This window comes from Xiphophorus hellerii, chromosome 9 (assembly GCF_003331165.1).
Source record: "Xiphophorus hellerii strain 12219 chromosome 9, Xiphophorus_hellerii-4.1, whole genome shotgun sequence".
Taxonomy (NCBI): domain Eukaryota; kingdom Metazoa; phylum Chordata; class Actinopteri; order Cyprinodontiformes; family Poeciliidae; genus Xiphophorus; species Xiphophorus hellerii.
Genome location: NC_045680.1, coordinates 11,579,479 through 11,723,657, shown reverse-complemented (window position 1 = coordinate 11,723,657; position 144,179 = coordinate 11,579,479). Strand labels below are relative to the sequence as shown.

The window sequence follows — 144,179 nt, the reverse complement described above, 5'->3', positions numbered from 1 at the left end:
TTTATTTCTTGTACTCTTTCTTTACTGTGTTTTATGTTTGGTTTAAATGCTTTGGACATGTACATTTGTGGGAATGAATTTGTATATCAGTTACACACTTATGACGTCTCCGAGGTTCTGTGGAAGTACAGATTATGTAACTGTGGTATTTAGCAGAACATGGCCTCAGGTCTCTTTGGTAAACCTACAGCGCAGACCCACTGAGACCAACCAGCTCAGTGTGCGACTCTTTGTGTTCTCTCAGTGGACGGCTGTGACAGTTGGCATTAGACAGAGTCATGCTCATGCGGCTGGACTTCCTCTGTCCTGAATATAACCTGCAACCGGCAGAGGCGGAAGCAGCTGTAAGTTTTTAGAGATGAATTATTATCACAGGAACTGCTGTTAGAAGTATCCCACTGCTACAACGTGTGCAAAGTTTACCCAATAAATGATTCTTATTATATAATAATATTGTATCTTTCTGTAAGGATGTTCAGCCGTCGTTTTCTTTTCTTACCTTTGCCCAGACAACAGATGTCAGGAAGTTTGAAGCAGCTGGTTACATGCTTATTTTAATGTAAAATGGAGAGTAATTATTCAAAACAGATGAAGTGAATGGAAGAATAACCCCTGAATAGTTGCCTCTGGAGATTCAAGAAAATCTCACAAGTGCATGAAAAAAATCAATGCTACTCCAGGGGAATAACCTTGTAGCATAACGTAAAGCTCGGAAAAGTCAATTTTACTTAATACTGCCCCTTCAATTTTAAACAATTTATTCCTGAAAGATTTTTTTTACAATTATGTAGCTGTGATATCATGGTTATCAGCAGCTGATAACATTCAATTTTAGGGTCTATTCTCTACATGTCCCACTAATAACTGAGTTAAGCCAACAATCTAGTCCACAGCAGCTCTCATAGTTATTCATGTTTCCATTTAGGAAAATTAATTTGCAGTATACTGTGATTCATCACTTTAACTAATCTACCTGAAGATAAAAACAAGTATTTAAAAATATTCTCTGCAAAATTGCACCTTTGTGACAGAAACTGAAGAAAAGGGATAAAAAACAATTAACTTTTGATCAAATAGGGATTTTTAAAAATTTTTTATTTTTTGCTAAATATACAACCTCAAGATTTGCATTTTCTCTTCCAGAAATCATACTTACTGGACACCAATTCTCTCTGAGGCCTGTCAGGATATCACAGAGAGCCTTGGTTATTTTTTTTCTGTGTGTTTCCATGGTTTTTCTTTGGCTCTGGCAGGATGCAGATGTGTGTTTGGAGGTCAACTCAGACCAGTGAAGTGGCTACATTTATCACAAAAGGACACAAAGACAGCAGGGAGGACTGGAATATAGCTTAGGTGTCAGCAGGAGTTAAAATATCAGATGCTAAGCTCATTGCATGTGGCCCTTATGAGAACAGAATGCCATTAAACATTCAATAATTTGGGTTATTAAGCCTATTTTACAAAAAAATAGGCTTACTTTTCAATGCATTATATGAACAAAAAAGAACATTTGTTCATTTTGAGTCCTTTTAAAAGTCCTAAAAGTCTTTTTAAAATCATATTTTCACCATGTTATTCATTCAGTTATAAATGTCACAGTTCTAAAGTAAATATTTAGCCAGCCAACTAAATATTTAAGTAAATTCACTTGCTGATAAGAGGAAGCGGATTACCAAAATAAAAGCAAGAAATAAAGTGATTCAGAGACTGAATCAGTTTATTTCTTGCTCATTTACCTCTTTATCAGCGATTATTTTTCTCTCAACATATCTGACCTTTCAGCTTAAAACATAGGATGGCTTGATTTAATAGCAATACAGACATTGACCTACTAATAGATCAACAGAATCAGCATTGAAGTGATTTAATTTTATTTTTGGTAATCCACTTCTGCTATTGGCAAGTGAATTTGCCTATTCACCAGCATCCTTGCATATTCCAGTTTGAATAATATGGTGATAATATCATTTTGAAAAATGAACTCCCATTTTTCCTTGTATGACAAACTAAATAACTCAAAGTATTTCTGCTAAGTTAGCTTTTGACTGTGTAACTTTAAAAACATCAACCTTTAGATGACTGTCCTGAAGGTTGAAATATCTAACTTGCCTCCTCTAAGTGTTCTCCGACTGCAGAGTCCCAGAAAACGTTGGAGGCTTTAACAATAATCCCTGCAGGAAACTTAAAGAGATCCCCCAATCAGCATTAAGATGGAGTCAAACCTCTTACTCAGTGAGTTTAGAGAAACCAGTTAGCCGAACTTGCTTGTTTTAGAAAGTAGACTCGTGTATATGAAGATTAAGCAAATTATTGTTACTCAAACCACAGACCCTCCTACTGTGAAGAAATAAGAGGAACATCCACCCCACTGGGCTTTTAATCATTTAGGCTCTCATAGCTGCTTTACTGCAGCCTGAGTATTACTGAAGTGGCTGTGTGTATCAGGAAGTTATGAGAATTACTTATAAATATCTTACTTGCTTTTATTCAGCAGAGCCATTTTGGTTTTGCAATGCATCATCTTTTGTATATGTTGCTCCTAGATGGATTAGCTGTGTCTTTTTTGGAGTTCTGCATTCAGAGTCTCCCAGCAGAACAGAACTATCCAAATAATTGTGTTTAGCTGGGAAAAAAATAAACATGTAAGAGAAATTCTTCTTTAAAAATGTGAATACTCCTTCCTTTCTTCTTATATCTCGACCTGCTGAGGGGTGAGGGTGGTTGATTTCAGTAGATTACATCAGACCGAGACAGAGTGAGTGCGTGTACATTTGTGTGTGCAGCATCCTATAAGGAACACAGGTAAATCCCCAGTGGGGATTTTAGGTCCAGTGGAGAAGCTACAGTTTGATTACTATGGAAGAGTCTGCTGAACTGTAAAACTAACTTTAGAAACATGTATTTTCTCAACCTCTCGCAAAAAAAATCCTTGACCTTTTTCACATTTTGTCCTTACATTCTTTATAATTAAAAATATGAAAAGTGTGGCTTTCAGTTGCATTTAGCTGTCTTATACTCCTAAATGATTTATTTATTAAAATTCAGTGCAACCAGCTGTAACGCAGCCTTTTTGAAAGAATGACAAATAGAAAGCTATTGTTGAAAGAGAGATAAGAAGTCCTTTTTCCATTACATTTTTGAGAGCTACAATGTAATGGTTAAGATCAAAGAATAATTGTGTTTGATTATTCAAAGTCAAGAGCTGGTATCGATTAAGAATCTGTAACAATAAAGGTAAACTATTCAGTGAGTTTGTGAAAAGCAGATGGAGATATACCCATTAAGACTGGCAGCTCTTCTCACATCAAAAGTTTGCTCAATAAGTAAGTGAGCCAAACAAGCTGAGCAAAAACGCATGGCACAGGTTTTAGATCTTTTTAAATCACTGATTAGTCCAGAATTTATGCTAACAAGACATTCATGAATGGGTCTATTTTTACTGAATGAATATTCAGTACAATGGTACGAATGTGTTATAGTAGTTTTCTGCAGTTTGAACAAAAATAAAACATCTAGCCCTTCCTTTCCTGCTTTCTTATTACCTGCCAAGATCACCCTCACACTTCCAGCCACAGCTTTGTATTTTTGATGAGATTGGAGCATCTGTTTTATACTCGAATTTATTTCTGCCGGAGGAATTTTCAGCCTTGCAAAGCTGGTCTCATCATACATACAGTACATATGCGTTATCATCATAAATGGTGAACTTCCCAATAGTTTTTATAACTGCAAAAATAATCTAAAATGCATGATGGCAGCCATAGAAACAAAAAAGATACTCTTATGAATGGTGTGTGAAGAAGTTAAATCTTTGAATCAGCCTAAATATTTTCCACTTGATGTTGAATTAACTTTTATTTATGCAAAAGGCATTGCACATAAATGAATTTGATTTTAAAAGTTGAGTCTCATCTTCAGGTTTTTTTAAACAAATGTTCAATATGAACTCTCAAAATGACTGTTATGGTGGCCTCTTGATGAAGCCTTCCTCTATGACTGACCTTGCTATTTTGAGGTTTGGGTGTGATTTCTAGAAAACAAGATGTATTATTTAATCTCAAATCAAATACTAACTTTGAACCAGACAGTGATGGCAGCAGCTGAAAATGAAGTTGAGAAAATATTTCCTAAGAGTTTTTTTTTCTTCGATTAATCATTTGCACAAAATAATAAAAATAAAATAAAATACTTGGACTGCGACCCTCATCTCTCTGTCTCTGTTTGTTTTCTTGATTAAGGCTGGATAAGATGTGGAGATTTCAGACTGCAAAACAGAGTGTTCCTGTCCACATCCTTCTTGGTAGCCAATCCAAATTGTCTTTTTTTTTCTCTTCAGTGAGCCTGGCTTTGCAACTTGCTCAGACTCTAGCTCTAACTTCCTCTTTTGTCTGCACGGCCATAAAATTCTTTGCAATTTTTGTCTGGCATGATGTTCCCACACATCCATGCTGACAGCTGCAAACATGAAGCAAAAACACTGAACAAAAGTTTACAGAAGCTGGGCTGAGTGAAAACATGGGTCACTTCCTGTTTGTGTCTTAGCTGTCCAGTTGCCGCTCTGGTATTGTCCACTGATCATGAAGAAACAGGAAACGGATGCAGCCTTCAGGACTTTTTTTTTTTGAATTGTGACTATTGGGGTGATCACAGTCTGCAGGTAAGAAGGTGAGAGGAGAAACTATCCATAAGAAAACCTTAGAAGTGGCTTTGTAAACCTTTCCAGACTGACAGATGTTGACCTAATCTGTTTGTGAATTTATTTAGTTCAGGGCTTATGTTGCTCTTTAGCCTCCTCTATTTTGTAAGATGTTCTAATTCAGTAAAATCTTCATTGTGTAAGTTTAGTATAATAGTATCTGTGTGAGACTACTGTCACTGAACCGAATCTATAAAAATGTTTTTCATTACCTAACAAAGACCAGGTGGGTTTGCAAAATGTTTTCTCTTGTTGAATGACATCATTGCTTCAAAACAGCTATTTCTATTAATGCAGGTTATCTTCAGTTCAATTCAATATCCAGTGATTGAAATAGTATTTAACCGAGCCCTGTTTCTTTTATCAAAACATCTTGAAAATAATCACTTATCTTTTGTTCATGTTCAAGACAAGATTATTGTTTTTATGCTTTACCATAAAGTGGTCCAGCAGCTCTTCCTACTCGGCTTCTTATCTATCTCTGATACAACAAACATCTCTGTCAGCCAGTGCAGTGAGCTCAAAGTAAACATAAACAATTTGGTTCTACCGATTTGAGCATTATTTCTATCTTTTGGAATGAATTTCACGATAGTTTAAAAATCTTTCATAGAAGCCTTTGCCTAAATAGTGAGCAATTTTTTTGCAACATTAAAAAAAATAAATCTCTCTACTGTTTCATTTTTGCCTAGAATGTAGCAAAAGTTAATAATTTGAACACTTGGAGCTATTTACACTTCTATTTTAAAAAAATTACATTCTTTACACCTACACTCATCTTTAAATGTTTAGATAAAATAATGCCTAAAAATGTATCATGCAGTTTAATGAAGGAGTACACTGTTACAAATGTCTGACAGAATTACTTTGTGATGACAAACCCTTATTAAGACAGAATAGAATTTAAAATAAATGAAGATATTGCTGCTGCAAAATATCCCCATTTTCAGAAATCAACATATGCACTGAGACATCAGAGGAAATGCAGGCCTTAACATAAATGGAGTTGCCTATTATTATTATGAATCAGCTCTATGATTATTGTTTGTAAAGTAAATGAACTGGAAGCAGGAGGAAATTCATCAGTAAAGATGTTGAAACATCCCACTGGGTCACGCAGGGGTTACTGTAATGTTAAAAAAAGGCCACTCCAGTCACTGCCCGGCAAAGATTACATATCACTTTCAGCAGAAAATTGGCGACTCTGACAGAAAGCAAGGTGGAATCTGAGAAAAATAATCCTTATATTCAAGGCAAAAAGTGGATTCAGAACTGTCCAATAGCTAAATATATGAGCTGATTGTTGTAAAGTTATTTTCTGGAGTCTTAGCCGCTTCACTGTGAGAAACGAAAGCGTTGCCTGTCACTGTGCGTTCGCCAGTAGGTGTTACTGCTCAGCAGACTTGCAGTAGCCTGTGAGTCAGCTGGCGCCGAATCAAGGCGGTAACAGTGATTACAGAAGTTTTCTTATAGTCAGCAGATTGTGCAAGCAGCCAGGGGCAGTTAAACACTAAAAACTCTCACACAGGTTGATGAGGGTCTCTGCAGAGAAATCTGTTCATCTGGATACAGTTGAAGGAAAAACCACAGTTTTTTGGAGTTATTCTCTAGAAGTAGCGAAAAATCTAAGAAGGGTCAGGTGTAAGGTTTGTGTTTCTTTGACATTTGAATCTTTTTCAAAATGATTCTATTTTTTTTTCTTTCAGAAGGAAAAGTGCCTATAAACAATATTCGTCCCCTTGGATGTTTTACCATTTAATTGCTTTTACAAATCAATCATGATCAACAATTTGCTTTTATGACAAAAGCAAAATTACAAAAAACCTTTAATGTCACAAAACCTATTTTACAAAATGTGATGAAATTCAAGGGTGTGAATACTTCTTTGAGCACTATGATCTACTACACAATGTAACTAAACTGCAGCTGGTTGAAAGAAAATGAGGAAAATGTTTCTTTTTGTTTTGTCTTTTTATCGGTTTTCCCTTGTTGAATCACCCTCCTTCCCAGAAATAGCTGCAAAAAAAAAACAACTTGAGCGAGAACTGGACAATAGAGCAATGTAAGAAGGAAGCCCGAAGTGGAAGTTTGGTTTTACAGCTGCTCAACTCCAAAATCAAATCAAGTACAGGTCAGGTGAACCACAATATATCCATTTTAATTGACATTGTCACTTGCAATCACCTTTTCTCCACTTCCCACTTGTCCCTTCAGTATATCCTGTGCAGTATGTTACTCTCCATTTTTACAGAATGAGATCTTGAACCTTATTATGTATCTCTGTAAATGATATAAATGATAGCAACTGTTGTCTGTGAGTAAAAGATTTTTAGACTGAAAATGAAATTAATAAACTAATCTGACTCTTTACTTAATCTGTCAATGACATTCAATTACAAACATAAATAAATTCAGAAGGTTTTTTTTGTTTTCAATTTTCAATGTTTATTAAATCCTTCAACAAGTAAACATACAGTGAAACCGATGTTGACAATATCGGTACTGTAAAGTATACAACATTAAGTAGTTATAAAATAAGGTATTTTTAAAGCAAGTCTGATCTATACATTTAAGGGTTTTACACGCCCAATCAATTCATCTGGGACTTTTTATTGATCAGCCGGTCTTTATTTATAGAACATTTTTCATACAGTGAAAACAACACAAAGTGAGCTGAAACAGGAAACCAAAAGATCAGTGACAAATAAAAGAAACAATGAGATAAACAAGGAGAAAAAATTCAAAAATGTACAGGAACAAGTAGCTAAAATTCACTTAGCTACTCATTATAATAATGATTAATTAATTTTACAATAATAATGATAAATATAGTGAAGAGACACAAAACATAGGCAAAGATTTTATAATCCTATTAAAATAATTTATTATTTATTGTTAAAGTATTTAGAAAGTGTGACAGTCAAACAATAATAAATTCATTTATGGCAGAAATCATTGATTCTGGTCCTGGAGGGCTGCTGCCCTGTCATTTTTTTAGATGTGTCCCTCCTACAATTCTATCAACTGAATAACCCTCTCAACATGGCTGCAAGTTCTTGCAGGAACTTTGCTAATAAACCATTCAATAAACTTGGATGTGTTCAAGCAGGAAAGAATCTATGTCTTGCAAAAAGACAATCATTAAGAACTGGGATTTCCCATCTCTGATTTATGGGATATACAAAAAATAATAATAGTATGAAGTTGTTACAGATATTGATAATAATAATTAACATTCCACAGCAATTGCATCATCTTTATCATACGTAAGCAATAGATTCTTCAAGCCATGAGCAATGTTCCTAAGAAGTAGAAGGGAGGTAATGCTGACTTTTTACCAAGATTCTCCAAGGATCTCTCACCACCACCTGCTCTGCTGCTCACTGACACTGATAAACATCTACTATGTTAGTTTGTTAAAATGCCTGCAGCAGAGTGGAAATAATCAGTTGCTCACAGGATGCAGTCAATTTTCCAAATAGAAAACATGAGAAAACTGTAAAACAGATCAACTTTTTCTAAATATTTCTTCATTGGATTAAGATTTATAGCATGAGAAGTCAGGCCTCTTGTGCTTATCCTTGACTCTTGGTCTTCTTCTTAACCCGAGCTGCTGCTAAGAATCCTATATTTAGACTATGCAAGCTTTACCTAGGAGACACACTCAGAACTGTGACACACACACACATGCACACCCCCATTTCCTTGGATTAATAGGATCTTCTTGTGAAATGGTCGGTTACCAAAAGCAAAACCACAAAGAGCAGAAATGGAAAAATATTTAGATGTCACAGACAGGATGTAGTATCCTGTATAAAGATGATGACAGAGCCTAGTTCTTCAAAGTAAGTATGGGTTTTTATTTTAAAACACAAATTACTCAGGAAGACACCTGCTGAAGCAAACTATTTGAAACTGGAAAACTGAGGCAGTTCCACAACAGTTGGGGAGGTTTGAGGCCATTTTTATACATATTAAACATTTGGAGGGGAGGGGTTATTTATTCAACATTAAACAAAATATTTTTCTGAAAATATTTTCATTTAATTATATTATTTCCATTTAAAAACTGACTACTTTTAAAAATATTTGATTGGATTTTTTTTATTATTATTTATAAAAGATGAGCAGAAATAAGTAATGACCAGATAGATTTTACAACAATAAAATCACTTTGAAATGTTCAGTTTTGGTTTTGAGGGCTCTTTTAATAAGACTGCGAAATTATATTTAATTCATTTTGGAGTTGGTTAGTCAGCAGTACAAGTTGTACTTGAATTTTTGAATAAAAGCGTCTCACCTGTCTGTCCAAATGCAATGTGCCGTGCAGCATTTTAGACTGGATTAAATGCTACATGAATGTGCATTGAACTTTTTATTATTTACTGAAATGTAAGAGGTCCATGATGTTTGAGGGTGCATAGAAAACTGGTTTAAACTTAAAAAAAAAAATCTATACAGAGTTCAATAACTTCATAACACTGCATTAAAGGATTTATATCTGACTCTCAGAATGATTCGACTTACTTTAAAGTTAATACTATTGTGTACTGTTGTATAACTAAATATTAAAAGAAGGAAATGAATGTAATTTTACAATCAGTTTAGGTGCAAGAGGTTAGCAATATTTCCTCAACATCAAAACTGCAGTTCAACAAATAAAAAGCTCTGAATCAGCTAAACTGCAAAAGACATCACCTTGCAAAAACATCCTGCAACATGAATGGACCTTTGTGTAAAATTTGATCAAAAAGAGCAATCCATTACTGTCCCCTTTCAAACAAGTTTCTGGAGTTCACCACCAGGTTGTTGACTTCAACTTTAAACACCAGCGAGGTCTTTTCCGGAGTCAGTAAGGACATGAGTCAAAAGCTGTGGCAGAATAAGAGTTAGAATCTACTGCGCTCTCTCTTCTGCCTCCCTGGGCTGCAGCCCCACGCTGCGCAGGCGGGAGGCTGGAAATAGCCCAGACACACAGGCCAAGTTGGTGCTCAGCGCCTGTGCGGCCATCTCCTGCAAGACTTCCTCAGCTGTGCTGCTAATCAGCAGAGACAAAGGAGGATGCAGAAGCCAGACACAGATCAAGCTCCGCAGGGCGGGGCAGGCGACAGGCGTGTGTGGGGGTGTCTGCGTGTGTGTGCAAGTATGTAGCGTTAGTTATCTCCATGTCTCTGCTCGTTTTCTCCATGTTTGTACTCATGAAAAACAGAAAAGGGAGTGGCGCTGTTCAGCTTTCATCTTGTCATGCTCAAGACGCCTTAATAAACACATGGAAAATAATTCACTCTGACTAACCTGCATAACTATTCATTTTCTCTTGATATTGTCACAAATTATCTATTCCATTTTACTCTAGAACACACCTTCAGTCATATCGTCAGAGTAAAAGTGATCCGCACATGCAGGGTACAATTACAGTTTTGCTGAAAAGTTATTGGCTCCAAGCCCATTTTTCTACAAATTGTGTCACCAGCAGGTCCTGAAAGAGTGTTGGTACGATGTATGAAGCTTCCAGCTGGGATTAATGTACCAAATTTGCTTTGATGTTGAGGTGCATACGGATTACTGCAGTTTATGGCAGTAAATAAAGGTACCCAAAATGTGGGACACTGCGTAGGACACAGGAATGTGTAGATACTGTACAGAAAAGTCCTCCGTTTGTGCAGGGCAACACAGGAGTGGTGGTACTATGGTTAAAACCAGCACAAGAAACAACTAAAAAGTAAATTTCTCCTGCCTACCTTAAACAAACAAAGTTAAACAATGTGTGAACTTGGGAAAGCTCTTTTTTTGTGACTTCCCCTCACTTCTAGTGGTATCTAGGTCACTAGTTCAAATAGAAAGATGGTTCTCAGTTATAAGTTTACCTGCTGAGACCAGAAACATCTGGTGAGTCCGTCCTTCTGGGTCAGATGCAGGTCACAAGGCTTTTTCTTTCCATTCCCCCAAAGGTCATTACGCCTTCCTCGAAACAGACAAAAACCTACCAGCATGAGCCAGCATTTTGTGTTGTGTTTGCACATAAACAGGTAGCTTTGCAAAAATCACAAAATTGCTTTTTTTGTTACATGCCACTTGTCCCATAACACATGCCTTAGAACTTACCAACTTTCTCAAGTTGGTCTGGCCTGTAAAACCTGGGAAGTTCTACAGAAATAAAGAACTGGACGAAAAATGGGAGATATGCTCTCTGAGCATTCTTGTTATGTGAGCAAAATGTTTTAATTTGTTTCAAACTGGTTTTGTTCAGAGGTCAGAGGAGAGGAACAGTGGCGAAACTCTACAAACCTTTAAATGTTAGAGAATTCAGTCATGCTTCGTAAGGTGATTTTTAGTATAATTAGTGAAATCTGGAAAACCAGAAAAACTGGTCCTTAATATGGGACACAATGGTGTTGAATTGATGATGCCAGAATTTGAATAGCAATATTTGAACAAGAAGGTGTGAAAAGATGTCTTGATATCATTGGCATACTATATTCTTATATTCTCTGTTTCAATTTATTTGTCAATTTATATGCGCAACAAATATCTAGCCATATCTAATTTTCCCCACGAAATGCAGGGAAATAAAATGCGACTTACAAGTTAAGTGAACCTTTAACTTGTAAAAGGTTCACTTAACTGGCATGCTAGATGTGATTTTTGATTGGCTCATAACTTCTTTTTGAAATTTCCTGACATAGATTGCTTATGGACAACTCGGCTGACAGCTGTCTGCTGCTGAGTCTGCCGCCAGTCAGAGTTTCACTGGGCTGTCACACCGAATGTGGAAGTGAAATATTAGCTGCTCATAAAAACCAAGCTACAACATGAAAACTTAACACTTAAGTCACTGACAGTTTCCTGTTGCGAAATATAAATCAGGTGTTATGTTTTATAGTGTTAAATGTTACATTTATTCAATAATTATTTGAGACAGTAACAAAAATCTTCCGAGAAAACTGTTTACTGGGAATATTTTTTGCATTTCTGAGTATTTACATGTAAATATTTAGTCATCTATTAACAGTTTGTATACACTGTGCACTCCTTGTTTATCGGAATACATGATGCCTGCGTTTCTGTTTTCTTGTTTTTCATCTTCAATACCTGGTAATAAGGTTCTGTTTGTAGCTGTGTTGTTTTTGTCTAGGTAACGATATGTGGTTGGGTCTTTTATCTTCTTTTGTTTTCCATTTTTCTTCTGAACTCGAAAGGAGATGTTCAAGCTCAGCTTAAAGCCTCGCAGGCATGAATGACACTTTCACACAGCTGTGAATGATCTGCTGGGAACAGCTGAGGTTGTGTGTGTTCACTCTACTTGTTTTTAAAGCATCTGTTCAGTTTGAATTTAGTAAAACATAATATCTATTTGTTTGTATTAATATATTTTGATTTCAATATTCAAGTATTATATGGATTATCTGGCTTACTTTCTTTTGTTTGTTCGCTCTTTCTTTTTTACTTCCTTTCCTTCTTTCCTTCAGGTTTTTATGGGGACACTGCAAGGTATTTGGACCTGAATAACACTTATTTTACTGATTTTGTCATAAGAAAAGTGTTTCCAGATGCCATTTTCTTTCCTCACAGTAGCCATAAAAGACATAAATATGACTTTCTTTCCCAGATATTTCATGTGAATAACATAAACCAAATTAGTCAGACCCTGGCCATACTGTATGTGTTCCTAAATCTGATTGATTCATCACACAGTTTTAGCCCAAGTGTTAACACTTGAATCTCAGGGCAATCATATTAAAATCATACAAAGGTTAGTTTTAGGAAGTGTTGTAAAATATATTTGATTGAATTGTTATGCGTTTTTCCATTACATCCACCGTATTCTTGATCTTTGTATTTTTTATGTTTTTCCTCAGTTGCCCGATCTCTAAAATAATTCTTTTTATCTGTGTATGTTGTCTTATATTTTTAACCTCTATACAGCACATGGTACATTTGTGTGAAAATAGATTTATTGATCGATGCTGCGTCTCCTTGTTCATTTGAAAAGGCGGCAGAGTTTGAAAAACAACTAGAATGAGGACAAAGACTGAGCAATGTGGACACAAACCCATTAACACTTGAACACAGATGCTAAAAGACGCGCGCTTTCGCTCACAAGGACAGGAAGTGTGATGAATAAAGAGGCGTCGTGGCGGATGGCAGTGGGGCCACAGCAGACTGCTGCACGGAGATGTTTCCCTTTATTTGGTGACCTGTGTTCTTCAAACTGTGGCGTGATGACTGACCTTCCACTAAATATAGAGAGAGGACATTTTTCTTTCTTCTGTTTTCAAAACTCGTCTGGAAAAGGGCAAGAAGGAAACACTGACCCTCTGCCTAATTTCCTGAGCTACTGCTGTAAAGTCAACATTCTTCATAAAACTGAACCATGTGGAACAACGTACAGATTTCCCTGTAAGAACAACGGAACTTGGTGCTAATTATAAAAACAATAAAATATCCAAAGACAGCAAGAACATGCACGCCAATGTTTCAAGAAATGGATAAATGTGAAGCATGTTGTTCACGTTTGCTAGCAGAGCAGAACCAGAAAAAGGAAGAACCAACATGAATGACTAACTTGAGTGTTACGACTCTGAACTGCTCTATTGTTAAGGTTGAAGTCCTCCCTTTGAACATCTTGCAGACAGAAATAGCGAACAGGACACCGTAAACAGGAAACAGGACAGAAGTTTTCAGTATGTGTTTCAAGTGAATCTGTTTGTGTGTTACTTCAGCTTCCTGCCATCTTTCATTCACCTCTCCTCTCACATTACTATTTTCACTTTTTTTAAACTGCATTTTCTAACCTTCATGTAGCTGTGATGCAGTCAAAGGAAGTCAGGAGATCTCTTATTTACCACGGCGAAACGTTGTTTGCCTGCAGACGGACATTTTCTGTTTCTGCTTTGTTGACAGAGGACATTTTTAATATAATCTAACAAAGATGGCCCGACATAATACAACAAGCAGTCTGCAATTTATAATTTGAATTTCAAAACAAAAAAATAAAAAAAATAAAACTCTGAAGTAAAAACTGATCTGAAAAAGGAAACAAGACCTGAAAAATTGACCATTGAATTACATTCCAATTTAAATAAATTTAATAAAATAAAAACAGATGAGAAAAAATGCAATTGAAAAAAACAAATAACAGCATAAAAATGGAGCTGAAGCAGAGCTAAAACCAAAACCAATGTTGAGCAAAGAGACACATCTCAAAACCTTTTGCAAAATACGCTTTAGATTGGCAATTCAAAACTAAAACGTTTTGGAAGGTGTGCCCCCATTTTGTACTGTAAAATTAACAGAGCATTTTGGTAGAAGCAGCCGTCATACCTGGAGATGAGGTAAATTTTCTAGTTTTTGGCCTTAAGCTGAGGTGTACCTGTACTGTAGACGTTTTGGAGCAGCCTAGATAAAGTCGAGATTTAAGTCAGATTGAAAAAACACACCACTGTGTTTGAATAAAACAATTTAACAAAGAAGTTGGGGCCAAAAATCCTCCAAAGTGATGCCAAAGGCTCATAATCAGTTACTGATTGATGTTAGTTGTTGCCGCCAAGGGGAGGCACAACCAGTTAATAGTTTTTAGAAAATGTTAAACTTTTAACATTTTGATTTGAAAGCCTCTTTTTGTATTTATTTATATAATCTTTAAGGTCTCAAACATTTAAGTGTGTCTAAAAACATTAAATAATAAAAAAAAGCACAAAGTACCCAGTCAGACTCCGGGAAGATGATTAACGTGTATCTCAGAACATTACAAGTAATATTGTAGGAAATATTTGCCCAAATGCTGAAAAGTTAATCATCTTGGAGAACAACTGGGAGGGAAGTGCAAAGGAGCTCTTCAAACTTTTTATCTCTGTTTTCTTGGACTACCATTTAGTTCACAGTGTTATTTATCAGAGTGCAGCGGTGGAATAAACACCTCTGTGATTAAGCATCTGAGAAGCAAACAAACAAATCAATAAATGATGAAATGCATCCTGCAAAGCTTAAAGTAATCCAGGTTACACGCAGGGACTGCGCTGCTCGATGCCACTGTCCCAGGTTTGATTCCTAGGCCTGGGCCATTCACTGCATATCTTTCCCTTCTCTCTCTGCCCTTCTTCCTCTACAGATAATAATTACTAAGGACACTAATGTCCCACTAGCTGCCAGTACAGTGTAATATGATGTCAAATTTACATGCGACAGAGGAGCAAAAACTGTAAAAATCTTCAAGGGACCAAATACTTTTTCCCAACCCACTATTTATGTTTTACTTTTCATTCATTGCTCTTTTTTTCACCCCCTAAAATTATCTCATTTGGTTTTAAATGTGCTGTCAAAGCCTGCATTACATCACTTTGGATAAGCTCATCTCAGCAATTCAATTTATGTACAGAAGCACACAAAATTACACAAACGACACACTCTGCTGAGGTCAAATCATCTCTTTATCATCTAAGTCTTCATACCCTATTGAACTTATTAAGGGAGTGACGCATAACAGCAGACTGGTGACAGCAGCTAAAGTATTAATTTAAAGGGTGGGACTTCCTCATGAGCTGAGCAGCAGACTCCTGTCTTCTGGTTATTGTTGTCATCTGCACTTTGAATTTGCTTCTGCATGTTCAACACATGGAAAAAAGGTTTCTGATCTACTTTCACCCTGTTTGTAATCTTGTTCATCTGTGGCTACCTTTTATTTTTTTTATATAAAAAGGAAGAAGGAAGCAGGGGAGGAAAGTGGGTGGTTTGCTAAATGTGCTAAACCATGAATAAAACTTAAAAGGCCTCATCAAAGCCTAACTGGGACTTGCCCTGACAATTGGTGAACAAATGTGTCAAGCTACTTCTTCAGATTTATGTAAAAAAAAAAAAAAATACAGTTATTTCCTGGCTCTAAATTTTAGCCTGCATAAGATATTTGCACCAAATAAAATGTCATGCCTGATACTGTCTGATATGCCCTTTTTAATTGAAGTGTCATGCATATTTTGTAGAGATCTTGTTGATTCAGGCTTTGTGAAAGTGGACCGATATCTGACCAGTGTTGATTTAATAGCTGCTATTGCATTTTGCCAGAAACAACTACTTGATTTTTTGAGATGGCTAATTGCTTCTAGTTGAAGTCTCTCTGAGGTAAAAGAAGATATCATTGCTACTCACTCTTTACAAGCAGTAGGTGGTTCCATCGGTCTTTACCAAAGCAGCAGACCAGTGAGGAGCAGGAGATGTTTACAACCCCAGTCCAAATAGAAAATCAATTGTTCATGTGCAAAGATGCCGCCCAGCTGACTGGGCTGCATATGTGCTGTTTTTCTTCGTATAAAATAAACAACTGCATGAAAGTAGAACATTGGGTTTTATCTTTTAAAACCTGCCTGGGCTTTTTAGTTGCAAATGTGTCAGTATTTCTTTCTGTTATGTGATTGTGTGTCATGTTTTTATGTAGTGTTTTTTTTTTGTCTTTTTGGTGAAAAATCCTGGGTAAGAATGCAGGTGTACAAATAAGCTCGCTTTGCTTTGCTACATATTTCTGTTTTTACTGCGTTCTTGACTCTCTCATGACATCGTCTCTTTTACATCAACCATCGCACTTCCATCATGGCTATTTATACAAATTATATCATTATGCAAGTGGTAGGACAGCCACTAGCTACTTTTTCTGCTGAGCCACGTACAACAGTGAGTGATACTCCTAAGAGGTTAATTATCTGAACACAAGTGGCCTAAATTTAAAAGTTCAAAGTTCAAATTGAACCACTAACCCTATTGTTAAAGCTGCTGTATCAGCTAAACTTCAGCTGCTGATTTTTTTAAGTCTTACAACTTTAAAACATTCACTTATGTAACCACATTCTGCTGATTTTGGACAAATGCTGATATTAAAAACAGGTAGATTGTTGGTTCTCAATCAACATCTATTTTTTAGATTTTTTATAAAATGAAAATATAAATATTTGGGTTATGCAAGATATCCCAGTTCCGTTACTAAATTATTGAAAAACATTTTAATGAATGTCCTACAGAGTCAATATTGTTTCTTCAATTTTACATTGCACGGTTTAACATCCCCTGAAATTATTAAGAAAATAAAGCCAGAACCAATTAGTTTTAAATCTACGTTCTGAACCATTTCCAGTTCTTGCATTTAGTAGAGTCACCAGTTCAGGAGAAATTCCTTCTCCACTCTATAAGCTCTTCTTTTTCTGGTCTGATCCTATTTTCCTTTTTTTTCCTCCTCTCTTCTTTTCAAGTTATAGAGGAATGTAAAAGTCCTCTGAAAAGCTACAGGCAGCTTTGCATTCCAGCCTGTATGTCTGTGTCAACAGGTTAGACCGGCTGGTGGAGGCTCGTGACGTCTCCAGTGACAGATGGGAACTGGACCCAGAGCAATGACCCTTTGTCTCCACAACCTCTAAACCTCTGGTCAGCTCAGTCCAACACTATGAGAAACGCTTGCAAAGAAAAATGTATTTCATTTTTCAGTCTTGGCTTGAAAGAAAACTTGTAATAGAAATAGTTTGGAGTACTAACTTGATTCTGATAGAGAAATCTATGGAGAAAGTTAAAGATTGGGGTGATGCTAAGAAAACCTTCCAATTTCAAAGATTTGTGTTTGTCACCAAAGATAAATAATAAGGTTTGATTGCACAAGTCAATAAAGGGTAAATGCTATTTTTCCTTGGTGATTTATGTGGTATTTTTAAACTAGTTTTATTGTCTTTTGAGAGATGTTTTTCTCATTTCCTTTCAGAAACAAACTCGCTGGTTGATGGAAATTATTATTATTATTATATATAATTATTAATCAACCAGGGATGTGAATGATTGAAGATTTGATATTTTTTGACAGTCCTAGTTATTAGTAAGAGAAGACGCTGCTTTTGAGGTATCCTGTTTTGATGACGGCGTCAGCTTGTCGGGTTGGCTGGCAACATCGGAGTAGAGAAGTACAGGAGAACCCTCCATCACTCTTAAACTGTTTATGAGGCAGTATTTTTGTTGCTTATTCGTTAGAAAACTACAGACAGTATGAGCAATCTGTATGAATGTCTTCATTGGCGTCATGAAAAATCCTGAATGCAAGCCCACGGATATAGTTACAATAACTTCTAAAGCAATATTAGGCTAACAGCTGATATTTTCTGGTTATTTTAACATTTATTGTTTTTTGTAAAATAGAAAAATCAGACTGAAAAAAAATGTTGAGGGAGTTTTAAAAAGGTCTGGTGGTATGTAGAATGACATTGAATCAGCAGTTAAGATGCATGTGTTTTCCCCTGACATTACATCTCCCACTGTTAACCAGCTTGCTTTTTCACATTTACTACACTTCAAAGCACCTTAGACTTTTTAAAGACTCTGAAACCCACTAAATTTAAAGCTCAGAAATATATAAAATATAAAAGATATTTATTGTGCTTGACAATAAAGTAGACCACGACTTCCTGTTTAAATTTGATGCCAGCTGTGCAAGACATTCACAAAATGTGGGAATCTGAAGAGCAGTTATGAACAAAAGAAAACAAACAGGAGTTGCTTTGACCTGTACATTAATCAAGCTGAGATTAAGTTCTTTTAATCTATTGAAGGGTGTGTGTTTCTTCAAAACACATTTCAAACATGTTCAAGCGCATGAGGCAACTTCAGTATGTCGACACATTCTGCAAATCCAGTCAACAAGAGCTGAACTCTCGATTAAGCAGGAGAGAAGTAGTTCAGTGATTTCCAGATTCACTCTGAAACAAGATCGCACAGACTGACACACAGAGCAACAGTCTCCTTCAATAACAGGAATCCTGACTGGGAGCATTCCTCTCACCCAGTGTTAGCACCATTTGCTTATTAGAGCAAACAATGGTTTCTGTCAATTTCATTTTCGTAAGCTGAATGATTATAGAGCTTATCCTCTGCATCCAGTCCAACATGTTGCTTTCCCACATCTAGCAGGCAGGAGTGATGCATGAGACTTTATCAAAGGAGCTGCCTGATTCTTTTAAACTCTGCTGCAGATGCTTTATGGACTTTTAACACAAACTGTTTACTGCTGCAGTGACAAATGAATTAATGTAATGCAAACACAGAGGAGTTTGCGTGTTATTTTTCAAAGGCAGAGACTATGTGAAAAAAATCTCCCTGCTTAACCTTAAGCACCACTGGTGCTTCTGTTTACACGACGAACCACCCTTGCAGGTTTTGTTGCTGCATTACAGCTGATGAACCTCAGTTCAGACCTGCTCTGATTACTCGCTGCACCAGAAAATCTTCCCTGCTGTGTCATTTTTACATGATTGCTGACTCTTTGTTATGAACTCAGTAACTCTAGCTAAAACAAAAACAATTCACAAAATAAGGGCTGAACAAGTCAATATTTTTTCACTTTAATTATTTCAAATGGAGTCACTGATATGAGATTCACAACAGATGCAACATCCCAACAAATCTACACATACAAAAATTTAAATAAAAGCAAATTAGTGTGTGAAGAGGAAAATAAAATTTGAAATGTGGAAGTGAAATTTAGAAAGTGTTCCTGCTACTGCGTTCAAATAAATATATTGTTTAATATTATCTGATAGCCCATAAAAAAGTTTCTCATTACCAAAGCATGTTATTGAGTGGACCTTCATAAAAACTCCCGCTGTTGCAAAACTTTGTTATGGCAACGGTGGTAGCTGAAATGTTCAGGTAAGTGCCACTGGAGTCATAATAATTCGGAACTGAAGAGAATATAATTTCACTGTAAACCAGCTGCAGACAGGTGCTCCTCTCAAGAGTTTTGATGGAGAATTTAAAAAAATAATCAAAAGTTATTTTTCCCAGAGCCAAGAAACTTCAGCAAGACCTTGAAAGTCAGATAAAGTTTCTGCCATGAAGACACTGGGCCACAATTCAACCACAATGGCCTTGTTCTCAAGAAGATTTTGTTGAAACTATTCGAAATCCATCCCAGGAATGTAATATACACCAATATCACAACATAGCCAAAAACATAACCCTAAAAGTACGTTTTTGTCTTGCTCCCAAAGATTCTTAAAAAAAACAAACTTAAACTTAAATCTGAAAAATAAATCATTAAATTGGAACAAAAGTATCTTTCTTAACATTTGAGTCAAGACTGGTGCAGCATCGCTGAAATACTGTTGTTTTCTTTTCTGTTCTTTCCTTTTCTTTTGAGGGTAAAAGGTATTCTGCAGCTGCAACTACATTGTGTTAGCTTGTTTTTGTCTTTGTCTGTGTTCAGAAGTATTTTCCTATGTGAGACGGGGACTCTGCGAGGTTGTTTGTGTGTTGTCTGATATTGTGTGTCTGTGTTTGTGTGTTTCCAGGAGGAGGAAAGAGGGGGCAGTTTGCAGCAGGAGGCCATCGAATGAAATGAAGGAAACGGGAAGGAAATGACAAATGTTTGCTCCATGAGACTGCAAACTGCCGTTCTCTCTTCACCGTCCTGTGTGGAAACTTCAGCTCACAAATACATATTTCCACACTCTGTTGTTGTCAACTTAGAGAAAATCAACACAGTCTGAGGCATTGATTGAATGATATTAAGATTTTGATGTTAGGAAAAAAGACAGTAGAGATATGCAGAGATAAAGTGGAACTGAAAGACAGACTGAAATAAAAGAGACACTGAGAAACACATCAGCAGATAAAAACGGAAGAAAGATGATACAGAAAATGCTAAATGTGGTTTGTTTTTTGTCACCAATAGTATGTTACATACAAGTCTTGAGTATAGTTTGTCTTTCATTCAGCAATCATTTAGTTTGCCCTACAACCACATAAACACCCATCAAAGCTGCTTTCAAGTTTTGTTCTTGAAGACATATCTCAACACAACCGGTTTGGTGAAACAATCATTTAGCAAACATTTAGCAGCCTAACTGAGGCCAAATAAACAACTTCTCCTCAAACCTCAGAGCAAGTCAGTGTAGGAAGCGAGTTATTCAACTCTGATAACCCAGAGATCAGCAAAAACATACTGACAGCAAAAAACACTGCAGCTCTGGATCAGATACAGCCTTGGCATATTTGCTATTCTTTGCCTTAACCAGCCAGTAACACCCGATCAGCTGCGCTGGCGATTTAAATCACAGAAAGGCCAGCCTGATTCAATAGGACTTCTCTTTGATAAAGCATGATTCATCCAAAAAAACACAGCCGAAAACAAGAAAGGAATTTCAAGGGAAGGTGAAAGGTCACTGAAGGAATGTCATCAGTACTGTTGTTATTGCAAACCCTTACATGGATGTGCATAACTTTGTGTGTGTGTGAGCAAGTAATCACTTAACAATGTTATGATTGATTATCTCACTCCTCAGACAGAGCTTTCCTCATTCCTGCACAAAGGAAGATAAACAGATGATCCCTCTGTTTGATTCAGATGTAATGCTTCTCATGTGCCACCACATTCAGGTAATGTTTTTGTTTTGGGTGTGTCAAAAACAAGTTGCACATTTCCTGCAACAACCACAGTATGATTTGCAACAGAATATTGGCTTCAAATTAAGCTTATTATTGGCAAACTTAAACACTCAAGGCTTTTTTTATTATTATTTGACATCAAAGAAGAGTTACTTTCATGCACAGATTTGTAATCGGATTAATTACTGAACTTTGACTGGACCACTTTAAGACATGAATATGCTTTAATCTAAGCCATTCGATAGGTTAAAGGTTTTTTCACTGTTTTTATGAACTGCATTTGATCCACTGGAGTACAAAACCTTCAATATTTAGATTAGTTGAACCTGAACTGGTTGATCTTCTACACTGAGCAGAGATTCTTGATTCACAGCTTGAGATTTACAAAGATTTTATCCTGTTATTGAAAACACAAAAAGATCATTTTAAATGGTTTTCTACAGTATGGAAACCATAATGCATATGCATTAAGCCTGGCCTGTATTAGTCTACACTGATTCTTTAAGGTTGTTTTTAAACCTTACAGTAAAGGTGGGTACAGTCCAGTACTGTACCCAGTACTGTACCTGGTACAGTACTGGACTGTACTGGGTTTATAGTCCAGAAAACCCAGTACAATTGAGGAGCCAGTTTGTCTTGGGCTGCTACATTCTTCTGGTCCGAGTTTGCTTTCACAATACCAGCAGTGGTAACAAACTTTCATCTGACCACATTTCTTTACTCACATTTAATTCATACTTCATCCACATATGATCATGAGTCATTTCCCCTGGCAGTCTTACTTCATGTGTGTTTGCTTTGGTTGTGCTTACCCATGATGCATTGTGTTGAAGTCCACCTCCTGCATTAGAATCTGTGTAAGAGGACCAAGTCCTACATTTTAGGCAAACCAGATTTTGCTTATTCCAACCAAACAGACCAGATTTTCCCAGCAAATGAAGCAGAGAGTGAGTCAACAGCGCTAAATCAAAGCGTAATCTTTGACTTTATTTGTAAAAATAAAAGTGGAGGCGTAGCAGAAGCTTTGCCAGGGTATCATTCATCTAAGAATCACAATTGTCTCCACACATAATTTTGTATCTAGACCAAAAATCTTAGTTTGGTCTTGTCTGACCATAGAAAATTAATTTATTTGGTGCCCTATTTGGCACCAAAAAGTAGTTGAATATTTTTATGTGCTTAATGAACATACAGATGTAGCTTTTCCCAATTCCAAAATTACCTGAATAATAACAATAAAGTATATTTATTTTCTTGTTTTTTGTGTGTGTTTGTTTGTTTTTCCATTAAAAACATTGTTCACCAAAAATGCCTTTTGGTGAACCATATAAGCAATAAAAATTTTGCAACACATTAGATTTTACATCATTTAAGTTTAAAGATTAGATCAAGTGGAATGAAAACTGAAGACATGTTTTTTTCATTTGTAAGATGCAAGGGCGTAGGTTTGGTCTAAGTTTTGGTGGGACCTTACAACTTACTCACCAACTCACCAGCATTTAAAATGAATGCTACCACTGCGTAGTATATTGAAATATTAAACTAATCAATGTAGATTTTCGTTTATTTATTTTGTTTTTGTTAAAAAATACATATGTTGTTTTTTTTTAAATTTATATGGCAAAAATTGGTCGGGACTATTTTATATCCCTTGAATATTGGTCGTGACATGTCACGACCGTCCATACCCAAACCTACGCCCATGGTAAGATGTACATTAAGTAAATTAGAGACAATCCGATGCATTGGCATAGCATTTCTCATTGGTAAATCCTGTATCATACATCCAACTGGTTTATATGACTAATAGAAACTTTGCACCCTCAGTTAATAAATAAGCAAAGTCCGCCTGTATCATTAAAACTTGCTGCTCTAAGCATATGATGTAAGGTAGTTCTTTGCAGAAAAAAAGTCCTGGTAAATAGGAAGTGAGCAGATTTTATGCTCCTACAATCTGCAGCATGGAACAAAATTAATCTCTTTGTAGATGGAAAAACAAATTGAAAAAATAAAAACCCTGTAGGAAAGACAAATATCTCTGAGAATGTATGGAAACTGCTGCGTAAATCAGCTCCGATAAACCCTGTGTTCAGCACCATTAAACACCCATTAAATCATGCACTGCCACTTTAAGGCTTACCTCCAGGTAAGGTAGCAGATAATGTGAGGATAGTAGCCAAGAACAATGTGTACTTGGTTAACTGTGTGTGCCTTGAGGCATGATGATGTGTTAACTCCATGGAGGTAACGTAGCATGTGGGGTTGGGCGGTCACTGTGAGATTACAGTCTGGATGTGGAAGTCCAGCAAGGTTGCTCTGTTGTCTGCTGTGGCTCATGGTCTGTGTCTTAAGAGGCTTTAACAGGCTTGGAAGGGATGAGCTGCCATCTGGCTAAATCCCGAACAGCCAGTCACATATGGTTGGTGGAAATATGTTGACATCGCTTATGCGGTGTGATGCCTCCTGAAGCTCTTTCATCTGGTGTGTATATGAAGATGACTTCTCTTTTTTATAGTATCTATACCTGTCAAAAACCTGTACCCAATCTGCCACTCATTCAATGAGTCAATCATCCGTTTTCCTTTTCTACCCTCGAAGAGGATCACAGTGTTTCACCTGATTTGGGCTTAAAATCAACCCTGCGTGTAGGCATCCTAAACTTTGTTCCTTATATCTGCAGCAAAGTTTCACACTGGTTTTATTTTCATTGTGCCATTATTTCAACAAAGCAACAGAACAGAAATGTCTCTACAGTTTTGCAGGGAGATGGATGGTTTAAACTGACATCCAGCAAACAATGCTAACGGCTGAAGATACTGGGAACATGGAGAATGAACCAGAGAGAAGCAGCAGACATTGCCTGACAAGAACATGACTGCATGACAGTGCAATCTCTTTTAAGGAGGTTAGTTCACTTTTTTTGACATCACAGGAAGAAGCTTTGGGAACTCTTAGGATTTTTAAAACCCACCATATTTGTGAGTATTCTAAGTTTTTCCACAAATAAAAGTGTAAAAATTGTTGCCAAAGATTCTAATTTGGAGGCAGAAACCAGGAACTGAGCTTGAACAGGGAAAGTGGTTTCCTGATGGGAAGACAACAAAGGACTAAACACAAGAACTTCTAGAAACGTTGGTAGAGACAAGAAGTGCCTCTGATTATCAATCAATCCAAACCACAGGGATCTCAAACTCCAGTCCTCAAGGGCCGGTGTCCTGCAGTTTTTAGATGTGCCACAGGTACAAAACACTGGAATGAAATGGTTTAATTACCTCCTTCTTGTGTAGATAAGTTCTCCAGAGCCTTGCTAATGACCTAATTATTCTATTCAGGTGTGGTGCAGCAGAGGCACATCTAAAAGTTGCAGGACACAGGCCCTTTGAGGGCTGGAGTTTTACACCCCTGATCTAAACAATCTGTCATCTGCCTCAGGGAACTGCTCCTCTTTAAGCTCCTCCTCCTGATGAACCTTAACAACTCCAGCTGCATTTGCTTGTCACACCCTGTAATGAGAAGAAGAGACACATAAATACCAATCTGCATACAACCCTTTGGACATAACAACCATATTGCCTTGTATAAAATCTATTGCTCACCAGCGCATGATGCTGCTCTGCTTCAGAATACATTTAGTGTTTTCAGAGTAACATGCAGTGTTAGCTTTCTGATAAGCACAGTAGTTTTCATTTATACTGAAAAGCAACATTTTGATTTTACTTTCCCAGATTACATTTTCTGTCTTCCTCTGCTGGCTCAACGACGTGCCCAATTTGGTAAACTGCAACCAGGATTTGTTATATCTAATAGTACATTGACAGCCATGTGTTGGTAGGTTTGCAGTTGTTATCATATTCTTTCCATTTTCAAATGATAGATTTAAGATATGATAGGTTAAGATATGTCTTGTACACATTTCCGTTTGTCTGGCCTGCCTGTGTTCGTCACTATTCATTTCAACCACAGTTTAAGGACAATGCTTGCAAAGTACATGAATGCATCATGAAATTCCTTTTTATAGCCAACATTAAACCTATATATATTAAGCAAAATATATGCTCAGATGTCAATTGATGATTTTGTGAGTTAAATGTTGTCCAAACCAAACGGTCTTGCTCAGGTCTCTGCAAATGTAAGCTGGATCCCGGTGACATACAGACATGCACAGAACTGATCAGTACATAAAGGCTGGGCTGTAACATTTTTTTTTCCTGTTACGGGTCACAAATCCAATGGAAAATTCAAGCTGGATTTGCCTAATCAATGACTACTAGCTCCCTAAATCTGCCTTGCAAAATATGTCAAGCTGTAGAAAACCAAAGCGGATGCATGAACTAATGGTTTTTCAATGTAATCTCATAGAGCGGTCTTTGGGGTTTGATAATAAAATGTTGGATACTGAGATACCAAGCCATTTTCAACAAGGATATTTTTACAGCAGTCTAAATGAAAACATTCAACATGCCTGGAAAGCGAGATGAGGTCTTCATCTGTCAAAAATAGAAAATTCGCACATGTGCCCTTATTTCTTCACATTAGTGACAGTCTGAAAAAGTTCAGCCTCTCTTCAATTAAAGGCCTTTGCAAGCTGACTTCAGGCCTCTGCTTAGACTGTCAGGATTGGGGCTCACGTTATGATTTTCTCTCGCTCTTCTGTTATTATTCTGTTTCCTCTGTGTGAACGGAAAGACCAAAAATAACCCTGCTGAAATCTATGGCTCTCCAGGGGCAAAGCTTTTGTGTCAGAGCAAGTAAAAAAACAAGAGCAGAGCCAGCTGAATGGGACAGTACAGGAGCTACAGTTTCAAGGCCTCATGCGGCTTGGTCCATGGATACAGACACGGCTCATTAAATGGTCAGGCTGTGTGGAGTCCCACTGAGAAGTGTCATATGAGACAATGAGCTGTATTTTACAGATGAAACTGGGAGCTACAGTCTGGCCTGAAGTTTAATGACGGATTCACAGATGAAATGGTTCTGCAAAGAGTGTGTGGGATGTGAGGATGGAGAGATTAACTGGAAAATTAATGGATGCTCTATAACATTTTTGCAGCTTTGCCATCTAACAGTTCATGCTAAAAGAATGACTGAAATGCATTAATATGAGATAAGGAGGTCAACTTATGATCTGGCTTAACAAAGAATCCAGTTGCCAGTGTAGGATTTATTATCATTTATTAGGAGCAGTATGTTTTAGGAAAAATAACTGTAAATAAACCCTCACTTTTTTATGCATACAACCAATGCACATTTCAAAGCCTATTGCTGTGACCGCAGAGCAAATCAGCAGTCCTACTGTTGAAGTTGGTTGATTTTTGTGAATTAATAGTTTTTATTTTGTAGCAAGTGCCTTGTGTGTTTTATGGTAATGTTTTCAACATTTTATTACCTATTTGCACACAGGCATCTGCTGACACAGTCTATAAGATGTAATTATGCTGTTTCCCATAAGGAGGAAAGCATTCTTACATGTCCAGATTAGCACCTGTTCAAACCATTAAGGTGTTGCTGGTGGAGTTATCTTAAATAAAAGTTCTGTTGACTCCCATGTGTTATTCCTACATTTTAATATTAGGATGTCATGATCAATCAACCAAAAATCAGAATAGGGCAATTTTCCCCTGATTGGCTTGGATGTCATCAGGTTGCATTCTGAACAATCAGATTACTAAATGCATCAAAACAAAAACCTTCCGTAACTTTCAGTTTGTAAAGAAATTGATCAACATGTACTTTAATTCAGTTTTAACAACAAATAAATGTTTGAAAGAATTAGTTTGATGCATAGATGAAAATACTTGGATACTGGTACATAGATTATGAAATAATCTATCAAAGAAGCTGAAGCATATTTTTTCTCTGCTATGAGTTCCAAGAAAAAGAAAACAATATCAGGTCATTTGAAATTAGCATGTTGGACCACGGTGAAAACAGATAATCAGTGTCAGCCAGAAAAGACCTGATTGGGGCTGACAGGCCTCACAATTTTAATTTTAGCTTACCCTGTGACACTTATTACTGTTTCATAACCAGGCGTTAAAAATTCTCTCCTTTTTGCTTCAAATTCACACCTGTCTCTCTAAACCATGAGGCTATTTTTTGTTGTTCAATACTTTCTTTAGTTATGGAGTAAGTCATAAAGCAAACACATCTCACATATAATTGAACTTAAATGCATTCTGCTTCCATTCATCTAACTTATTCTGATTGTATTGTTGATCAGTTAAATCTTAGAAAATATGACAGATTGTGACCTCTGATTAACCCATGTTAACTTCAAGAAACCTCCTGCTGGAATATTTTACTTTTTGTAGTCACATAAAATCACATCTTTTACTGTGAACTATTAGTAGACAATAAAATATTACATTAACTTGATTTTGTTTGAAGCCGATTAAGAAATGTTTCCCTGATGAGTACGAACACTGACGCACACTTGTTATAAGACGTCCTGTTTTAGATGGCTCCCTGTCATACTAAAAAGAAATTCCAACACTTGAAACAGTAAGTACGTACATATTCTTTATCATAGCGCTGATGTTTTTTGAGGTTTTGGGGGGGGGGTTTTGCATTAATCTGGACAATTGCTTAGGTTTCATGAACCATCATATTTACACATGCCCAACATACTGAGGACAGCTGCCACATTCAACCTTACTCAGAATTTCTCTTCCTGTTTGTCCTTTTTACTTCCTCGGCTGTCATTCTGGTACTGTCACGAATTGACTAACACACCCACACTGTGACATGTTTTTCTCATGTCACAGTGTGGGACATGAGAAAAAAAAGAGGTGAAGCACATCTTCCACCCGAAGTTCATTCCCACATAGGCTACAGTGTGCTCCACCTAATGGTATGGTTACACTAAAAATCACCTTGAGCAGCGGTTTCCATCATGGAGGATTATGATGATTACAAACTTTTGAACCACAAATTGCAGAGTTGTGCATCCAAATCCTCTTCATCTGCATTTATTTCTGAGGTAAATTCTATATACAGTATCTAATTATGAATCTACAAACCAAGGGCATGCTGGGACATGTTGCTCTGTGCTAGGCTTACATGAGATGCATCTATCTCTTTCCATCACCAAGGAAAGGTCACCACACCTCCATGCTGTGACTCAACCCCTCTGACGTCTCTCGCGCTTCGGGTGAAATCGGAGCTGGGAACACTCACGGACAGCCCTTGTGCCTTCCCAGGTCCTCTCATGTATTATGGACAACAAGATTTAATGGTTTAAAATTAAACTGTGTGGCTGCCTGGCAGTAGTGCTGATCTAGAACAGTGATCGCCTGTGGCTTTGTTCAGTGAGTGGTTAATTAGAAAGCTCAACTCTTGTGCCTCTGTCAGGTCAGAGTCTGACTGTCAGGCTTATTTACCGTTTGTCTGTGGGAAAACTGAGTGTACTTACACTGTATTCCGAGCCACTTCCTCTGAAAATCATAGTGTTGTTACCTTTGATAAATGGTTTCCTTGTGTTGACCCAGCAGCTAGCAGGAACCCAGTTATAACCGTATATATGACCTCTAGAATATGAACATTTATCTTTATGCACATGCCCTTTCTTTTTTCTTTTTTATGAGCATGGTAGTGTGATTTAATGTTGATTTCTATGAGATAGTTATAACACACAGCAGGTCTACTTTTTAAAGAATATTTCCACATTCAAGATTCAACATGCCCACATGTGTTTAAAACTGAATTAATGGGTTATTAACAGACTTGTGGGTTCTGTCAATAAAATGAGATTTTGCCGCTCATCAATCATTGTTTCCTCTTTCTCCAAACTTGTGAACTTGTAATATTAGTTCCTCTGTGCCCTGAAAACCATGTTTTATATTCAGCTGTAAAGCACACATATACCAAAACACATGTGTACTACTGTGACAGGAGTTGCCTCAGTGGATCATGTAGACGGTGAGAGTCTGACTTTGGTCTGACCATGCTGGGCTTTTAACAACCTCTTATCCTTCCCCACACTCCTCCTTCAGTACATCATCATAACAATGCTTCTCCATGAATAAGAAACAAGAGTCGGATTTTCTTTTTCCAGATTAGATGCTGTAGACCTTTAAGAAATTATTTCACTTAGGATTCTGCCCTGACTGTACATGTAGTAATGTCCATTGCATGTGGTTTGAATCAATCTTGTTGTCAGTAACAGGAGCCCCTTTTATTTGTTTCTGCTTTCCATAAAATAAATCAACTAAATCCATCCTCATTTTGAGGACTAGCTGTAATAAGAGTTCAATATGTTTGTTCATCCTTCATTTGGTAAAATTGTTTCATTTGTTTTGATTCTTTCCAGAACATACAAACCAAAATCATTTAAAATAATTGACTCATTTCTTATTTTCTGAATGATAGATGACAAACTATTAAATTAAAATGAGAAGTTCACCCCAGAGCATTATAAAGATTAAATATCCTAGTTTTACAATTGTGTTGTTTGGAAACAAACTATAAACATATGCTCAAAAATAATAAAAAAAAATAAAATAATGAGAACTAGAGCATAACAAAAGAAAACATATATTTGATCCTTCTTGTTGCTTTAGTTTGCATTAATATAGAGTTTTTAAAATATTGATACCCCTAATTATTACCAACATTACTTTTATACATTTTTTAAAGATACAATCACAAATTTCATTGAGATTTTATATGGAAGACACAAAGTAGTGCATATTTGTAAGGTTGGGGAAAATTATACATACTGTTCAAATTTATATGCAAAAAATAACAGACCTGACGGAGGCACCATCAGGCTGTGGTGAGGTTTTTCTTCAGCAGACAAAGTAAAACATGTCAGAGTTGACATAAAGATGGATGGTCAGGACTGGAGTGGGTGAACCTGGGAGAAAAATTATTAGGGTTTACAAACCACTTGAGGATGCTACAGAGGTTCACTTTCCATCAGTGCAACAACCTTAAACATACAGCCAGAGCTGGAATGGTTTAGATCATAGCATATTCATGTTTTACAATGGCCCAGCCAAAGTCTCGGCCTAAATCCAGTTCAGAGTCTGTGGTAAAAGTTGGAAATGTCTGAATGGATTGTTATTTATTTAAAAAAATCAACCATAATAAACTATCCACTGAGTTGTGTTGGTCTATCATATAAAATCCCAAGAAAATTCATTGTTATAACACTACAAAATGTGACAAAGTTCAAAGCATGGCATTATTTTTGCAGGACACTGTAGTTTAACTTTTGAACAAACTATTTCCTTGAGTCGTACCTAAGGCTCACCCATTCAGTAGGCTGAGTACATACCTGAGTGTTTGTTTTGTCTCAAACGGGATGTGAAAAGTTAAAGTCAAAAGCTCTATTTAGCAAATCCCCTCTTATCAGCAGGGAAACTGCTTCACCTTGACAGCCTGAAACGTGTTGTGCAAACGGTTTGAGAAATTTAGTTGTGCAAATGGGCCGGCTGCACGAGTGGCTGATAGCCAGTTAACCCCTGACGCTGCAGAGACGGGACCCAACAAATCCTTTGTCAGAATGTAGGTCAGGAGAAAGACGGACCTGTAAAAGCAGCGAGCGGCTGTAAGAGGCATGAACAGCACACAAGAGGCCAGTGGCTCTGGCTTTCTTTTCTCTCTCTGCTAATCACATTAAAATGGGCTTGTGCTGATGATGTCATACAGTTACTGTGGTTTGAGGTTTTGGGAACTTCAAGAAGCTGCAGCTGGTGTAGACAAGAAAATGCACCACAGGAGGAAGAGAAATAATTGTGGGTTTCTGTGTTCAACATGCTGAAACAAACCCACTCTTGTTTAAGAGTGATGGTGATTTCAATGGCATCCGGTGGAACCATTTTAGAGAATCAATGCACATGATCATAGCTGTCTACCTTAACTAACAGACCATGAAGGGAATTTGTCAGAAAAGCAACCAAGAGGGCCGTGGTAACTCTGGAGGAACTGCAGAGGCCCACAGTTTGAGTTAGCTATTACTCACACAATCCACAAGTCATGACTTTATAGAGACTGACAAGAAGAAACATGATGGTAGCAATATCATTAGTGGGAACAGCTTTCTTTCCACAAGAACAGGGAAGTGGTTCAGAGTTTTTGGGAAGAGGGATGGAGCTAAATATGGGGCATTAGAAAAAGAACACAGTAGTAGAAGAACACACAGCAAAAGGCTTGAGACTGGGATGGAGGTTCACCCTCCAGTAGGTCAACAACCCTAAACAGAAAGCCAGGGCTACAATGGAATGGTTTCGATCGTCTCTGGCATCATGCTAGTGTGTGTGTTTGAGGGCAGTAGCATGGGAAGTAAAGGGGGTGGCTCCCAGTTCCAATAGCGGTCCTTGGAACTGGACCGCTATTGGTCCAGGAATGATCAGGCAGGTACATATGAATGCCTACATTTAATTATAATTCTGTGGTAAGATTTGAAAAGTGTTGCCAGTTTGCATATGCCAGAAGGAATGAAGAAGAAATAAAAATAAATATTCCGCAAAAGATTTTAGGCGGTATTTTCAGTGAAAGGAGGTTCCACGAAGTATTGACTCAGGGAGTCTGAATACAAATGAAACAGACGTGTCACAATTGTATTTGTCACAATTCTGTGAATCATTTTTTTCCCCTTTCACTTAGTTATGAAATAGTTTGTGTTGATCTATCTCATAAAACCCATGATAAAATGAATGGAAGTGGCTGATTCTACTGTGACAAATAATGAAAAGATACAAGGGGTGTGAATACAGAAATGTTGCCACTTAATTTGGTAATAAGAGCTGTCATGTCATTCACAGAGTTGCAACACTAATGTGAACAGAGCATCAGCAGAAAAAGATTAAGTCTGAAGAACTATGGATCACCTGTTTCCATTTGGTGTTCACTGTTAAATGGAAGTGACGGCTCGTCCACATTTAGAGCTGCAGCAGAAGTCGCAGCGTCACGCCCTCCTCTGACCAAAGGTCTCATGAGGTGGCGTGAGATGCAACTCTGTGGTTATATCACACATCAACGCAATGTTGTGATATCCCATAAAGGGAACTGAGCTCATATTTTATGGTCGGCATTTTCATTTTCAGTGGGGATTTTTTTGTGTAGTCATAGCAACAGACGACACATCAACAACCACAGACTTACGAATGAAAGGTGAATTATTCAATGCAATCCGCCTTGCAGGACGTGGGTTTAAACTGCTAAAGACAACCTGGGATGTCACACCTGGTTTGATATTAGCAGATCCTTGTGATGCTCTAGCAATCTGAGCTTGTGCTGACGTCCTTGTGTGTGGCCTGCTTGCTCTGAGGCTGGCTGAATGACCGGACGGTCATTAAGCCAGAAGCTTAGCTAAATGTTATCCATCCTCCTCCCTGGATGGCAATTGCCTAGAAATGATAAAGATTTATTGAAGCCTTTTAACTGAACTGCACATTTGCAATCCTGACAAATACCAGGGAGAAATGGCCTTTTGCTCTTTACATAATTATTCCTCAGAGGAAACCTGATCTCAAAGCTCTTGCAGGTCCTCGTTCATATTTATACAAATATGACAAAAGGAACGGATGCAGCAGGTTTAGGTTTTCTTTTTTATTGAGAATTCCATGAGGTTCACATATCAAACCACATTTGATATATTTTTTTAAAAAATACAATTTTTTTAATAGCTAAAACATAATTTACAACTTAGTACATAAATGTTTCTTTCCTCTTTTGCACAGCAAAGATATGACATTTATGTCAGAGACAACATACCGGCACACATTATGTACATGTACAACAGTGCAAAAATAAAGCAGGATGTCACAGAAGCGCCCTGACAGGAAAACGAGGAGGGACTTATTCAGACCCACAGTAGCACTGAAAATGGAAAAAAAATGGAATGCAGAATTTTTGGATCACAATGTTTCAAGTGAGAAATAAACCTTAAGTGAACAAAAGCCCGCTGCAACAAGAAATCCTCTAAAACAAAAGAGGATGATTTAGTGCAGACGTCCTCAGACACACTAGGGGTCAAATCTCAGGTGTGCATGCATTTTTCCACTGTTTCTGTGTTTATAACATCTTAAAGTGTCACTCAGTAGCTTGATTTGGAGTTTGTGTGTGGCAGTAGTTCCAAAACCTACAGTGAGCTTCTCTCCTTTGGTTGTAGAGGCACATATCAGACAAAAGCTCCCCAACAAAGAGCACAAATGTTTAGAGATGCACCAATCCATCCTTTGATTGGAATCATAAATTATATGCAGGCAAACAACAGCTTAAAACCATAAACTCCCACTCCCTATGAAGGCATCAAGCAACATCATACTTTAATGAACATGAGTGAGAGAGTAACACAATAATGCAAATAATTCTTTAATTTCCATTATTATCTGTTTGAACCTGCAGCACCTTTTTTCCTCAGAAAAATCTGAACTGGTCAAAACTGGAATCTGGTAGAGGCCTGATTGGTGCATCTCTACAAATGTTGCTCAAGGAGAAAATGTGGCTCAGAAAAACAAAGCCACAGGGAGGCACAGACAATAGTCATTCAGGCTACTTCCAGCACCTTGACCTCCCCCAGCCCGTTGCTGAGCTCCTGGTTGCTTTCTATAGAGGACTCGCTCCCTGTGCTCTCCCCAGAGAGAAGTCTGGTGACCCTGAGGTCAGCCTTTAGACTCTGCAAGTCGTTCCCTATGCTCATTTCCCCCAAGTCATTAATGATCTGAGTTAACTCGTGTTTTTCGTTGACACAATCCGAGTCTAAAATGTCTTCACACTCGAAGTGCATCGCTTTCTCCTCCTCTTCCTCTCCCACCAGATCCTCGGTAATGGAGCCCAGCTTGGGCGCACTCCGGCTGCGCTCCACCGGGGGCTTGTAGTAACACTGTCCGTTGAGCAGCTTCCTGAGCGGGACCAGCGGGATGGTCTGGTCCCCGATGAGCTGCTGCTGCTGGTGCCGGGCGTCATCCCTTCGCTTCAGTCTCTTGAACTCCGCCAGAGCCGTGGCGGAGGTCTGGTACAGCAGCAGTGCCATGGCCTTGGCTTTCTCCGGCTTGGACACCAGCACGGCGTGGCAGCGCAGCATCACCGCTTTATGCTTCATCTCGTGCCTGTAAATCCACGCGAAGATCTTGGGGAGCCGCGGGTCCGCCACGCAGTAGGTGATGCGGTGCAGCAGGTACAGGTGTCCCGGCCTCTTGGCTTTATCGTCCACATGCACCATCCGGATTCCCTGCGAGCTGACGGTCAGCCGCATCTTGGTGCCGTTCTTGCCCATCTCGCTCTTGCCCCAGATCTTGCTCACCGCCATGTCCGTGCAGCCGTCCCCCTTCGACTGGATGGTGGTGGCGTTGCCCAGATACAGCACCGTGTACGTGGGGTCCTCGCTGGTGATCTTCACCTTTTTCCGCTTGGACTTGAACATGCTGCCCACCCGGTTGAGAGCGCTCTCGGGGCAGGACTTGGCGAAGGAGGTGAGCGCGGAGTAGTTGAGGCTCACCGCATAGCCCTTCTGCTTGGACTGCTTGTCTTCCTCGATCAGATCGAACTTGTTCTTCTTCCACGGCAGCATTTTACCGCTGTTCCCGTTCAACAGCAACACTGAGGGAGAAAGAAAAAAAAACTTGAAGTTACTACTAAAATGCTAGAAGCGTTTGGGGAGCCTATCAGGGCATGTATGAGCAACTTTGGGAGTGCTGAGCGCAAAGACAACGTACTTTATCTGACCATCACCCGAAGAGCCCCTGTCCATTATCTGCGCAACGCTGCAAATGCTCACTGCAGAGGATATATGCTGTGCAGAGAGCAGATTCCGCTGTTATATACAGGGACAGACCATTACAGCATGAGGGTAGGGGGGGGGGGACTGGACCATTTTAATGATGTTCATTCCCTGTATAATTTGTATAAAAACTGAGAATTTAAAAATTCTTGACAAGAATATTCAGGCCATAGTTCAACAAATCTTTATATTGCGGTAGAAAGAAAACCAGATTTCGCCCTTTTGCATTCTGCTTAAATCACTTCATTTAGTTTTGAGAATTGTGAAAACAGAAAACACAGTTTCTATAAAAACAATTAACATTACATCAAATGATTTTAAGTAGTTTTACTTCAGTTTTGTTGAAGTGAAAATAAAAATGTAATCATTCAAAGATGACTCCAGAGTCAAAAAGTGTATGACAAAAAGGTTAGTACTGAGGAACTTCTTCATAACATCTGATTTTTTTTTTTTTAAGTATATCAGACACAAAAATGTGACTGTGTGTAAATTCTATTTTATAGAATAAAATACAAAATCTGTAAAAATAAGTAACTTTTTTTTTTTCAAAATAACCAATTCAGACACAAGAAAAACACATAAAATCTTTGAAAATGTACATTTTACCTGGAATGTTGTACAATTAAATTTTTCTCAAACTGAATGAAGTTTTCAATAACTTTAAGTCATGATTTTAAAAATGGCAAAAATAGATGTGTCAAATGTATTATTGTGCATATAATGAACTTGTATATTGTTTCACTTGTTGAAACTTATGCTGGAAATAAATTATGTTTTTGATGATCTTCTCAATTACTGTATTCAGAAAGCTGAAATGTCACAACCAATGGCAAAACCTGGTTCGGTAATACATTAATAATTCTATTTTCATACTGATTGTGCAATATTCAGAGATTTAATATAAAAACATAATGATAAAACTTAATGTAGTTTTATGAAGAAAATGTTTACGTTTGAGGTTGAAGATAAGCATTGAGTTCCCTCATTTTATGCTACAAAGTAAATGTTCTGTCAATATGTAAAATACAGCACATCTGCAGAACCAGACCCTTGTTCTCCTATGTGAAAATATATTTTTAAGACTTAAAGGTATATTTTACGGGACGTGCCTGAATGTCTAAGTAGGAAAAAAATATGAACAATAAATTAAAGAAAACCAATTACCCTTTTTAAGTACCAGCTAATCAAGTACATTTTGAAAACAATTCTCGACAAAAAGGCCTTCTGTGCTGGTTTATGCTGCCATCTAGTGGTTCTACCTTGAACAGTGTTTGCTGATCTTATGTGTGAGCGCTTTTAGGGAAAATAATTTACGACACTTTTTAAGATAAAGTAATCCAAATCTTCTTCAAAGGTTCATATGCCAAAAATTATTTTATATCTATATGATCAACATTGGATCTTTTTTATATTGCTTTTTTTTTTTTTGCTTGATGTACAGTTGGAACTATAATCATTTTAGTTTCCGTTTCTTCAGAGCACATTTAAGAGCTGGACACCTCATCGGAAAGAGCCACTTTATTGAGTATTCCAACGACAAAATAATTTATTAAATCATATTAAAATCTTTTAAGATGTGTATAATTTCTAATAAAATTATTTGTTAAAACAAAGTTTACTGGGAATATTTTCCGTTGCTTGAAAGTAAATACCGGAAGTGTAACTCAGTTGGTTGGTTCCACTTCCACAGCTCAGGGCAAGACAGTCCACATGTGTCACAGCTATTAGTGACGGAGACAACTTATTTCCCCCCTACTTAGGTTTTGTATTTCTACGGTATTTTGCGGTGTGAACGTTTCCAGACATTGTTATGGGGAAGAAGAAAGCGGGAGGAGGAGCTGGACTCGGCAGAGCTCTGATGAAGGAGAGACTGCAAGCGAGCAGGGGAAACAAGAGGGTCGACTCATGGGTAAGACATGAGCGCAGTTAGCAGCAGATACTGGTGGAAATAGATGTCAGGCAGTTTACCATGGCTTAAAGAAAAAGTATAGGACAGCAAATTAGTGAGATCAACTGGGGTTGAGCAGTATGTAAGCTGTGTCAGGTTTGGAATTAAAATTTTGTCCCACTTTTCCAGCTACACACCAGTGAGCTGAATGATGGCTACGACTGGGGTCGTTTGAACCTGCAGTCAGTGACAGAGCAGAGCTCTATGGATGACTTCCTCGCCACAGCTGAACTGGCAGGAACAGAGTTTGTTGCAGGTATAACACAACTCAGTTCACACATACTGTTCTTGTCAGAGAACTGTATGTCTGACCCTTAATGATACCATTGCAACGAATAACATTCTAACCCTAGAAACAAGAATTTGTTGCAGGCAAGATAAAAAATATAAGCTTCTCTGTTTTCATTTCTTTGTTTCTGTTTTCTCAGAGAAACTCAACATTAAGTTTGTTCCAGCTGAAGCCAGAGCAGGCCTGCTTACAGCTGAGGAGAAAAGCAGGTTAAAGAAGCTGCACGAAGAAAACAAACATTTCCTCCGAATTCCTCGACGGTAAGCTGAACATACCTGGTCCAATATGAATATTTGACCACATTTTGCTTTCAACAGTGTTTTGCTCTGTGTTTCTCCAGCCCTCACTGGGATGAAAGCACCACCCCAGATTTACTCCAGCAGGCAGAGAAAGACAGCTTCTTGAAGTGGAGACGAGAACTTGCTCAGTATGCAGTAATTTGTTTCTAAGGGAATTGTCTTGACACTAGACTTTACCAGTAAAGCAATATGTTAAACAACCGAATATTACAGAACTCAAAGGTTTTGTGGACACTGGACTTTGTTATGTTTGTGTCAGATTTCCCTGGTTGTAATCTAATCTTGTGATATTTTCCAAAGACTGGAGGAGGAACAGAAGTTAATTCTTACCCCGTTTGAGAGGAACCTTGAGTTCTGGCGACAGCTGTGGAGAGTCATTGAGAGAAGGTAAAATTAAGTTCACATATGTGTTCAATGAAACATACAGTGCTCTGAAAAACTATTCATACTCCTTAAACTTTTTCTAATGTGTTCCACAAACTTCAGTGTATTTTATTGGGATTATATGTGAAACAGAAAGTAGACAGAATACATTGGGGCTCGGTTCCACAAAGTATTGGGGAACAGAGCCCCACTACATTTACATCTATTGAGATATGCCTCTACCAGCTTTGCCTGAGACTGATATTTATACTTATTCTACTGAAAACTACTTTTCAGGCTATGTACTGTGTTACTGAGGGCAACAAACAGAAGAAATTATTCATACCACGGTGTAATGTATGGTGCGAGCCCCCATATGCGTCTGATTTTGCTCCTTCTCTTGACTCTTTTCTTTGTGATGCCATACTTTACGGGTTGATAGAGTTTCGCTGGCCCGGGACCCAAAAGGTTTTCAATGCACTTCAATGCAACTTCCATTCTCAGCCAAAAGCAAATAAAAATGCTCCCAAGAAAACAAAAAACACCTAATTACATATCGGATTCCTCCCCTTTCTGTCCAAATCACAGAGATGTCTATCTGTCTTATCTTGGTCTTATCTGACCTGCCACATGTTGACCCCATTTGATTCACTGGATTCTAATTAGAGATATCAGATTTATGCCACACTTTTTAGATTTTTATGTAATGTCACAGTTTCTTTTTAACTTTTCAATCAAGCAGTAATTTGTGGCGATCCGGTCGCGCAAAAATTCCCAAAAAATACTTTGTAGTTTGTGGTTGTAGCTGATTCATATTAAGAGGTATGGATACTTTTGAAAAGCATTTTTGCCCTTTATGAAGTCACGTTCATGGTTATGTTTTCCTTCAGTGACATCGTCGTTCAGATTGTTGATGCCAGGAATCCTCTGCTGTTCAGATGTCCTGACCTGGTGAGGCCCCACTTAATCCCAAGAGATTCAGTTAGAAAGGAAGCTAAACAGCTTGTCACCTGTTTGTCAAAATATATTAACAAGATTTTTTTTCTTACAATAAGTGAAGTAACACAATGTCAAATCTGACCCAAAAATGAATTTGTTGAGTATAAAAATTGAGTGTAAGATCAGTTGAACTCTGACATCAAGGTTATATTATGATGTTTGGGATTAAATACTAATCTTCTTCCCCAACAGGAGCTATATGTGAAAGAAGTGTCGCAAAATAAGGTGAACATGCTTCTGGTGAACAAGGCAGACCTTTTAACCCGGGAGCAGAGGAAAGTCTGGGCCAAGTATTTTGAGAAGGAAGGTGTTAGGGCTGTTTTTTGGTCTGCTCTGGCTGAGAGTAACAGGCTGGATGCAGAAGAAAAGGTGAGGAACTATAATTGAATACATTTAGTATGCTGCAACATAAATGTATCAGATAAACTGGTGGATTCGTATTCCTGCTTCCTGTAAACTCTGCAGCCTGGTGTGTCTTTCTCTCAGGGGATGGAAGTTGACGATCCAGAAAGTGTAGAAAGTGATCCAGAAGCAGATGAATCGCCACACAGTTTGGACTTAAGCAAAAGAGCGTCGAAGGGAGAAGAAAAAGCGCAGGAAGGAGACGAGAGTGGTATAGAAGAAGAGCAGCAAGACAATGTAAACGTCGATGAAGAGGACTGGCAAACCTGCTCGGAGGAGGAGGAGGAAGAAGAGGACGAAGCTGAAGGAGAGACTGCTGGTTCTTCGGGTGAATCCTTCCATAACTCCAGCCGACTGCTGCACAAAGATGAGCTGTTAGAGATGTTTAAAGCGTCACATAATGGACCCAGGTTTAACGAAGATCAACTGACAATAGGACTGGTTAGTAAAACGCTGAATTTCTATTTAGACATAGTCTTCATTTGATCTCATTTAGGAACTCTACAGCTTGTACTATAATGAGTCTGTGAAATAGATTAATATTTTTGATTCAACAGGTCGGGTATCCAAATGTGGGAAAGAGCTCCACCATCAACACTATTTTACGAAACAAGAAGGTGTCTGTTTCAGCAACACCAGGACACACTAAGCACTTTCAGGTATAAATCCAATCATGGCATTACATTTAGTTCATATGTTGTAAAAAGCTTAAAGTGGGTCTACTTGTACCTCCTCTCAGACTCTGTATGTGGAGCCAGGTCTGTGTCTCTGTGACTGCCCCGGTCTGGTGATGCCCTCATTTGTTTCTACCAAAGCGGAGATGATCTGCTCTGGGATTTTACCCATCGACCAGATGAGGGATCATGTACCTGCAGTCTCTCTCATATCCTTTCCAGAACATTATAGAAAATGTTATAAAGCATTACCATCTATGTCTTTCGTCCTTAATGGATTTGTCACATATGTCAGACAATCCCTCGACATGTTTTAGAAGGAACGTATGGCATCAACGTCATCAGACCGCGGGAAGATGAAGACCCCGACAGACCCCCCACTTCTGAGGAGCTGCTGACGGCGTATGGATGTGAGACCAGAACACATTCTTTCTTTCCTTTTCCCTGTTCTAACCTTTTTTTAAAGGAATTTTACAAAGTTGTATCTTTCTGGTTGCTACAGATATGAGAGGTTTTATGACGTCGCACGGCCAACCTGATCAGCCCAGATCAGCTCGGTACATCCTCAAGGATTATGTCAATGTAAGTTTTACTAACTGGTCAATTTTAGGGACTTTTATTAAAGGCAGTAAAAGTAAACGAATACATTCTGTAACACATTTACCCATACACTTTGCAATATTGTGAAGTTTCTCTGCTACTTGTGAAATTAAAGAAGTGTGGTTTATGTTTCTTCAAAATCTTAATTTACATTAAGCCTCCTATTTACTCTGACAGCCCTAAATTAAATACTGTGCAACCAAGTGCTTTTAGAAGTCACCAAAGTACTAAATAGAACTCACTTCGTTTAATCATAGTATAAATCCAGCTATTCTGTAACAAGTTTGTTTGATAACATTAGAGAATAAACAGTATCATGAAGACTGAGAAGCACAGCAGGCAGCTCAACAGTCAGGCTACAAGTCAGTATCCAAAGTTTTGAACATCCCACAGATCACTGTTCAGTCCGTCATCTCAAAATAAAAAAATAAATAAAAAAGCATAGCTCCACTGGAACTTACCAAGTCATGGCTGGTCACAAACATTGACAGGAAGGGCAAGGAAAGAGTTTATTTGTGATTCAGCCAAGAGTCCATGGTAACCTGGGATGAGCTGCGTAGCTGAGGTTGGAAAGTTGAGTATTCACACATTTCACTAATTTGTCCTTCATGAAAAAGTGGAAACATCTCATTTATTTTTTTAAGTTCCACTTTTTAACCAACAGGCAGCAATTCTGTGAATAAAAGTAATTTTTTTTCTTTTAGTCTCTAAAGTTGATCAAACCTCCCCTTACTGACTTTGTTTACTTCTCACAGGGTAAGCTCCTGTTCTGCCATCCTCCTCCGCACATTAATCCTGAAGACTTTCAGTCTCAGCACAGCAAATTCCAGAAGAGGGCGTTGGACAGCTTGGACGTCTCTGCCGTAACAAACAGACCACAGAAAATCAAAAGGATTGAAAATGTTGTTGACAAAAACTTCTTCCACCAGGTAAAATAAGTGCAACAACTATTTGTACTTGTCACTGGTTCTCTGAAAAACAACATGAGATAAAGCTCTTTGCCTTTGGTGAACTTTTCCTTTTAGGATAATGTCCGAGCACTCACCAAAGGAGTTAAGTCCATCATGGGCTACAAACCAGGCAGCGGACCAGTTGGCCCAGGCAGCGGACCAGTTGGCCCAGGCAGCAGACCAGTTGGCCCAGGCAGCGGACCAGTCGGCCCAGGCAGCTCAGAGTCGGAGGCAATGGAGGGCAAGCCCTGGAAAAAACACGGAAACAGAAACAAGAAGGAGAAACTGCGACGGGTCACAAAGCATCTGGATGGTTGATGATGATTGTCTAAACTCTTTTAAACCTACATGATTTCAGATTAAATGAAATGTCTTGAAGAGCAGCTTGTATGTCATCCTAAAGGACCCTGATGTAGATGGATGCATGCATCTGTGGCTGTGGAGAGGGTTTTGATCTAAGCGGTTAAGTGCTCTGAACTGAAGATTGTAAAAGCTGAATTCATAATCTGAATAATCATGACTATAGGAGCTGAAGCACCAATTATTCAGAAAAAAATTACTTACGAACGATATAAGTCTTTATGAAGCAGTTTAATTGCTCTGGATAGGAGACTTTTTTTTTACCTAGAGTGGTAGTTGTCCCCAAGTTGAGCCCCATAAATTGGTATTCAATATCTTAATGTTTTTCTATGAAGAGAAGCTCTCATTAAAATGTGAAAAGATGTTTGTCCTTGCTGAAAGACTTTCATCTAAACATTGATTTGAAATAAATAAGTTGCATCAACCTTGGCCAGAAACTCTTCATTTGATTTCTTTCTTCTATTTTAATGTATATTGCTTGTTGAATTAGATAACTAAACACATTTAGAAGACTTTAATTTAGCTGGGTATGTGAAATAACATACAAATGTATTTGTAAAACAAACTTAATTTACAACTTTCTTTGCAAAACCAAGCAGTAAAGTGTCCAAAATGCTGATAAAGTGCAATATCGTTTGCATACGTCAATATAAGTCGTGATAAATTCATCTACCGTCACTGCTTTACGGTAATTGGCTGAAAACCTTAACGTGCAGCTGCGTCCCAGGTAACCAAGCCCCTCAGAATAGTGCTGATCCTTCCTGTTTGCTGTTGAGCGTCTCAGCTGCATGGATTAGTTAGTACGCGGAATGAGCAGAAGTTTGCAGGTAAAATGGATGGAGGTGTCTCGACCGCTGAGGATGAGCTCAGAGGAAGCTCTGATCATTTCCTCACCAGCCTCGGCGCCTTTTGGCTTCACTCGGTCGCCAGCTGCGGGCCTCCAGACGCGGCCCATCTGTGCGTCCCCGCTGGTCTTACATTGCTTTCTGCTGTCCTATTGCTCCTTTCCTCCCTCTTGTAAGTACAGCGGGATCCCCTATCCCATCCGGAGATTTAAAGAAGCAGAAATGGCAATAAAGCCAATGTTACCATTTCAGGATCGTGTGTCGGAAGTGTAAATTAAGAGGAGAATATTCGAAAGAAACCATGATAGTCTTCTACAGTTTTCTGGGTAACCTGTGCAGCACTGTGGGAGCAGTTCTGGCTAGGCAGTTTCACCTACAGGTAACATAGTTTTATTTTAAAATACATTTTAAAATGTATAGTTTTAAAATATACCTGATGTAAATTATATCTGTCTGTAGATTTCTATGGCTGCTTTTGCTGCTTTAATGGATGGTGTGCACTGTATCTTGTGCTGCCTTCCGGTGTTCCTGTCTTGGAACTCCAAAACTCGTAAGTTAAAATAAAACTCCATCTTTTCCAAACAATATGACCTGTTCACAGTATGCAAAAAACAGAGTGCAGCATAGTAGCTCAGGTGTGTAAAGTGTTGGCCTCACGCAGGACAAACCTAAAAGGAAACTTATCAGTAAACCTCCTGATAAACACACAAATGAGTAAATGGAGAATTTGTTTCCAGTCTCCCTTTTCTTAAAGAACAATTCTCTGGTGTTCTCCTGCAGAGCGGAGGCTGAGGGCGGTGAAGAGGCGCAGGAGGCAGCATTTTCTGGCTGTGGGTGTGTTGATGGTGGTTGCAGGAGGGTTCCTGAAGTCCAGAGTTGATGAACCTATAACGATTAGATCCATCAGCGGAAGGAAGCTGCTGCACAGCTCCATTCAAATCTCCAGCTGGAGCCTGATGATGGTGATGTTGGTGTACATGTTGAATACAAAGCACAACTAATTCTTCATCATTTTATTTCTTGAACATGTTGGAAAACCACTCATTGCTTTTCTTCAATTTTGGGCTTTAATTTATGTTGGTCTGCTCCATAAAATTCTAACTAAACACATAAAAGTTTGTGGTTGTTTAAGAAATGCCATTGAAAAACTCCAGTAAAGAACTGACAGATTTGGAGAGAAGTGCCATCATTGGTTTATGTTTTCCAAGAAAACTTCTTAGTGAAACACATTCTTGGTGCACAAGTGCTGTTTTTGTTGTGTTATGTTTGGTATTTTTAAAAGACCCAGGTAAAACAATGGGGAACAAATTATGTATTTGTTATTTTCTGCAAGTCAAAAACTAAATTAATAATTTAACTTAAATTCAAAACACTGTTTCATCCTTGAAGTTGAGGATCCTTTTATGTGAAGCTCAAATGCTAATAATTCTTCTCATAATTCCAAAGGACAGTAAAGAAATCCTTGGTTACATCCTGGGCCTTCTGGCCTCTGTTATTGCCTGGACCTCCAGGTTCCCTGCACTCTGCAGAGCAGTAAGAGACAGCACCAGAACGTCACAGAACCATGTTCCTAAAGCTCAACTGCTCCTATAAACTGTTTTTGTTTCTGTCAGAGGAGAGGACAGAACCTGACCCAGACGTTTATTGTTTCTGGATTTTTGTGCTCCGTATCTGGTGCCCTCTACACTGCAGCCATCCTCTTACATGACGTCCGGTTCAGATTTCTTATCAGAGTTATGCCTTGGCTGCTGTCATCAATTGGCTGTGTCATCCTGGACCTGCTTGTATCCTTTTGCACAAGCACCTGGATACCGTTTGTGATTTGTACATTTACAGAAATTACAATTATAATTGCTCCTTGTGTTAGGATTTGCATGTTTGTTTTAAATGTTGACTTTTAACTCAGATATGACAGATTTTAGTGATCCACTGGTGCAAGATAGGAGCCAGGCAGAAGACAATGAAACTATCACCAGATATGGAGGGACTTTTAGGCATGAACACTGAACATACTGCTGTCATGAAGCAGCAGACAAAACAGCAAAAACCTCCATCAGCACAAACTAAAGTAAGTTTGTTTAATTATTTTTACATTAATTGGGCTTTTTTCTTGCGGTCAGAGTTTCTAATTGATTTTGGTGTAAGGGTTATTTAGGTGAGAATAAATAAACCCCATGTTAAATGCAGTTTTAAAGAGTTATCATATTTAACTGAAAAATATACATATTTTGTCTATAAACTAGGTTTACTTTCAACAATTTAGATCTTTGTAATGACTCTCATAAGATTAAGGACTAAACGCTCATCTTCTCTATTTTGTTGTCACTCATTTACTAATTTCCTGACCAACATGGTCAGGAAATTGCACATCTGAAAGTGCATTTTCTTTCAGATGTTTTGCTGTTAGAATAATTAATGTTTTGTCATGTGTCATTAATTTGTTTTTTACTCATATTGTGTTAAATATTAAAGTTTTCAGTCGTTTCCTCAAAGACAAAGAATGTACAGAAGATGACTGAGATGGGCCAATATATGGACGTCAGTGGTCAACAGACGTCTAAAGTATGTAAATAATGTATTGATCCAGACTCAAAACCATAGCAACACAGATTTAGCTAATCTGATTTAGTGTTGATTTAGCTAAAAACTAAATCAACACTCCTTCTTTACTGTGTGATTTTTATTTTATTTTATTTTCTCAGCTACTGTCCCTTAAAGAAGTGACACTGTCTAAAGATGGATTAGACGTCGGACCTCCTCACAGGATGGTGCGAGTAGTGAGAGTTGATGGTCTTTGTTCCTCTGATACATCCTATAGCTCTTCATCAGACAGCACTGATCTGGAGGTGGGTGGAAATTTGGATCAAAAATAACTTATATGAACTAACCAATCAAAGCAGACAATTAAGACATGGTTCAGGTCAGATATTTTCCCCTTTTTTACCCTCATTGTGCATTGTTGACTCAGTAATGTCCCCTGCCAAAATTAAACGTGCACCTCAAACCTTTCCACATTTCATGTTGCAACCACAAACTGTATTTTGTCTGAGTTTCCCCCAAACTAGATGAATGACCCTGTATTTAACTTCAACCATCTCACCCACAAACGTCTGACTAAACCCACAGCATGATGCTTTCACCACCATGTGTCCCCGATTCAATAGTGTGTGTTGGGTGATGTTCAGCTTTAGCCTATTACCAAACATGATATAATCTTTTGCATGGACTGTAGGCCAAAAGCTTCAGTTTTGGTCTCATCTGGCCAGAGCACTTTCTCCCAGGTGTTCCCTGCTTGCCTTGTAGCAAACAGGATTTCTACTACAATGACTTTCTTCTAGACACTGTTCCTCGACTATTTTTCAATTTTATATAAAAAAATATATACAGATTTTGAAAGCTGCAGACCTCTTTTTTGTCCGCTTTGCAGTTTAACACTACCTTATGTTTGTCTGTCACATTAAATAAAAACAAAATATTTAACTTTGCTGTTATGTAGCAAATGTGAAATGTTTAAGGGACATAAATATTTGCAAGTCATCATATTAAAAAAAACACCACAACCATTTAAACACTAGGCAATATAATGCACTTTTTACAATTTACCACTAGGTGGTGACAGCTTGTGGATATTGGAACTATGAAGTCTGCTGAATATGGTTGAAAATTATAGTTGTCAGAGTGCTCATGATTCTGTCACCTCAATTAAACTTTAGTGTTGACTCAATTCTGAGTAAAACTTTAAAGTGAGTAAAAGTTCAAACTTTGATTCTTTTTTTTTTTTTGGACGAATTTATACTTCCAGATGTTACCTTCAGTGCTGCTAGATTTCTTCTGCGTCATCTTTACAGTGTTTTTGGTCACTTGTTTTATTAGAAAGAGATTAGTTTAAGGGGCTCATGAAACTAAGAGATGGTGAGTATCACTCATGCTTTGTTTCTTTGACATGTGACTTTAGGGGAAGTAAGTCAGATGGTGATTAAAGTTTCTTGTAAGCAGACATTGGTCAGCATGTTTAAACATGGAACTCCATGGATGTGGTGAAAAGAGCAGTGCAGGGTTTGGATTTAACTGTGCTCTGCAGAGTACCATTATGCCAAAGGGTCAGTTATTGGCAACACTGCAGAAACCAGTCCTGTGTCAGATGGCTGACTTTTATGTCATTTACCATGTCTCTCTTTAAATTGCATAGAGTCTGCAAAGGAAGTGAAATTTCAAGATTTTCATATCAGCTAGATTCCCACAAACAGTGACTCCTGCTGCAGGAATAAGTAGGAGGCAGTTTATCCAGAAACAAAGGCAAACTGGGCAAGCACAAACAATTGAGGGTTGATGCTTTTTGCCAAACAGGAAAAACACAAATAACTTGAATGTTTTTAAGCTTATGTCTTATTTTCAAAAATGGAGGGAGGCTTGACAGTGTCCATAATATACTTTTAAGTGTGCTTAATGCATTTATGCACACACATAGATTAATTTTTCAGTGAAGAATGCTAGTGGCCTGCTGCTGTAGATTCCAAGTAAACCTCCTTGTTTTTAGGACAAGACATTTGGAAGAAAATATAAAATTGTGTCTTGAAAAGAATCTTGACTGATCAGTGTTTAAAATGTGTGTGTGTAAATGTGTGTATATACTGTATATATACAGTACAGACCAAAAGTTTGGACACACTTTCTCATTGAATTCAATATATATATATATATATATATATATATATATATATATATATATATATATATACAGTATATACCGTAGCTCTCTGAATAAAAAGTACTGGAAGTGCATTCAGAGAGTACAACCTTGTTCTTTAAAACTTCCAGCTCCTGGTTAAACTTAACAGAGGCGGTTTACTTGGTGACATAATGTAGAAGAGGTTTCCATTCAGTTTGACTTTGTGTCTAATGTTTAATCCTCATGCAAATAAAGTGGAGAGGGAGATTGTTTAATTTCATTACAGTGCTTTAACATTAAGTCCTATTCAAAATGTTGGCGACAACATTGTTTTATCGCTTTATAAACTGGTCTGTCGCTGCTGCCAGCAGCTTGGTATTTCTTTTGTCTTGAATGTTTCGTACACATTTCTGCTGAGTGCTGCGTCTTGGCGGGAGTGAAGCTGGGGGCTTCAATGATGGGTGGAATTGTTTGAGATCAACCATGTGGTCCAATTGTTCTGCTGTAATGCATCTTTGATTAAAGACCACCACTGGGCTGGGTCTGTCTGCTTAGGAAGTGGTGCAGAATGGTTGGCTTGTCTATAGGGGGCCAGAGCTACCCCCTGCTATTTTGGGAGATGTTTATGGTCTCTTTTCTGATGCCTGCTGGCTAGGAATTTAGCGGTGTGGGAACAATGGTTGACCTCCCATGTTATAGGTGTTCACCTAATACTTTTTTTTTTTTTTTATGAAATATGATAAAGGCCCTATTTAAAGCTTGAGAGAAGCAGCTGAGGTTTCAAATCATTTTCAGAGATTAACTGAAATATATTTAACCTAGAATTATGTGACCACTTTCACACAATGAGATTACATGTTATTTCCCAAATCTTTAAAAATAAAAGGAGCAGGAGATTGTAAAAATAGTCATCCAACAAGAGTTCTAATTAAACCAGCCAGCTTAGTTGAATACAAGTCTTTAACTGCTTCTTTTTTATAGGGTTTTTTGTAGATAATCATATTATCTGGTTCAACAATTGGAGACGAGTTGAAAAAGGGGAAATTGGATTTTAATTGTCCCACTGACATGGAATTCATTCCAGATGTTCACAGCAGCCCAAGTAATTCAATTAAATAAATGGAAGTAAACAGATTTGTTTTAAACTATGCTTGATAAAGTGAAATGCACACGGAGTAAGTAATGAAAACATAACCACAAAAAGAAAATGAGGTTTTAAGTGGAAAGCAAAGAAAGTGGCTGATATTTGTTAGAGCTTAGAAAACAACCAAGCTCTGTTGGATTTCTACCAGCTGGTTAATCCTAAATTATAGTCTATGAATAAGTTTCTGCCAGTGTATTGCACAAAAAACGTCTCCCGTTGGGTAAGTGCAAAGTGCTTTCTCAAGACCTTTGCAACCTTATTTCTGCAAAACATACTGACATAGATGTACTTCTGTATTCTAATGTTTTAGTGAGCTCGCTCGGAGCCATCGATGGTTATTGTGTTCTTTCCACCCGAACCCTCGTTCAAGACACCTGGATCAAACAATGGCTCATTAGCAGGCCTCTGCAGAACATAGACATGCTGTGGAAGTAGTAACTGTCCTTGAAAACTGACAAATGACTAGGGTCATTTGCACTAATTTTGAAAAATACGGAGTTAATTCATTTTTTTCCCCATGAAACAATAAGTGATGTACTTAACCAGTAATTGCAAAGCCTACTTTGCAAACTTACTGCTCAAGATTCCACTATGGGGGGGGAGCATGTTGAAGCTTATTGAAAATATGCAGCCATATACAGTATTTGTTGATGGTGTCCTGTAAGCCATAAACAATAAGCCACCTGAAATATCTTGCCTTTCCCCGTGTAATATGAGACCCTTGCGAGAATAAAATACTTGTAACATGGATCAACAGCTATTATGGAGGTTCAGTTTTTGGTTTGAGTTTTGAAGGAAATTATTAGTTAACAATTGTTGATTGTCTTTGCATCGCTAACCTTTTATCAAAAAAATCACAAATTTTGTGACTATATTAATGTAAATACAGAAATGTTTCTTAAATAAAATATTAAATTATTTCATGATACTAAAACTTGTGGTTTTGTAACTGAGAGCTTCATGACGAGTTGACATGGCTGAGCAGCTTTGTTCCAGTCTTACCTCAACGATTACATTGTAAAGCATTGGATTCCAAGAGTAATGAATCATGCCTTATTCTTTGGCAACTAAATGAATAAGTCTGGCTTTGACTGTTCTCAGGAGACCATCACTTGCTGGAGCGCATTGTGTTGAGTGCAAATTTTGGTGAATAGGGGATTATGGTGGTCTGTTTTTCAGAAGGTATGCTCTGCCGGAGTTCAGCTGAAAGAAACTTTTAATGCTTCAACATCCTAAAACATGTCTCTTCCTCCCTGCTTTGTGGGAAAAGTTTTGGCTTGGTCGTTTCAGTTCTAGAATGACTGCATGCTGTGCACAAAGCAATGTCCGCTTTGACTTGAATGAGCTAGTGTTCCCTGATTTCAACCTCGTAAACATCTTTAGGATGAATTAGAGCAGAGACTGCATTCTAAGCCTCCTCGTCCCATGGCGGTGCCTGACCCCATAAGCGCAATTCTGAAAATAAGGGTTAAAAATTCTCATAAACACTTTCCTAAACCTTTTAGAAAGTCTATTCAGAAAAAGTTTGGCCCTGTTCATATTAAACTATGTATGAAAAATGGGATGTTCCTTAATTTCATATTCATATTCATATGAAGGCAAACCAGTGAATACTTTTGGCAATGTAGGGTGATGACTTTATGTATTTTTATTTTCCTTAATATACACACTAATTGTTTGTCTCTTAGTGACAACCATTATGACCAACAAAATGGATATGTGATGTCTTTTTGAGAATTTTTAAAAAAAAATGTATATATTTCTGATATGGCTAAAGAAAACTTCTACTAAAATACTAAAAAAATCAGGCTATGGTTAAAAATGGGTTATCTTAAAAGCTCTGCATGTATTTCAAAGCTTAGGGTTGCCTATTTGGGTTGAGTCTTATTATTCCTGAATGGATTTCAAACATATTCCTCTGAAAATGGGCAGAAATTAGACTGGAAAAAGCAGGAAAAATGCACAGAGATCTTCAGTGAGCCTGAATAAGTATTTAACTAGACCAGTATAAAAGATTACAATAATGCCTGTCTTACTGGGAGCAAAGTCTGAAAAACCCCCGGCACAGGGAAACGACTTGGTGCAAAATTATTCTGTTATTTGTAAGAAGATATTATATACTCGGTATTGGCGTGTCATGATTGCCAAAAGGTTCAACCAAAGAACTGCAGTTATTTATTACACTGCATTTTAACTTGGAGGAACATTACATAACGCAACCCTTCTCCTGTAATTCTCTGTTTTCCAGTGGGACTTTGAAGCTGCAATTGCACAGTGGAGTAAACCAGCAGCAGAACCACAGGACGGGGACAAGTTCCCGCTCCAAGACTGGCCAACAAACCCCAAACCCTTCAGAGTCTGCTTTTGCTCGATGGCTGGACTCCCGCAGAAGAGTCAGTGTTCTGCAAATGAGAGCAGCTCTGCTGTGAGCTGAACTTCAGTGCAAGCACATCTGATATAACTGGTTTGGAATTACTAAAAACAAAAGCAACCATTGACTGTTTTATGATTCAGTACGAATTGGAAAGCAACTTCACATGACCTGTTTTGAGTTGCGATACAAACAAGTTCTGTCACTTCATAAACCTTACTGTGTTTGTTCTTGGGCCCATTCATAAACACACAGGTTCATCCTGGAAAGGTGAACTTCAGTAATTTAATCCAAGTACCCAAATTAGAAGTATTACAAACGGAGGGATGTATTTCAACGGTCTATTTCCCTTATTTTTAGTTGTGGTTTAGCGACACATTTGTAGTGGTAAATACAGTCACCCTTGAGCTCCTGAGAACTTTAATCTTCTTTGAAGGATTACAGAGAACACCACCCCAATAAACAATATCTCTCCCCCCTACCACAGTGTAAGGTTATTGGGTCACATCCTGTATTTTGCTACTCATCCGGGTTATCAGGGCTGGACTGGAGAAAAGAGCAGATAAGGACAGGACTGGAAGGCCAGAGCTTGTTCGTCCTCTCCATTATTCATCAGCCCTTTCTTTCTGTCTGTGGGCTCAGGGGCTTTCTAAACGACGAGAGAACAACATACGTGGTCATTTATTAAGAGCTGATAACTACACAATACAGAGAGCAGAGGAAAGGTAGGAACCACACAGAACCCCTCCCTGTTACATTTCCTTGTAACTTATCTGTATTAGGAAAAAATAACTAATTAGACGTAACAAAGTAATTGCTGATATCAGCAGTAGATACTATTGTAACCTAACACCTCGTTCTTCTCAAAAACATGACCCAGAAGGTGAACTGGGTGAAAAATCTATATTGAGGATTCTTGGATGTCCATAAATAATTGAAACACTGCTTTACTTAGGAGTTTAATAGTTTTTTTTTTCTGGGTGATTTTAACTAGATCAAAACATAGATTGGACCTCAAAGGAGTGAGATCCCACATCAAAATCAGTAGACATTGCTCAATCCCCGGGCCTCCTCTCAGAGATGGGGCTAAAGCAAAACAAAATGTGCGTCACACGCAAAAAAAGGTGGAATTCTATTTGAAAAAAATGGAGAAGATTCTGGATTAACACATTCAAAGAAGCAGCGGGGAGCAGGCCTCTCTGTTTTTCTTGGCCCGTGCGTCACTGTTCATCCAACTGAGGAGGACGTGGAAGATGCAGAGCTCATTTGAGCCTGCTGGACATTTTGTTCACCTTGCATGTTGGCCGGGAGAGGAGGAGGGCGTTGGAAAGATGTTCATAACTCACACCATTCCTGGAAAAAAGTTCACCCGGAGCAAATCAGAAACGAAGCACTCATGAATCAATACTTAGCTGTTGCTGAATAACTCAGAATGTAGAGTTATATAATGGTGAGTTGCTGTAAGACTTTGGTCAAAAACACTGAAGATGAAAATGTGACTCTGGAAGATTTTAATTTAAAATGTCTCTGGCCTTGAGCTCTTATGTAAAAATTTATGCTATTTTATGTTCAGCAATCACAAAAAACATGTACAAGTAAAAATCTGAAAATATGGGAACATTTGTATTTAGCTCCATTTAGTCTCATGTGTAGAAAGAATTCAGTGCATTCAATTCACTACAGAAATCACCTTCTAATTAAAGAATGCCCACTTGTGTGTATTTTAGTCTAAAAAGTCATGTGAAGGGCTTAGAGGTTTGCCAGAGAATGATGGACATTTTCTGACAAATTGCATCAAACTGAGGAATGGCCAAGAGGACGATATTAACTCTGGAGGAGCTGCAGATGTGCGCCTGAGGTCTAAGAATCTGTTGACAGGGCAACTAGTTGTGAGCTACGAATTTGACCTTTATGAAAGAGTGGCAATCCTTTGTTGAAAGAAAGCATGTGAAGTTGTGTTTAAAGTTTCTCACAAGCAATGTAGGAAACGTAGCAAACATGTGGAAGTGAATGCCTTGGACAGATTAGACCAAAATTGAACATTTTTCCTCCTTGCAAAATGGTATGTAGTGTGGTGGAGAACTAGCAGTGTACTCTGAACACGTGACCACCATGAAACATGATGGTAGCATCATGAATGTTCTGCAAAATAGTCATTTAGAGGGACTGAATAAAGAGCAGCACCGCTTTTTATGTATAAAAAATCTTTAAAATCCTTTTAGATGATACCAAGATCATGTAAGTAGGTAAAAAAAAATTTAAAAAGAGTCAAAACACAGTTTTTCTGTAATATTTGTTTGTGTTAAACATGTTGATGTTTAACATAAACATCCCCATCATGCTTTAGGGTTGGTTTTCTTTAGCACATCCAGAAAAGTGAGTTAGAGTTGGTGAGAAGCTGGATGGAGCACAATTCATACCAATCCAAGAAAGAAAATCTACTGAAAGACTAGGTTGAGGAATACTTTCCAGCAAGACCACACCATGTATTGCTGCTAGATGTGCAACATTTAGATCAAAGCATAATCCATGTGTTAGAATGGCCCAGTCAAAGTTTCTTCAGAAATACTTACTTGAAATTTAATAATTACAGAACTATTTTATCAAGAAGAATGAGGAAAGAGTTCAGTCTCTAGATGTGCACAGCTAGTAGACTTAGCCCAAGGGTGGTTCTAGAAAAAAACCCCAAATACACGCCACACTTTTCAGATCTTTAGTTGTAAAACGTTTGAAAACCACAAATCCTTCATACACTTTACATTTCTTCATTTTCATGCATTGATTCGAGCTGATCTACACATAAAACGAGAAGCGTTACAAAATAAAAAGACAACAATCAAAATTTTATTGCTATTTTTAGCTCATCCTTGCATTCGCAAATAAAGCTTCGTTAGTTTATGTCAACAGCAATGTTGAAATGTCATAATTTCCGTCAGTCCTTTTTATCCAGTATTGTAACGCATGTTACAGTGAGTGAATGATGCCCCTGTTTCGACTGTACTAATATTTACTTTCGGCCGCTGATTGCGTGATTATGCGTGATGTCAGGATATGTCACTTCCTGCAGTCAGTCAGTCAGGCAGCCAGTTCAGTCCAGTTCGCCGCTTCTGTAGTAAAGAGCTTGGTTCTGTCTGAGAGCTGTCAACACACGGCGCGCTATCTTCCTCCACTCCGGCTGGCTCTCCGCTGCTGTGGAAACATTCTTCTATTAAACTCGGACCGCTTCACGTTTCAGCAACGGTTCCCTCCAGATAACAGAGACTCTCCTCTCACTATGACACGAAGGTGATCTTCAGAGTTTCCAGGTGGCTCTGGGTGAGTGTGTTGATCTGAAATATGTTCGCGGGTCGCCTTCTGCATTACCACCATGTGTTATTTTCTCCGAAGCGCAGCTAAGGCTAAAGCGGCAATGTTAGCTCAGCGATGAGTGTTCAGGTGTCTGTCTCTTCCCCTTGGTTTGGCTGATGAACAGCATGTGTTACTGAAACGGTGTTTCGTTTATGAGAGAATGAGACTGAGAAGTAAGAGAAGCATGGACGACACATGGACCAAGTAGAAGGCTAACATCTTAGCTTGGCTAGCATTAGCCAGCTAGCACGGTGTCTTCCAGTTCAGTGAGTCTCAAAGTTGATACCAGGACCCCAATGTTGGCCATAAAACGCCAAGTTTTGGTCTTGAAATCTTCACAAATTTTAATTTGACTGATGAAACGCTAACATGCGAGCTTATTTTTTTGTTGTAAATGTAATTAGGTGTTTTAGTAAACAACTTAAAAGAACTTTAAATCTTCTGAATGTTAATAACAGCATGTAAATTGGTTAAAATGAATGATGATTTCAGTCTTCTTTTTAAAATTGTTCTACAAATTTGTGACTCAAATTAGAATATTAGGCTAGTTTTCTGCTGCTTTTCTTTTAGAGATTTAATGCTCTGGATAAATACTCATCAGCTTTCTTTTAATAGTTTTTAATATTAAAACGTTTTTTGAAGGTTGCAAAATATCTTTGAGTAGGATCAATATTAATCAGTTCAACTTTAATACTTTACTTGAAAAGGAAATATATAACAGTAGTAATAGGTTGCTTTTGACATGGACACCAGCTTTTTCTGGTGTCAGAAATATATTTGCTGACACATTTGATATATGTATTTTTTTGCTGAATTTGATTTTGACCACATTAGGAAAGTGATAGTTGGGTTGTTTTAAGAAGTTCTTCTCATGTCAGCCCTCTATCAGCAGCAAGGATTTTTTTCCTTCATTGTTTTTTTTTTCATTGAAGGAATGTTATGGGGTTCAAAAATAACTAATCCGGTGATTAAAAGGTGGATGGCAGCTTTAATTGAATTTGTGAATGTAACATATCCGTTGTTAGATATTGAAGGGTTGTAGAGCTGTAGGTCCTTTGTATTTTTAGATTTGTTAGAAATATTAGCAAACTTTTTTTTTTTAAATTGCTGAAAGAAAAGGGCTTTTAAATGACATCAGTATCATGTATGAATGTTGTGTTTTAAACTCAGATTTTTGGATTCCTCAATGATGTTTTTTTATATTAAAACATATTGCATATTGAGTTTTTATTTTCAGTGAAATGTTCAGCAGATATTGCATAATGCTTAAGTGGTTAAGGTAAATGTTAATCTGTTAATTTTTTTAACGGTTTATGTTAAAAGTGTGCCCTTGGAAAGTCCGAAACTTGCATAGGAATCCCTCTGAAAGGCGCTAAATGAAGATGTCAGTTTTTTTTTAGCTACAAAGCATGCGTGATTAGAGGATCTTGCGCTACAGGAATTTAAGATAAAAGGTTTTTGAATGAAGAAAACAAATCTAGCTGACATCAGCCTACCATAGTGGGGATGGAGCTGCCAGGTTGTGAAATCACAAGTCCAGCGATTGAAGCAAAGATAACAGAGACTTATCATATCTGTTGTTATGGCAGAATAAAACTGTGTCCATAAATGAATAAAACCAGTATTGCAGTCCAATTGGATCTCTGTATTGTCCTTGTTCACTTGGCTTATTAACAGTCCTTGTTTAGCTGAAGTTTCAGTCGTTGAGTCCTGAGTCTCTGCCGTTCTTACTTTGTGGGTCAGATGTTGGAACCACTGTTCAAATTTATGCTGAGACATGTTTCTACCTCATAGTGGTTTGTGGTAATGATTCACAGCCAACATGCACCTGCCTGGTGTCATGCTACATATTTTTAAAAAGAGTAAATGGAGAATAAACCTTGATAAATTTGTTTCTTAAAACCATTTAGCACTTTGATTCAGATTTCACAGGTGTCATTCATCTGTTTGGGTTTGTTATTGAACTGATGACTTGTTTCCAGGCTTGTAATTTCACACTAGTTGTTCTGCTATAGAGATCACCATTTGTTTAATCTTCCCATTGCTGTGACACAGATTTCGTCTCTACATTTGCTCTTAATACATCAACCAAATCTCCATCGAAGAAATATAATTATCTCACAAATCAAAAGCAGCTGCAAGAATATTTATGTAATAAAATATGCAAGAAAGAATATTTTATTACATAAAACAACTTGATTAGGATTACAGGCAGTTGAACAAAACTGTAAACTCTGAAAAGAAGTAGATTAATTGTCAGTTTTAAAGGATCACCATAACTTAACCTACATCGATGACGCCTTAAATACAAAGAAATATTCCAGAATATTTGTTTCAACTATTAATAGTTTCAGGGTGGAAAAGGATTTTTAAAAATGCAATTAAACAATTAAAAAGAAGCACAATATAGACATGTTGCTTCAGGCATATGTTTTCCTGATATGCCTGTTTAAAATAAATCAACAGAAAGGTGTCAGTCCAAGTCATATTTGTATATTTGCCAAGTTATGCTGCTGTGTTAATTATTGATTTGAGGCTGTTTATTTTTAAGTTCCTTGTTCATGTAACCAGGTTATTATTTTGACATTGTAGATGTGGTTGAAGTCCACTTAGCCTGCTCGATTATGAAAAACATTGTAAACACCATTATTTTGGTTAGTAATCACAATTATTTGAGATGCTTAATAATCGATGAAGTGATTATTGAAAATACGAAACATCTAAACTTCTAATAAAAAGGACCAAGTTATTCTGACAGATTTGCTCTCATTTTAGTGCAGCTACTGAAATATCTTGTACATTGACCGATCCTCATCCTGCTACAAATATCTTAAAAATTCTTGCAAACATTCATTCTCACAATTCTTCCTGTTGCTTCTGTAGAGGTGCTATAGACTCTTGACTTATCTAGTCTGATAAAAGTCTGGTTTAATATTTATACTTAAATATTGAGAGTGTCACAATATATTGAATCAGAAATGGAACTGCACTTAATCCTGTTGCAACAAGGTGTTTTTTTTTTCATTTCTGTTTTATTGTTTTTGTTTGTTGTCCAAATGTCTTCCAGTTCCAGGGTTAAGGGATCTTTATAAAATGAAAGCTTATTGGTCTTTGAAAGGGAAATGTGCATTATTATGCCATTATCAATATATTACTTGGAAATGGTCTCAAAATGACAGTACCACCCTGTATTGCAATAATAAAAGATTAAATGGGACAATTGTGAAAAGGATTCTTTCACTGCCAGTTTATGTACCATCATAGTTACAAGGGACTGCTTGGATGTAATATCAAAAGTATTACAAATTTATTGTTACTGCAACATCACTGTAGAAATATGCATATTTCGGGGTACTGCCTGAACTGAAATGAGCGTTAACTGATTGTTTGCTGCTACGATGCACTCAGCCTCTATATTTGTAATAAATTTGTTTTCTTTATTGCAGCATAAACATATTTAGAAGATTAACTGGTAGTAAGATGATTTTAGTAATTAAAAAAAACTTGATCTAAGTTGTTTCAATTCCAGAACAGGTGTGGGCCATAAACAGCTTGAAATGGAAATAATAGTGTTTTTTTCTCAGTAACTGGAGTCTTATGTTTGCAATGAACCCATAACAGATTCGAATTTGCTTGTTTATCGCAAATCAGTGTTGTTGCAACATTTATCAACATTATTGCTTGTTTTCTAATATCCTGCAGCTCAACTGTAATACATTTGGCTACTTATTTGATTATTTGACATGTCACAAAAGGCAAGTAACACCAAAAAATAACTATGCAATTTTAATTAACTGTTTATTGAAGATTGCTACAAACATGTTTATTTATAAACAAGTACAATAAATAAAACAAATGTCTGACAAAATCCTGTTTAAAAATTTGTATTTCCCCTCATTTTTACTTTGTACCTCTTTATAGATCCAGTTTGTAGGTTTGTTGTTTCCTCGTCCTGATTGTTCTTGGATTCAGAGATACATTGTTGTTTTACCTCTGATAGGAAATGACTCTTATCTACATGCATTAATTTTTTATTTATTTATTTATTTTGCAATACCTTTCATGCCTCTGAAGCCTTTTAACAATTTAGAAACCAGATATTACACCCTTGCTGCCTCTAATTACATAAATATAACTTATCTCAAGTTGTGCCTGCACAGCAGTAGGTTAGATGTCTTCCTAAGGATATTTAAACCTCTCATATTTCACATAATGTTGTCCTGTGGTCTTTCTGAACACTTTCTGCTACAATATAGTTTTAATTAGCTTATTTGAAATAGAGACAGATTCAGATTAAAAGGCTGAAATAGCCTTTCTTTTTACACTTGATCTAGTTTCTTGTGAGAGCTGTCATCTTTTCACAAGAGGCATTTGGAAACAGTTTTTTCAGTTTAACAAATGTGGCATCGATATGCCTCTGGCCTTTTGGCCAACGCTTTAAGACTTTTCTCAGTTGAGCTCAAACACAGCAGCCTGTGATTTAAGATCTGCCAGGTGGATTCAGAGTAGAGATGAGAAATATCCTGACATGACAGAAGCCCTCTTGACAACCCAGCGTTTTTTGATGTGGGAGCCCCAGAGCAGGGTGATAGAACAACACATCTTTCTGGAGCTGGTATCACAGTTTGCCTCCACAGGATAACCCAGAGGGCCTCATCAGTGAAAGTGAAAACACATTCAATAAAAACTCAAACAACTGCAAAAAGTAACAGCTCTGTATAAAGTAGAGATAACTCCAGGGTTGTAAAAGAGTTTTATGGCTCTGTGTATCCTGACGTTTGAAAGTTGCAAACTTTTTACTCTGAAAGTTTGCTGGCAGACTGAGATTCAAACTCGATACCATCCTCACTCGCGAATGGTTTTTACAAAGCTCAATTTTTCTTGTTGGTGGTAATTGTCCCTTTTGTATTTTTTTGGTATGTGCCACATCTTTTGGAACCTTCTGCTTCTTACTGGTTTCTGCGCTAAAGGAGCGATATGTACATCGCTGTAGGGATGGGCCAGCCGATGTTATCAAGTAATACGGAGCTATTTAAAAGCTGGTCTCCCTAAAAAGTAAAAAAAAAAAATCCCTTATACTGTTCCATAGGGTTTAAAATATATTAAATGGGTAGTGCAGTGTTGCCCAATCCTGCATACTGCCTGTCAGCTGTCTGAAAGAAGACAAATTTGACTGTATAAACTACATCAGCAACTGCAACCTGTGGTTCCAGAGCAGCAAGTGGTTCTTTAGACATTCCATAATGGCTCTTCAGAACTTTGACTAATAAATGCTACTACACATATGTTTAATAGTGTTTTTAAATATAAATGTGAAAATAAATGCATGCTGTCAGAGGTTTTCTGTTTTTGTTTTCACTTAATACTTGCATTAAATTTTCATCCTAACCCTATGACACTAAAATTACCAGTAATATTTTTTAGATTTATTTTTCTTGTCGTTAGGTTGAAAACTATGCACTTTATTTTTAGATAATTTTCCACAAATGCCAACATGAAAGAAAATGTTGGTAGTTTGTTTTCTTTATTTTAAGCCCTAAAAGTAGTAAAAATGACGTTTCTTTACAAATGACAAGAAAGTTCCACTAGAAGATGTTTATAAAAAATTACAAGTCGTGTAACGTTTGGGGCTTTATACGAGTCCTGAGACTTTATTGCATATTTTTGAAGTTGAGGTAACCTTTTTATTTCTTAAAGCAGTTAACAGATTTTACCAGCTAGTAATCATTCTTTACAGTCCGTATTTGTTTTTAGATTTTTGCTTTACTGATATTTCCCGTTGCAGCACATGCATTATCTTACTGAGGGGAAAAAGCCTACTCTTTGTCTGCACCCACCCAGCAGTTGTAGAGGAAAAAGATAGGATACTAGTCAGGTTCTTAGCAGTGAAGTTACAGGTTTGGTAGGATAAGGTAAAAAATTTGTATAATTATTCAAACAAATTTGCCATCCTGCATAACATCCCTTTAACATCGCATTACAAATCTGTTTGCACCTCATAGATCTCTGCATTCAGTAACTGTTCTCTGGCAGAAGAACAAGGCCAGATATCTGGCAAACTTCATTTTCAGACCTTTCAAACAGTGTCTTATTTATAATAATGATTATTTTCTGGTTGTTGAATGCTAAAACCTCCAAACATTTTAGTAAGCTTTGGTTATAGACTTGGCATCTCTCACTCAAGATCAGCTTTCATTGGGAAAACCCTTTTTTTAAAAATCAAAACATGTTTAATCTCTCTTACAGTGGGAAAAGCAGGTTTTTATAGATCGTCCAGCACTTTCTCTGTTAATCCAAAAGCATGTGGTCAGACTTAAAGGTTTTGATCAATGGGATTAAAATTTTTTCCCAAGCTGTTCCCTTCAGTTTTTTTCTCAAGGTGTCAAATTGTCAGACATTAACATTCTCCCTTTTTCAAGTATCGATACACTTTGAGATGCAAACCCTGTAATGTTTGAAAACCATTAATTAAAATCCATATTTTGGAATAAAAAAAATGTGTGCTGTTTCATTAAGGGACATGTGTGGTATTTTTTTTTTCAGCTTCTTACTGCATGAGCTTCAAAGTAGAGTCTTTCTTATGTGTTTGCAAAAGTAGGTGTTGCATTTCATAAACAAATTCACTGTTTTAGTATTAACTCTATGGGATATTATAATTTTTTTTTTAACTTTTGAAAAATAATTTTTTTTTGTTAATTGGAGAAAAATCCCATCAGTCTATTGTTTCTGTTTAAGCCGTCAGTTTCTCAGTAGCCAATGGTGAAAAGGCAAATGATGAGAAACTTTTAAGGAAGTCCAGAGGCAACAGAGATGAAAATCACAACCTCACTGGTTCATGGAGGTAAACAAAGCTTGGCTGTAATAGTCTATGAGCGAGACGGGAAGTGATAAAGAAAGCACATTGAGTCCAGAGTATGATAGCAACAAAACGCTTTCCTCCAAATGCTTCCATGAATTATAGACCTCTGTCATTAGGCCATGACTCATTGTTTACTTTTCCTTTTTTGTCTTTGAGTTAAAGAGGAAAGGAGAATATATCTGGTCTTTAATGAACATATTGCTGACAATATGGTGGTGGGCATTTGTTGATTTAAAGATCAGGGTGATGACATCACAGTCGTTGCTAATTAATTGTTTTTATTGATGTAATGTCATCTTTTGTAAAGGTTTAGAAAAACTTCAAACTCAAAGTTTTATATTCAGCAGATAGTTTCACTGATTGCATTTAGTGGGTGTTTTTCCCCCATTTCAGGAAAAGTGATAAGAATCTTGTTTGACAAATTATAAACAGCTGTCTATTTCTAAATTTCCATCAGGCCAGCATTGCTTATTGATACAGTAGTAGACTAATCAAACAAGAGACAACAATGTAGCCTTAGGCTGGCCTGCAGGACTCTATAAATAACAGAAAGGTCTTACTGACTCCTATGGACCTCAAACAGGCGCCTCCAGTTCCAGTAAAAGCCGTGATTTTTTTTTCTGCTGGCCTTGGCTGTAGAACATAAAACTTATTTAAGGATGACTTTCTTTGCAGGACAATAAAATTGCAGTAATATGTCAGTGGCGTTGTGGTGAGACAGCGACTGTAAGGCTTATTTGGATTAAATCACCTGACAGTTTACTTTGTCACGTTATTATTGCCCCATGATTAAGGTCTTAGGGCAGCGTTCATCATCTTGGCAACTACATTGCAGATAATTTCATTTTACCCTTTAGGGAAACTGGAAATATGACCTCTGTTTAATATTAAGTAATGATTGGACGAAAACAAATAAAAGTTACCAAGTCTAAGTGTAAGAGGATTTTAAAGAGGATTTCAGTGCACTTCAGTCATCTTCTTTTGGGAAGAAAAAAACAATAGCTATACATTTTTTTCCATATTTCTTTAATGCCATTGTAAAACCAGCGTTGATCGCCTAATGTTATAGTTCTTCCTACATTCACAACACAAGCTGTTAACAATTTCTTTCGCTAATTTCACGCATTCCAAGTGTTTGATTGGAATGCAGCCACTCTGCTGCTTACAGGCTTGTTCTTGGTGTATTTCCAACAGGGAAGCCAAATAACCCAGTACAAAGAAAATGAACCATTATAAGTAATGCTGTATTTGTGGTATTGCTGTGTTTTAAATCACATTTTGTCATAATCAATGGGTTCTCCTCATTGGTGAGTACTGGGTTCAGAATGTGAAGCTAAACTTCTACCTTAGTTTATTTAATTCATCAGTATGTTGGGATTTATTCGGCTGTGGAACAAAATAATTTGTGCAGTGTCATCATTGGGATTATTCTAAATGATCAAGCACCAAATTAAAAATATAACTTATCATCCAGGTGTGCTTTGAACAAGTTTTCTATTGCTTTATAGCATGGGTTTTCTGTGACTGTTGCAGGATATAATGGTGCACAGCAGCTGCTCCTCAACTTGTTGCTGCCAACTGATTTTGCTCCACTTTCCTTCCAGTTACATTGAAGAAAATTAAAACAAAAATACAGTCATTGTCTGAAAACTACACTCTCCACTCTTATTAAAGCAACACTGTTTCATGCTACTTTTGACAACCTGCTAACCAGCTGTCTGCTAAGCAGATGACTACAGACAGCAGGTAGCCTTACAGATTATCTGCTTATGACAGCTGTTGGTTCTCCTAGAGTTATTCTAAAAGAATAAATTACCCAAGACATAACATTATGTTATGCACCATATAAAATTAAAATAAGTTTTTTGTAAGTTATTAATTTTTATTTAGCCACATGTTACGATATTTATAAATGGTTGTCGCTTATTTATTTCTGTATAAATAGAAAAGTTATGTTATACAATTTTATTTGTTTTTGCATTAATCCCATTAGATTTTCATGCACTAGAAATCCTGCAATAGGGCCTGAAATAAATGTGTTTTGCCTCTAATGTAAAAAGTGTGTGGATATGAACATTTTTACTTTAGATCAGAGTCAGACTTTGTGTCGATTCTGACACCTCGAATACGGTAAAGTTTGATAAAAACTAACTTTTGATAGAGAGTTGTTCAAACTGTCACCCATTCCTGTTAATGTTTTATAAATGTTCAATAGATTAAACCAATTTGACATGCAGGACATCCTCTGGGCTTTCAAAACCTGTTCATTTTAACCAGTCAAGATAAAAGTTAAGTTAACTGAACTCTAGTTGAATTTCAGATCATACAAAACACTTGCTCAGATGTATTCATGACACTGTGGTATCTGCTTTGACATTGCCTTGTTGGTTTAAAAAAGGTTTTGTGACTGCTCAATAAATCACTGATTGGTCTGTTACTGTTTAAGGAAAATCTCACGTCAAACTCAAGCTTATGGAAAATGTAATTCTATTAGTGAAATGTTAAGAAACCTTAATAAAATCATTTTCTTCTCTTGTGTTGCTCCCCTCTCAGGGTTCCAGGTTGGTGTTGTGAGAGAGCAAGCTACCTGTGGGGAGGTGGACTGCCTGGGGCATCGTGTCCCTTGTTCTCAAGGTAGGAGCGAGTCGTAGACTGAGTATCGAGTTGGTCTAATGATCAGTCCAGTTATTTATCATTTTAACATACGTAGCCTTTAATTGTTTGCTTCGTAAAACTTTTAGTTTATAAGTCTAGAATAACTGAACTGAAAAAAATGTGCAATGTGGTCAAAACAGAATGTGTGTAGTATAAATACATCTTCTCTGTGGTGCCAACATTTAGGCATTTATTTAGTTAATAGAAGCAAAATAGGAACTTGAGCGAAAGAAATATTGCAATACTGATATAGCAAAGGGCTGTCCGACACTGAGCTTAATCAGCATCAGTCACGGAAAAAAAACATGCTGGTCAATATTTGACAAATGCAAACAATCCAATGAGAAACTTTAACCTATTATGAAATAATTTGATCCTCTTGATTTTGTGCTGTAAAAATGGAGCTCCTGGATTGGCAAACGCCGTCCAATAGCATGTACTCAATCAATCAATCAATGAAGTTTATTTGTACAGCATATTTCAGCAGCAAGGCAGTTCAAGGTGCTTTACATGATAAAAACTCAAAAGTAGCGGAACTACTTCAGCTATCCTAAATGCACTTTTTAAAATTTTATATTTTACACATGCTTTATGAAAAACTCTACGAAAAGGCAGATTTTGGCAAATAATTTGTAGCTGCATTCTACAGAACAATCTGTGAATAGGTGAGACAGATATTTGAAATCACAGATCTGTTTTAGGGTTTGCAGTAATCTTTATTTACTAAAGTAACATAAAAAGTGAAGATGAGCAGTGATGAGTTAACTGGTCATATAATACATTACTCCCTAATGAACTTTGAACTTGTAAAGTAATTTTTGTGCACTGTGACTCTATTCAAAATTCGTCTTTGTTGGAGTGAAACACAATTGTGTGAAAGACCAGAGTGATTGTTATGGACGTCAGTGTGTCTGAAAAGGGCTTTAATGTCAAACATGCTTTTTGTTTACACTCTGCACTTGCCATGTTTTTTACTGTTTGCTTTATTAGAGCAAATTAACAAATATGACTAATTCGTTCTAGTTTCATGCTATATCTATATCTGTGCTCAGGGTTTCTAAGAACTGTTCCGCTAATAATGTGAAGAAACCTGTGAACTTTAGCTTGAATTAATATGTAACTTACTGTTAATGAAGGTATATCCAGGGGTGGTCTGACCCAGAAGTGAACCATCAGGCATGCAGCTAAAATCCGTCTGTGATCCAAGCCGCCTCAGTTTATAGACAGCTAGGATGGGATGATTCTAGGGAATCAAAACAGATGAGATATTTACAGATTAATACTTTCTATAATTACTACCTGTATCTGAGACTACAGTAACAGTAGTGAGATATATTTCTCTATTTTCTCTTTCTTGTTTGTGCTTCCAACTCAAACTTTTAGTAGATTTTCCTGTCAACTTTGTCAAGTGTGAGGATTTGCTTCAGTTAGACTCCATTTAACAATCTGAATATTATATAGCATGTAAAGTGTGAGTTCATGACCTTCATTTCCATTTATACCACCAACCAGCCCATGATTCCTTGATACTTTGAAATTCAGTTTTGAATTCGGTTTTTTCTGAGTCACTATTCCTGAATAGAAACTTTGCAAATGACTTAATCAGTGATGCACTATTGTTGGTATTTCCACTCATTGCAGTAGTTTGGGAAGGAATGTTGAGCTTGTGTTGCACCCACCGTGGCCAGGGGGAGGGCTGCCATTGGAAAATACAAGGAAGGGCTTGGTCCTAAGTAAAATATCCCAGAGCATGCCACTGAAAAGGTTCTCCTGGGTGTAGCTGCCTGATAAGATCTGAGTTTTAGTGCAATCACGGGATTTTTGGGTGTTTTAAAGGGGGAGTGGAGGACAGCGAGTGGTCACCCTGTAGCAAACATGTCCAGATATGATATGGAAAGCCTTTGCTGCCTTACAATGGGTGACGATGCCAGGACTTTCTGTGTTTTCCTTTCATTACATTTAACTTTTATTATCTTGTAGCTTCACTCTTATTTGTTATCAGGTTATTTTTTTTATTTCATTTTGCATTGACGTACTATAAATTACATCAATGTTTTTTATTATTTCAATCTTGAGCCACTGAAAAGTTTGTGTGTGAACAAAGTAGCAAGAAGCTGATTTGAATCTTATTTGTTATTTCCTGCTTTTCTGCTGTGGCATGCTTGGACGTTATGGATAAACTTCCTCCAGTGTTGGTTGCTGGGAGTTAAACTGTTTAATTCTAGGTTTCATATAACACAGTGCAGCTTTTGAACAACACAGAGATACAGGAAGCATCACCATATTATTTATTATCTTACTAGTATTTTCAAGACTCAAGTGTTTTTTCAATTGTCAATATTTAATTAGTTTTTTTAAATAGCTGATACCAATGTTTGTATATAATCCTTTGAATCATTTCAAAGGATTATGAAAACAAGGAAATGAAAGTGAAATAAAATTTTTGTATATCACAATTTGTAATTCATTGTCCACTGTTTGGTTCTCTGTTTCCTCCAATGGTTTAGTGGTATTTATTACTTATAATCTGGCTGATTAATGTTTAAGGTTTTAATGACTAAATTTTGATGAACATCCATAATATGTGTTTTTATTTAAATCAGAAAATCAGTGAAGGAATTTCTAAAGAGCCATCTGTCCATCCTCTTTTCAGTCATCATTAGTTCTACAGTAACAAACAAGTGGAGCTGAAATGTTGCTTTATACTGATATCTCTGATCTTTCTGGCTGCTTCTAGTGACTAAGGAAGGGGCTCGACAAACTGTTCTGCAACATGGAGAAGGGTGAGATGAAGATCCTCAACAAGGGGGAAGAGGAGGAGATGGTACGCCCATCTGATTTAACATCACTAGCTATATTTCCATCCAATTGCCATGCAAATTTTCAGTGAACTTTTAAAATGTTGCAAACAAAGAAAATGTGAATTAGGTGTGTTTCGATCTTCTTGTTGGGAGCAAATCAACCAGGCTATGCGGAGTGTAATTTTGTCAGATGTTGGTGCAACTGACAAACACATGGCTGTAATAAACAGGAAGTAAAGGTTTCAAAGTAGATGAACCACACATCTGAGAAACAAGTACAGTCCTAACTGCCATGGTACACATCTACCAGTGGATGGGAAAGTTTTTACAGAACTTTTTCGGCAAATGTATTTCCATCTTCCCTTTAGCAAATTAATTCTTTTTCAAAAAAGCCAAAAATCACCTCAAGCAAGCATGAAACCTTTTTTTTATCATTTCAAATTTTACTGTTCCCATCAAGCATTTCTAATGTGATATTTCAAAATGCACATAAACAAATCTTGATGGAAACATGGTTACTGTCTATACCAGAATTTTCTCTCTCCACATTACAAACTTTCCCCTGTCTTTACGTAGGAGCTGCAAGGCTACCGTCTCTGCCGTTGGCGACTGGCCCTTGTAGGCTTCGGTGTACTTTGTACCGGAGGCTTCCTTCTCTTGCTGCTCTACTGGATGCCAGAATGGTGCGTCAAGTCCACCTGCACCCGTACCACAGTCCGTGATGCCGAAGTGGTGTTGCTGCGCTCCACGGTAGGAAGCGAGTTCGTGCTGATTAATCTGCCCGTTTGTATATTTCATCTTTCATCTATCTATCCAGTGACTGTGATACTGTTTGCCACCTCCTCATACGTGCTTTGTGGCATGTGCTGAGAGATCCAGGAATCCTGAATCAAATCAGTTTTATTCAGTTTATTTATAAAGTGCCAATTCACCACAACGTAATTTCAGATTAATCCAATTCATTGCAATGCAATGTATCCAGTCTATTTCAGTGCTAACTTATAATACAATACAGTCATATTCAGTTGATGATCTAATGGATCATCAGATGATCTTACTGGGGTGATTTTTTTTTTTTTTTTTTTTTTTTTAGTAAAATGTCACCTCTTCAATGAAGGCCAGCCTAATGCATCTAGTTGATGCTCCTCCTACTGATCAAGCATGTGGTGACAGTGGAACAGAACAGCTGGTGTTTATCAGGAAGAAACCTGAAGCAGTACCAGTCTCAGGATGAAGGCTTTTCTTCTGCAACCAGCTGGGGATTAAGAAGGCAGGAAGGGTTTACTGGAAAAATAAAAACACAAACACACTGAGCCAGGAGTATGTTTTAAAAAAAGCAATCTTTTATTAAAACTAAAGTAGTAACAATAACTCTAATATAATTTGACTCAGTCTACTGAAGATAAAATTGGAGATAATCACTGAGTCATGTGCGATAAAGCCTGTTACCTCATATGTGTGGGTTGCCTTTTGATTGTATTGACACACCCACTGCTCAAAGGTTGCAACTTAAAACATCACAGCAGAATAATGATAAAATTGCTACTATTTGATTCTTGTAATATTTTGGAAAATCGGGTATTTAAATTGTTAATTTTTCCTCCAGCTACTTAAGTTGCACCTGATTCTTGAGGCTCATAGGCTTAAAGTCTGATAAAAGAACGGCTGAAATCAAGTTTCAGATGAGTGGATTCATTGAGACCAACTGATTATTACACAATCACAGATGCATGAATGCAAAGGAAATTCTGTGTTTTCAGTCCTATTTCTGTTAAATCAGTTTTATTTTCCGGTGTGTGTGTGTGTGTGTGTGTGTGTGTGTGAGATGTTGTGTTGGTGTATTTACTGACTGCTGGTTCTCCTTGCTGCTGTTGACCAGGATGAGTTCCGGCGCTGGTTCCTGGCCAGGGTACGAGTGATGCTTGCTCCGGGGAGCAACCCCTTCCACAGCCTGGAGACCCAGACCACCTCCCCTCTCTCCTCCCCCTCCTCCCCTTCCTCCCCCTTCTCTAGCCCCTCCCCTTCACCTCTGGCCAACGGACACACACCTCACCCCTCCGATGGCAGCCCTGCTCAGGAGCTCATTAGAAGATTTTCTTACTACCAGCCCACACAGGTAGCTAGATCTCTCATTGCAACAGCATAACAAAACCTACTGAACGTGAAGCTGATGTTGAACATAGAGCAAAGGGGCCCCTCACTGCTCCCACAGTTTTTTCACCCTGAGGGTTTGCTGTGGTATCTGGCACCAAGACGTTAGCAGCAGACCCAATAGGCGAGGAGCGGCCGACCATGCGTGGAATTTAGAGGCCAAGTCAATAGCTCAAACTTGTTGCTGTAATCATTCCTGAACCATTCCTGCTTTGTGACAGGGTGCATAATCCTGTTGAAAGAGGCCACAGCCATGAAAAGATGTGTGTGGTCTGCAATAATGCTTAGAGGGGTTCTATATGACTGTGAGAAGATTCTGTGTTTGCAATATGCATATTGTGCAGGAATTTACAATAAATGTCAACTTATTATTTAGGTGCCATTGATATCCAGTCGTTCTTTATAATGTGGTGAAATATATTATATTGTTATTTAAAGGGGTGCTACTATGTATCTTCTAGGCACACAATGTACCATTTTATAGCACAATCAAGTAACTTTTACCTTCAGTTGTTATAAAAATTTTGTATATAGCAAACATAGCTTAAAATAAATGTAATTTTCCAATTTAATGCCTTGAAATTCTCTCTAAGAAGGTCCTACTCTTTCTGACACTCCACCTTCAAGATGTCTCCACAACAACATTCCTCCATTATGCCATTTACAACCAAATCTGAACTGAGAAGTAGTTATTTAAGCTGATCAGATGCGCAGTTCCACCAGGTGTTTAATTGTTGCTGCCGCTTGTCTAGTGGAGCTGAGTGGGGAAGGTGTGGGGCAGGAGCTCGACTGGAGACTGCAGCTCCCAGGAAGAGCTCTGTGGAAATAGGCGGGTGATCAGGCACTGAACTGTTGGCATTAAAAGCCACTATTGCATCCGGAAATATTAGGTTAGATTAGGTTGGCGGTGCAAGATACAAGATCCTGGATGCAAGCGCATTAATGCTACACAAACAATAGCAATATTCCAATCAGATAACTTTTGATGAACTTTTTTAATGGGCTCTCCTGTTCGACTTTGCTCCTCCACTTTAAACCACAGTCAGGCGCCAGTGATGTTGACCGCATATTTGTGTTTGGCTTCCAGTGTCTATCAGGGATGTTTTATATTTTAATCATGTGGATATTTGTTTTATGATACAGATTTCATATCACAATTGTTAAACATTAACTTGAAGTTCATATTTAACCCTAAATTATCCATCATCCACTCAGTTGTTTTTCTGTTCACTACATGACATATTATGATGAGCTCATAATAAGGAAGTAATTAGTTTGCAAGTTTTTCCCCACTTTAGATTGTGTGGCTACTAGTAACTCATCTTTATTTTTTTTCCCCTTTGTTCCCTTTTCTCTCTTAGATTCGCTATTTCACCTTCCATAGCACAAAGTATTACTGGAATGATGAGATGCAGAACTTTAAAGTTTTAAAGTAAGATTTTTTTACAATCTACCTCAATCGTATTAAATAAGCTGGAGTCCAATTTGTGATAATCATAACTGAAAATTGATCAAATGCTTTGCTTGCAGCCATTTGAAACATTAAACTTCTATCATCTGTTTCCTCATGTGTAATCTGTCAACTTTGTCTTTGTTTTTTTTTGTTTGTTTTATTTTGGGGCACACATTATTTAGCGGCCTGGAGGATCTTGAAGTCAGTTGCTCTACCGTCCACTCAGAGCACAGTGCAGGCCTGACCAGGAACCAGCAGGAGTACAGGTACAACAGATCAAATGATAGGAGGATTCCTTACCTTCTTTTTTCCTCCTTTCCTTCTTTATGTCTTTCCTTTATTCTGTGCCCTTCTTTATTTGCATCTTTCATTTCTTCCTTGTGTTTGTGTCTTTTTTTTACCTTCTTTCTCTTATGTTTTTTTTTCATTCCTTGCTTCCTGTCTCCCTCTCTGCTTTCTCCCTTTCTTGTCATTCTTTCCTTCTTGAAATCATTCACTTTATTCTTCCTCGTGTCCTACCTCCATTCCTTCATTCCTTCCAGCTTCAGTTTTATTCTTATGCTATTTTTAACCCATTTCCACCCAGGAAACGTCTCCCATAGGTCCATAATGCACTTTATTTTTTGTATATTTTGAAACAAAATTGAAGGACTTGAACTTCAATTCAAGTATTTAGCCTGGAGAAGTCTTTTGTTCAAATGGAGACAGAATATTTTTGGAGAATTGGTTAATTTGAGGGTTTTGAGCTCACAAAAGTAATTGCTTATATTCATAGATTCCAAACTAGTGAAAATATTGTGATATATTTTACTTTCTGTAGCAAACCCCAATAAAAACTGCTCTTTGGTATATTGTTTGCATCGCTCTGCTGTGTTTTGTGTAAGTTGCTATAAACTCATAGGTGTGGCTGGACTCATTGTTTCTCTCTCCTTTTGGTAGGAGACTGTTCTTCGGAGTGAATGAAATCGCAGTGAAAGTGCCTTCTGTTTTCAAGCTGCTTATCAAAGAGGTAAAAACCAGTTTCAGTCAACATAACCTGCGTGTTTTTTAAATTGGTCTGAATTCCCATTTATTCTCACTGTGTGTAAAACTTGACTGGCAGAGTCAACACAGTGGTAAACTGGTACTAAATGAGTTTAGTACATTTGGACTTTAAATCCTGAATATGTGATCCTCTTCAGAGTCCGGACCTTTTCTCTTTGTTCTCCCTCTTTATTACTTTAAGACCACCTCATGAAACAAGTTATATCTACTTTATCTCTATATCTCCTATTCTTCTCAGTTTATTTTAATAAACATGTAATCAATTGATTAAATAAGGATCAAATGGTGGATTACTCTTGAGTAACTTGCATGTTAGGAGACTGCAGAAACCCCAGTTATTTTCTTACTCCTTGAAACATACGTTTTCTGTCTTTTTCATGTCTTTGTTTCCAGGTTGACATGCAACTCTTCTTCTCTATGTCCTCCTGCAGGTCCTCAACCCTTTTTACATCTTCCAGCTCTTCAGCGTAATCCTGTGGAGTGCCGATGAGTATTACTACTATGCTGTGGCCATTGTTTTCATGTCGGTTATATCCATAGCTACCTCTCTGTACACCATCAAAAAGGTAAGACTTACTAATTAACTTGTCTAAATGCAGTTTAGACGTGTTCTACAAATTGGTGTGTAAATATGCAACTATGAAATCACACACGAGATACTAATGCTTAAAGTTTAAAACATCTAATAACTTAATGATGTATGATTGAAAGTAATCTTGAATTTTGCCCTGTTTATTTTCATATTCTGTAGCATTGATTATTACTAAAGTTTTTTCAGGTTTTCTTCTTTGAATCTACATAACATTAACGCATAATGACAGGTTTAGAGGATTTAGTAGTTTTGTATCCACCTATATTTCTTTTATCTTTGCCAAAAGTCAGAATTATTTAGTTTATCTTTCTACATTAAACTTCTAGTTTCTGTAAAATTAGTCAGAAATGTTTGATTTTTCTTCTTTTAGTGTTAATCTATTAAGCTTTCACTTGAACTGATTTAAATCAGTTAATTTTTTTAAATTTTCTTTAGACATTTTAAAATCCCCAATTAGACATTTATAGCATGCCTTTAATAAATCAAAGACCCATTAAGTTAATAAGTTTCATATGGGTACAAGAAACAACTCCAACATGACATAAATTAACAATATTAAGTCATTTTACTCATTATTTAAAAACAAAGAAGCAGCAAATTGTTTTCATTACTGTTAATCTCTCCTTTCTCCAGCAATACATCATGCTTCATGATATGGTGGCAGCTCACAGTATTGTCCGTGTATCTGTTTGCCGAGCCAATAATGGTATGTCAATAAGTTATATTGTCTTTTTATGGGTTTTGTACACTTTTATCTATTTATTGCCCTCTTAAATAGATTTATTCAAACCAGAGTAACCCCATATGTTGGAAATTAAAATGCCTTTATTTAATTTAATTTTAGTTTTAATGTAAATAAAGTATTTCTATGGATTTGCAGCAAATTTGCAGATCAACCACCTCTGTGCTCACTTTTTGTTCATGTTTCAAACTTTATTTGCATTGCAGTTAAATGTGTTTTTTTTTCTAACTCCTGCTTCTCCTGGCAGAGGTTGAAGAGACATTGTCTACTGATCTGGTACCTGGTGATGTGGTGGTCATTCCAAGCAACGGGACCATCATGCCATGTGACGCAGTGCTGATCAGCGGCACCTGCATCGTCAATGAAAGCATGCTCACAGGTAAACTCTTGTCTAACAGCAAGGTTCATTGTTCCGTACAGCACAATAACAGAATTCCCTTCCTCAGGTGAGAGTGTTCCTGTGACAAAAACCAACCTCCCCAACCCACTACCAGGAGAGCGGGAGGGGGCAGACAGTGCCTACAACGCCGAGGAGCATAAGAGACACACACTGTTCTGCGGCACCAACGTCATCCAAACCCGCTTCTACACAGGAGAACTGGTCAAAGCCGTGGTGGTCCGCACAGGTCAGCAGGGGGGCCTGGATGCAGGAACTTGATTGTTTTCTGGATGTTTTTGCTGTTACTCTGTAGTACAGAGTAAATAATATAAATTATTTTAAAAAATAACTTAATGATATTCTATTCATTCAGATGTAACTCTACTGACTTATCTTTATTCCTAAAAACAATTTAAATGTTAGCTTGCAGCACAAGTGGTGCACAATACTGCTCAACATTAAAGAAAACCTTTTTAATTCTGGTTTCCAAAATATTATCCGATTCTTCTAAATCTACGAGTCACAATAGACTTTTTAAATTATAGTGTCATCAGTTCATTTTCTCTTAAGCAAATGTAGACTCAATCTGATGAAAAAAATATTTAGAATAATAACAAATATATTGTTTTTCTTGCAGGTTTCAGCACAGCCAAAGGCCAACTGGTGCGCTCCATTCTTTATCCCAAACCCACCGACTTCAAGCTGTATCGTGACGCCTACCTCTTTCTGCTGTGTCTGGTGGCCGTGGCTGGAATCGGCTTCATTTACTCAATCGTCCTCAGTGTCATGAATGGGGTAATGCACAGGGAAACCAGCAGAGCAAGCTGTTTTCTTGTTTCTCAAACAATTCCTTATGAGAAGTTTATTTTTTACTAGCAAGGCTGCTAGTGAGAGCATTTCAGTCTAGTAGTTGACCAGTTCTGTGTCTAAGCTTTAAAATGAACTAAATAGCAAAACCAATGTAACAAATCAATAAATTTTCATTCTTTTTTTGCTAATTATAAAACATTTTGCTTGTTACTAAAACATGAAATTTAAATTCAATTGGCGTGATCGTCAGTATCTGCTTCTTTCTTCCTAATTTTTAGGATGCTTCGTTTGTTGTATGGTTACACTTTTCTTCAGCTTACTGTTTTACTCTTGAAAAGTGCAGTTGATCAAAGACTGTTTGCTTAATTTAAGGATTTTAGGTTTATTCCCAGCATCACAGAACTTTTTCTGTAGCTTTTGGTGAACAAAATATACAGAGTCTTGAATTGTAAAAGATAAACACTAGACATGGTGAGGCATTCACTGCTTTTGTAGCTCATTTTGGGAAATAACTTTACTAGTATAAAAGATCCTTGAAACACTACTAAGGATTTGAGCACATAAGAAATTATTCCAATGGGGAAAAACTTAAATCTTTTGCATTTTCTTCTATTCCAGGAGAAAGTGAAAACCATCATCATTGAGTCTCTGGACATCATAACCATCACTGTGCCACCAGCGCTGCCAGCAGCCATGACAGCTGGGATTGTGTACGCCCAGCGGCGTCTTAAAAAGATTGGCATTTTCTGTATCAGCCCACAGAGGATCAACATCTGTGGACAGATTAATCTGGTCTGCTTTGATAAAGTAAGTCTTCTTAGACAATACTGAAAAAAACAACAACAGCATGAACGGTTGCTAGACTGGAAAATAGATATTTTTGTTTACATTTTTCTTCTTTAAGACGGGAACTTTAACAGAAGATGGATTGGACATGTGGGGAGTTCAGAGAGTTGAAGGAGGCCGGTATGTGGATTTGATTTATGAAACATGGAAACATCAGAGACCTGAGTCCAAATTGCATTTGCTCTGGGATTAGTTTGAAAACAGTTGTAAAAGTCCAGGCACATTCTGATATTTGCTCAGGACAGAGTATTTCTGGGCCATAAATCAGAAGTGAAAGTCACAATCAAGGTTAATAGGAGTGTTGTTGCCTTTCCTCTCCCATAACCACGTTTTCTTCCTTGATCAGTTTTCACCTATCAGAGGAAAGTGCCCACAAGGAGAATCTTGTCAAGTCCCAGTTTGTGGCCTGCATGGCCACCTGCCACTCGCTAACCAAAATAGAAGGCCAGCTGTCTGGAGATCCACTGGACCTCAAAATGTTTGAGGCTACAGGCTGGGTGAGTTGCTCTGAGTATATCCAGTAACACCGTGTTGATCCAGAATCCTCCTCCGTTTGAAAGCTTGCAGTGTGAGATTCAGTATGAACTACAACTTCAATTTCACTTGATTGGATGAGGTTATGTTTATGTGTAAATTAAAACGTAAAACAAACCTCTTTGAATGCTGAATGGCCAGATTTGCTCTGAGATACCTCCATATGGTGGACAACAATCCTTCTATGGGGGCTTTTACATCAGGAAAAAAATCACTTCCGAACAAAAAGGTCACATTTTTAATATTTCATTTTACCTCATTAAGTTTGATTGTAGATCAAATTTTCTCAATAAGCTGCTACAGTGTCACGATTTTCTTCCAATGTTGCATTCACTTTTCACCAAAATCTTGTACTGATGATGGGAGCATGTTTACATGTTTTATCTGCCTGATTCATGGCAATTATGTGACCCTTCCTAAACAGGTTAACATCTTTTCCTCAACTAAGAGATGTGTCTTTTGAAATTCTTGTTTAAGAAATGAAAAGCTATTTGTTGCAAAAGTTGGTTGAACAACTTTTTGTCGTCTGGAAGATAATCACCGATGCAGTAATTATCCAATAATAGGCTTATATCTGTTTGCCTAGTTAAATCCAGGTGCCATCATTTTTTTTATTATTATTTTTATTATTTTTTGGCACCATGTGACCATAATGTTTAATGTTGATGCTTTGTTTGGCATAACCCAGGTCTGATGACTATTGGAACCTTAATGCTCAGGTCCATATGAAAACAACTTTATTGTTAAAAATTAACTAGTCTTATGTTTGGAATGTAAAAATGAACGCTAAATTAATGTACAAATATTTATTTTTCTTTAACTTCTTCTTCTCCAGATCCTGGAGGAAGCCACTGAGGAGGAAACTGCTCTCCATAACCGCATCATGCCCACCGTCGTCCGACCACCAAAGCAGCTGCTGCCCTCCCAGCCCGATGAATCGGCCGAGCAGGACATGGTACGTACAGAAACGTAACACTTCAACAGCTGAACCGAGTCAGTTATGTATCAATAACTTACTCAATAGAGAAGATCTCAGAAAATATGTCCAAATTTGTAAAGTTATCCATAAAAAACTTTCTGACTTTGAAATTTATTTTCTCTTGTTTTTTTGTTTTTATAGGAACTCGCTGAGCTTTCAGTAAGTAGTGTCTACATATTTTGAAATGTTTGATCGCTAGATATAATCATTTTCCTCTGGATTAAAGTGATGCTTTAGGGTTATTTAAATAATTGAAATTTGAGGCTTTTCTCTTGTTCAGGTTTTGTAGTTTTTTTTGTAACACCCGGCCTAAAAACAATAACTGACCATTAATATCTTAAAACATACATAAAACTGTGTAAATGTCCTCTACTCATAATTACTAAATAAATCAGATACTCTTCTGTATGTGTATGTAATTGTCTGCAGTCATTATACGAGATCGGTATCGTGCGGCAGTTTCCTTTTTCCTCGGCTCTTCAGAGGATGAGCGTTGTGTCTCGTACTCTGGGGGAGAAGTGTATGGATGCCTACATGAAGGGAGCACCAGAGGTGGTGGCCAGTCTCTGCAAGAGAGAGACGGGTGAGGTGACCAACATGAGTTTCTGCTTAGGAGTCGAATTAAATCATGAAGCTGAAGCAGTTCCCACAAAAAGACACACTTGAAATGATTTGGACAACGCTTTGTATATTTGTTTTTATACAACTTCTGTAAATTTTATAATGTTCGCAGCGTTGCAATAAAATATTGCTGTAGAATGAGATGCTTTTCCTTTGAATTCACTGTCTAACCAAACATTTTTCCCAGTTCCGGAAAACTTTGCAGAGGTTTTGGAGGATTACACTAAGCAGGGATTCAGAGTGATCGCTCTGGCTCATCGGCGACTCGGATCAAAACTCAACTGGCACAAAGTCCAAAACGTCAACAGGTAGTTAAAAACATTATGCAACTTGTGAAGGATTTAAGATAAGACGCTCTATAAATGCATCGAAAAGTTTACGGTTTTGACGCAACAAAGTTTATTTTGTATTTATTTAGATATTTTGTTGTATAATTTTTGTTGTTGTTTTGCTACCAGGGATTACATAGAGGCAAACATGGAGTTTCTGGGACTCATCATCATGCAGAACAAACTGAAGGCTGAAACTCCAGGAGTGCTGCAAGACCTCTATCGAGCAAACATTCGAACCGTCATGGTTACTGGTGAGAGCAGAAAAAAAATCTTTAAATATTAGAAAAAACACATAATCAATATAAAACTAGCTCAAGTCTTTGGTCTTGCCTAAATATCTGCTTGATAATATGAAAAACACATCTTGAGTTTTGTGAATGTTTTTTTTCTTCTTCCACTTTCCAGGCGACAACATGTTGACGGCAGTCTCTGTGGCCCGTGACTGTGGAATGATCCCTGCCGGGGACACGGTCATCATTGCTGATGCCCTTCCTCCTCATGATGGACAAGCCGCCAAAATCACATGGAGATACGCTGACAGGCCCAGCAGAACCACACGACTCGAGGTAAAGAAAATAAAGACTCTCCACTGAGCTCAAGTCTACAGCTCCATCTTCTCAAATTAAAACTTTTTAATTGAGGGGAAATTAATTACCATCTTGGATTTTTAAGTAGAGCTACTTTTAATGCATGTGGTGACATTATGCCGCTTATTTCCCAAACCTTTGTCATTAGCAGAAAATTTTAGTCGGGGTTTATGTAAGTGGAGGGCTACATGTAGCTTTTTTCCAGTATCTCTAAAATGTATCTGTTGTAACTAAGCCACACTTGGTGACTTTCAACAGGAAATTAACATCAGCCTGGAGGATGAAGGTCATGCTGAGGAGCCCAAAACACAACCACTCTACCACTTTGCAATGAATGGAAAATCATTCGCTATAATCGCTGAGCATTTCCCAGACATGCTTCAGAAGGTACGACAAATCTTCTACTAAACTGGAAATCCTGTGTGTATTTATTGAAACAGACGCAGGAATGTTGAAACCGATCCCAACGTTTCATGAACGTTGAGCCTTGTGTTATTGTTTGCAGCTTGTGCTGCACGGGACAGTGTTTGCCAGAATGGCGCCGGACCAGAAAACCCAGCTTGTCGAGACACTACAGGGAGTAGAGTGAGTCTTAAAGTTTTACACTGAATTATGACAACACAGGCGCAAGAATCTGGATTAAATGAGCAAATTTCTTTAGATAAAATCATGGTGTTAGATCTTTTACATCAACTTTTTGATACTAACCAGTGACTCTATCATTTGCTGCCAGCTACTTTGTGGGAATGTGTGGAGATGGTGCAAATGACTGTGGGGTACGTAATACTGTCTATTTATAACAGCAACTTGGTACAGCTCTACCTGTAATTCAACACGTTTAAGCAGTTCTTCTCTTCAACAAAAGGCGCTGAAGAGGGCACATAGTGGGATCTCTCTGTCAGAGCTGGAGGCCTCAGTGGCTTCCCCCTTCACCTCCAGGACCCCCAACATCTCCTGCGTCCCGAGCCTGATCAGGTTTCTGTTTGTTCCCTTTTACAGTGCCTCGTGGCTCGTCATTTCTCAGCATGCACATTCTAACTACAACCTCTAATATATTTTATTGCAAAAGTTTCCTAGTACTGCATAACTGAAAGAAGAGGATGAATGATTTTGCTGATTAAAAGAAAAAGTAGGGCATACTTTTTACTCTGATACCTCTGGATGAAGCCCATTGGAACCAGCTGCATTCAGAAGGCATATAAATATTAAATGGAGCCCACTTATGTTGCTGCAGAGATCTACTGCTAAACATTAAGTCCTGCATACACCACTAGTGTAGTTTTCATGAGATGTTGGAAAGAGGAAAATCATTGTGCAAAGCAGAGGGCTGCAACCTGAAGCTCCAGATTCACAGGTGTCTCTTAGGAGCTTCCACAATGACTTTTCATATCTTTATCTAATATTTTTTTTTAAAACAACTAATGTTTTTTAAGAATAGATATAATAACATGCAGGTTTAGCATTTTCTAAATGAGAGCAAAGCTTGTAAAATTAAATATTGCAAGAAAATATTGCAAAAAAACTTCATATCCTGAACCCACTATCTAAACTGTGAAACATAGTGATGGTAGCATCATGCTTTGGGCTGCTTTTGTTCACCACTCCAAAACTGAACAAAACCAAAAATACTTCTTTGCAGTATTTTAGCAACATGTATATAGTAATTACATGATAGCCCACAATACAATCTTCTGATGTTTCTTTATTCATCTATTGAAGAATTTTCTCTTAATTCAGTGATATCATTAAATGCTGCTCTGTGGGAAGTGAAGCATTTTTTTCTTTCTCATTATGTATTTTATAGATGGAAATTGTTTGTCTTAACAGGGAGGGACGCGCTGCTCTGATCACCTCCTTCTGTGTGTTCAAGTTTATGGCTCTCTACAGCATCATCCAGTACATCAGTGTCACTCTCCTCTACTCAGTAAGTAGTGTGGCTTCCTCAGTTATAAAACAACAGTGAAAACCAGGAGAAATTTAAAATATTTACCAATCCATATTCGTTCTGTCTCTTAGGTATCAAGTAACCTTGGAGATTTCCAGTTCCTCTTTATTGACATTGCTATCATCCTCCTAATTGTTTTCACCAGTAAGTTTTGGAAAATTATTGCAGAAAAGGCTTGACTTTTCCTTAAAAACATAAACTTTGTAATTAATATTTCTCCTGTCTCTTCAGTGAGTTTGAACCCAGCTTGGAAAGAACTGGTGTCACGTCGTCCCCCATCAGGACTAATCTCAGGGCCTCTGCTGTTCTCTGTGCTGACCCAAATCCTCATCTGCTTGGGGTTCCAGATCATTACGTTTCTTTGGGTCCAAAAGCAGCCATGGTTCGAGCGTTGGACGCCTGCTACAAAGTAAGTGTCCAGCATAGAGCGGCTCATCAGGGATAATGCTACATTGCTCCTGTCAGCAGTTTCTAATGACACTGTTTGATATATTTCTGTCCACTCCCAGCGTCTGCAATCACTCGAATCACCTGAATGTGTCGGAATTCAACAACACAGAAGTGGATGATCACAACATCCAAAACTTTGAGAACACCAGTCTCTTCTACGTCTCCTCCTTCCAGTATCTCATTGTCGCCATCGTTTTCTCCAAAGGCAAACCCTTCAGGCAGCCGAGCTACAAGAACTGTGAGGCCCGGTCTTCTCAGTGCTGCCTTGCTGTAATATTTAGCATTTAAATATTCTAATGGATGACTGACTGTCTTTTCAACAGGGCCTTTTGTTCTATCTGCTGTGAGTTTGTATTTCTTTCTGCTGTTCATCATGTTTCATCCTGTTGAAGGCATTGATGAGTTTCTAGAGGTAAGTGAAGATAAATATCAGGTATTGAGTTCTGGTACAGACTGCTTTAGCAAGCCAACTTTTATTTTCTCTTCATACTTTATACACACTGCATTTATTCCCATATTAATTAAATGTAATCAAATTAAAGATGCTTTTTTCAGTGTGAGAATTTTCTACTTCAATAAAATATTTATTTTAAAGTCTTTTTAAAACTCTCTTCAAGGGGTCCAGTCATATTTGTGTGTAGTCGCATGCGTAGTTTGAACTGTTAACTTTTCTGCACATAAATATCAGTTTATTATTTTGTTCCGTACAGATTGTTTGTGTCCCTTTTGAATGGAGGCTAAAGGTTTTCCTGATAATCGTAGTCAATGCTGCAGTGTCTGTTTTGGTGGAGGTAAGGTACACCCACACACACACGCACACACACCCACACACACACATGGTAACACTTGCAGTTGTAGATGTTTTTGCCATGTTCAGTTTTCATTTTTTCATGCAATGTGCTCATCTTTGTCTTATGCAACTTTACAGCTGGATCAATCTTTTGTTGTGATGAGAAAATGTTTTTATAAATGGAAAATTGTCCCTTTGACTGTTTTTGATAAATGTGGTTATTTTTAGACCATACTTTTGTTCCCACAGGATTTTACATATGTTTAGAGTAAAGTTTAACTCATTGGCAGAGGCTTTTTAGAAATAGAATAAAGTTTAGTCAGTGATCAGTAGTTTATGCTAACCTGCCCTGAGCAGAATCGCAGTTTCTCTCCTTCCCTTTAGATGGCTGCCCTCAAAACACGCACTGCTTAGCAAACATCTCAGATTTCCCCGCCTCTGAGCTACCAGTGCAAATTCTACTGATCTTTGAAGCGAATTAACTAATAAAGCTTAATTGATTTTGCATAATCAGATGTTTTCAGTTTCTCTAACACTGAAGAATCGCTATATATACTTCCTTCTCACATAATTTTTTTTATTCCAAACTTAATTACTGTCTCGCAGCCTTTGGAGAATTCATCTTTGCAAATACATGATTTCTTAAAGCTCTGTTGCCAGATCAGCTTGAAGACCTTTGTGCCAAAATAAAAGCAGGAGCAGTGGGGAGTCAAATTCGCCTCTCTTTAATTCTTTCCCTGCCCAATCCGCTGTTATTCCTTAGACCTTCATCCTTGACATCATCTTATGGAAGCTTGTGCTCAGCAGAGACAAACAGGCCAACTATGGCGTCACCCCTGCCGCCCCGACACCACAGGTTGGGAAAATCTGACACCTTCTTCTCTAGCCCTTTCTTGTTGCTCATGTGTGGTGTTTCCTCTTTCTGTCCTATCTCCTTCTTTGTCACGAAGCGCATCTTTCTTATGTAACTGCTGCCTGAGACATGCATGAGAGCAACCCCGATGTTATTACCTCCTTGTGGACGGTCTGTCTAGGAAATATTACACAAGTTCAGTCAAAAAGTGCAAATATTGCACTATTTCTCCTAGCTTCTATACAAACTGAGAGGATGCAGGAGTTTGAACTCCTAGCATTGCGCTCTATAAAGTGTTTTTTTTTCTGTGAATTGAACACTTTAGAAGGTGACATGCATTGCACCACCATGCACTATAAAGACTGAATTGATGCTCTGTCTCTTTATGTGACTAAGTAATATACATCACCTTTAAAAAGTTCCACGCAGATGTACACATTGCAGAGAAAACTTATTGGATGCAGACTTGTTTATTTTTATTACAGCCTTGTTTTCTAAAATAAATAGTAACAGTCCTATGTAGAATAAAACAAAAGGATTGCAATGATTTGCAATAGATAACAGTTTTATTGACAAAATGTTGACAGAATAACAAACTTTTAAATTTGTCTTCCAAAAATTGAAAAATGTGGGGAATGTTTGAAGGGCTTTACCCAGACGCCAATAAGGATATGATTGGTCAGATGTGATTTGACATCTTATAGTATCTGTGGTTGCAGAGGAAACTTTGTACTGCATTAAAATTCATGTTCAATGTCAACATTTTAAAAGTTTTTAGCCAAACATGGATTTAAATTCTGTTCAAATAGTTGCATTTTTTTTAATTATTTAACTTCCAAACTTTTTGTGAGAAAGGCTGTTTTATATTTAAATAATCTTAATTTGTTGCCAGACTTGAGTATTTTTTCATGCTTGCTACTGTCCTTCCCTTTTGCTGTGCTGCCAGCTTCTTGTTTGAAGATCTAAAGCTTGTTTGCTGCACCTATCCTAGTTTCTCTTAGATTCCAACCAAGCATGTCAGTCACCACTATCAGTGTATGACCTCAGGAATGTCATGATTTAAAAACAAACAAGAAAGCCTGACCCTTTATTTGTCATTATAGAGCTAGCGAAAATACTCTGTTTGTATCTTTAAAGTGTGTCTTTGTGGCCATCTTTAAAGATCTTTGTTCAGTCTCCATGAGCTTGTTTTAAGGAGTTCGCTCAGCCTTTTCAACTGTTGACAACCAGTTCCTTCAAGTTAACTTCACGCTAAATTTTGGTTTGAAAAACATGCATGTATGGATTTTATCTGTTTATCACAGAACTGGATCCCTGAGTTTGATGTTTGGCATGCAATAAATGTAGCAAGCTACAAACACCTGATCCACAGATTTTTAGATCAAGTCAACATGCATTAATGCCCTTTTCTTTTTCTTCTTTTTTTCCTTTTAATGCATCTATTTTATTTTTTTTTTACAACCTGGGGATTTTTAGGGGATGATTGACATGCAGGCATACAAGTGTCTGTTCAGGTTGTGTCCACGCAAGACGACGCCCAAAGCTCGATACAGGCATCTTGCCCAGGAACTGAGTTTGGACCCAGACTGGCCCCCAAAGCCGACCACCACCACAGAGGCCAAGCCCCGCCCTGAAAACGGCTCTGTCTATGATATCATAGCCCACTCCTAGCATCGCCACGCTCCCAAACACTATGGGGTCCCCAGCTCTCTAACAGGAAACTTGCATATGAGGAGTACTAAGGGAAGTGCCCATTCTCATTCTCTCCATCGCCTTCACTCTTCATGCAAAAACTCCAAAATTCCTCACAAATACCAAAACAAGTACCTTCCTAACTTTCAAACTACTCCTGCTTTCTCCATCACACTCCATATTGATGCTCTCAGGTCTTATTATTATTTGACATTTCTGTAAAAACATTATTGCTCTTTTACTCATACACCATTCCTTGTGTCTGTTTATAAAAGCAGAGTAGCATTAAACAAAGGCTTGCAATCAAAGTGAAAGTTGTGCAGTGACACCTTGTGGTGCAGGTTAAACATCCTGTCAGTTTGAGGAAAACCATGTGAAAGGTCACTTCAGAAATGTGTATTCACTCGCAAATATAAAACATGTTTCATAAGATTGTTATAAACGTCAGGTTCTATTTTACACCTTAATAACCGATGTGTGATTGACAGAAGCTGTGAAAATCTTTAAAAGTACAAATAAACTCTGAGTGAAGCTGGGCAGCGTAGGATTGACGACATTTTGCTCTAGGAGCGAGGCTTTCAGATTTACCCTTTTCTGAATAAAAATATTGATTTTATAAAAAGGTTGTAGTTGAAATGTTTGGAGGATAGAAGAAAAGAAATGCACTTTAAAAAAAGATTAAGTTAATGGATGAAAATATTGATTGACTTGATATAAAATGGTTCATCTCTTTTTAGAAGATGTACTAAAGTAATTTGATGATTATGGGCTCTGATTACTGCTGTGTAACAGTCATCAACAACTACTATATTAAAAATTAGGAATTATTTTATTTGGCTGAATATTTCCTTTTGTGCAAGTGTGCATCTTGGCAGTATGTCTTATATGGTCTAAATGCCCGTTTATTTCTCATTACGTACTGACACATTTAAATATATTAGTCATTTGTAGGGAGCACAGCAGAATTATGCCCACAAAGAACGTGTGAAATGGAAATGGGGATTGTGGCTTTATTTGGTTCTTATAGGGCCCTCAGTGGTGAGGGAATGCATTGTTAAATCGGAAATGAATTATTCAAATATGTCACAATTCATGGGCAAATAAACACTTTCTAACAGTAGAGGATTAATTGTTCAGAAATGGTATTACCACAAAGAAATAATCAACCAAATGCAAATTTCCTTAATTTTTCTCTTGTTCTTTTCACTATTAGAACTTCCATTCTGAAGCGCCACTTGTTGGCTCTTAAGTATAGTGTGTACACCAATTGAAAAAAGCTCCAATTTGAGTTTCAGACTAGACATAGAGAGCCCATTTAGCCTAAAATTGGCTGACTATGATCACCTGCTAACTCAAAGCAGCCCTAAAATACATGTCTATTCAAAAATACATACTAACTAATTTATGCATTAGCTTAGGGACATGAAAAAGAAAAAGTACTATTACATTATAGCAAGTGATTTGTTTGTGCAGAATGATCTCCCTCTAGATCAGCATAAAGCCTGTACACTTTAGCTATTTACAAGAATAGATTTTTTTTTCTGTCTTTAAAAGGCATAGTGCATAGATTTGGAAAGGTTTTAAAATGGCATGACTTGTTTGAGGAAAGAAAATAGTTTGAGCTGACGAAGCTGATTTATGAACTGTATACTTGTTCTCAAATGCCTACTAATTTTGTGTGAGCACAAAGTTAATTTAAATCCCTTGAAGAATGAAAAAATGCTTTTTGTTTTAAGAAAAATTACCTACTCTCTAAACTGAACAACGTTATCTTTAACAATTGCATATAAATAACAGGATTGACTTTGTGTGGCTTTTTTCTTAGATTTCTCTAAAAACAGTTTCAAACTGTTTGAGTGTTTCGGCTCATTCTTGTGGCATGGTGTCCACCGTAATTGTTGATGTTTATTTGTAGGAGTTTAATTCTGAGCAATGAAAACATGGGAGTAAAAGAGTTTTTATTTATTCTATGTCCATATCGGCCACCTTCTGTCCACAATATTGAATAATTGATCAAGAAATGTCAAATTTAGCACAAACTGTTATAGTTTTGGGATTTTGGAAGCATCTTTAAACCAACAGCCGAATCCTTGTCAACTCTGACAGCGATAACATTAATCTTTGTCATTTCTTACACTTTTAATGCTAAAATGTTGACTTTGTGTGCTTCTGACAGAATAACAGTTTACCCTTTAACTAAACCTTTATGAAAAGCATGGCTGGTTCAACATTTCCTCCATCAGTTTAGTATGCAGTGATCTCTTTGCAGACTGAAGTGGTGCCTGCTTGGTGGTGAAAACGCTCTTCAGCATTCAGAGACCTGCATGAAGCCAGCTGCCTGTGGGTCACCTGACGGTTCTGATGCTACGCATTTGACTTCAAGCATGTGGCATAACTATAGGAATTAAGAAACATTTAACATCTTACATTGTATATTAGAGGCGTAAATAATAATGCAAAAGTCCCAGAAACAGCATGCATCTGGTTGGTTATTGTAAACTGTTAACCAAAAGCATGAGACTAGATGACGTAAAGCTTCCTGCATCTTTGGATACGTTCCTGAAATCAGAAGTATGGATTTTTTTAAGCAACATTTCTTCCTGTGGAAGATTGATTACAGTTGAAATTAGTGAATAGGGTAAAGAATTGTGCATCTTTTCTGTGTGCTTCCCCTGTTTTTTTCTTCTGTCCTAAAAAATTATTTATGAATGATGAAGCCTGATTAAATGGCTCCCTCCATGTCCATCACATATCCTCCATGCATAGAGTTAAGGGCTATATGTTGGGTTCAGTGCTCTTTATTCAACATGTAAAATAAAAAAACAGCAGTAAGAGCTTAAATGTGAGCATTTTTGTGATTAGAATACATATTTATATTTGATTTTGAAATAGTTTAAAATAAAAATGGATTTGCTGCCACAATGACATGTTCAAATAAGCAGATTACTCATACCCAATACTTTTGTTTAATCTATATAGAGTATTTATTGTGACCAGATATTGGCCACTAACATTTCTAAGAGTGCTCCATGATTTAGAAAATTCATTATTTTTCTAAGACTGAATGTAGTCGAGAACAAAATGTAATGCAATGCAAAACCACAATTACTGAATTTTATTTCCAAAGATATTTCTTCATATGTTTACTGGTTGCTTAAATTTAAAAAAGAGTGAATGAGAGAGAAGAAAAGTTAGATTTTTAACCAGTGGTCAGGTGTGTCAAATGAGATTTGATGGAGCACATCAAGTAGACATTTAGTGGTTAAAATAATACAAGGTTTTGTTTGTGTATATATGGGTGTACATTTCTCTTGTCTGTGGAAGAGTTTAAAGATTTAATTATAAAGATATATGGATTTTGAATTATAAAAGGGCTGGTGTGTTTTATTTTTTGCTTTATTTTCTACTTTTTGGTACTGTCACAATCAGTTGTCAGTCTTTGATTTTTTTTCTGGACTGTTTTGTGTTTTAACTCGTGTAATGTAACCATACTGTCTGTGTTCTCTAATTGGGTATCTTGGGCATTTACTTCAGTCTGGTGAGAACACTTGGATAAACAAATTGCAGCCAATGTCTGTTTTCGAGGTCTAGATTAAATAAATCAAACCTGAATAATTCGCTCCTGCAGGTTCCAAAAGTCTGGACAGATTTTTGTCTAGTTTCCCCTTTTCTTTATCTTGAAGTTTTCTAACTATTAAAAAGAAAAAAGCTAACCGGAAGGGATTTCAACCCGCTTCATATTTTTAGTTTAATCATCCAAGGTGTGTCTTAACATTTTCTCTGAGCTATTAAAAAAAAAACGCATTATTTTGCTTCCATGTGAAATGTAGCTGGCAAATAAAATGTCCATTGCTGTTTATCATCTTGTTGCATCACACTGCTGCTAGGAGCAAAATGATTCACTCATCTGTGTCATATCTGCACCATTTATTTAGAAAAGAGATAAATGTGTAAATGCTACTTTCGCATTTTTCTACTGCGTAGTTTTTCTTTTTAATTCAACGAACTTTCAACAGAGACTTCTGAGCACCTTCACCATAGAGTTCATATTAAAATAATGTTAAAACATGTTTTCTCCTGGCATTCGCATAGGGTCTAGGTGTGGATGAACAACTTGTATGTTAGAAATAAATAAATTAGACTTAATGCTTCACCCAGAAAAATGCTGTTAATTGTATCTTTTTAACCAGTCTACCTGCAACTTAGTTCATAGTTTTTTTTTCTGTGCTCATTATTTTCAGCTCCCTCACCTCCTCACCTGGGATATATGTATTTTTTTTATTGTCAGTGATGTATAATATTTTGACAATTTTCTATTTTATAATTTATTTGTATTTATTTTGATTTTTTTTTTTCCTCTGAAGATTGTGTTATAGATTTATGTTGATTTGTTTTTCTTTACAATAAATGTTCTATAAGCAACTTTTTTTGGGTCTGAGTTTTTCCATCAACTTTTAATGTAATGTATTTATGAGATAGTTGTGCAGAAATATATATATTTTGTATATGGCAATGTATATATAAATTTCTAGCTCACAAGTGTCAGCTTGACCTGTTTTAAATACAATTAGCCTCAAGAAACTGACAGTTGGGAGAAAAGGAAAAAAAAACCTGCCCCACAACTGGTCCAGTACTGTTTTATATCAGGGAGGGGGGAAAAGATTATTCAACGTTATTGGCAGATAAAGTGTTGTTGATGACAGGTAAGCAAAGTTGCAATGAGCCAGTAGTACTTCATTGGAAAAAAATAAATAAATGAAGGAAAGCATCAATAGCTGCGTTGGTGGAATTATCTGTTTTGTTGGAGGAATATGCCGATGTTTTCATTATCTGTAAGCAGAAATCGCAACAGAAATAAAAGCTTGAAATAGTAGTCTGTTTAATAATCTAAAGTGTTTCCCTCAGTGAGTTGAGTTACTGAAATGAACTTTTCAATAATTCCAATTTGAGACACATCTGTACATCCTTCAGAAACTGAACTCCACAGCAGCATAACTGATTCAGGATCCTTCACCAATCTTTCTGTATCCTAATCAAAATAGAAAGGTTTAGGCTTATTCTTGAAAATAGACTCAGAAAAACCACAGATTTATTGAATGAGTATAAAGGAAATGTCAGCCATATAATTTATGAAACTTAGGCCAGTGGCAGCCAAGAGTCAGATCAATCACACCTACCTTGGTCTTAACATTAAAAGAGCCCCACGTTTTTTTCACCAATTAATATTTTTCTCAGATACAAATTTGCTATTGATAAGCAAGACTTTCATCACCAAATATACTGTTGGATAATTTGGTTTCTGTAACAGAGGTCTTACTTTATGCAATAAGTGTCAACTTCTTCCTATAACTTGCATCACCATTGCAAGTTAATGGTGATGGAATTAACTTGCAACCACCAACACATTTTCATGACAGACTTGTGCTTCTGTTAGTTCTTAGCCTTCCCTGCAATGTAGATTGTCCTTAACAATCTGAAGTGCACCTGTTTATTCAAATTACCACCAACAGTTGTGTTATCAGTTTCCACATTTAAATGTCCAGTTTCAGAAAAGTGTTTAGCCCTTGCAAGTTTAACCAGTGCTTCTTTGGTTTGCACAGAAGTTATCCTTGCATCAGAAGTTTTGACATTAAAACCCATATAGTTTTAACAAACTTTAAGTAATAACCAATTAACTTCATAGTTCAATAGAGGTGAGTGCACACAAAAATGTACTAGTGGGTTTTATGGGACCTTTGTGCCAGAGGCTTCCAGGTAATATCAATAAAAGTAATTTTATTCCAGTAATTTAATTCAAAAAGTGAAACCTGTATAAAGTCATTACATACTACGATGTAGGTATTTTAAGCATTTCAGAATTTTTACTTTAATGAAGGTGGACTGGACATCTTGAGGAAACTGGCTTCAATGACAAAGATGAGAGTTGTGTAGAAGGAGAACTCTTTTTGGAGGTGTATATTGAATTCAAGTGATTTTTTCCCTCGACAGGTCGGAATCAAAGTCAGAGTTCTTTTTTTCAGAGGCCCTTATGTTCTTCAATTTGTTACAGCTTTCCTCAGATAAACACCTTAATACACCGGAACTATAGGACTACGGTGTCTGTCAGTGCACATTTGGAGGTAGTACCACTCACCGGAAGTGGAACTGTCACACTGCTTGTGTCCTTGTTAGCTAACGGGCTTGTGAGTTGCCATTAGAGGCAGGCAAATGTGTCCTGATTGGAAAGATGTATTGAGCTGTGACGGGAGATAAAATCGGACAGAGAGCTACGTTCACCTGTTTGTTAGCAGCACCATGTTGCGTGTCGGGAGCTCAGCTGCCTGGTGAGTCCAGTTTTACTGAAAGTAACGGTAGCACAAGCTAGCTTGAAATGAAGCGGAGGGGGTCCTCTGACAGCTGATGACATTATAGTTAGCTCTGTTTTGAGACTGGTAACTAATGTCCTGGTTTAAATAGATGTAAGCCTGAAATCCCACGGATTTACCGGATGTGTATTATGCTAAATGTGCTTTAAACCGAATTTCCATCTGGTTCTGTTGGTGCTGAGTTTATTTAACTGCTAGCCGACAGTAAGCAGCTAACCCGAGTGGTTGGTGAGTGTATTTCTGTTTTATCTGACTTTAATAACCTACTGTTACTTCATACTAAACTGACCTGTTCATGGACCTATTCAGTATAAGCTAGTATACTGAATTCTGTATACTAGAACAGAATTGTAAGAATTTGAGATGTGCTGTACGAATACAGTATCAACAAATCAACTATGAAGCTACCTATAACTACACTTTAACTATAATAATGTAATGTAGAAAATTTCTTACTGAGAGAATCTGCAAAATTTAACTAAAAATAAGAACCAACTATTAATGTCTAAATGATTTTATGCAATGCACAGAAATAAGTACTGCGACATTCTGTTAGGACACCCAGGCACCAGACACGTTTGTTTTTAACAAAAAGCAAAACCAACAGCATTATTGGGGTTGAATATGGCAGCCGGTAAGGAATAAATCAGCCAACACCAAACTCCTCTGACAGTAAAACAGTGCAACAGCATTAATGAACACATAATAATAATCAGTAACAGTTTTTCACTTTTTCTTTACTAAGAAATGTTTGTGATAATTTGGGAATCGATGTGCCTAATGGATATACAGTAGAATTTTAAGATAACAAATTAATATTGTAAATAACAAAAAAAAAAAAAAAAATTAGTTGGACCGTAATAATACTTCAACAAAGCTTTAAAAGTGGTGTGATATTCCGAAATTTTGTTCGTTTGCCTTACTCTTGGTCATAGCTATGTGAAGCACAAATGTGGTGCAATTTTTATAAACAAAAAAAGGTTCGAATCTATATGGAACCTCTGATCCAAAACACTGTCATCTACAGTTTATAATTACAAGTGACCCAAATTTATTACTTCCAACATGTCTCATATCTTGAACATTATTGTGCTTTGCTACCTGCAAATGACCACACCTTAGCTATGAGTCATTGGATTCCAGTGCTATAAGAGAGAGCTTTGACTGAGCAAGATCCTGTTCTCATTTACACTTCATCATCTTCCTCACTCCAGTTTCAGGATATGATGACAAGGATTGACTTGACAATCATGGGCCTATATGTTGCTGCATCTTGCATTATTTTTACTGTTGTAACAGTTGTCAACTTAGTTGTTAGATTTTTTTGCACTGCAGACTTGTACACAAAGTGTACAACTTGTAAATAGTAAATGTGGTTGTGAGTATAATTCCTCTTCTGTTGTTTATTAAGGAGATAAATCAGAAGTTGTCTTTACAGTTGGTGCAGGTGGTCATAATAAAAGTTCCAAAATTATAGAATCATAAAATGGAAACAAACACCGCTTGTTTCTTTTTTAGTTTTTAATTGCCATATTCCTCTGCTATTTCAGCGTGGCTTGTAGGAGCCTCATCTCAAACAATATGGGGGTGAAATTCCGGATCCCACTGCAGAAGCTTCATCCTCTGTCTCGTGCCATTCACCATCGTTACTCTGGAAACAATAACCCTCACCGGACTCCTCATCGCACAGCAGCGCGATATTTTACCTCCATGTCCCGGTTGCCCATGCGACCTTTGAAGCCCCCTCCGGGGTCTGGTGGTCACAGGCACCAACAGCAGCGCAACTTCTGGGTGGCCCGCCTGGCAGCCCGGCTGCTGAGGCTCCGATACATCCTGCTGGGAACAGCAGTTGGAGGAGGTTACACAGCTAAGAAGGTCAGTGCTAATTATTATCACTATGTTGTGTCAAAGTCCATTCTGTGGACAATGAAGCAAAAATCCTTCATTATTGGTTTTAATTTGGTGAACTGATGCATATTTGTAAACACACAGCAGGTCATTTAAATAAAAAGTCTCTTTTAATTCTTAGACCTATGAAGAGTGGAAAGACATGCTGCCTGATTTCAGTGAGTACAACTGGGTCATCCCTGACTTTGTGTGGGAACTGAGTGAACATATTGATCTTGGTAAGTTTCATTTTTTTTTAATCAGTAATCTTTGTTATTAAAATTGTAAATGGATCAATTTATTTTACGTTGTTATCCTTCAATCACATGTCAGATTTTCATACCTCACCAACATTTTTGCATTTAAGATAAACTGGCAAAAGCGTTACCAGAGATGGAAGAAATTGCTAAACTTCTGCCTGACTTTGAGAAGATTGGAGAGAACTTCACTTTCCTTAAAGGCCTTCTTTCCTCTGGTGAGTAAACTGAACATTAGCTGGATGCTGTAAAATAAGAAAATAAATGCCACATATGGGATGAATTTGAATTTCCAGAGGAAGGTTGCTGTCTATATTTTGGTTGATATTTTAATTTAATGTTTGATTTATGACCTAGCTTTGGGTGCCTTCAAAGGAATATCTTGATCTACATTCAGTATTACAAACATGTTATTCGGCCTGCTTCCTGAATAACTTTCTCTCTGCTGTTTTTCTTACTAGAGTCCGTGTTTATGTACTGCTGCTTTGTTTGACAGACTGACATGAAATCAAATAGTTCACTATTCATTCTCTCCCTATGTTGAATTTTCTTTTGCGTCACTGCATGTTTGTAGTGTTGCAAAGTTTTCTTTGTCATTAAACTCCAGATTTCTTGTTTCAAATGCTTTTCCTCGAATTTACTGAGTCACTGAAAAACATAAGGGAGTAGTTTTGATGTTTTTGCGAAGACTTTAGTTTTGATGCATTTTTCAGAATGGGGAAATAAAAATATATTCTTGACCAACTAATTACTGATCTGAGCCATTTAAGAAGAATATTATGTAATTGATTGGTGCTTCTTTAATATCCACTGATCAATCTTTCCACAGACTTTTGTGAGTTCACAAATACTTTGAATAACATACTTTTTTTGTAGTAAACAAAAAAAAGGTCAGTCAGAGATCAGGTCCAGGTCAGGATTTAACTCTTTTATCGGTTTCTTAAGTGACTTTTTCAACTAAAGCTTCTGCTCAGCCACAGCTTTTCATTATTCATCATTATTGTGCTGAATTCCTGGTTTGACAACCATTCCTCTGCGTGTCTGCTTCATGATTTACATCTCGTGTTCTTCGTTTCTCCTCTTCTCCTGTCCTCCAAATTCTTCACAGGTGTGAGTTTGGGTAGTGAAGTCAAAGGAGCCTCTGGCCTGCATCTGTTAGGTGTGTAAATCCCGTATGCTAGTAGAACTGTCCGTACCCCTTTTTCTTTCTGTCACTCTTCAATGACATCACACAGGAGTGTAATTATCTTAATGTTTAGATTTAGCAGTGAGCAAAGTAGGCAACCATATTCCATATGTGCAGAAGGAATTTCTCACAAAAGGACTTTAAAAGACTCTCTTGTTTGTCTGTTTTTCTCTTCCTTTCTTACTCTACCTTTTACTTGCCTCTCTGGCTGAATATTGTCCAACCTTTTTTAGGTGTTTGCCTCCTTTGACTTCAAGCCCTCCTCTCACCTGGCCTATGTGGGTTTCTTTTAACCACATGCTCATTACTAACCTTTTCAGCAATCTTCCTCTGTCTCTGCTTTCTGCCACTCAAATCTTTGAAAAATTTAGTTTTTATTTTGAATTTTATATGGCTCATTTATGAAGCCAGGGCACATCAGACCACACCTTAGCTGTGAGTCATAGAAAAGCACAGCAGCGTCCATTGCAATTATTATTATCTCTTAATTGCTCTTATGGCTGTCAATGGCTTCATAAACATATCTTATGTAATTTGCACTAATTTTATATTCTGTGTGTTAAACACATTTCTTATGTTGATAAGCAAAGTGGTAATGTTTAAGATTTAAAAATGATTGTCATTCAACCAAAAAAATTTCAGTGTCGTTTATTGTTTTTATTTTTGACATCTTAAGCAAGTGTGATTTGAACAATGTTGCACCACAAAACTAATATTAATCTAAAGTCAGATAATATTCATCTAAATATGAACCCAAAATATAATTTTCTTTCAGAGGAAACTTATTTAGATTTGAACTAAACTATTTAATCAGCAATAAACATATCAGTGTTGTCATTAGGATATCTCGACTAACTAATGCATATTTTACCTTAGAAAATTTGTTTTACTTACCTACAAACTCAAGGATTTCAGCAAAATGTTTCAAACATTTAAACTTAATCACAAATTTGTGGGCTTTTTAAATCAAGCACCCCTTGAAGCCTTTTAGCATTATCGTGTCTTTTTTTTGTCACTACCTTTTTATGTCCTGTTTTTGTTTCCTCTGTTAGAAAATTCCGGCGATCCTGCTCTAAAAGCTACAGATTCTTCAACTGGAGCTGCACATGATGCCAGTGACAAGCAGTACAAAAAGGCAAGTGTTTAAAATCTGTTTTACACTTCACAGCTTTTATGCTCTCTCAATGCACCACTCTCTATCATTTAAAGGGCCTATATCATCATTTTAATATATATTTTTTATCATTATTTGTCTTCAAGCTTATATCTCATAATCAATTTATTCATTTTTATGACTGAAGTCAAATCCAAGTTGAGTCGAGCATGGATTTTTAAGGAGACTTAACTGGTGTGGAATCTGAGAGCAGTGGGTTTGAGACCCAACACACAAACACCCTAAGGAGAGATTTAAAAGCTCTTGGTGTTGAGCCCTGTCTGCCTGCAGTTCACCACAGAGATGAATGATGACTTGTTTAAAACTTGGTTGTTCAGTGGCAGCTGACTCTGCTCAAGTTTTGGTCATCAGCTGTGTGGTGTTTTCTTACTTCATCTTTCGGTTGACTCTTTCTTTAAATAAAACTACAATAGTAAAAATGTTTTCTATTGTATTTTTTTTTTCCATTTTTGCCAATTAGTGGCCTCAGATCATACATATCCCAATTCCAGGCAACAAATCATCATGTTAGCACCTTCCTATTTTAGCAGCTGTGGCTAAGAAGACTGTTGTATCAGAAAAGGAAGTTTTAAATGTACTTACCCTTTTAGAAACCAATGGAAAAGCATACGGTGATTTTTATTTTTTATGCTTTTGAAATTTGTGGACTTCGTGGCTCTGAAATATGATGATATAGTCCTTTAATTGGCTGTCACCATTTCAACCATAGTTAGTTCAATCAAATGGCCATCAATGATACATGAATATACATTCATTAAAAGTTACTTTATAATAATACTTTCAGACATTGTGCTTAGAATATTCCACATTAAATTCAAAATGGGGCCTCAAATAGTAAAATTTCTGCTTTCGGTTCATCCAGTTGATTTGATGTGATGTCCTTTTTTATTTAGCACTTTCTAAAATCTGACATTTTCAAATTTTCCAGAAATTATACAACATACCGCTTAGATTTGGTATCAGTCTTACTGAGAGCTGGAAAACACTCAGGTTTCTTTACCATTGCCTATTCATACCTATTTAGCTCTGATTGTGAATAATAATAATAAAAAAAACATCTAACTGTAACGAGTAACTTATACATGATAGTTGACTTTGGTTACTCTTTTGAACTTTAATCCTTTATTGTCTCTGCAAAAAATATATATTTTGGTATGTATTCATTCCTCCTGTCTTCCTTCATACTTTCTCATGTTTTGTTTAAGTGTCACCATTTTCTATCTTTTTGTGTTTTTTCATAACCGTGCAAAGTTAAAACGAATATAAAAACAACCTGAAAATCTACGAATTAGGAAAAGGTGCATTTTAACCCTCCCGCGGTCTTAGTGCGACGCTCAGGAGGAGCGCTGCAGATGAAGATCGGACAGCAGGAAAGCGGAGTGGGAGGGAGATTTTGCGTCAGACTATCTCGTCTCATAAAAGCTCACGCAGAGTTGCCGCGACCACATACAGAGTAAAAAACTGTTGAGGTTCAAATGATCCCATCTCTTTAAGACCACGGGAGGTTTAATAAACTTTTCTGCCGTTTTCCCTCTTTCTACCTACAATCAGAGTCTCCAACATGAACACAACTTTTATATTATATGCCTTAATCCAAATGCAAAAGCTAGAGCTCTAAAATGAGACAAACTCTGTGTTTCATGATGGGGATCTTTGAAACTAGACAGATTCCACCTGCTTTTTGCTTCGTCTCAATAGATTTTAATGCTTGCTTTGTTGATTTAGTTTTCATTTTGAGCATTCACAGATCAGGTGAGTTAAAACTATTTTAATGTTTTGTTTTAATACATAAACGCCTAAAGAGAATAGTTACAATTATGATGCTGTCCTTAATCTGCTATGGTGCATAAGGAGCACTAGTCACTGTTGCTGCCGCTTGCTGGAAGGCACTGATTGTGGTATTAGTTGCCTTTTCTGCCCTCAGTCTGGCAAAGTTTGTTTTGAACCGAGACAGACTTTGTTTTATTCACTGATGATGGTGGCAAGATTCTGAAAGTGAAAGATTCTTCTTGATTCTTTCAAACAAATCCTGACTGAATTTTGATTCTTCCACCTGAACAACACCAGTGCCAGCTGCCCCGGCTGGGTTTCCTACAGTGGGATGCAATCATTGGTCCACATGGCATGGATCAACCCGGTGGCCGGTTGTTGTTCATGGGTTTTTATTATTATTTTCCTCCTCCTTCCTCTCTCTCACGTTTCTCTGACGCACCCAGCAGGGTCTGCTCGGAGAGCTGATTTTTATTCAGCAGCAGATCCAGCGGCACGAGGAGGAGGTCCAGCGGGCCGCTGCAGCCAATAGTGCACGTACTTCACCCCAAGAGCGTGCTGCGAACCACAACCCCTCGACACAGACACGCAAGGTGAAGGTCCTCCCTCACTTTGATCCCAATCCCACCAACAACTCCCAAAAACGTCCAGCTAAAGGACAGAGGAGGGACAATTTGGTTCAAGTGAAGTGATATTAATTTGAGCTGGAGTCAAGTTTTACATAGATTGGTTGCTTAAATGTAGAAAATTTCAGCAGTGTTTATTTAAAAAAAAAAAAAAAAGAATTTCCATTGCTTTTGTCATGCATAACAAACGTTGTAACTGGAAGGTTTTAACCCTGGCAGATTAGGTATTTATTTCATATCTCATGAAAAAAAAAGATACTTTATCCTTTTTGTTATATTTGTAGAAGTGATGCCACAAACCTGGAGTGCCTTGCAAACATATTCATATCTTTAAACCTTTTCACATTACAACCATAATTTTCAAGTGTATTTTATTGGGATTATTTAAAAATGTGGCATTTATATGGTTTTAGTCTCTTTTAACTAAAAGACTAAAACCATGTAACTAATCTAGTAGTTGATTTTTGAACCCAAGAAATCAATTATTAGCATCCTAACTTCATCTCAGTATAAACTCAGTGGTTCATTAAAGGCTGAATAAGTTTATCAGAAAACAGCAGACAGGTCAGGGATGAAGGTGTGGAGTTTTTAAAGCCGTATCTCAAACTAAGAACACATCACAGAGCTCTGGAGCTGCTTTAGAGACCAAGGTTCAGGTGGAAGAATCTGTCAACATGACAACGATTTGTTGTACGCTCCACAAATCTGACCTCTTTGGAAGAAGGTTGTTACCAATATGTTGCAGCATTCTTTGTTTGGCAGAAAACTAGAACTGCAAGCAAACAAGGATTGAGCAAAATAGAGGACCATAATGGTGAAAAACAAAAACTGTAACAGTAAAGATAAGGCCAGAGCTGCAATAGAATGTGTTCCCAGTTAAAGTTCAGAACTAAATCAATAACCTGCTGCAAATTTCTATTTTATATTTTCAATCTGACTCAGCTTGAGCTGTTTTGCAAAGATGAATTAATAGAAAGGTTTGTCTGCAGAAACCTGCAGCAGTGATTGCAAAGTGAAGCTGGCACTTGACTCAAGCTGACTCAATACAAATGCATGCCACACCTTTCAGACTTTTAATTGTGAAGAAATTTGAAATGTGTGCTTCATTTTTCTTTCATTTTCAGTTTTTGCAATCCTTTCTATTACATAAGATCTGAGTAAATATGTTGAAGTTCATTGCTGTAATGCAGGGGTCTCAAACTCCAGCCCTCGAGGGCCTCTGTCCTGCAGTTTTTAGATGTGCCACAAGTACAAAACACTGGAATGAAACGGCTTAATTACCTCCTCCTTGTGTATATCAGTTCTCCGAGCCTTGCTAATGACCTAATTATTCTATTCAGGTGTGGTGCAGCAGAGGCACATCTAAAAGTTGCAGGACTGCGGCCCTCGAGGGCTGGAGTTTGAGACCCCTGCTGTAATGTGACAAATTTGAACACTAAAATGAGTATGAATAGTTGTGCAAGGTGCTGTATCTCGACATATTAGCCTTCTCTGAAAAACTTGACAACAGTCTCCACGTCTGACTAAATGCGTATCACTGGGCCTAGATTTTCCAGTAATTCTTGCGTGACATGCATGAATCTTTTAAAGCCTAGTTCTAGAACAATTACAACGGATTTAGTTTCTCATGACCATAGATGTAGCTGGATGATCATAAACTGTCTCATTTAATATTTGGGAGCACAGCATGAACCTGTGTGGCAACCAGCTGCATGGTGTGAGCTGACCTCTTTGAAAATCTCTGGGATGAACTGAAGTTTAAGTCAAGATTGAAGTTGTTAGTTCAAAAGGAACTGGTTTGTTGCTGTGAACTTTTCTGCATATTGCTGGAAAATATCCCAAAACAGTTTTTTAGTGAAGAAATAGTTCTGCTCATGTAGTTTGCTGTGTCTGTGTCTTTTAAGTTAATTTTACCTTCTCCCAGTTCCATTTCTTCTTGTTTCCTGTCTTCTGTTTCTCTCCTGTCTCTCATGCAGAGATAACACTCGGTCATACAATTACTATAACCTAATGGGATTTAACAAAATCAAGTCTTTTGTAACAAAATGATTTTGTAAATAAACCTGGCTTGATTTTTACAGGATTCACTCTTTAATTTCTGCCTGTTTGTGGATCCCTGAAATTAAAACTGGGTTATACTAGTCATATGTGAACTGTCTGCCTGAAATGTTTGGATCTTTATGCATTAACATGACTTTCCTTTTTGATTCTTTATGTAAGACAGTTTGCATGTATTGAAACTTTGCGGTGATGGTGGGAGTTTTCTCTTCTGAAATAGTACTCTGAGCATAATGGAAAGCTACAAGCCAAAGGCTGAAAGGAAGTGTGAATTTTACCCATTTCTCTTGTTTGTCTTTGTTTGTGCTGTGACTTTCAGTCATCAGACAAAGAAAAGATTGACCAGCTCCAAGAGGAGCTTCTTCGAACTCAGGTAGTGCATCTCCAAAATAAAAATAATAATAATAATAATAATAATAAGACCTTGTAATATGCCTGCTAATATGATTATTTATTTCTTAGTTAAAGTATCAGCGCATGCTGGAAAGACTGGAAAAGGAAAATAAAGAGTTAAGGAAAGTGGTGCTGCAAAAAGATGATAAGGGGATTCATCAAAGGAAGGTGAAGGTGAGGTGAACCTTAAATACTTCAATACTGACAATATTTTAAGATTTCCATCTCTGCCTGTGGCGTGGCTGTTGTTAAGGTTGTTTAGTTGTGAACCCATTACATTTGTCACTATTAATGCCATTTAATGGGTTTTTAAAATAAATTTGTTTTGCAGAAATCCCTTATTGACCTTTATTCTGAAGTCCTCGACATCTTGTCTGATTATGATTCCAACTACAACACCCAGGACCACTTACCCAGGGTGAGGTGCACAATTTATAATCCTCAGACAGATTTCAGATTATTTCTTTAGCAACATTTTGGTCCTTTTTTGTTAAATTTCCTTATTAGTTGAATAATGTTAGCATTTTATACTCCTGAAAGTTATGAACTAGCTCTTTGTAATTTATATCACTAAAACACTAAATATTAGTTCCCCATGTTTTTCTATTCAGTCTTATTGTATTTAGCTGATGCCATTTGTATCATGTAATTCCTCATGGTGTAACTAATGACCTAATTTGTAGTTTATCCAACGTCTCTCCTGCTCTCTGTCCTTCAGGTGGTTGTGGTTGGCGATCAGAGTGCTGGGAAGACCAGCGTGCTTGAGATGATTGCCCAGGCCAGGATCTTCCCCAGGGGATCAGGAGAGATGATGACACGCTCTCCTGTGAAGGTGGGTGAAGGACGGAGTGGTTTTATGCCTGGATTCGATTCCTTCTTTTCTTTGGAATAACCTCTATATTGTCCTTATAGGTAACATTAAGTGAAGGTCCCCATCATGTGGCCATGTTCAAAGACAGTGGCAGAGAGTTCGACCTCTGTAAGGAGGAGGATGTAGGTCACACATGCATCTGATTTATTTAAGGATTAACTGTAATCTAGTTGCTTTTTCACACAGCATGTATGTTTCTCTTCTTGGTTTGTGTGCAGCTGGCTGCTCTGAGGCATGAGATTGAGCTGAGGATGAGGAAGAGTGTGAAGGAGGGACAGACAGTCAGCTCTGAGGTTGGACAAAGTTACATCTGGATTGTTAACAAAAACATTATTTTATTTATATTTAGAACATTTGATAAAATACTTTTATTTGTTCCACAACAGACAATCTCTTTGAGTGTTAAAGGACCGGGTATTCAGAGGATGGTTCTTGTTGACTTACCTGGTGTCATCAGTGTGAGTAATAAAACTTTCTCAGACTGACACAGATATATTATTTAATTTTAATGAACTTGAACTTTTATGAACTGTGCTTTAAACATTTTACTAATCAGTTGATTTTTAAAACAAAACTGGTTTCTTTTGCCCCCCAAAAATTAAAATAACCAATTTCCTTTTATCCCAGTGCTGAATTGAAAGCCAATTTCATTATCATGTTTCATGACTTATTGAACCAACAAACAAAAGATCCCAACTTTTATATATAAACATATTTGTGTGTGTATATATAGGATTCAAGGTGCAAGATGAAATTTTTCCAAGAAAATGTGGAGGGACCCTAGTGCTATAGATACATGTTTTTTTTAATAAAACAAAGATTTTATGTAATTAATGTAATTAAACTACTTTCTAGACGGTGACGACGGGCATGGCATCAGACACTAAGGAGACCATCTTCAGCATGAGCAAGGCCTACATGCAAAACCCTAATGCTATCATTCTTTGTATTCAAGGTGAGACATGAGCGGTGAGACATTTGCTTTTCCATTGCCTGATGTAGAGGGAACATAATATAATAACTAGGAACAGTATTTGTGGAAGGATCTTGAGATTTCCACAAGCAACAAAAAGCTGGACTCCAGGTTTGTTAGATTCATTTTTGATCTATTTGTTCTTCCTCGACCCAGACGGCAGTGTGGATGCAGAGCGCAGCATCGTAACAGACCTGGTCAGCCAGATGGACCCTCATGGCAGAAGGACCATCTTTGTTCTAACTAAAGTAGACTTGGCTGAAAAGAATCTGGCCAGTCCTAGCAGAGTAAGAGATCTGAGCAGTTCGTACACAAGTGGTGCTTTATATTTATAATTATGCACTGACTAACTATAAATATTTTTCATTTTGGTTTAATTTCCTGGTGGAGGCACCCATCCAACCCTGCAGTCACTCTCTTATTGATCTGCTTCAATTGCTGAATTAAAGATAGTAATGCTGATGCTGCATTTTCACTTATTAAGCCAGTAAAATGTTAGTCACCAATATTGTTCTATATCCAGGTGATCCACTAGAGGGAGCTCAATCTCTTTTAATGGCCTGTACACCAATCAGGCATAACTCTATGACCACCTTTCTTATAGTGTATTGGTTTACTTTTTGACCGAGGCGTCCAACCATCAAAATTTAGTCGTTGCAGATTTGCTAAAATCTCCACACTTGCCCATTTTTCCTTCTTCTAACTCACCAGGTTTGGGTATAAAAGGTTCACTTTTTGCCTCATATATACCACCCACAAAAGTATGCAATGATGAGATAATCAGTGGTATTCACTAGACATGATCTTATATACTGTTTATGTATAGTGAACTTTGTAATCTAAGTTGGAGTTCTTACAGCTTGATCTGTGCCTTTTAAAATACTTTTTGAAAAAATATTTTTTCTCTTTTAGATTCAGCAAATTGTTGAAGGAAAGCTGTTTCCCATGAAAGCTCTTGGTTATTTTGCTGTGGTAACAGGAAAAGGTAAAAATTCATCCAGAGTTTTGCGGCTTGCTGTGTTTATTTTCTTATTTTTTCACAGATTTTTACTGACTGTATATGTCCCCATTCAAAGGGGGCACCGGGGAGAGCATAGATGCAATTAAAGATTATGAAGAGGACTTTTTCCAGAACTCCAGATTGCTGAGGCAAGTTAAACTACAACAAACAAATTTTCATGTCCCTTAAAGTGAATAATTGTGAAATTGAAAGTAACGTTTTTGTGCCAAAAGGGACGGTATGCTGAAGGCTCATCAGGTCACCACAAAGAACTTGAGTCTGGCTGTCTCTGATTGCTTCTGGAAGATGGTCAGAGAGTCTGTGGAGCAGCAAGCTGATGTTTTTAAAGGTATGCTCGCCTGACATTTACTAAATGTTTATCTCGACCAAAAGTTCTGAGGCAGTAATTGTAAATGAACCAGACAATACTTCCTCTTCACCCTAAGAGTTTTCTGTCTCCAGGTCTTTCTCAGCCCACCCTGCCATACTTCCCCGGTCCCTCCCTTCTGCCTGCTTCAATTAGTCTAGACAATCACAAGCCATTGCTAACAGCAGAGGAGATTTATAGCTGTGAGACTAAAGTTCCCATAGACCCATTGTGTTTCATATCGATCTATATCCTATCAAATCACATACAGCCGGCTTTCATCCTCCATTCTTGGCGCCACAAAGCTGCAATTAGACTAATCTGCAGTGTGGATAGGGAGCTGAGGGAAAAGGCACCAGGCTTGCTTCACCTGTGTGTGTGTGTGTGTCTTTGTGCATACGTTAGAGCTAAAACTCTGACTTTTGATGAAGCGTAGGCTACTGGCCCCATTGCTTCACCTCCTAAGGGACCAGTTAGGAGAGAGTGTGCAAAGTGTCCTCAGCCTCTCTTATTAAAGGATGGCCACCATTAGCAACCAGAAAGTGTCTTTTACATCACACTATGTGGAAATTAAATGAGCTGTGTGTGCCGATGGTTATTGCTTGTTGATTGTGGAAATCTACTGTTGGATACATCGGAGCAGCTAAAATTAGAACGCTGTTAAATGGCTGTCAATCTCTTATGAGGAAGTTCTTTATTAGGGTGTATATGTCAACCCATCTTGAAATCATCATTTAGTGATAAATATCAGATAATCTTTATAACAGTCCCATCTTTCCACAGCATCACGATTCAACCTGGAGACTGAATGGAAGAACAACTATCCTCGTCTGAGAGAACTTGACAGGGTAGGGCGAACACAGTCATGTTTCTCTATGCTTCTTTCATACAAAAGATTCTTAGTAAACTTATCTTTAAAGCTCATTTGATTGGTTATTTGCCCTGTTAATATTCTTGGAAAAGCGATCTCAGATTTCTTTCTGAAATGTGTTCCACTCTGCTGTGATTCCTTATGGTGTTTTGTCTTTTTGCAGAATGAACTCTTTGAAAAAGCAAAAAATGAAATTTTGGATGAAGTCATTAGTTTGAGTCAAGTGACTCCCCAACTCTGGTAAGTCGTTGATAAAGTTAGATTGTCATTCATTTATAGTGAAATGTCAATGGATATATTCCTCAAACAAAAACTGATCTCAGAATTGTAATCAGAAATGTGAAACATTACATAATATGACTCACAACTAATGAAACACCAGGATACAATTTCCAAGAAAATTCATATAATTCTTTAATAATATTAGACCAACAAATATTTTTAGTACATAACCGTTATGTCATGGCCACACAATGCTGACTTGCAGTTATCTAGCAGACAGTCCCAGACACCGTCAACAAGGAGAATCAGCCACAAAAGGTCATTGTTAATTAAGCTGGTTGCTCAGCTACATCCTGGTATGTTATAGAATGTTGAGTGGAAGGAAAAAGTGAGTTTGAAAAAATGTGCACCAGTAACAGGGATAACTGCAGTTTTCAGAGGATGGTGAAACAAATCCCATTTTAGAGTTTGGACATGGAGTGAACAACAGCTGGAGTCACTGCTTCAAGAGCCACACAGACATAGCAGGTGCATAGGTTAAAACAGCACTCATGAACCGTATACAAGGTCAGAACCATCTGACCTGGTCTAAAAAGACTGGGCTCTTGCTCAGTGGTCCAGAGTTCTCTTTTCAGTCTAAAGTACATTTTCTGGGGAAATCAAGGTCTCAGAGTCTGGACAAACGGGGAAGAGGCACAGAATCCAAGCTCCTTAAGTTTCTTAAGATTTCCACATTCAGAGATGATTTTGCATCTATGTTATCTGCTGGTGTTGGTCCACTATGTTTTATCAAGTCCAATGTCAGTGCAGCCATCTACCAGGAAATCTTTATGCTTCTGGTGACAAACGTTTTAGAGGTGCTGATTTCATTTTCTAGTAGTTCTTGGCACTCTCCCTCACTGGCTGAAGGTTCTAATAGCTGCTTCAGTTTGTATCAGTCTGCCTAATTGGCCAGAAAACTCCGCTCACCCTAATCCCACAGAGAATCAATGGATTACTGTCGAGACAAATATGACAGACACCAGAGCCAGCAGTGTATTGTAGAGGCTGGGCCAGAGCCTATTCCATACAGCACCTGATGACACTTTTCAGTCTGTTGACTATTAAATTTTCTGTATTTCTACATTAAAATTGTTTCTTCTACTGTCATATAACTTCTTGTTATTGTGAAGACTTGTACTTTCAGACTTTCACTTTGTTAGCTGAATGATTAAACTGTCTTTACTTTTAAAAATATTTTAGATTTATCTATATTCTCGTTATCATCTCTTGCGTTGCTCCTAGCATTTATTGCTCCCTTCATAGACTCTCATTTATTTAAAATTCTTCCTAATAGCAAAGTTGAAAGTTATTATCCCACATAAGGAGATCTCATGTTTTTTAAAATTTCTTTTAAAATACACCACTGGTCATTTATCTTTGTTTATACATTTTGTATGACTATACAGCTTATCTCATCTAGTATGAGGAAAAAGCTTGCTTTAATGAGATGTATGCATTGTGGTATGGCCATCCCCTGTGTGCGTGCCTCCAGTTTACTTTTATCAATAATCTGATGAATGGCCCGTGGACAGGAGCAGGGGTGGCCCTGTTAGCCAGCCAGCACAATTGAAGATAGCATTTATTGACAGAGAGCAGAGCCAGCTGGAACAAAGGGGACACGGCATGAAATATGAGGAAATGTTTATGATTAATGAGAAAAGGAGCAAAACTGCTGTGGTTACAGGGAGACTCAGTTTTGTTCCTGAGTCGCCATGCCATAAAGGAAAGTTGCGATACTTTATGCTGCTAACAGAGTCATCGTAGTTCTGGCTACAAAAATAAAAGCATCCCAGCTGTGGGTTATCTCTCTATTGTTGTTGTCTTTCTGTCCCAGTGGGTTACTTTACTGAGCTGTACAGGAAACATAGAGGTTTTTGATTGGCACATTTATGTTGGATCAATGCTACTAAATGCAACTAAAAAGGACAGTTCAGATCTTGAAAATGTTAACATGGTTTAAGCAGAAAACCGAGACTTTAACAGCCATAAGAACTGTGTTACAAATCAACAAACAGCTATTATTTAGCTCAGTAATAATGCCTTCCATGTTTTTGCTCCACACAGGGAGTCTATTCTGCAGAAAAAACTTTGGGAACGTGTTTCCACTCATGTCATCGAGAACATCTATCTGCCTGCTGCCCAAACAATGGACTCTGGGACCTTTAACACAACTGTAGACATCAAGCTGAAGCAGTGGACTGACAAGCAGCTTCCACATAAGGCACTGGAGGTAAAATATTAAAATAAAACCTACATAAATGCAAAAAGTCTTTGATTCTTGATAGCTGTTCATCTGATATTTGTAATTAGGGTTCTGAGCCTGATTTAATACTTAAGTTTGGAAAAATTACATTTTTTTTGGTAATTCTGTTGTCCGATTTTCTTTGTGGTCTTACTGGGAAAATCTGATTTGAACCTTTTTTCTAGTTTTTAAGACACAGATGAGAAGCAGAGGAATAAAGAAAATGAGTATATATTACAAATCATATAATCATCACAGTATTTACCAATATTATCCCATCATAAGATGTTCTAATATGACATTGCTGTTGGTTTTTGCATTTACTTTTGATTTTGATCAGTCAATTGCTGAGCCAAGGAAAAATTTACTATCTTCAATTGGTAGCCGATTGATCGGTTAATTTCCTTTGTCTTAATTCCAAATCTTCCCTCTTGTTTCTTTAATTACTACTGCTTAGTTAATGCTGATCACTTTTGGCACTTTGTAGGAAGCATTAAATGCATTGGTTGCAGACGGACCATCTTTTCTTCCATCTGTCTTGCCAAATCTCCCCCCTTCAGGTTGCCTGGGAGACTTTGCAGGAGGAGTTTGCTCGCTTTATGGCTGAATACAAAGGCAAAGACCAGGACGACATCTTTGACAAGCTGAAGGAGGCAGTGAAGGACGAGAGCATCAAGAGGCACAAGTGGAATGAGAGAGCCATGGACAGTCTGGTAAACACAGAAAGTCAACTCATTTAGGGTGCAATGCAGAAACTCCCACGCTTCTCAATTTAACTTTTCAAATAAAATTTTTTTCTGATAATCGGCATCTGCTAAAGAAAGATGGTCTTTATAGCTTTGATCTATTCTGACTAAGGCCACATATAGCACTAAATGTATATTTCAGCTGTAATACTTTTCGTCCCATTTTGTAATGTATTTATATTTCTTGCTGCTTGTCAGAGGGTGATCCAGCACAACGCCTTAGAAGACCGATCCATCACCGACAAACCTCAGTGGGATGCTGCCATCCAGTTTATGGAGGAAACGCTGGAGTCACGCCTCAAAGACAGTATGTTAGCCGCAACGTCCTTCTGTCAGAACCACTGTTTTAGAGATCTGTATAGATTGTGGAAGGTTAAACAGAATTCAGTTTAGAACCGTCAGTGCCTCCTGAACCTCATACTGCAAGAAACTGAAACTGCAGAACAAATTATAATCTCCACATACTTTAAAGTCAGAAAACTGTTGTAAGTCGGTATAATTTATTCATGTTTTAAATGTGATTATTTTTCCCCCACTGATTATTGCTGTTACATAGGATTAGTTTACTTTCTGTATTGCATCAGAATATATCTGTCTCCTTCTGCATCACTGGAAACCTATAAATAGAGTTCACTCCTCCAGATTATTGAACAGCGGTATCTATGCTGCAGCGCATCTCCTTCATAAATCTGATTAACTTTCTATGCACACATCGAAACATGCAAATTCATTAATATTTGGAGACGTTTAATATTTTTCAACAATGTCCAATTAAAATAACGGCTTTTTTCTAACTTTAGTATAAGAACAAAACTATTGGATTCACTGATGGTCAATAATAAACTGCTATTCCATTTATTTATTGTAGCAGCATTTTTATAGATGATCAGTTATTTATATTAGATGATGAATCAACAGAAGGTGTGTGTGAGAAGATAAACAGTTTTTTAATCAACCTAATTTTTAAAAACCTCACTGATGGTAAAAATGGATAACTGGGTCTTGTTCCCTCAGTAACAACTTTAACACTGAAGAGTATTGTTACAAGTACAAACTTGCTGATGGGAAGAAGATAGAATTTTGAAAATTTAAATTGATTTTATATCTTAAAATCAATTTTCAGATTGATTTTTATCAAAATGAAAATCAGCGCATTCTGGCATTCAGCACAAAATCTCTTTAGGACTTTAGTCCTAAAAAAAAAAAGGATTAAAGTCCTTTTTTAGACCTTGCCTTTGACCTAGTCAAAAGCAAGGTCAAAGGCCTAGTCAAAGGCAGGTCAGAATGTACCTGCCTTTGAATAAAGAGTCTTTATGACTCTTTAGTCCTAAAGAGTTTTTGTAACATGCATTAAGATCTCAATTTGTTTTCCATGTTTCTTTATATTTTATTTGCTATTCCTCTTTAAGATGAATCTGTGATCAAAGACATGGTGGGCCCTGACTGGACAGAGAGGTGGCTAAAGTGGGTGAACCGGACACCAGAACAGGTAAGAACCATGTGTTGTTATAAACAGATGTGATGCTGGAAAGATGAAAAGTTGCAATAGACCCTATAATGTCCAGATCCAGAGTTTCACAATTACTTTGTCTATTTCTAAACGAGTTTCAGCATCATGATGAAATGATCTCTGGTCTTGCAGCACATTCGTAATGAAACAAAAAATGAGCTGGATCGCTTGCTGAAGCTGCATGATGACCACACTGCTTACCTGGCCAGTGATGAGGTCACCACAGTGAGGAAGAACCTGGAGGGACGGGGCGTAGAAGTGGACCCAGTGCTGGTAGGATCAAAGACAAATGATCTAACCAAGTTTAGGTTTAAATAGCATATTTCTATAACTACTGGAATACTTCCTACCTGTTCAGATCAAAGACACGTGGCATCAGCTTTATCGCAGACACTTCTTGCAGAAAGCACTGACTCACTGCAGCCTCTGCAAGAGAGGTTTCTACTACTACCAGAGACACTTTGTTGACTCTGAGGTCAGTAGGGACAGTGAATGATAATGTACCTGCCTTTGTTTTTCATGCTAACACCTTTAATACATCCATGTGTTTTTATGTTTTTATCTTAGCTGGAGTGCAATGATGTGGTGTTGTTTTGGAGGATCCAAAGGATGTTGGTCATCACTGCTAACACACTCCGGCAGCAGCTTACCAATACTGAGGGTGAGGATGGTTTATAACCGAGAGTGGCTCTAAAATATCACTCATCAGAAAAGGTTTAAAGTGGAAAAAACCTGGTTGACAGCAATTTATCTATTTGTGTTGGATATTTTCTAGAAACATGTTTTTTTTGTTTTTTACTATTTGGAAGTTGTAGTTTATTTCTATTGAAGTGCTTTATATTTATCGGAACAAATTTACATTGTACATACATTATAAAAAGGAAAAGTATGCAGCCAGTTCAGTCCTGCAGCTTGAAACTCTTTCCTTTAGTAATGATATTGATTTTGGAATCAATATGTTCAAATAAACACCTTCTGTCTCCTTTTTTTTAATTAATAAAATGTCTTTAAAAAGGAACACCCCTAAAAAGTCTAAATTAGCATTGGTTTTATGTGAGGTTTGTTGGTTGTTTGCAGTGCGGCGGTTGGAGAAAAATGTCAAAGAGGTCTTGGATGACTTTGGAGAAGACTTGGAGAAAAAGACTCAACTCATCACTGGCCGCAGAGTCCAGCTGGCTGAGGATCTCAGTAAGATAAAAACCACACAGTAAACACTTCAGTTAAAATGGAATATTCCTGCTTTCCTTTTTATAATTTTCTTTGCTTTTTTTACATTTAAATTGACTGCTTCTGTAGCATTTATTAAAGCACGGATAAAATTTTTTTAGCTGCTTCCTTGTTCCAACACACCTAAATCAAATAAAAGACTGAGTATCAAACCTCTGCAGATCTTTAACATGCTGAGGATGTAAAAGTAGCAAGATTGACTCTTGAGGACCGGTTTTTGAGACCCCTATAAAAAATGAAGTTCTTTCAGTGGTCAGAAGGGGGCAGTAGTGTTTCAGATAACTACTCCAGACTTAACGTAGTTACAGCTGACAGTGCAGTCAGGTTCAAATAGACAGTTGCTTTTTAAAGAGGGTTTGCTTCAATGTCCTTTCAGGTTCTTGGCTGATCTCTGATATGCCACAATCACCTCAAATTAGGCACATTTTTAAAATATCAAACTAGTGGGTAGAATTAAAACTAAAAATACCTTCCCACGTCTCTGATGAACATGCTTATTACATGTGAAGGTGAGTTTCTGTTTTGTAGTTGGAGGCTTTAATTGCTGCATATTATATAGGGTAGTTACTCGTATCTTAACAGTATCACTGATGGTACTTACTGCTTTATATGTGGTTAACTGTTTTCAGAAAACTTGGTTTAAATGTTGACATTTTAGTAATTGTGTGTTGAATGAGATTCTCATTGTGTTTCAACTCAAAGTAAATATTAATTGTTTCATTTTGGTTACATCAAAATGGTTACATAAAAATGTATGTTATTATTGAAATGAATATTTTAAAGCCTAATTAAAAATAGAAATGTTAAAATTATTACTTCTTCTACAAGAGAAATTAGGAGTGATGGGTTAAGAAAGCTATTATGTTTTGACAATGTAACTCCTAAAACAGTCGTGGCTTTATTCATTTAGTTTTAAAGATCTATCAAATGACACAAATGCTGTATTTACACACATTTCATGTCTTTCTCTGGTTGCCATGTTTTCATGTGGAACAGTTGTAGTTCCACAGTAACATGTTTAGCCTTTTTATAACTCAACTCATATGTTTATAAATAAGCTCATAACATATTTCAGAAAATATGGCACAACCAAAATAACACAAGTTGTTCTCCAGCTTCATAAAGTTGTGTGTAAATAATATAGACAGACTCTAGTATTTATATTGTCATTGTTGTTCCTTTGGAGGGAGTTGAGTAGAAAGAGAGAACTAGCACACACAGTCCTGTGTCCGTACCACACTGCGTGTAAAACCCCCTAAACCTGCCTGGCCTTGTAAACCCTAAAAGGCAAGTCGATCCCAAACTTTTCCAAACAGGCGTGGCTTTCCCACTTCCCTCGACCAAAGCCTCCCGTGTCTGATAGATGTGGGAATTTGGTTTGATTCTGTCACGGAACCTTATTAGATGGAAACACACCTTAGCACAAACTCTGTACTTGCTTACAGTCCCTCACAACAGCTCTGACACGTAACAACCAAAATTAAGGATTTGAACATCTTTAACTAATTAAGAGCTACCAATTCCTTTTACAAGTGGCCTAATTACTAAAGGAGTCTGTTAGTGTGTCATTTATTCTCGATGTAAATCCAGCTTTTGGCCTCAGGTTTAATTTGAGAACAAGATTTGAGAGAAAATTTAAGCAGTAAGACAACTGAAACCTACCAAGTCATGGCCATCCACCTAAAGCATCAGCAGAGCCGGAAGAGTCCATTGGCAAGACGGCTATCAGCTCTGCACTCCACAAATCTGTTGAATATTGGATTGTGTTTTAAGAAATGCAGTGGCATACTTTTCTTCTGATGGAACAGGGAAACATGTCAGAATTGATAGATGAAGCTATCTACAGGTCTGTCCTGATATAAACCTGTTTGGTACTTCGAAAGACTTCAGACTGGGTTTACCTTCCAGCAGGAAGATCTGAAACATTCATCAGATCTACAACAGAATCATTAAGAGACTCTCCATCTGATCTGACTGACCTTTAGCTGTTTTGGGAAGAACCATTGTAGATGTTAAAGCTGGTAGAGGTTAACCCCAAAAGGCATGACCACACAAAGGCACTCCATGACAAAATGTGGTATAAACACTTTATGGCCAGTATATAAATTTTATTTTTGGCAACTGCTTTTTTAATTATTATTTAAAATGAAAAGGAAGATAAAATATGAGTTCTTAATTTTACCAAAATACATCTGGTTTAAATTTGCATCACATATCAGGCTCGTCTACTCTCTAATGTCAGTGTTTTATTGTCAGCTGTTAGCAGACATTGGATCTGCTACCAGATTAACCACAGCAGTGGCTTTTTGGTGTTTATTCAGATCCAGGGTTAAGAGCCCTTGACGGGACTTACAACCACACCTTCTGAGATGAGCTCAGCTCTACGGGAAAGGAGACTTTCCCTGTGTGGGAAGCAACTGTTTTCCCGACATTATGAAATCATCTCTCCTCAAAAATGTTGCTTATCTCTCTGTTTAAAGACAGCAGGTCACTTCGCCTAGAGCTCAAACTATGGCTTCACCCCCACAGGTCAGCAGGTTAAGACAAAGGGTTACTTAATCCAGGTGTCATTTTTTCTTTTTTTTAAACTCACGCTATCTCCCCACATTCTCCTTCATTATTTCAGCAACTCTTAGATTCTGTTTCGTCTCTTGACAGAATTAGACAGAAAGAATAGGATATCAGAGAGGATACCTTCACCTGACTTCTCTTTCTGTTAGAAAAAAGGAGGGAGCAAAGAAGGAGAAAGACAGAGAGATATGAGACAGAGGGGAAAGGATAAACACACTTAACAAAGGCAGAAATATTCTCCCGGGGGCAGGCTCCTGTTAAGCTCTGTTTGCCTGCTCACAGACAGCCTCAACACCGCTCAGGTTACAAATAGAGGTCAGGTGCGTGCGTCACTGAGGGAGTGTGAAGGAGCCTTTTAATGAATGAAGAACAGTGTGCGCTGCAGAGAGGTGTGTGTGTGTGTGTGTGTGTGTGTGACGGTCAGCGTGTGCCAGATGGACTGCATGGCACAGCGCCGCCTCTGGAGCAAAGCCCAAGTGTGATGTACAAACCCAGAGCAGAAATCACTGCTGCCTCTTCCTTTGCCCAAATTTGGAAACTGTCCTTTGTGTGTTTGTGTGGTTTCAGTTACTTTTACTGTGCCTGATGTGACAGAGCGCAAAGTATTACTGATAGAAAACATGAGCTGTAGTTATTGTCATTTCAACTATTTTATGTGTTCATTTTGACCTTTTGCCTCCATTCACTTTGCTTATGAACTTCCTAATGTGTTACTTACCAATCACCTAAATTTGACTGTATGTGAGCAAGAACAACCCATTTTCTTCTCAATTTCTTTATTTTTATTGTTTTCTCTGCTTTATCTTAAATATTGAGCTTGTGATCCTTTCACAGACACAATCACTAGAATAAATAGAGCAGATAAATTAAGACAAAACAACAGGATTTAATAGTATTAATAGAAAAATCTGAAGAAATATACTACATATTAGTAGTATATTTAACCTGGTGGAATAGCTTTCAATAATATATCTAAGAGCTATCTGTGACATTTATTACTGGATGAAAGCTGATCAAACAGATATGTTTTCATCTTCTTGCAATCCTTTAAGTTCAGGGTTTCTATGCAGACTGGAAAATCTTGTTTTTAATTTTTCCGGCTCTGGAAATGTATCAAAGAAGAACATGGGAAAGCATTTGTATTTTCAGATGAAATACAAATGCTCTCGTCGTAAATCTTTCGGGCATATGAACAACATGCTCTTAATGCTGCTGTACCTCCTCAGAGATTTAGAAGCTGGGTATAAATATCTCAATTAATTTAAAACAAATGTATTAGTCATTCTGTCTTACTTGAATCAGCCTTATTGTTAACAGTATTTTCACATTTTAATATATTTGCATATGAATCATTATAAAGTACAATCACTTTAGCAGTTTAAATTAAGGATTTTATGCTTCTTGCATTTTCACATCTCAAAAATTAGTATCACAGTTGAGTTTTTGGCACAACTCACAAGAGTTGATTCAGAAGAACACCTGGCCACTGCACAACCTCTCACCGTAATCCCTACAATCTTCACTGGAGGCTTGTTGGAACTGATGAATGCAACAATTTGTGGAGAATCATGGATTTGAGCTTACGTGAAGCGGGGTTATCTGAGGGTTAGGGAACAAGAGGTGTCAACAGAGGTTCCTTTAAAAAGAAAATGGAAATAATGTGTGAAGTGCTTGGCTTGTCTGTGCGTGCAGTAACTTTCTCCGTTTTCTGGTGTGGAAGCAGGACACAATAAAGCTGTGGTTGTCTGGGCTTGCTCAGCGGAATGCCCTCTCAGCCTCACGCTCACTTTGTCTCCTTTCATCTCCTCCCCCTGCGCCGCCTCCTTTGAGCAGCTTCCTTCACAGTGATTAGTGAGGGCTCAAGGAGAAGTGCTCCTCTGTTCTGCCCCAGCTTTAGGGGTGACGTACAATCTTAACGTATGATGTGGTTAACATCTTCCTGAGAGCAGGATAGATGGAAGCAGAGAGTGTTAAACATTTACTCTGACCTTTTGCCACATGGACCAAAACCGCCAAATTGAAACTCTGCGGGTGCCACCAAAGTGTTTACAGCTAAAAATTGCTAAAATGTTGTTTGTGATTTTTGCAGGTGAGCACTCCAGGCTCATTTATTGAGCCATTTTTTAGTTTCTGCTCTTAAACTGTTGCTTTTCCACATTACCATGTTCTACTCAACCTGGATCAGTCTGAGGTATATCTGAACTAATACACAGTTTTGTCTTTTTCTAACAGAGGAAGAAAATTGTAAAGATTTACCACATTTATATTGTCTTCCACTTTTTAACATGCTTCTATGGTAAATATACTGAATTTACAGAGCACTTTTCTAGTCATACTGACCACTCAAAGCACTTTACACCGATCCACACCCACTACTGCCCACACATTTGTACACAGATACACAGATCAAGAGGCAACTTGGGATTAAGTGTCTTGCCCAGGGGCACTTCAACATGTGTCAATGGAAAGCTGGAATCGAACCCACAACCTTCCAATTGCAAGGTGACTACCTACTGGGTAGAGTAGTTCTCAAATAAAAGCATGGAAGAGCTTTTAGTTATATTTGCGTTTGTTAACCACATTCTCCTCATGTTACTTTTGTGATAGAAAAAAAAGTTCTTGAACTTCTTTACCAAATTACGATTTTCTTCTACTTATGACTCTCTGCCCTCCATCTTCAGAGTGCTGACTGGCCAGCTGCTGGAATTTACCAAAGTCCTGAGCTGCTTCTCTTTCCATCATTCCCATCATTTCCATCATCTGTCTCTCCTTTATTCCCCAGACCCTTGTTTCTTTTTTCTCTCTCCTCACTTCGGCCCCTCCATCCTGACTCTGGTGTCATGATCTAGGAACATCTTTCTCTTGCAGCAATACAGTGTATTATAATAACACATGCACATTAATAGTTAATTATTTCAGAAAAAAGAGACTTGGGTGGACTTGGGGTAGCTTGTATTTTGTATGACAAACCATTAAAAGGTGACAACTAAGGTGGTGAAATTGGAATAAAACCATCTAAGAAATATTGAAGCCTTCACGTTCCTGTAGAGGGAAACAGGAAGGTCAAGTGTGGGAAAGACAAACGATGAGGAGCAATCAGAAGGGAAACTCATCCAGGTTTCTGTTCACACATTCCCAGCACATGTTCCTTGTTGCATGTCGATGTTTTGCAAAAGTGTGTTTTTTTCACACTCTTGTACAAAGAGGAAAGAGGAGTTCCTCTGAGTAATAAAAGTGGATTATTACCAGAATCATCTGGGACTCAAGAGGGACAACTTCAGAGCCCAGACCTTCTGTAGCGTCTACTTTGAGTCACAGGCTGACCTCTGCACCTTCAATCACTTTCCAAAAACAGAAAACCGGTCTGTCTGGGTGTCGCCTACACGTTTGATTTAAGATAATTCCTTAAAACTGGATAGAGTTCAGCTACATCCAGATGACCCTCCGACCATCACCATCTGCAACCCAAACTAAAGTTTTGCCATCTAACACTTTGGAACTATTAACAATGTTTGTCAATACAACCAGTTAAATCACTTGGTTCTTCTCAAAAAAAAAATTTTCACCATAAATGTTGGTGTTTTCCTTTGGTCCGACCTTTGGCTGACCCCAGGCGCTGACCCATTCAGACTTATGCGTCCCTCTCCCTGGGTCGGACCCGTCACTCCCAGGCATCTGTTTTCTAGATAAGACCCCTGAGTGCTGGGGCTGATTCATTGCTCTGCCACTGACATGGCATTCTGGCTGCTGACAGACTCACTTTCCCTTCATCCACCTCTCCTGTGGCTTAGATTTTATGGCACGATGATTCAGATTTAGTAAAGAATCAAGCAGCATGCTGGGGGAAAAGCTTTTCTGTTTGTTACATTAAAAGATCCGGTTTCAGTGGCGGTTTAGTTTGACCTTGGCAGTGATGGGATATAAAAAGTTTCTTCGTGAATCATGACGGGTTTGGACAAGAAATTTCTCCTTGTCCTGCGAACTGCTGCTTTCTCCTCAGCAACTTCTTTGTCTTTAATTCTTCGCACATCCTGTGAGGAAGCTTGTCCATCTTCAGTCAAAAAGGATTAGTTTGCAGACCTCCCTCTCTTTTTTTTTTTTCTCGCATCTTTTTCTTTATTCTGTGTTGGTCATTTGTCCAGCAGGACTGCTTCGTCTAATTACTGTTCAATTAAATGCTCTTTGGCTCAGCGCTCCTTCTGCCAGCGCTCCGGCCGCTGCAGACTTATGGGGCAGTGAATGAGATATCATTTCATGTGGAGATCAGCAGAGGAAAGGCCTTAAAAGAAAGGATTTGGGGAAAGGCTTCCCACTTTTTTTTTCTCCACCCTTTGCAACTCTCTCTCACACACACACACACAATCATCTGAAAGAAAGGGCCTCTGGGATTGAGGGTTGAGGATTATGGGAATATTCATGACCAGATAAAGGGGTGAGCGGCTGAATGACTGTTTTGGGGCTCATCTCTTAAGTAAACAGGAGCCTAAATGGAGTTTTAAACCGCTACTCCCTTTTTGCACAGTGAGAAACGGACAGCAGTAACTCTGACCACTGATTTTTTATTTTTTGTTTGTTTTGTTTTGTTTTTTTCTTTTTGTTTCATTTCCACATGATGGTGAAAAGAAAGACCTGTTATGGCCTCTTCTTTATCATGCTTCAGTCTTTTGGTTGCAAACAGATGCTGTTAGGGGGAAGAAATATCAGTCTTTCACAGTTTTTAGTCTTCAGAAAGCACTTCATACTCGGCCGCAACCTCCAGGCTCCTGAGAGCTGCTGGGGGCATCAACCTGTAAGAAACTAACGGTATTTTTATTTAATTAATAAATGCATTCATTCATAAACAATAAATATAACAGAAGAAGGGAATGACGATTCATAAACAAGATATATACAGTATATCATATTGTGATTACAGTCTAGACTACATGTAGTCTAAGACAAATTGAGATATTTTTCGTAACAAGAATTGTTCTGCAAGATGTTGTGACACAAAGGTAAAATCTGTATACCACGACTCATCATGGTGGTCAGTTGGACTCCAAAAGTGGATCCCCACCTAGACTGAGCCAAGTCCTGATGGATTTATCCTTCAGTTAGGGTTGAAATAGGCAAAGTGATACTTTGTTCTGTTTCTACCTTTCTCAGTTATAGCACACAAAACAACGAACAGAAGTCTGAATTTTGTGGCCGTTTTCCTTGAGTTCCCACCCAGCCACTCATTTTTCAAAGCCAAGCAAGCTAACAATTGGCTGATTGTGATGACCTCTCTGCACATTTTAAGATGAATCAATAGAAAACACTTTTTCAGTCTTTCTGAAACTTTAGGGGAAAAACTAATGTGGTATGACGTTATGTGATAGGACGTTGAGGAAGTCCTTGTGTATGACAGGATTGGATTGGTGATGCACCTCGAGTTTCCTGAAAGATCCTCTTTACAGCCTGTCCAAGCTGTGTTTTTCTCGCTTTTTAACTCAACCTCTAAGCTCACTCTGTGCCCTCCATTGGAAGGATCATTAATGGCCGACCAGTTTTGAGCGTTCTATATTTGAAATCCAAGTCGAGCCACTTTATCAACATCCACATCTAAAGCCAATAACAAACTTTGAAGCCTGAGCCAGGGGATTTCCCATGTTTTCACGATTTGACAGTCGGTACCCTCCTCCCCTCACACCATCCGCCCCCACACCCCCAATGCCTCGCAGCTCTTCTCCCCAGGTCAGGCAGATGTCTGTAATCCTGTTCTTATTGGTCCTGGATTGAGTCATGTTGCCCTGTGGTCGGGGCTCGTCGCCTAATCTGTTTGCTGCGTTGAGCCGGGCCCTGCGGTGGGCTGCCTGTCGCAGTGCCGTACCACAGGTTTAAGTTTCATTCAGCTGCACACCTGCTGGTGTGACTTGTCGGCGTTCCCCCTCCACAGGCCCCTTTAATGCCTCCATAAGGTGTAGTAATCCCCTCCTTACACCCTGCCATTTTGTCTGAGTGCATTATAAGAGTATCAAAGGCTGGGAATTTTTTTTGCTGCCACCTGCCAGTCGGGAACATGTTGGAGGGTGAGCGGAGGTGGAAGTGGCATGACTGTACAGCTCTACCAGGTTTGTAGGACAGGAGTTCACAGCCAGCGTTTCTGACTCGGTTTGGACCGGCTCTTGTGTTCTCTCCACCATGTCTCTTGTTCTTACGCCAGTTTTGTAGGAGGCAGGTGGCGGGGTGGCTTTCTCTCTCCAAACATCCATCCATCAAGAAAAAGATACCTTAGTGCGCCTATCAAAGCAGGGCTTCTCAGAAGTCCCCCGAGTATGATATTCAGTTTCCCTCTAAGGAACATCGGGTTATCACCTCTACGCTGACATTATAGATGCTTTGGGCGGTGCTGCTCTCAGTCCAAACCTTTTTGATTTATGTTCCTGAAAGTAACTCTTAGTTGTGTATCTTTCAGAACCGACAATAGTTCTCCTGTGTATCTCTTGCTGCTGATTGATCAGGATGGAGCGGTGCTGGTTTGTTCTTCAAAGCCAGTGTTTGAGTTTGTGCTTGGAGGAGATGCAGACAGATTAGCGAGGGTGACGGGGAAGCTGGAGAGTCAGCCAGGCCCTGGAGGTGCAGCTGGCATTGCGAGCTACGGTTTAGTTTTTTTTTCCTCCTTCCATCGTTGGCCCACAGACTTCCTTCAGCCACTGTTTAGTCAGTGATTAAGACTGCTTTAGACGGCTCGCCCATCTCGCGTGACGCTACATGTTTGGTGAAAGGATTGATCGTATTATGCTCTATGGACAATAGTAGTTATATTAAAAAAGTGAGGGGTTTTTTCTCCCCGGTTTCGCCCCCTCCATTCCCCTCTGAGATGATGTTAAGGTGTCGCCTTCCGTCCATTAGCAATGTGCCCAGGAGGTACTTGCCATAAAAAGGAGAGTGTGAGAGCTTTGATGTGGGTTCATAAGTCTTCATCATCAAATGTGTAAAGTAGGTCTGCCTTGAGGTTTGGCTGTCACTGTCAAAGAGAGCTGTTTGGTTTTTTATGTGAAAATATGGGGGATTTTTTTACTTCTTATCTGGAAATAAACGTCAAAGTAAGAAATTCTGGATATAGATATTAGAAATTACTACACATCCTGGAGTTACTTGTGTTTAATTACTTTTGTGTCTCTTTCATCACCCAAGACTTAACACCCAGAAATAAATATTCCTAATCATTCTGGAAAAGAGGATAAGTTGATATGCATCAAGTCTAATCTTAGTGTTACTAAAAAGAAAATATTTCAGTATTAAAGATCAATATCAGTATCAAAATATATCAGTATCAATATCGGTATATTTCAACAAAATATATCGGTATCAATATCAGTATCAAAGATTGTAAGTCAAATAATTATTAAGTATAATATTCTGCACAATTTAATGTTATAATTTATTTTAAAAAATACTAAATGTATTGATTAATAAAGAAAAAGTAAAATATACACATATAGGTCAAATGTATTTATTTGTATATAAATCCATAATATTCATATTAATGACATTTCTGAATTAATTTTTGATTACAGCAAAAATTTATTCTTAACTCGACTATAAATTAAAAACTCAGGGAATACATTAAAAACTTTTCAAATCTTTTCTTATGTCTTATTTGTTCAGCAATAATAATAATTTAACAAAATGTTCTTTCTTTATTTTCAAGCTGAACTATTTTAGATTTGATTTTGAAATTGAAGCCATTTATTTTCTTCCCTTTGCAGAGAAAGTCCGTGAGATTCAGGAGAAACTTGAAGCTTTCATAGAAGCTCTTCATAAGGAAAAGTAACGAATCCAGGTATTTCTCTCTAGGATGACATTTTCATCCTAACAAGTCAGTTTACTATTTTTTCTTCTATTCCTACAGATTATTGCACTGAACAAAGACAACACATCTGTAAATTTCCGCCATCACCCCTTTCTGGCACTATCTAAACAGCTCCCTGGTTTTACTATCGGTGACTCTTAGACAGTGATGGAGCGATGGATATGAACACAAATGAAGAACCGTTCCTTTTCTTTTTCCTTTATTTCTAATTCCTCTGGCTGTTTCGACACCAGAGGAGCACAACAACCCAACCATACTGAGATTGAAGGGGAAATGCAAAGCTAAGCAGCACCTGTGCCCCATAGCTGAGGACTGTTGACATGTCCTCTTGCTCTTTTTGATATTTTGGATTTTCTGTCTCATCCAAAAATTATAGCCAGTTATCTTCTAAAATATTGAATAGTTGCATTTAGGATTAACAGCACTTGATTCCACTTTTAAGCTCATCTGAGTGTCCAGCTCTCCATTCACCAACACTCTCCACCATCCTTACTCGTGAGCGTCCGCATCTCATAAAGCTGGATCTATTTTTATTCAGTTTATTCCCTCATTAAGACATCTGTTTCATCCATCCAAAAGTGCACAACAAACTTCTCAAGCAATTTTATTTTAATTTCATGTCCCAAATGTAATTCTTGCTCTCTTACTGAAACACTAAATAGAGGAAACTAATTATAAAATGTCTTTTAAAAAATTAAATAGTTGTCATTGAGGTTTTAAAAATGCCCATTCAACACCTGTGCAGTTAAATTTGATTAGATTTTTAGAGTCTGTCCCACTATAGTTAGTTTTCTGCCTTTGGAGCCAGTTAGAAAAGCTGATCTAATTCTCAGTACTGTTTGATTCAGTGGGCTCATTTACAAATGGACTGGGTTTTCTTCCAGATGTTTTTTGAATTTGCACCAGGTTTCTCATCTTTTGTCAGCCATTTGCAGTGGGTCAAGATGTATGCAATACAGAAGCTGTTGTACTTAAAATTACCTTTGTGTCTGAATGGTTTCTAAGATGGCAAAATGATGGAAAATCTTCCTTACTATAATTTCTTTCGTTCCAGTCACTGTTCAGGACTCACTGTTCCACTCGCTCCCCAGATTCTCATCCTTTTGCACCTTCTTCATTTGAACCTTTAAGAATCTTCGCGTCACCGACATCTTGCTCTCTTCTTTCTGTATTTGCCTGAATGGAGGCGTGAGAATACGTTACCCATATTCCTTCACTCCTTCATTCACTCAGATGTGTATATGGGTATGTGTACATAAATATCCAGACCGTGCTTCCTGCACAGACAAAGTGAGTGGGCAGTCGGGGAGCCGCTATCATGTACAGCACCAGGATCCAGAGTGAGACACCTGCGCAACAGAGAGCTAAGAAGCTGGTCCTAAGACATGTTTTATGTTGTAGAAAGTAATGTGTGCATGGTGTACCCCCTTACAGATGTGCTTTATTTATTTAATTTGTGTTTAAATGAAAATAAAATTGACGTCAATAAATAAATGTCTTTTTTTTTTTTATGTTGTCAGTTTGTTCTTTTATTGTTTCTTTAGTAAAGGCTGATTTGTCTCTGCAGTTTGCAAATGTTTGCTGATATTCGAATATCTGCTGGTTAAAACTTGGCAAGACGAAAAGCAAATTTTATTTTTGACTTGGCTATAAAACAAATTCCTTAAATTAAAAATAGGTACCTAAAGCAATTAGGTACCTATTTTTGTACCTAATTGCTTTGGCCATAAGCACTGCTGCTCCTTGGTGCCCCATCTGTCAATATTTTCACAAGATCTGAGCAAACAGAAGGATCTTTAACGAGTCATTTCTGTAGAATCTCTAGATAATAATGCGTTGTTTCTGATGCTCTCCTCAGTTTAGCCGACAGGTTTTATGTTAGATTTAGATCAAAGACCTGAAATGAAACGCTGCTGATTGACAACCATGTTTTGAATCAATATGATGGTCCATTTTCAGTGATGTGACAGATGCCATCAGACTTTATTTTGAAATTTACTGATATTTCTAATAGTTAATCACTGTTCTTTAGACTTAATAGTGGCAATGAAGTGGTTATGCTCAAATTCATACTTTTTTTCTTTTACATATCAGACCAGTGTTTATCCTGATTTGACAATTAAATATAAAGAGTAGCAAAGGGCTCACATTTATATCTCTGATGGTAGGAAAAAGGCTGTTTACACAGTATGCCTCCCATGCAGCTGGATGTCTTGTAGATAATATCTAATGATTGTTTAGAAGATTTGTTGGATGAAGCCACCGCTTACTGTAGCTTATGCCAGATATTTTTTATGTCCTCTGTCATCCCTTTCACTGACTGGTGGAGAGATTAACTTTGGTCCCAGTTCAGGTTGTTTAAAACTTGTAATTCTTGTTAATTGTAGATATGCTCAATTTTAGGTGAAGAGCCGTGGTGTGTTTTTGTTTTCCCCGTTTTGAAGAGTCTGTGGGAGAAATGGACCTATGTGTCTTATTCACAACCCCAAGGTAAAAATGGAGAATTCTGAATATAAAATGAATGCTCTACAAAACATCTCTTATTCTATTTTTTTTTTTCGTTTCTTACTTTCTTGTCAGGTCTAAGCTGCTATAAAACTGCATACACTGATTGACTTTGTGAAGTATCTGTATTTAATATAGGAAGCAATCTCACAGATGACAGAGCTTTTGTTGCATCTTAATTTACCATTTTTAAATCTAATTTTTCTTAAAAATACATTGAGCCCAGTATGAGACGTTGACTGAACTCATTTTAACTTTTTCCACTTTTTTTTTTTAAATTACGTCACTTGTATGTTTTGTGTATTTCTATGACTTGCGTTTGTCTTTTAAATTTTTCTTGTGCAACAACTGTTTAAAATGTTTTATACAAAAAGAATTTAGCTTCTTCCTTATTTATTTATTTTTGTAGGGGAATGTGTATACATCATTTATGTAAGTAATCTGCTCATACACATACTGATCCAGCTGACTGAGGAACTTTTTTGGTGATGTAATAAATTGTTGATGCAGTAGTAATGAAGTACTTGTTAGTAGAGCTTGTTATGCCTGTTTCTGACCACCGGAGGACAGCAAAATCCATTACAATCCTTGGTATGTGTTAAATATGCATCAACAGGCATATAAGCAAAGCAGTTTGCATTGATTTTTATGACAGTAGCCTAAAAGTGCTTTATCTCGTGCTCCACCATGCAGATGTTCTGTCTGAACTGATACAGGTTTACTCCATTTATGGAACCGGCGACTTCCTGACTAATATAGCTAAGCCTTATTTAGCCACCTAGCTAAATAGATCACAGACATCCCTAGTTGATGAGGTTCTTGGATATACATGATACAAAACAGGTACAGATTCCAAGAGACAAAGTTTTGAGACGTGATTCATTTTGTCACATTTCGACTGTCCCAAGAGATGGCAAGTTGTGGGATAGAGGTTGACAGCACATTTACTTTTCTAACATATTAAATCTTGATTTCACAGAAAGGAATGACTGATTAGACAACGAGTAAAATAAATTAAAAAAAATAGACAGAGAATTATCTTTGATGTGTTTGCTCTCAGCCCTGCAGTAGAGGATGCTGCAATCCTCCCGCTGCTGCTGCTGCAGGACTTGGTGAACTGTGTGCTGATGAGCTGAGGCCTCTGCTCCAGGTCTGGGTAAAACCCTCCCAGTATGTAAGTCTTCAAGGTGTTATCTGGTCCCAGAGCAGGCTGAAGGCACGCTGCAGCCTGAGGCACGCAGCTGAGGGTCTGACTGATTAATAAGTCGGGAGTCCAGAGGTCCGATACTCCCGGGCATCATCTCTGCTTTCACAAGAGCCTGGCTGTTACCACAGCTCCACATTACTCAGAGGGGCTTCACTAGCCTCCTCTTCATCACCTGGGGCCTTAACCATAAATATAGCTGCTTCTTATGAAATTGTTTCATTGTGCGCTTCTATTATATCCCCCTGATTCTCAGAAATGACTTTTTTTAGCCTAATGACTTTTGTAGCAATGATGAAAAGAGCGGGGGGAGAAGTCAACCTCGAGCAAAGGGTCTTTGTGCCATCAGATAGCCACGCTCTGTGTGGAGGAGGCTGGACCTGGATGCACCATAAGCCATTAGCATCTGCAAAGGCCATCACGTTGACTAATAGCCAGCTCACAACAGCACAGTGGCTCAGTTTGTGTTTTCTGTCAATCGCCTTTATTCTGGCTGCACAAAAGCAGCCGAGCTAGACCTGTCAAATGTGCCACAACAGCGGACGCACACAAAGCACCATTTCTAGTCTTTTGGAAGGAAAAGAAAGGCCTTATTTTGTTGTTTCATTTTATTTTATCCCCTCCACCTAATCATACGGACCGAGAATCTTTTGGCATGGGGGAGTGGCGGGTCGGTAGAAGACAAAAACTTTGAATAAGTCTTGGAAAAGAGGCAATAAGTCGCAGGAACGGGCGTTTTCTGGCAAAAGAGGCGGTGTTAGCATTTGTTTGCCTCCTTGTCCGTGTCACCAGATTTGTTGTTCTCCTCTGTTAACATCCTGATGGTTGACATCACAGCAGAGGCAGGAACTGAGGCGGCCAGATAAATGAATGTGGTGGTCACCATCAGATCAGATCTTGTCAAGCACCAAAAACATCCTTTAGTGTCCACCAAGTGGTCAAACATTGGTCAGGACATTTACATTATTTGTCATTAATAACAGAAGGCAGGGATTTTCCCAATAAATGTAAGATGTCAAGCAAATACAGAAAGGAGAGATGAGCTTATTTTGATACACGTTGAAAACATTACCCACATCATTTCAGTAGACATCATTGAAAATAGAATTTTGACGCTTGGTTTTTAGGTCAAAAAAACTTATATTGTTTGATGGACTTTGGATTTCCCGTTTAATTGCTCTGATATATATCAATCAATCAATCAATATATACAGTTCTGGAAAAAATTAAGAGACCACTGCACTGAACCCCATTGAAAATCTCTTGGTTATTTAACCAAACATTGATTTCTGAACTCTTCCTGAGTTAAAACATTAGTATTATTGTTCTAAATTAATATTAATTTGTTTTCTTTGCTTTATTTGACGTCTGAAAGCACACTCTATCTTTTTCGTTATTTTGACCATTTCTCATTTTCTGCAAATAAATAAAAAAATTTTGCTTGGAATTTCAAAGACATGTTGTCAGTAGTTCATAGAATAAAGTAACAATGTTCATTTTATTCAAACATATACATATAGAAAAGTAAAATTGGAGAAACTGATCATTTTAAGTTGCCTCTTAATTTTTTTCCAAATACTTGCAAATGTAACTAAGCATAAGTATAAAGGTCTATGTTACTTGTGTGATTTGGGATGGCTTTATTTTTAAACAGTGAATATTTTCTAAAATTTTGATGTGTGTGCATAAGTTATATAATTCCATTTCTGATTTCTACCAAAGACAAAATAAAAATCCGGTAGAATGTAATTTGCATGCATTTTACAGATAGTAACTGAAGCTGGTGCAAAATAAACTGTAAAAGACTAATTTGGCCCTTCAGAGTCACTTATCAGCACTTTTGTCTCCAAGTGCAGATAAATACAGTGGATGTAAATCTAACACTTTGTGTCCCAGGAGACAAAGTGCTCCTGTTGAATCACTTCTGCTGAATGTTATCAGAGACGTGTTAAGGCAACAGGCTTCCTTCTCCGTTTCAGCCGACAAAACGTTGTACTGTCCCCGGGGCCCGCTGCTTTCTGCCCTGCAGAGAATAGCTTCACAATTGGCCTTTGTGCTCATTATGTTGGAGCCATCTTCCCATTGCGCTGTGGGGTCCATTCCAATGCTGAACTGGGCCCGTGGGGATTTTAGCCGAGTCACTGAGGTCAGTGACCTTCCCTGTCCCGCACACATTCATGCGGAGCCCTGCTCTTACTCCGTGAGAGCTATAAATTATCGCAGCAGCTAAAGTTTAGGATCTGAAGGAGGGTAAAGCGTGTGAATCCTGCGGTGGTCCTGTATCTCCATGAGTGTGTTGTGTGTGGCTCGTTCTCACCATTCACGGCTGACATCCATCCATAAAGTGACCTCATCGTCCCGCATCGCTGTATCTCAGGACGTCGTCTGTGAATCAGGCCATTGTGGAGCCAAACAGACTGCCGAGGGTAAATCCCTGAAGGATGAGCTGTGTTTTTCTACCTCGCTCCTACTCCGCATCGCATCTGGACTAGCAACAGGAGAGGAAAAACTATATATTAAAACTATATATTAAAACAGTGGTTAAAATATGTTTTAACCACTGTTAAATTATCATCTATTTGATTCTATTTTTTTCAGGAACTTTTTTTTTTAAAGATAATTCAGCAGTATGCCGTAAAGTTTTGATTTAGTGAATACTGCATCGACTCCTCTAATAAAAACACTAAGGAATGTTGGAGTGCATGTTTTAGGGTGCAAAATTGTGAGAGATATTTTTTGGGGGGAGGGTCACAAAGCTACAGAAGGTTTATGATTCATATCATACAAAGCATTCCTGTTACATAAAGTTTGGCACCACTGCAAACCTACTCAGACATGGATGCTCTTCTGGACTGAACGGTTGGGCAAGAGAAGCATCAATCAGAAAAGTTGGCAATAAGTGCATGGCTACTTTGGGGGAGCTGCAGAAATCTGTAGCTCATGTGTTTGAACCTGGTGCAATTTATAAACCTGGCCTTTATGTTGGAGTCGAAAGAAAGCTATGATATACTTTATAAGCTGAGCTACTCTGACTGAATAGCAATAATTTAATTAATAATGTGACGTGATTCATCTTCAAACTATTGATAACTTTAAAAGTAATAAAAACACAAAAAAATTTAATTGAGTTTAGATTTAATCATAAACCTCTTTGATTTGTTAATATATTTACTGTTTGAAAAACAACTGTAGTGTGTTTACTGGTGTGATCTGACATCTATAAGTTAAAATTGTTGCCTAAACAGGCAAGAAGTCTGAAATTGGGGAGTTACAGACATTAAATAAAATCTCTGTGTGTTTTTCTGAACAAACATTTTCTAAATATATGCAAAACCAGCATGAAAAAAAAAAAAAAACGCAGTCGTCTCACAAACTGTGAATCAAGTGGAGGGAGGGATGTGGAGCTTTTTGCACCAGAAGCAGCTCTGATCCTGCGTGGACTCAGAGAGATTATGTGGTCTCTCATGGCAACCAGTGAGGCCAGCAGGTGAGGTCTGGGCTCAGCTGACTTCAGCCTTTAGGTAAACAGAGAGGAGGGTTGCCAGATCCTGGCTGTGTTGCCAGGCTGAAATTGTATCCGTCCACGCCACTCACGTCAGTCAAGCTGAGCTGCCTCCTCTCATGGCGAAGCGTGGAGAGGGGGCTGCACTTGTTGCCGGATTGGTGGGACTCTGAGGACCCAGCTTTCATCGCCTAAGTGCCACACTGAGGCCAGACGAAAAACAGTCGGGCGACATTACTTGACTGGCCATCAATAGTATCTTAGCAGGCACTAAACCTAAAGTAAACACGCAGCAAGGCCGAGTGTGATTGTTCCAGGCGAGGCTCTGTTATCGGTGAAAAGAAGAGCAGAAATGACAACACATTTGGGAAAGTGATAAAGCTTTTGTCTCTTTTCAGGAAGTTCTGATCTTATTTTCTCTCAGCTTATGTTTTTAATTAGATCTGCATATGCAAGCATGCCTGTTTTACATGTGTTGCAGAGTAAAACAGGCTTATGCTACATGAATGGCTCGGTGTGTTTTCCCAGAGCATTTGGACTTCAACCTGCCTGGCGTCAAACCAGATTAAGACAAGAGAATTGCCATGTTACATGGTCACTGCTTTCAGGAATTCTCACACTTCTGTTTGACACACACAAAATGCTCTTAAGGCTGTTTTTTCACATGACCTTTGAAAGAATGAGCTAGAAATCAGATTCAAGAAGAGTTAAGAAGATGTTGAACTCAATGTTTGACAGCACAGAGAGAGAGACATTTCATCAAGCATCTAGCACTGATTTTCATGAAACACTTTTTATTCCTTCTTTTGGATTTCAGTGTGTTCAGTGTCCTGCAAAAGTATTCCACACTTCATCTCACTGCAACCACAAACTTCTTTTTTTTCATCCAAATTTCCACAAAGGAAATGTTTTCCGAATTTTCCACTTTTTTCTGAAAACCCAAACCATGTTGTGTTTGATTCAAACAAAATTAAAGCTGGCTAAAAAAAAAATAAGACGCCCTTTGTCAAATGAACATTTGAACATGACATCCAACTTTTTGCACATCAGCAGTTTTTGTGCTGACAAATTTGCAGATAATTTCCAGTTATAGAAATCATTGACTGGGGTGGCTAAATAAATATGTAGATCACACTTGTCAGTTTCTATTTGAAAACAAGGAACGTGTTTTTTCCTTCCACTTAAAAACCTATTAAAATATGCTGCGGTTTGTAGCTGTAAAGGGACAAAATGTGATAAAATGAAAGGGGTATGAATACTTTTGTAAAGTACTGTATACTCCTAATGTGACACAGTGAGTCTAAAATTGAACTTTCCTGATGAGCTCCCCCTTAAGGTCAAGTCTCAGTGTTTGCTCACCTGCTGGTCAGTCGCGTCTGAGCCGAAAGGCCACAGTTTCTACCCACCGACCTTCTGACCTCCTGCAGCCTCCACACGCCTACTCTCTGGACCGACAAATATTGAACCAGTCAGTCAAGTCTTCTTTGCTGTCCACTGAGTGTTTGGCTGTTGCCGGAGAGCAGCTCTACCGCCACTGTGCTTCAGCAGGCTGGGGCAGGTCCCTGATGATGTTCGTGTCAGGGAGTTAAAGCTCGCACTGCATCAATTTGAATAGAAATTAATTTTAAAGCTTGCGGTTAGTGTTTTGTTGCAGCTATCGCAAGTATCCATTCAGTTATTGTATTTAATGTTTTGTAAAACACAAATCCTGTAAAAAGCATATATATCTGTAGCTTTAACTTATTCATGTGTGGGAGGAGTTTGTGGAAGACGCAGTGGCGCATAAAGCAGGTATGCACTGTACGCAACACATAGGGGGCGCAAAGACGATGTGAGGAATTTTGTTTTCTAGTCAGCATTTTATGTACTTAACAGCTGTTTGTGTATGAAATGATCAATAACAGGATCATTTCGCCCCTCCCCTCCTGCCAGCCGCTCTCCCCTCCCATACAGGTATCTTGGGCATGCGTCCCCGAGGCGCGTTTTTTTTTTTCTTTTAAATTTGAATTGCAGTAGTGCACTCGACAACAAGGAGCTAAAGATGGGGCTGCAGAAAAAAACTCCGGGGCACAAAACAGAAAACGGAAAAGGGGGAGGGATAAAGATGTTGGAGAGACGAAGAAAAGCTTTTCAAAGTGGTTGAAAGACAGAAGGTAAGTAATGTCAGTATTTCAGCAAGAGAGTTGTAAATATTCAGGTTAGCTTAAGCTAGCCTAAAATGACAGGTGGTTGTTGTTGTCTCCGCCCCGTATTGAACCAATACGGGACGCGATTGATTCCGTATTGCTATAAATGTCTGATAGACACATCTATCACACACATCTCAACAATAAGTGTAATAATAATGACCAAAACAAAACACGAAAAATATTAGGGTCAGCTAAATTGTTGTTGCGGGACAACAACAATGCTCCCCAACCCTCACAACTGAGGCTGTTGTCACAGGCCAATCACATGTTCGCATACACCTCAGAAAGTATGTAGTTGTTCCCCCTGACTCCAATCATGGCTGACACAAACTAACCCCCCCATGTTACTACCAGTGTTGTATAAAGTACTGAAATCTCAGAGTCAAGTAAAAGTACAAGTACCTCTCCAAAATATGACTTTGGTAAAAGTCGAAGTCACTGACTGAAATGTTACTTGAGTAAAAGTCTTAAAGTATTTGAAACTTCTTGTACTTAAGTATGGAAATTACTGTAAAAATGGATGTACTCAAGTAATGTAATGAAAAGTACAAGTAAAAAGTAAAACAAAGCAAATGCAGTTTGAATGACATTTTTTATATTTTGGTAAACTTGTCAAATACACTTAAAATAATGTACCCAACCAAGTGCAGGCAAAATTAAACCTGCTAATAGATATACCTGCAGGCATCATTTAGTTAAGAAAATTAGGTGCTTTACCTATAGCACAAGGTTAACTTAACCTGCTTTACAACTGAACCAGCTTCTTAGTAAACCCTCCAGGACAGAAAATACAAAGTTTTTGTAAGCCTTAAGTTTTCCCTTCAAGTAAGGTCAGTGCTGAAAATGAGAAAAATAAATAGTACAGAAAATGCGGCCAACATGAAGAAAAAGAGCTGTTACGATTACTCTACTTCACAAATCAGTGAATCAGTCAATGCTACAGTCAGTAGGTGGTGCACACAACTGGTCATTATGCAAAAGAAAAAAGAATTGGGAGGGAAATGCAGCTTATTGGCATCTGTAAACCTGGTTTTGAACTTGCATGCCTTTCCTATATTCGTTAAATTTAGTCTAAATTGCTATTGCTATGGCTTCTGTCCCCCCTTGAACAGAGGAGTCTAGGTAGCCTGCTACAGTCAACATTAGGCCTAAGCTAAATACACCACGTGTGGAACTGAAACAATGCCAAACAAAGTTCATTTATGGTCAAGATTTCACAATACAGTAGTGCCTAGTGACCAAACTATAGTTACTGAAACAGGAGGATTATAACCATTTCATAAGAAGTTACCTCGATGTGTTTCTTCAAGTTGGACGGGGAGTTTTTGTAAGATAGAATTTCCATGTGACTGCTACTGATTGCGAGACTTGCTTTGTGTTTAATGGGAGAAGCGAAACAGGTGTATCCTAATTAAAAGTAAAGAAATCAAGAAATGGCAAAAAATGTGGAATGAAGATAAGAAAGGAAGAAGATTATATGAAGTACAAAAGTCAGTTTGAATTCGAAGCATTAATGAACGAAACAGAAGAGAAGAAATAATAATTAGTAGATTAAGAGTAGGTCATACCTACTTAAATGACATGCTTTATAAAATAGGGAGGAAAAATAATGATAAATGTGAGAGATGTGGAGAGAAAGAAAATGTAGAACACATATTGATGAACTGTAAGTCAAATGAACTCGAAAGGGAAGAATTAAAGAGAATAGTTAGAAATATGGGGCATGAATGGAAGCTTAAAGGTATATTAGGAAATGAAGGAAACATAACAGATATTCACAAATTAAGGAAAGCATTGTTTATTTATCTTAAGAATACAAAATTAAAAAGTAGAATTTAATAGATATGAAGTAATGCTTCTACACACTCATGTACAGTAGGTGGCGGTATGCACCTTAAAGTTGCTTGTGATCCGCCATAATAGAAAAGAAGAAGAAGAAGAAGTATCCTATTGGTGGTGATGAACAAGCCCAGGCAAGCAGGCTACGGACTTTGTTCGGTAGCCTACTTGCTACTTGCTAATCAGTAGGTGGGGTCAAAACACTTGCGTTTCTCTCTCTCGCTTTTTTGTAACGAGTAACTAAACCACACATTGAAAATGTATCGGAGTAAAAGTACGCAATTAAGTTCGGAAATATAGTGAAGTAAAAGTGAAAGTCATCAAAAATTTTCATACTCCAGGAAAGTATGAAGTACTCCAAAATATACTTAAGTAAAGTAGTGAAGTATTTTTACTTCGTTACTATACAACACTGGTTACTACAGCCCCCACTTGCTGATTTTGCGGTTTTCCTTTTTCCAAAAAAAGCTGCTAACTTTATTTTATCGTCAAGGTATCAGTTTTTGTGAGTAGAACTGAGTATTTCTACAGTTTTCATGCTTCTAGTTTCTCCAGATGTGAATGAATCAAATGTTTAAAGGACAGTTGCATACATACGCGGTGTACGATGTTTAAGCTTTGTGAAGAAAACTGAGACAGAATTATTTTGTTTCCTGAGTTTTCATTATGTGTGTTGAGCTGTGTGTATGTATTTTCCCTCTCCTGGAATGTGTGTTTGCCCGTGTGCGTGTGTGTGATCAGGAATGTTTACTCTGCCAACATTCACTGACTGTAGTCGTCTCTCCGGCTTTGAGAGGAGCAGAAACTCGGCCTCCTTTCATCAGCTAGACACGGCCTGTCCTTTCAAGAGAAGGAGGGTAAATAAAGGACTTTAATAGGTGGATAATGTGCTTGCTAGGCACAAGACCGACTGTCCCTGGGCAAACATGGAGGAATGGCACAAATTAAAGGGCCAGTTGCTCTCAGAGAACAGAAGCTGTAGAGAGTGAAGCACAATTATGCATATTTAGTCTTTTATTAAACTCAAGTGAAATCAGCAACTTTAAGCTTTCATCATAGTTGAGTATATCAAACACAGACATAAAGATCAGCATGCTAACCTAAGACTGTAATGTCAAAATCTCATTATTTGTTTGTGTGATCAGTTTTATTTTTTAAGTTTATCTTCCCAGCATTTCCTCACCATACTATCACCAAGACCACATTTCTACAGTATGGATGGTGTGTTGACTAGGATGTGGACTTTCAGTTTTCTCCAGTTTGCATTAAGGTCAAAGATGTTTGGTCTGTCCAAATCAGCTTCTTTCACATATTTACTGTGTAAAATTTGTGGGTTGTAGGAAAACTTCAAATGAGACTTTTTATGGCTTTCCTTTGAGCGTTGCTTTCCTCTTGAACCTCTTCAGTAGAGGCCAGTTTTGTGACGTGCACAACTAACGGTTGTCGATTATCCCATCTGTAGATGGATCATAGCTGCTTTTTTGATTCAAGCCCTGCTGTCAGTTTATTGTTACACAAAACGTCATAGAGTTTTGTATGATGGATTGAACAGGACTATATGTGATATTTAAAGCTTTGAATATAAACTAAAGCGGAGAGAAACTTCTTCATAACTTTCTCTCTGCTTTCTGTGCTTTGTTGGTTGGTCTTCATATTTAACAAACTTCTGTACCATTCCTACTTTTTGTTAATTTAATGTCTTCATGTGTGTTAAGGTAAAGGGGGCTAAAAACAATCCATTCCTTTTGAGATGTTAATTTAAACAATATGAAATCAGACGCCTTCTTTATGGACTTGTTTCAGTTCCTTCCCATCTATTGGTGGATTAAACATTTAAAAACCAATATACAAAACGATATCTGCAACAAAAGAATATTTTTATTGCACTGATATGTATCAAAGAAATTATTTAATTTGTTAAGTGCCTCACATTGACATCTGTTGTACTTTGCCACTGATTCTCCCAAGCATAAATCATCATCATCCTCTTTTCTAATCTGACATCCACAGAGATGCAGCAGCTTTATCTGCGTCCACACGTCCACACACTCTCTGAAGTCTCCAAAGGCCAATTAAGATAGTCTATCATACCTTCAGGCATGTAGGCCACACCTCTCCCCCTTCCCCAGCCTCAACTCACCACTGACCACCAGGTGCCCCACCCCCACAGATCCTTTGACCTCTGACACACAACCCCTGTGCTGAATGAGTACACACAGAGGGCCGTCAGAGCGAGACCTTCTGCTGTTATTGCTCTGCAGCAACACACATATACACACACGAAAAAAGCATACACACATTCCCCCCTGGTTGTGTGAAGTAAATTGAACAGTAAAAATGCACCACTGGTCACAGACAAGGCATATCCACACACACACACCCACACACACCCACATACACACCACACACACACACACACCCCAGCACTCACACTGCAGCTGGAAGGTGAGGGGTTAGTGATGGGTCGCAGGTTAATACAGTTCAAATGGACAAAACAGCTGCAAAGATTCAGAGGGCTTGGTTTGGACCTCTGGGTGAAACATGTCCCATTGAGTCGGACAATTGAAAATAAATTTTAAAAACTCTTAAGGCTCATGTTTTACTCCTAACCTCACCCACATAAATATGCTGACTTGCCAAGTGTAAGATATAAAAAATACCAATTTTAGCTGACCACCTCACTTCATATTCTATAAAAAAAAAAAAACAAAAGCTGGGGAGATCAAAGCAATGTTTATTTATGTGCAATGAATATATATTTCTTATTTATGTATTTTTTTAGTTGAACACATACTGCACAATATCTCTTAAACTGAAGGTATGACCACATCTTAGCTTTTTAAACTGTGAGTCAAAGAGGTCATAATGTATTTTATCATGTTCAAAATCCCTCCAGTGCATGCATAATGTGCAGGATTACCATGAGGTCTGCATCAATACGACATATTCCCCTCCATGGATGACACTTCTCCTGAACTAAGAGCTTCAGATATAAAGATGTAAAGAACCAGCAGCAGACGGTCATGATTTGTCTTGTGGCATAAAGAGAAAAAGAGAAAACACCAACAAACATAACTCTTATTTACAAATCTTACATTCAGTAAGCATTGGTGCAAGAGGGCATAAGTTTGCAGTGGTGAATAAAAGTATATGGTTTCAGTATTCCACAGTATTTGGATTTTCTTGAGCATCCTTTTATTTTTAACTGTATGGAAAATCATTATCATTATCTTCACATCTGTTGCATTGTGTTTGACCTTTTGGCCAGTTCTTACACTTTCCCACTGATTAAAAAAAAAAAAGTATCTAAAAATGTGAAATGTTGCAATCTGGTGGTCAGCGTATAAGAACATCAAAGGGGTCAGTTCAGTGGTGGCGTCACTGGGAGGAGAATGAAAACAGGCCCAGCCAACAAAACTAAACTGGAGCTGAAAGGCAGGCGGGCCCAGTAATACCGGATCATCCCTGGTGTAATTCCTCCCTCCTGGCCCCCAACAAAGAGACCAGAGCTGCACATCTGGGGGAGGAGATGGAAGTGGGGATCCAGGGAAGGTCCGGTGGTCCAACAGCCACTGACCAGGTCGCCATGCCAACCATGCACATACACACTAACTAACAACTGCTTGCAACAGTCCTCTGCCCTCTTTCCCTCTTTCATCGCCACATATTCTAATGAGCATGTCCAGGCCGCGCCTTTGTGCATGGACGTGTCCAAACATGGCGGGAGATCAGAGGTCAATCTAGCTGCTGACCTTGATGCCAAGCACCCCCTCCCTCTCTTCGCTGGATGTGGGTGGTGTCGGAGTGCTGCTCTGGGCCGCTGTGGCAGGTCCAGTTCCTAATCGGCTCAGAGGCCAGCCGGAGGCCGGTCGTCATTGTCCGGCTGCCTCTGAAAGGGCTGCTGGGTCTGAATGGCCAGGGCAGCACAGGGTCAGACTGGCTGCAGCGCTCCGTCGCCTTTCAAACGCCATCAATACCCTCCTGCGCTGTGGTCAGCTCTGCATGGCGAACATCTAGATATGGATAAGTGCACACGAGTCCAGTCTAAAGCACCAATTATGGCTGAAACTATGAAACATATAAATGCCATATGTGGTATTCAGCCTTCAAGATGCTGTTCTTGTTCTTTTTTTATTTTTTCAGTTGAAAAATGAATTTTTGCTGTGACAAAATGCTGTCCAGATTAGGAATGTCTCGTCCCATAACAAGACATGCCTCTGCATTACTAGTCACCGAGTCACTTTGACTCACACTGCAGCTAATGTTTCAGGCCAACTTACGAGACTGCCTCACACGAGTTGCTTCTATGAGATCTATCCGTCAGATTAATTTTATCAAGCATCCATTTGGCACCTTCACCATTCAGCAGTCAGTGGAGTTAGCAGGAGGACAAAGGCACTGATGGGTGCTTCAGGGCTAGAAACACTGTAGACCGAAACAGATTGGCAGATAGTTCTAATAAAAATCAGAGAAGTGTGAAGTGCATTAGTGTTAGACACCCCTGCATCATAGCTTCATAGAAAAACCTTTTGTTGGAATTACAGCTAGCAGTCTCTACTTGCTCTGAACGTTGACAGACGGATGTTTTTCCTCATTCTTTGACAAATTTCTCAGTCTTACTCATTCTGGAGGGAATCTTTGAATGTCAATATCAGTCTTGCATCAGATTTTTAGTAGGATTCAGTTGCAGACTTTAACTGGGACATTTTAAAACATGAATATGCTTTATTATAAACAATTTCAAAGCAGGTTTGACTTTGTATTCACTTTGAGTGCGCCTCTTGCCTTGTTGGCAAAAACATGCAACGAATGCATGGACTTGTTCATCGGCATCACTCCCAGACAGGACATTTCTAATTTTGACAATATTCCACAGAAGAAAGAAGGAAATCTTAAAAACCTGTATGACCTGAAAGCCTAATATCAGTAGCTAACTTTTCCTTTTGCATATTATATATGGTGGAAAAATAACTGCAAAAGTGAGACTGCTTCTAATAAAGTCTGAAAAGCAGCCCTCTCATCAACCGACCTCTTCCTACAGCACCAACTCTGGGTAGGAGGTCAACTCTCGAGCTGAGACAGTGACATGAATAGAGTCTGTGGAAGGTCCAGTTACCCTAAATGAGCGCATTTTAATGAAGTACTCCAGGACTGATAAGCTCTCTTCAAGCAAACCCTCTCAGGAAACGCGACATCCCACACTCCTCCAGTCTGGTCCCCTCAAAGGCTAATGAGACCTGCCAATGAAAATTGTCTCTTTTCCCTACACAAGGAGGAAAAGAGAGCAATTAAATCCAATCGAAGCCTGTGGTAATGCTGGCACCTTGGCCCCAGGGGGCTCTGGCAGTCCGGATGTTTAATCATCGGCCGACCTGGTTGCTGGTTCTGATAAATGGGTCTGGAGAGGGAAAGCGTTGGCTGGTCATTAATCTACAGTCAGATGGGGACAAGCGTGCATGGTAACCACCAAGTTAATTGGCCACTTATTTTAGCATGAGCTGGGGACTAAGGCGCGATAAAGATGAATGTTCCTCCATTGATCCATAATTTGGTCCTGCAGGGTGCTTATAGAAGCACAATAAACAGAAAAGGAGGAGGAGGTGAAGAGCACGAAAGGAACATGGATATCTGCGAGGAGATCTCCATCGGTCAAGAAAGCACCATTCAGGGCATCTAAAAGCAGGCTGAAATAATTTAAACTGCCTGAATTTATATCTCAGGGGTTGTTTTAAACTGTCATTTATTTGAAAATTTCAGCATATCCCGTCCGAAACAGAAAAAAAGTCCAAGTCCTTAACTTTTCCTCTAAAATTAAGAAAGTAAGAATGCACTCTGACTTATTGTCTACCTTATCTCTTCCCCACTGACTGGCTGTCCAATCAGCTCGGGGTGAGGGTCAGTAGTCGTCCAGGTGGCCGGCTGCCTGATGGATGAAGGGGAACAGAGATGAGTTGGAGGGGATGGGGAGGTTCGCCCTGGTCATGATAAAAACTCTATCTTGACAGGGGCTTCCTCTCCCAGCCCGAGCCCAGTCACAACGTGTCGACAGAGAGAGATGGATGTGTAGGTGGGTGGATGGATGGATGGATGAGGGTTAGACAGACGTGAAGGTGTCTTCAGGAACAAGACACAGCCTGTCCTTGAGTGTTATCAGTTGACCTCATGACCCCTGCACTCTTCTTCCTCCTCCCTCCTGAGATGCAGAGCTTGACTAGGTGGAGCCATTTATGTTAGTCTGGGTATTTTTAGGCTCACTGACAAAACAACTGCAAGGGCCGAGGTCAATCCATCAGCCACAATCCAGACTGAAATGTTTCTAAAGGAAATCACAATGAAATGCTAAAAACATAATAATTCCACGGTTCAAAAATATTCATATTCCTTAACATTTTTCATATTTTCCCTCAATACAACAACAAACTCAAACTTCATTGATGACAGATCAACCCAAAGTACTGCATTATTGTAAAGTAGAAGGAAGAAGGATAGTGTTTTTTAAATCCCCAAACCCTGATACCGTTAAATACAATCTAATGAACTTTAGACAACTTTAACGCAAAGTTAGGTTATTTAACAGTATTCCAATGTTTAAATATCTGATAAATATGGCCTTCCACCTAAACTGGCTGATCAGGAAGGTGATCATTAATCAGCATTAATCAGGCCAAGAACCATGTGGTAACTCTGGAGGAGATGCAGAGATCTATAGCTCAGGAGGATAATGGGGTAAATAGCAATAATTCACATCACATATCTGTCCTTTATAGAAATTGATGAACCTCAAAAAGTCCTGTTTGGTGTTACTTAAAGTTGTTTGGAGTTCCTTTAATAATGTGCTATACAGATAAACTTGATTGATAGATTTATTGTGACAAGTCATGCTGTGGACATGATATATACACTCTGTCAGATAAGCTCAGACTTAAATTTCTTTAGGCATAAAACCTATTCAATATATGTGGTAGTTTTTTTTATATTAATGTTGACAACTTGTCTTTGTCAAGTCAGTATGAACTTAAGCTGGTTTTTGTTGATCTATCAATTAAACTCCCAATAAAATGCATTGAAGTTTATGATTGTGATGTCAAAAATGTAAAAAAAAAAAAAAAAAAAAAAACATTTAAAAGATATGGATACTGTGTGTTGTGGAGAATTTCTCTTTGTCAAGTTACAACAATTTACATGTTTTAAAGCTTTCATATGTATTGTAGTTGGAGGCTCCGTAGTGTAGCTTCCCTGTGCCACTAAATTGTAGATCTTTTGGAATGGGACTGTTCTCTATTTGAATGTCTGATCCATATTTGAGTTAGTCAGTCATTGCCCCATGTAACCTAATTCCAGCTAATTGGGACTTTTCACACATATCTCTGGTGCAGAATACCTTCCCTAATGAGCATGGCTCCATTCACTCTCTGTTCTGTGGTCACCAGCAGGAGTCTTGTTGGTTTGACCTGCTCGGTCCCAGGTGGTCAGCTCAGAACGGGACACTGCGTCTCGATCAGCTGTGCTGAATGGTTGCTCATCCCCTGGTCTCTGCAGGAGACCTCAGCTCTCTGAGCGCCCGGCCTGACCTGCAAGGGATGCAGCGAGCCAGGGTCAGGTACCAGAGTCAACAACCCTGGGGTGACCTCCACACCAGTGCTGTGCCCTCTGGCACCCAGCCTCTACTGGTCTGACCCTGCTCGGGGCTGGCTGGACTCCCTGCGGTGAGTCAGGGGGTCAGTCTCCTGGCGGCTCATTGTAGCAGCCAGTAGCCAATAACAAAGGGTTTGTGGTCAAGTCACAGGGGCCAAAGGAGAGTTAAAGCTAGGGTTTAGCCGCACCCCTGCCGATGCAGCCTAATTTGCAGGACGGTGGTATGTAAGCCACAGATGCCACATTAACAATAATGTTTTTCTAAGGTCTCTTTCTTGGGGTTCACATTAGTTTTCACAAAGCCCATCTGTCATTAATAGGATGTTCTGAAAGGTTATTCAGCACATTTATTTCTTCTTTATGAATCTGCAATACGCTGCTATTATTTTGAGCTAAATGCATCAGTTGTCTAGATTTAAAATCTTATAGTGATATGACTGAGGAAAGAAAAGATTTGTCAAAATCTGGTTGAGCTTTTTTTGATGGTTGTGTATCTTACGTGGCCTTTGGTAAACTAAAAATATTGTTTCATAATCTAATCCTGCTTTCTTTCTCCACAGCTTTATCCCTCACCTGTCTGCTGTGTTTCTTGGATTTTGTGAATCTGTTTGCTCGATACTGTTCTCCAACAAACCTCAGTATTCACAGAAAGGCTTTATTGAGGTCAAATCAGAACATAGCTGCACTCAGTGAACTAATTTTACTTATTTTGTTGGCAATTCCAATTGGTTTTTATTAGAAAGGGGGCTGAATACATATTTTAAATGTTTAAAACACTGAGTGTGCACCCCTGCTGAAGCCACCCTGATTCTTTTTAGGATTAGCAGATATTGACGCAAAATCAGGTGGCATCATTGAAAAACTCAACATTTTGTTTTCCCATTTGTTAGTGGGAGTGTCTATGACAAGGTGTACATACTCTGTCTGAATTCAGCTCTTTAAATTTCATTACCGTTGTTTTTATTGTGTTCTAGCCTTTATCATGGTTTTCCCTGAAAAACTGAAATATCCCAGCATCTTCAACGTCAAACCTAGATCTCAGCTTTGGCTTGTAACGAGTGATCCGTCGCCAGGCTGCATCCTGCTCCAGAGCTAACATCAAACGATGCCAACTAAAATAGTTCACAAATTTTCTTCAGTAGGTTGAGAACGTCCCCGATGAACAAATCTCCCCTTTCATGCGTGATCCAGGCCGATGTGACTCATGCCTTTAAACGGAGGAGTGTGGGAGGAAGTTTGGAACGAGATGGGGAGTGAGTATTTTGTTCCCAGTGCTGGGGCCAGGCTGAGCTGGGCCGGGGTGAATAGTCAGATGGCTAATGAAAGAGAGCGAGATGCTGAGAGAGCGTGAGAGTGGAGGAAGTGAAAACAGCAAGTGGCTGAAAGAAGCCAGGACCCTCTCTCCCGTTCTGTTTGTCTCTGCTCCTCTCTGCTGATCCGGTGCAGGAAGTAGGATTGTTTGTGATCAGCACGTGTGATCCACAGCCCAGCATGCTCTGCTGTCCTCTGGGAGGTCAGGCAGGAAGTGGTCAGGCGTGGGCTGTGACCTCTGGGTAATGAGCGAGGAGCCTCGGGAGGGTGTGCTGCCACGTTCTCCTCCGCTTACAGATACAGACACAGTAAAACATGCAGGTAGTCCCGGCGGTCTCAGATAAACAGCTGCTGTGTGTTAGCAGGCCTATATAACTGCTAATATAGAGTAATACAATCATCCATTACTAATTCTGTCTCGGATGGATGGAATAAAAAACAGGTATGAGAAGTCTTCTGTTGTAAACTGGGACTTTATTAGAAACACCTGTTCAATTTCTTGTTAACACATGTAGAAAATCAGCCAATCACTTTGCAGCAACTTGGCAAAGATGAGTTGCTGAGTTGCTCCATCAGAATGAGGAGAAAAGGGATTTATGTGACTATGAACATGGCATAGTTTCTGGGTGACTATGATGAAACAGCTGACCCGCTGAGGTTTACACACACACTCATAGCTTGGTGTTTAGTGAGTGACAGTTTGTGGAAGGAAAAACACCTTTTTGACGTTAGAGATCTGGAGATCTGGCAGACTTATTTGAGATAATAAGAAAGCAGCAGTCGCCTCACTGCTTTATAAAACCAACAGAATAACACCGCTGGACTCACAACACATCACATTCCTGATTCAGAAAGAGTAAAAATAAGTTAAGTGTCACAAAAACAACTGAGATAAGCAATCTGATGGACGAGCTTGATAAATCTGAATCTCAAATTTGAAAAAAAAAGACTCTCTCCGAAGGTTTCCCTCTAGAATGAACAGCTTGTTTAAGGTCATCTCACAGCATCTCGTTCAGATTTAAATCTGAACAAAATGCTGTGACTCCTCCAGAGCTTTTACTTACATTTTTAAAGTCACTCTTATATGGATTTGTTGAAATCAAGCTGATGGCTGGACATTCTTCTTCAGGATTTTCTGGCAGAGAACACAATTCATTGTGCCGTCAATTTCAGCAAAGCATCTGAAGCAGCAGAACAGCCTCAGACTGTCACACTACAATCAGTATGTTGGTCTGATGTTACTTAAATGAAAAGCTATGTTTGTGTTATGCTGATTATAATAGTCTAAAGAATATTTTACAACAAGTCTTCAGGATCCTAAAAATGTTTTTGTAGGTTAAAATTGATTTTACTCTTTCTCATCTCCGATATCTTTTGGCCTATTCTCTTTCTTATTGTTGAATCGTGAGCGCTGACCATAGACAAGGCTTTTTAATCCGCTCAGCACAGATGGATATTTATGACTTTGTTTCGTATCTGTTGTTGCTTAATTGACGGCATGATGTGTTGCTTTTTGAGATCTATAAGTCTACTTCATGTTGTCAGTCAGGTTATTTTTAAGGAACGTCTTTTTCTACCAATCTGCCATCAATTAGGTCTTCGTACAACTAGTGAAATTAAATTCACCTCTCCACGTACCACAAGCTTCCGAAACTGTTAAGATGTGGGATTAAAGTGGTGAAAATGCATCCAATGTGAAAATCATTTCTGTACAGCTATGTATGAGGCTGAATGCATTGCTGAAGGAAAAACAACCTCCAAAAACTGAAGCTTGTGAGTCTAAATATCACTGACAACAATCACGAGTTCTTCTTCAAGATTAAAACTAAGACGTTTGATATTTTCCACATCAAGTAAACCAGCAAAACAGAAGCTTTTGAAATCATTCTTCAGTCCCTCAGAGGAAAAGAAAGACAAGTTATATTTGTGTCTGACTGTTTTATTTGGGACACTTAGACAGATTGTTCTCTTCCCTCTTGGACTGAATCTGGAAAACCGCTTATTAAAACTCTGGCATTGCTGGGAGTTTGCATGTTGGTTTGTCACTATGCATGTTAATGGTCCTGCTTTTCACATGTTATTGTGTATATTTAAGGTATGTAGCTGTCTGCTCGTCAGGCAGTGGCCTTACGGAGGTTAATTCAGCCGTCCATCCTCATGGGCAGGGTGTCTGGGTTCGTAGGGCTGTCAGCGGGGCATCCAGCCAGGTTCCCAGGACACCCTTCTGCAGACCACTTGAGATGAAGAGAAAAACAAGAGCGTAAAAAAAGAAGGCCAGTGAGGAAAGAAGGGTGAGATGTTCCCAAAGCAAAATACAAAAACCTGAGGTTGGAAGTCAGCCGGAGAGCCACTCAGATCCCACGCAGGTAGCTGCGTCAGGGAGAAGCCAAATTGTCCTTTGTGACACAAGAGCCATTCAGTGGGAACAGGATGCTGTCTGCGGGATGTCCCAGACCCCTCGGCGCTGCATTGTAGGGTGTGCTTTCAGTGCATGTGTGAGCACGTCTGGCCCAGTGTTGACTTTTTGGGAAAGATTGACGAGGGGGAGACTTGGCTCTCCTCTCTGACAGTGAATGAATGCTTCATAGACACACTCAATTAGCCGGCACAGAGGTCTGAAGGAGGTGTCTCATGCATCTATAGAGCCTCTATTTGACACACGGCCACAGTGGATGCGTGGTAAACATATTTTTTTTGGTCCTGAAACAGTTTGACTCTGTGAGAGGGAGAGATGGAAGGCAGGAAAGTGAAGTGACAGCAACAGCAGAGACAAACAAATTATCTTAGTACAATTAAAATTAGTCAAATCTAATGAAAAGAAATACATTTCTTAATACAGCAACGTTAAATTGATGTTAAATTTAATGTGAAAGACTGTATTTTTGTCATTTGAAGCCTAAATAATTGCAATAAATAAGAATCTTCCATTTATTTATTGAATTACTAAACATCAACCCTAAAAACCTATTAATAAATCTTCATTTTGGTGTTTTTTAGGCTTGTAATGTCTTAATTATTCTCCTCTATTATATTTGAGATGGAGTTTAGCTTACAAGCAGGTTAACTATGTAATTAAGAAAAACCCAGATTTCAAAACAAGCTTGAAATAGTTACATGTTACTTTTACATTAATTTAATCCAATGAATTAAATGCAACAGAACTAATAGCAGAGATAAAACCCCGCAGCATTATACTACCGCCACTATGGTTGGCCTCTTAAAAAAGACTTTAAAAAGGCTCAGATTAACACTTCTTGATATTCAAAATTTGTTGTGTATTGCTAATATACAAATGAACGGAACTGAATTGAATTGAGTATATTTCTGGTCATTGTGACCAAATGACTTGAAAGTCATGATTTTGTTTTCATGCTACATAAAACTGTCTTCATTCTGTTTACAGTGGGTTTGAGAATTAGTGGAGAATTAGACACTACAAAATGCTGGAAAATAAATCATTCAAAAACATCTTCAGAAGATGGATGGGCAGACAGATGGATGGATATGTTACGCAATGAGTTTTTAAAGCAGGATCAATATATTTAAACGCATCTTGGAAATATTTTTCTTCTGAATTTCTCTTGTTACAAACCAAAACTTATACAAAATTTCCCATTTATGTCAAACGATCTCCTTTTAGATTTTGACAGTTGTTTTTGCAAAATAGTCTCTACTGTGCCTTCTGTTTTTGTTTTTTTTATGTGTATTACATGTGATAAAATCGGATTATTTTGAATCCGAATATTATTTGATGTGAGCAAAATTCTTCAAACGCTGTAACGTCTCATGAAAACAATACTACTGTTTCCTCACATTCACGCTCGCTGAGTGATGTTTGGTGAATGCATGCTGCACCACATGCTCACATGCACACTTCACAGATAATTCACACTCACAGACGGTACTTTGAGGGGGTCAAGTTTAACCGTGTAATGCAGTCAGCTCTGTTTCTCATCTGGCCTCCGTGACTCCTTTGAAAGCCTGATAAATAGTGTGGAGTCGGATCCGGTGGCACGGGCTGAGTTATACTCAAGCCTTTCTTCTCATTCTGAGGCCCCCGCAGCATCATAAAGCATATTTCATCGCCCACCCCTCCCATCTGCCTTGTATGACAAAAAGTTTCCTGGTTCATATTTTAGGGTTCAGGTGCTGAAAGCAGCTACACGGTTGGAGGTGAGAAGGCCTGCTTTACGCAAAGGAATGAATTTATGTCCGTTAAAATCAGTTCGGGGAGGAGCCGGTTATTTGCTGTCAGTGTGTGTGTCCATTGCCATGACAACAGGGATGAAAACACGTGCTTCCTTGCACAGTGAGCCCATATAAGGGAGCTGCTGGGCCAAACCCCGCTCAACAATACCTTTAATGTCATAGCTCAGTGACTGCTCTTTGTGAACAGGGCCGCGCACTGCGACCCGCACAAAAACTCAAAGGCAAAATGGATTAGAATATGAGAGAAAAGATGACTGAATCAAACCCAGTGGATTGGAGGAGATTAGCTGAAGGGATTATAGGAGAAATGACACACTAATTACTTTCTCTTGGGGTGAGATGGGATTTTGAGTGAAAAGGGTTTTCCTAAAGGGAGGTGGGAACA

The 144,179-nt window shown here is 38.0% G+C and overlaps 5 protein-coding genes and 1 long non-coding RNA gene across 14 annotated transcripts; 4 read left to right on the top strand and 2 right to left on the bottom strand.

Annotated features, from left to right (window-relative positions):
* Positions 1 to 32,636: 32,636 nt before the first annotated feature.
* Positions 32,637 to 34,874, bottom strand: fam43a (family with sequence similarity 43 member A). The gene is made up of 2 exons (XM_032572862.1): positions 34,765 to 34,874; positions 32,637 to 34,648 (listed from the first exon to the last, which is right to left on the bottom strand). Coding segments are annotated over exons 1-2 (1,053 nt in total). The 5' UTR covers positions 34,766 to 34,874; the 3' UTR covers positions 32,637 to 33,596.
* A 1,623-nt stretch (positions 34,875 to 36,497) lies between these two features.
* On the top strand, positions 36,498 to 42,142 carry lsg1 (large 60S subunit nuclear export GTPase 1). Its single transcript, XM_032573110.1, has 14 exons — positions 36,498 to 36,738; positions 36,907 to 37,033; positions 37,206 to 37,326; positions 37,407 to 37,493; positions 37,666 to 37,752; positions 38,619 to 38,679; positions 38,920 to 39,096; positions 39,214 to 39,570; positions 39,687 to 39,788; positions 39,869 to 40,012; positions 40,090 to 40,213; positions 40,306 to 40,385; positions 41,159 to 41,332; positions 41,429 to 42,142. The coding sequence occupies exons 1-14, from the start codon at positions 36,640 to 36,642 to the stop codon at positions 41,669 to 41,671; spliced, it is 1,983 nt and encodes a 660-aa protein (XP_032429001.1). The 5' UTR covers positions 36,498 to 36,639; the 3' UTR covers positions 41,672 to 42,142.
* A 316-nt stretch (positions 42,143 to 42,458) lies between these two features.
* On the top strand, positions 42,459 to 51,223 carry tmem44 (transmembrane protein 44). The gene is made up of 10 exons (XM_032571346.1): positions 42,459 to 42,730; positions 42,811 to 42,937; positions 43,018 to 43,108; positions 43,339 to 43,520; positions 44,005 to 44,091; positions 44,172 to 44,342; positions 44,474 to 44,626; positions 45,031 to 45,120; positions 45,261 to 45,404; positions 50,620 to 51,223. The coding sequence occupies exons 1-10, from the start codon at positions 42,546 to 42,548 to the stop codon at positions 50,803 to 50,805; spliced, it is 1,416 nt and encodes a 471-aa protein (XP_032427237.1). The 5' UTR covers positions 42,459 to 42,545; the 3' UTR covers positions 50,806 to 51,223.
* A 2,592-nt stretch (positions 51,224 to 53,815) lies between these two features.
* On the top strand, positions 53,816 to 87,632 carry atp13a3 (ATPase 13A3). Of its 2 annotated transcripts, XM_032571474.1 has the most exons (34): positions 53,816 to 54,057; positions 63,503 to 63,583; positions 66,342 to 66,428; positions 66,982 to 67,155; positions 68,285 to 68,521; positions 69,918 to 69,988; positions 70,192 to 70,275; positions 70,949 to 71,018; positions 71,485 to 71,619; positions 72,279 to 72,351; positions 72,635 to 72,766; positions 72,834 to 73,013; positions 73,404 to 73,561; positions 74,195 to 74,383; positions 74,481 to 74,542; positions 74,769 to 74,919; positions 75,792 to 75,911; positions 76,077 to 76,094; positions 76,365 to 76,518; positions 76,744 to 76,864; positions 77,015 to 77,139; positions 77,294 to 77,454; positions 77,734 to 77,862; positions 77,981 to 78,060; positions 78,209 to 78,251; positions 78,341 to 78,450; positions 79,303 to 79,399; positions 79,492 to 79,564; positions 79,652 to 79,829; positions 79,930 to 80,108; positions 80,194 to 80,282; positions 80,581 to 80,661; positions 81,424 to 81,516; positions 82,990 to 87,632. In XM_032571474.1, the coding sequence occupies exons 3-34, from the start codon at positions 66,378 to 66,380 to the stop codon at positions 83,182 to 83,184; spliced, it is 3,813 nt and encodes a 1,270-aa protein (XP_032427365.1). In that variant the 5' UTR covers positions 53,816 to 54,057; positions 63,503 to 63,583; positions 66,342 to 66,377; the 3' UTR covers positions 83,185 to 87,632. The 2 variants fall into 2 exon arrangements, with proteins under 2 accessions (XP_032427365.1, XP_032427366.1); XM_032571475.1 differs by lacking the exon at positions 81,424 to 81,516.
* On the bottom strand, positions 81,743 to 82,044 carry LOC116725431 (uncharacterized). Its single transcript, XR_004340401.1, has 2 exons — positions 81,939 to 82,044; positions 81,743 to 81,799 (listed from the first exon to the last, which is right to left on the bottom strand). It is a non-coding gene; the product is annotated as an uncharacterized LOC116725431 (long non-coding RNA).
* Positions 87,633 to 89,328: 1,696 nt separating the features above from the next.
* On the top strand, positions 89,329 to 122,171 carry opa1 (OPA1 mitochondrial dynamin like GTPase). Of its 8 annotated transcripts, none has more exons than XM_032572349.1 (31): positions 89,329 to 89,528; positions 91,121 to 91,445; positions 91,600 to 91,696; positions 91,825 to 91,932; positions 92,823 to 92,873; positions 93,953 to 94,035; positions 96,294 to 96,437; positions 98,848 to 98,901; positions 98,991 to 99,095; positions 99,253 to 99,339; positions 99,640 to 99,753; positions 99,834 to 99,914; positions 100,011 to 100,085; positions 100,179 to 100,250; positions 100,648 to 100,747; positions 100,922 to 101,052; positions 101,678 to 101,750; positions 101,842 to 101,914; positions 101,999 to 102,114; positions 102,916 to 102,980; positions 103,167 to 103,243; positions 105,332 to 105,497; positions 106,070 to 106,222; positions 106,454 to 106,562; positions 107,665 to 107,744; positions 107,898 to 108,038; positions 108,124 to 108,240; positions 108,333 to 108,426; positions 108,843 to 108,953; positions 119,297 to 119,357; positions 119,440 to 122,171. In XM_032572349.1, exons 1-31 carry the CDS (start codon positions 89,500 to 89,502, stop codon positions 119,450 to 119,452), a joined length of 3,105 nt encoding a protein of 1,034 aa, XP_032428240.1. In that variant the 5' UTR covers positions 89,329 to 89,499; the 3' UTR covers positions 119,453 to 122,171. The 8 variants fall into 8 exon arrangements, with proteins under 8 accessions (XP_032428240.1, XP_032428239.1, XP_032428241.1 ...); XM_032572348.1 differs by having other exon boundaries at positions 96,291 to 96,437; XM_032572350.1 differs by having other exon boundaries at positions 89,330 to 89,528; positions 96,291 to 96,437; positions 119,297 to 119,370; positions 119,440 to 120,909.
* The last annotated feature ends 22,008 nt before the right edge of the window (positions 122,172 to 144,179 follow it).

What these genes read in the sequence shown, in the direction of transcription:
- lsg1 (XM_032573110.1), top strand. Translation starts at nt 36,640, where the DNA reads ATGGGGAAGAAGAAAGCGGGAGGAGGAGCTGGACTCGGCAGAGCTCTG. An exon ending in ATGTACCTGCAGTCTCTCTC is followed by an intron (nt 40,013 to 40,089) that starts ATATCCTTTCCA and finishes TGGATTTGTCAC; the next exon opens with ATATGTCAGACAATCCCTCG. An exon ending in GCTGCTGACGGCGTATGGAT is followed by an intron (nt 40,214 to 40,305) that starts GTGAGACCAGAA and finishes TGGTTGCTACAG; the next exon opens with ATATGAGAGGTTTTATGACG.
- tmem44 (XM_032571346.1), top strand. Translation starts at nt 42,546, where the DNA reads ATGGATGGAGGTGTCTCGACCGCTGAGGATGAGCTCAGAGGAAGCTCT. An exon ending in CCAGCTGGAGCCTGATGATG is followed by an intron (nt 43,521 to 44,004) that starts GTGATGTTGGTG and finishes ATAATTCCAAAG; the next exon opens with GACAGTAAAGAAATCCTTGG. An exon ending in CTCCATCAGCACAAACTAAA is followed by an intron (nt 44,627 to 45,030) that starts GTAAGTTTGTTT and finishes TAAATATTAAAG; the next exon opens with TTTTCAGTCGTTTCCTCAAA.
- atp13a3 (XM_032571474.1), top strand. Translation starts at nt 66,378, where the DNA reads ATGGAGAAGGGTGAGATGAAGATCCTCAACAAGGGGGAAGAGGAGGAG. An exon ending in CGTTGGACGCCTGCTACAAA is followed by an intron (nt 79,830 to 79,929) that starts GTAAGTGTCCAG and finishes GTCCACTCCCAG; the next exon opens with CGTCTGCAATCACTCGAATC. An exon ending in GCAGCCGAGCTACAAGAACT is followed by an intron (nt 80,109 to 80,193) that starts GTGAGGCCCGGT and finishes TCTTTTCAACAG; the next exon opens with GGCCTTTTGTTCTATCTGCT.
- opa1 (XM_032572348.1), top strand. Translation starts at nt 89,500, where the DNA reads ATGTTGCGTGTCGGGAGCTCAGCTGCCTG. An exon ending in CCTCGACACAGACACGCAAG is followed by an intron (nt 96,438 to 98,847) that starts GTGAAGGTCCTC and finishes TGTGACTTTCAG; the next exon opens with TCATCAGACAAAGAAAAGAT. An exon ending in TAGAAGTGGACCCAGTGCTG is followed by an intron (nt 108,039 to 108,123) that starts GTAGGATCAAAG and finishes CTACCTGTTCAG; the next exon opens with ATCAAAGACACGTGGCATCA.